This window comes from Phocoena sinus, chromosome 7, assembly GCF_008692025.1.
Source record: "Phocoena sinus isolate mPhoSin1 chromosome 7, mPhoSin1.pri, whole genome shotgun sequence".
Lineage (NCBI taxonomy): Eukaryota > Metazoa > Chordata > Mammalia > Artiodactyla > Phocoenidae > Phocoena > Phocoena sinus.
The window spans coordinates 94,646,364-94,750,233 of record NC_045769.1 but is presented as its reverse complement, the minus strand read 5'-3'; the positions used below and the strand labels follow the sequence as shown (position 1 = coordinate 94,750,233).

Sequence of the window (103,870 nt, the reverse complement as noted above, 5' to 3'; positions counted from 1 at the left end):
GATGTTTCCTGTGAGCCCAGCTAACGTGACGGATGAGTGCATGGTAAGTAACATTAGGTGTCCCTCTTTCAGTCAGCTGAAGTTCAGGCCCTTGTTTTCTCCTGGTTTTAAGGAGGACTTGGTCTATGGGTTGGAAAGGATGTAAGGCTACTTCAATTGGATATAGGCAGACTATACTGTAATAAGCCTGTTGGTCTATTCCTTGCTCCAACTGCTGAACACTGGGGCAACTGGTGTCACTTCAGGGAATTTTGAAGGAAAGATCCTCAGGACAAGTGGTCCTGGCAGCTGCTAGCACCTTACCCCCAAAGTTCCCCAGCCAGGGCTGGCTGGCTATGAGCAGCAAGCCTCCTGGCTGACCTGGGAGCTGAGTCCAAGCTTGCACTGCTCACTGCATGACGGGCCAATAAATCGAGAGACAAGTTGTTCTAGCAAGGAATAGCGATTTTATTTGGAAAGCCAGCAGATGGAGAAGATGATGGACTAGTGTCCCAAAGAACCAAGCTCTGAATATGGGGCTACAGAAAGGTTAAGACCAGGTGCCTGCCCTTAGCATTAACAATACCTGTTTAGTGAATACAATTTATATCTTGGACCTGTAAAAGAACTTTTACCTATGTGTCTCATTTAATCCTCACAATTCTGCAAGGTAGGCATTAACTCCACTGTTCAGATGAGGAGATCTGAGACTTAGAATTATTTTCCAGCCATTTTTTGACTCCACATTGCTACACCAAATTGTTTAAAAAATCCAGTTGAAGAAACAGCAGGAATGAAGAGTAACAGGAATTTTAGAGAAAAATTAAGTGCAAATCCATGTGGTCTTGATAGTAAGAAAATATAGTTTTATTTGGGTTGAATACCCTGCAGTATTGTCAACTGGCTAGATCAATATTTATTTATCTATCTATCTATTTATCTATTTATTTATTTATTTATTGACCAAAACTATCTATCTATCTATCTATCTATTTATTGGCTGAACCACACAGTGTGCTGGATCTTAGTTCCATGACCAGGGATTGAACCTGTGACCCCTGCAGTGGAAGAGTAGAGTCCTAACCACTGGACCACCAGGGAATTCCTGATAGATCAATGTTTATTATTATTATTATTTTTTATTGGGGTATAGTTGCTTTGCCATGTTGTATTAGTTTCTGCTGTACAATGTAGTGAATCAGCTACATGTATACATATATCCTTTCTTTTTTGGAGTTCCTTCCTATTTAGGTCACCACAGAGCATTGAGTAGAGTTCTCTGTGCTATACAGCAGATTCTCATTAGTTATCTATTTTATACATAGTAGTGTATATATGTCAATCCCAATCTCCCAATTCATCCCACCCCCCTTTCCCCCCTTGGTGTCCATATGTTTGTTCTCTATGTCTGTCTCTATTTCTGCTTTGCAAATAGGTTCATCTGTACCATTTTTCTGCATTCCACATATGTGCGTTAATATATGATGTTTGTTTTTCTCTTTCTGACTTACTTCACTCTGTATGACAGTCTCTAGGTCCATCCATGTCTCTACAAATGACCCAATTTCGTTCCTTTTTACGGCTGAGTAATATTCCATTGTGTATATGTACCACACCTTCTTTATCCATTCATCTGTTGATGGACATTTAGGTTGTTGCTATTTCCTGGCTATGGCAAATACTGCTGCAATGAAAATTGGGGTACATGTCTTTTTGAATTATGGTTTTCTCAGGGTATATGCCCAGTAGTGGGATTGCTGTGTCATATGGTAGTTCTATTTTTAGTTTTTTAAGGAACCTCCATACTGTTCTCCATAGTGGCTGTATCAATTTACGTTCCCACCAACAGTGCAAGAGGGTTCCCTTTTCTCCACACCATCTCCAGCATTTATTGTTTGTAGATTTTTTGGTGATGGTCACTCTGACCAGTGTGAGGTGATACCTCATTGTAGTTTTGATTTGCATTTGCTAATAATTAGTGATGTTGAGCATCTTTTCATGTGCCTCTTGGCCATCTGTATGTCTTCTTTGGAAAAATGTCTACTTAGGTCTTCTGCCCATTTTTTGACTGGGTGGTTAGCTTTTTGATACTGAGCTACATGAGATATTTGTATATTTTGGAGATTAATCCTTTGTCAGTTGCTTCATTTGCAAATATTTTCTCCCATTCTGAGGGTTGTCTTTTCCTCTTGTTTATGGTTTCCTTTGCTGTGCAGAAGCCTTTAAGTTTAATTAGGTCCCATTTGTTTATTTTTGTTTTTATTTTCATTACTCTAGGAGGTGGATGAAAAAAGAACTTGCTGTGATTTATGTCAAAGAGTGTTGTGCCTATGTTTTCCTCTAAGAGTTTTATAGTGTCTGGTCTTACATTTAGGTCTTTCATCCATTTTGAGTTTATTTCTGTGTATGAGGTTAGGGAGTGTTCTAATTTCATTCTTTTACATGTTGCTTTCCAGTTTTTCCAGTACCATTTATTGAAGAGACTGTCTTTTCTCCATTGTATATTCTTGCCTCCTTTGTCATAGATTAGGTGACCATAGGTGCATGGGTTTATCTCTGGGCTTTCTGTCCTGTACCATTGATCTATATTTCTGTCTTTGTGCCAGTACCATACTGTCTTGATTACTGTAGCTTTGTAGTATAATCTGAAGTCAGGGAGCCTGATTCCTCCAGCTCCATTTTTCTTTCTCAAGTTTGCTTTGGCTATTCGGGGTCTTTTGTGTTTCCATACAAATTGTGAAATTTTTTGTTCTAATTCTGTGAAAAATGCTATTGGTAATTTGGCAGGGATTGCATTGAATCTGTAGATTGCTTTGGGTAGTATAGTCATTTTCACAATATTGATTCTTCCAATCCAAAAACATGGTATATCTCTCCATCTGTTTGTGTCATCTTTGATTTCTTTCATCAGTATCTTATAGTTTTCTGAGTACAGGTCTTTTGCCTCCTTAGGTAGGTTTATTCCTAGGTATTTTATTCATTTTGTTGGAATGGTAATTGGGATTGTTTCCTTAATTTCTCTTTCTGATCTTTCGTTATTAGTATATAGAAATGCAGGGCTTCCCTGGTGGCGCAGTGGTTGAGAGTCCGCCTGCCAATGCAGGGGACACAGGTTCATGCCCCGGTCCGGGAAGATCCTACATGCCGCGGAGTGGCTGGGCCCGTGAGCCATGGCCGCTGAGCGTTCGCGTCCAGAGCCTGTGCTCCGCAACGGGAGAGGCCAAAACAGTGAGAGGCCCGCGTACCACAAAAAAAAAAAAAAAAGAAATGCAAGAGATTTCTGTGCATTAATTTTGTATCCTGCAAGTTTACCAAATTCATTGATTAGCTCCAGTAATTTTCTGGTGGCATCTTTAGGATTTTCTATGTATAGTATCATGTCATCTGCAAACAGTGACAGTTTTACTTCTTCTTTTCCAATTTGGATTCCTTTTATTTCTTTTTCTTCTCTGATTGCCATGGCTAGGACTTCCAAAACTATGTTGAATAAGAGTGGTGAAAGTGGACATCCTTGTCTTATTCCTGACCTTAGAGGAAATGCTTTCAGTTTTTCACTACTGAGAATGATATTTGCTATGGGTCTGTTGTATATGGCCTTTATTATGTTGAGGTAGTTTCCCTCTATGCCCACTTTCTGGAGTTTTTTAATCATAAATCGGTGTTGAATTTTTTCAAAAGCTTTTTCTGCCTCTATTGAGGTGATCATGTGGCTTATTCTTCATCTTGTTAATATGGTGTATCACATTGATTGATTTGCATATATTGAAGAATCCTTGCATCCCTGGGGTAAATCCCACTTGATCATGGTGTGTGATCCTTTTAATGTGTTGTTGGGTACTGTTTGCTATTATTTTATTGAGGATTTTTGCATCTATGTTCATCAGTGATATTGGGCTGTAATTTTCTTTTTATGTGATATCTTTGCCAGGTTTTGGTATCAGGGTGATGGTGGTCTTGTAGAGCGAGTTTGGGAGAGTTCCTCCGTCTGCAATTTTTTGGAAGAGTTTGAGAAGGATAGGTGTTAGCTCTTCACTAAATGTTTGATAGAATTCACCTGTGAAGCCATCTGGTCCTGGACATTTGTTGGAAGGTTTTTAATTCCAGTTTCAATTTCATTACTTGTGATCGATTTGTTTACATTTTGTATTTCCTTCCTGGTTCAGTCTTGGAAGTTTGTACCTTTCCAAGAATTTGTTCTTCCAGGTTGTCCATTTTATTGGCATATAGTTGCTTGTAGTAGTCTTTCATCATCCTCTGTAATTCTGTGGTGTCAGTTGTAATTTCTCCTTTTTCATTTCTAATTGTATTGATTTGAGTTCTTTCCCTTTTTTTCTTGATGAGTCTGGCTAACGGTTTATCAATTTTGTCTATGTTCTCAAAGAACCAACTTTTAGTTTTATTGATCTTTGCTATTGTTTCTTTCATTTCTTTTTCATTTATTTCTGCTCTGATATTTATGATTTCTTTCCTTCTACTAACTTTGGGTTTTCTTTGTTCTTCTTTATCTAGTTGCTTTAGGTGTATGGTTAGATTGTTTATTTGAGATTTTTCTTGAGGTGAGACTGAATTGCTATAAACTTCCCTCTTAGAACTGCTTTTGCTGTGTTCCATAGGTTTTGGGTCATCATGATTTCATTGTCACTTGTTTCGATGTATTTTTTAATTTCCTCTTTGATTTCTTCAGTGATCTCTTGGTTATTTAGCAGTGCATTGTTTACCCTCCAGGTATTTGTGTTTTTTACAGTTTTTTTTCCTGTAACTGATTTCTAATCTCATAGCATTGTGGTCGGAAAAGATGCTTGATGAGATTTCAATTTTCTTGAATTTACTGAGGCTTGATTTGTGACACAAGATGTGATCTATCTTGGAGAATGTTCCGTGTGCACTTGAGAAGAAAGTGTATTCTTCTGCTTTCGGATGGAATGTCCTGTAAGTATCAATTAAGTCTACCTGGTCTATTGTGTCATTTAAAGCTTGTGTTTCCTTATTAATTTTCTGTCTGGATGATCTGTCCTTTGGTGTAAGTGGGGTGTTAAAAGTCCCCTACTATTAGTGTGTTACTGTTGGTTTCCCCTTTTATGGCTGTTAGCATTTGCCTTATATATTGAAGTGTTCCTATGTTGGGTGCATAAATATTTATAATTGTTATATCTTCTTGGATTGATCCCTTGATCATTATGTAGTGTCCTTCCTTGTCTATAACAGTCTTTATTTTAAAGTCTATTTCATTTGATAATGAGTATTGCTACTCAAGCTTTCTTTTGATTTCCATTTGCATGGAATATCTTTTTCTATCCCCTCACTTTCAGTCTGAATGTGTCCCTAGGTCTGAAGTGGGTCTCTTATAGAAAGCATATATATGGGTCTTGTTTTTGTATCCATTCAGCCAGTCTGTGTCTTTTTGGTTGGAGCATTTAATCCATTCACATTTAAGGTAATTATTGATATGCATGTTCCTATTACCATTTTCTTAATTGTTTTAGGTTTGTTTTTGTAGGTCTGAAGTTGGTCTCTTATAGACAGCATATATACGGGTCTTGTTTTTGTACCCATTCAGCCAGTCTGTGTATTTTTGGTTGGTGTTTTTTTGGTTGGAGCATTTAATCCATTCACATTTAAGGTAATTATTGATATGCATGTTCCTATTACCATTTTCTTAATTGTTTTGGGCTTGTTGTTGTAGGTCTTTTTCTTCTCTTGCGTTTCCCACCTAGAGAAATTCCTTAGCATTTATTGTAAAGCTGGTTTGGTGGTGCTGAATTCTCTTAACTTTTGCTTGTCAGTAAAGCTTTTGATTTCTCCCTCGAATGTGAATGAGATCCTCCTTGCTGGGTAGATTAATCTTGGTTATAGGTTTTTCCCTTTCAACACTTTAAATATATCCTTCCACTCCCTTCTGGCCTGCAGTTTCTGCTGAAAAATCAGCTGATAATCTCATGTGGATTCCCTTGTATGTTGTTTTTTTGCTTTTCCCTTGCTGCTTTTAATATTTTTTCTTTGAATTTAATTTTTGTTACTTTGATTAATATGTCTTGGCGTGTTCCTTCTTAGGTTTATCCTGTATGGGACTCTGTGCTTCCTGGACTTGGGTGGCTATTTCCTTTCCCATGTTAGGGAAGTTTTGACTATAATCTCTTCAAATATTTTCTCAGACCCTTTCTCTTTCTCTTTTTCTTCTGGGATCCTATCATTCGAGTGTTGGTGTGTTTAATGTTGTCCCAGAAGTCTCTGAGACTGTTTCTTTTTTTCTTTATTCTGCTCCTTGGCAGTTATTTCTACCATTCTATCTTCCAGCTCACTTATTCTTTCTTGTCTCAGTTATTCTGCTATTGATTCCTTCTAGTGTATTTTTCATTTCAGATATTGTGTTGGTCATCACTATTTGTTTGTTCTTTAGTTCTTCTAGGTCCTTGCTAAACATTTCTTGTATTTTCTTGATCCATGCCTCCATTCTATTTCTGAGATGTTGGATCATCTTTACTCTCATTACTCTGAATTCTTTTTCAGGTAGGTTGCCTATTTCCTCTTCATTTATTTGGTCTTGTAGGTTTTTACCTTGCTCTGTCATCTGTAACATATTTTTTTGTTGTCTCATTTTTTTTGATGGGTGGGGCTGGGCTCCTGTCTTGCTGGTTGTTTGGCCTGAGATGTCCAGCACTGGAATTAGCAGGCACTTGGGTGGAGCCAGGTCTTGGTGCTGAGAAGAGGACCTCTGGGAGAACTCACTCCTATTAATATTCCCTGGGGCCTGAAGTTCTCTGAGTCCAGTGGCTTGGACTTGGCGCTCCCACTATAGGAGCCCAGGCCCGACTCCTGGCCTGGGAGTGAATATCCTGCAAGCCATGTGGTGTGGAAAGAAAAGTGGGGGGGGGGGGGCGTGCAGAACAATAACTAAGAATAAAAAAATAAAATTAGAGACATTTTAAAGATTTAGTAGAAAAAATAAAAAATATGAATGAAACAACAACACAGTAAAACAGGACTACAACAGCAAAAAAAAAGCTTTTGACAAAATCCAACATCCATTTATGATAAAAACACTTAATGAAGTGGGTAGAGGGAATATACCTCAACATAATGCTATATATGACAGACTTACAGCCAACATTATATTCAATGGTGAAAAAAGCATTTCCTCTAAGATCAGGAACAAGCCAAGGTTGCCCATTTTCACCAATTTTATTCAACATAGTACTGGAAGCCCTAGCCATAGCAATCAGATAAGAAAAAGAAATAAAAGGAATTCAAATTAGAAGGACAGAAGTAAAACTGTCACTGTGTGCAGATGACACAATATTATATATAGAAAATCCTAAAGACACCACCAAAAAAACTATTAGAATTGAATTCAGTAAAGCTGCGGAATACAAAATTAATATACCGATATCTGTTGTATTTTTACACGCTAACAATTAACTATCAGAAAGAGAAATTAAGAAAACAATTCTACCTATAATTGCATAAAAAAAGAATAGAATACCCAGGAATAAATCTAACCAAGGAGGTAAAAGACCTGTACTCAGAACACTATAAGAAACTGATGACAGAAACTGAAGATTACACAAACGGAAAAATATACTGTGCTCATGGATTGGAATAATTAATATTGTTAAAATGACCATACTTCTCAAGGAAATCCACAGAATCAATGCAATCCCTAGCAAAAGACCAATGGCATTTTTCACAGAACTAGAACAAATAATTCTAAAATGTGTATGGAAACACAAAAGACCTGAATAGCCAAAAGAATCTTAAGAGGTGGAGTTATCATGCATCCTGATTTCAAACTATACTACAAAGCAACATTATCAAAACAGTATGGCACTGGCATGAAAACAGATACATAGATCAATGGAATGAACAGAGAATTCAGAAATAAATCCACACTTACATGGTCAATTAATTTATAACAAAGGAGGCCAGAACATACAATGGGGAAAAGACAGCCTCTTCAATAAATGGTGGTTGGAAAACTAGACAGCTACATCCAGAAGAATCAAACTGGATTACTTTCTCACACCATATGCAAAAATAAACTCAAAATGGATTAAAGACTTAAATGCAAGACCTGAATCCATAACTCCTAGAAGAAAACATAGGCAGTCTGCTCTTTTACATTGACCTTAGCAATATTATTTTGATATGTCTCCTCAGGCAAGGGAAAGAAAAATAAACAGATGGGACTACATCAAACTAAAAAGTATTGCACAGAATAGGAAACTATTAACAAAATGGAAATGCCATCTACTGAATGGGAGAAGATATTTGCAAACAATTTATCTGATAAGGGGTTAATATCTAAAATATACCAAGAACTCATACAACTCAATATCAAAAAAAGAAACCCAATTAAAAAATGGGCAGAGGATCTGAATAGACATTTTTCTAAGAAAGATATACAGATGGCCAACAGACACATGGAAAGATGCTCAACATCGCTAATCAGCAGGGAAATACAAATCAAAACCAAAATGAGATATCACCTCATACCTGTCAGATGACTACTATTAAAAAGACAACAAATAACAAGTGTTGGTGAGGATGTGGAGGAAAGGGAACCCTTGTGTACTGTTGATAGGAATGTAAACTAATATAGCCACTATGGAAAGTATGGCGGTTCCTCAAAAAATTAAAAATAGAACTACCACATTATCCAACAATTTTACTGCTATTTTTCCAAAGAAAATAAAAACACCAATTTGAAGAGATAGATGCACCTCCTTGTTCACTGCAGCATTATTTATAATAAGATATGGAAGCAACCTGCATCCATCAATAGATGAATGGATAAAGAGGATATATATATATCCTCTTTATCCATTTTATATATATATATAACCTCTTTATCCTCCAGTATATATATTTGGTATATATACAAAATGGAATACTACTCAGCCAGAAAAAGGAATAAAATCTTGCCCTTCGTGATGAGTACCTAGAAGATATGCTAAGTGAAATAAGTGGAGAGAAAGACAAATACCATATGATTTCACTTATATGTGGAATCTAAAAAGCAAAACAAGTGAACAAACAAAACAGAAACAGACTCATAGATAGAACAAACTGGTGGTTGCCAGAGGGAAGAGGGTGGGGAGATGAGTGAAACAGGTGAGGGAGATTAAGAGGTACAAACTTCCAGTTGTAAAGTAAGTCATGGGGATGAAATGTACAGCATCGGGATATAGTCAATAATATTATAATAACTTTTTATAGTGACAGACGGTAACTAGACTTATCTTGGTGATCATTTTGTAATGTATAAAAATATAAAGCCAGTACATTGTTCACCTGAATCTAGTATTATAAGTCAATTATTAATTAAAAAGTTAAAAATTAAAATTTTAATTAAAAAAGAAGGCTGACCCATGGGCAAGACAACTGTAATGGTCTAAATACTTCCAGATATGTCAATTATATCTCAGTAAAGCTGGTAAAAAATGAAAACAAACAAAAAACCCCAAACCTTCCAGAGCTTACAGGAGCTTCTGTGCTGAAAAATATATTCCTATCTGATCCATCTATACAGTAATGTACTGTATATAACAGTCACTTAAAGGAAAAATATTTTTTAAAAGTCTTAAACATGTTTCAGCTTGAGTTAACAAAGTTTGACTTCAGAAAGTACTGTTACTATAAGTTAAAGAGAAAAAGAAATCTGAAATGCAGGAAGTCATGTAATACAAGAGATGGGTCTATGACAAAAGCCTCATTACAAATTTGACTCTACTCTAGCAGAATGCTTTGTGCTCCATGCAACAGCTAGACAGAACTTCCTGTGGAGCCTGCTACACTCAGCCACCGCAAATGTCAACTGGTAACAACTTAGTACAAAAACTACTGTGCTAGGAGATAGCATCTACTCATTGTTTAAGCATTATTTTCTTCTTTCATATTATAGTCACCTTCCTCAAGATGGTCCAATGAGTTTACATGTGATAACCCCTTCTATGTAAACACGTGTCAAGAAGAGACAAAAACAAAATTAGATACAGGCAAAAATATTTTGTAGTACAATGTAATAAAAAACTGAAAGACACAAATGATGGCATAACTGTCACCAAAGAATGTATGAACAAAAATAGACATAAATGAGATAAAAACTAATTAGAAACTTTAGACGTAAAAAATATAGTCATTGAAATAAAAAAATACAACAAATGAGGTTAATTTTAGACAAGGCATATTTGAAGAATAATTAAATACTTCAGAAGACAGGACCAAGGAATTCATCCATACACAGAATAGAGACAAAGATGAAAAATATGAGACAATAGAATGGTTAGAGGCCCAAATTTAGCTATTTAGAGTTTCAAAAAAAAAAAAAAAAATGGAAAAGGGGTGAAGAAGCAGTATTTGAAGAGAGACTTGTTGAGAATTTTCCGTAATTGAAAACAGATAAGGGTCCTAGACAAAAGGCACACTGAATACTGAATAAGATGAATAACTGTCAAACAGATCATAAGGAATTAATAGAATATCAAAGATAAAGAGGCAGGTTAGATGCTACCAAGGAAAGAGGCCAGATTATCTACAAAGGAAAAACAACTATACGGTACTGACAGCAAACTGTTTGTAGGCAACAAGAGGATTTAATGGTGTAAAAAAAAAAAATTAAAGAAAGCAGAAAAATGATACAAGAGCAGAAATTAATGAACTAAAATACAAAAAAGAGAGGATTAATAGAATCAAAAGTTTAAAATGTCACCTGAAGAGATTTTAACGATAAATGTCTAATAAGACAATAATTTTAAAAAGTTAGAGAGAAAAGGCACAAAAAGATAAGATTAATTTTTTTAAAAACCATGAGAATACTATGAACATTATTCCATTAAATATAAAACTCTGTCTTGGGAATTCCCTGGCAGTCAAGTGGTTAGGGCTCTGTGCTTCCAATGCAGGGGGCCTGGGTTCGATTCCTGGTTGGGAGAACTAAGATCCTGCAAGCCGTGTGGCCTGGCCAAAAAACAAAACAAAACAAAAACAACTCTCTCTTAAACAAACTATTTCAAAAATCAGAGACTGATATGCCATAGATATCCAAATTGAAAGAGAACAACATGAAAAAGAACACAGATATAAACATAGATATAAAATCTTTAAATATAAAATTAGCAACTATTAAGTGGACTGTAAATGTTAAGAATGTATATTATAATTATTAGAGCAGTCACTAAAAAAAAATAGAAATAAGTTTACTTAAAATGCCAACAGGAAAACTAAAGTGAAATTCTAAAAACTATTGAAATAGTCATTTAAAAAAAGACAGGAAAGGAAAAATAGATAAAAAAAAAACAAGAGGAAAGGAGGAAACAAAAAATGGTAGATACAAATCTAACCATATAAATAACTACATTAAACCTTTTGAGATAAACTCTCCAATTAAAATGTAGATTGTTAGAGTGGATAAACAAGATCCAACTATATGCTGTCTATAAGAAACTCATTAAATATAAAGACAGAGGTGGGCTGAAGGTAAATTATGGAAAAAGATGTACCATGTAAACAATAACCACAGGATGATGGGAATGGCTATATTACTATCAGATAACACAGATTTCACGAGAGAGCATTACTGGAGTTATAAAGTGGCATTTCATTAGATAAAACGGCCAATTAATCAGGAAGACATAACAATCATATAAGTGTATATTCCTAATAACAAAGCTTCAAAATACATGAATCAAACATTTACAGAGTTACAGGGAGAAATAAGACAATTCCAAAATCATGTCTGATTTCAGCAATTGAAAGAACTAGACAAAAAAACCCAGTAATACTTTTTATAAACACTCTATCACTACACTCAACAAGGACAGAATACACATTCTTTCCAAAAGCACATGGTTAGATTTACAAAGAGGTATGATGAACTAGTACACAGAACTAGTACACTGAAAACTAAAAAAAAATATTACAAAAGGAAATTAAAGAAGACCTGAAAAAAATTGGAATGTTTTATATTCATGGATTGGAAGACTCAATACTGTTAAGATGGCAATTTTCCCCAAACTGATCTATACAGTCAGTGCCATCCAAATCAAAACCTCAGCAGGCTTCTCTGAAGAAATTGATGATATAGAAATATAAATGGAAAGGCACAGGACTTAGAATAGTTAAAATAATCCTGAAAAAGAAACAAGGCTGGTGGACTTAAACTCTCTGATTTCAAGATTTATTTAAAACTGCAAAAATCAAGACACTGTGGTTTTGGTGCAAGCACGGACCCACAGATCAATGGAATAGAACAGAGTTTAGAAATAGACCCATATTTATATGGTTAACTCTTTTCCACAAAGGTGCCAAGTTAATTCAACAGGGAAAGGATAGTCTTTTCAACAAATGGTCTGGATCAACTAAATATCTACATGAAGGGGTGGGGGGGTAAGAACCTTAACCCTTACAAATACCGTAGACAAAAATTAACTCGAAATGGAAAACAGATGTAAACGTTAGAGCTCAAATTACTAAAATTATAGAAGAAAACATAACAAAAAATACACGTGACATTGGGTTAGAGATTTCTTAAATAGACCACAGGAGCACAACTATAAAATCAAAAACTTCTGCTCTTTGAAAGGAAACTAAGGAAAAAAAGAAAAGGCAAGCTTCAGACTGGGAGAAGCTAGTTGCCAAACATATTTGACAAAGCACTTACATTCAGAATATATAAAGAGCCCTTATCAAGTAGAAGACAATCAACCCAATAAAAGAAATGAGCAAAAGATATGAAGACAGTTCACCAAAGAAGATATACAAATGGCCAATAAGGACATGAAAAGATGCTCAACATCATTAATCACAAGGGAAATGAAAATTAAAGCCACAATGAGATACTACTATACAACCACTAAAATAGCTTAAGTAAAAAGACTGACATTTCTGGGACTTCCCTCATGGCGCAGCGGTTAAGAATCCACCTGCCAATGCAGGGACATGGGTTTGATCCCTGGTCCAGGAAGATCCCACATGCCACGAAGCAACTAAGCCCGTGTGCCACAACTACTGAGCCTGCGAGCCACAACTACTGAGCCTGCACGGCGCTACTGAAGCTCGCGCAATCTAGCACCCACGTGCTGCAACTACTGAAGCCTGCGTGCCTAGAGCCCGTGCTGCACAACAAGAAAAGCCACCACAATGAGAAGCCAGTACACCACAACAAAGAGTAGCCCCTGCTCGCCACAACTAGAGAGAGCCCACTCACAGCAGTGAAGACCCAATGCAGCCAAAAAAAAAAAAAAAAGTCTGACATTTCTAAGTGTTGGTGATGATGTGGAGCAGCTTAAACTCTCATTCACTACTGGCAGAAATGTAAGATGCTACAGCTACTTTGGAAAATGTATGGCAGTATCTTATAAAGCTAAATATACCTTCTTATAGTTCGCAGAAATTTCACTCCTAGGTATCTACTTAATAGAAGTGAAAACAGGCCTGCACAGACTTGCAAGCAAATGTTCATACCACCATTATTCACTACAGATTAGAATCTGGATGCTACTTATATGTATATCAACTGGTAAACAGATAAGCAAATTATGGCATATCCATCCTATGGAATACTACTGATCAATAAAAAGAAGTACACTATTAATATATGCAACAACATGGATGAATCTCAAAAACATCATGCTTAAAGAAAGAAGTCAAACACAAAAGACTATATATTGTTCCATTTATATGAAACTCTAGAAAAGATCTTTGTTGCCAGAGGTGGCAACTATAAAGATGCACTGTGGAGCTTTCTAGGGCAATGGAAATGTTCTGTAGTTTGATTAAGGTGGAGGTTACCTGACTATATAAAATTACCAAAATACATCAAACTACACACTTAAGAGGAATGAATTTTGTTGTACATATTAGCAAGTCTAATTCAGTAGTACATACACAAAATAAGACATCATAATCAAGTAGTATTTATTCCAGAAAAATATCAGGAATTTGTATTACTATCTGTCATATTCAAAACTAAAGGAAAAAAATTGCAGCAAATACAGAAAAAGTATTTGACAAACTCAAGACTCATTCTTTTTTTTTTTGCGGTACGCAGGCCTCTCACTGCTGTGGCCTCTCCTGTTGCGGAGCACGGGCCCCGGACGCGCAGGCCCAGCAGCCACGGCTCACGGGCCCAGCCACTCCACGGCATGTGGGATCCTCCCGGACTGGGGCACGAACCCACATCCCCTGCATCGGCAGGCGGACTCTCAACCACTGCGCCATTATTATACTATTTTGGGGCTTGGGGATTATGCAATACAGAAAAAAATAGGTATAGTTCATTTTATTCTTGGTGTAGCTTAAATGTATTTAACACTTCTGGGGTGCCTACCAAACTCAAGATACTTTGGTAGGTTATGAAAGAAAGATATAAAAATTGAGTCTCTACTCTCAAAGAGCTCATAATCTAGATGGTGAAATAAATTAACTTTAAAAAATAACGGGCAGGGCTGCCCTGGTGGCACAGTGGTTGACAGTCTGCCTGCCAATGCAGGGGACACGGGTTCGAGCCCTGGTCTGGGAAGATCCCACATGCCGCAGAGCAACTAGGCCCGTGAGCCACAATTACTGAGCCTGCGCGTCTGGAGGCTGAGCTCCGCAACAAGAAAGGCCGCGATAGTGAGAGGCCTGCGCACTGCGATGAAGAGTGGCCCCCGCTTGCCGCAACTAGAGAAAGCCCTCGCACAGAAACGAAGACCCAACACAGCCATAAATAAATAAATAAATTTAAAAAATAAAAAAAATAATGGGCAGATATTTATGATCCAAGGGTAATGTTCTACCTTTCTGACCCTCTCTTTTCTGTATTATTTTTCCTTTTCCTATAGGAAATATCTGCATTACATTATTTTGTTCCTCACCATTATGTGTGGTTCACCATAAAATTAACATCAGCATCAACATATTTAAAACTTTGGAGGAAAAGTGTTTCTAACTGTAATTCTTAAACAGAAATTTCATTTTGGGACGGAAGTGGGAGAGTGCATTTTAGTGACATTCACGAAATGCCAGTACCAGTTAAAAACAAAACCAGAAAATTCTGCAATATTTAAAAAAAAAATTTTTTTTTGTGTGGTATGCGGGCCTCTCACTGTTGTAGCCTCTCCCGTTGCAGAGCACAGGCTCCGGACACGCAGGCTTAGCGGCCATGGCTCATGGGCCTAGCCACTCCGCAGCATGTGGGATCTTCCCGGACCGGGACATGAACCTGTGTCCCCTGCATTGGCAGGCGGACTATCAACCACTGCGCCAGCAGGGAAGCCCCTCTGCAGTATTTTTTAATCTATGTGAAATAAACTATTAAAGCAACCGAAGCTTTCAGCTTTAAGAACTGTATCCTTACACCCATCTGAATTTACCTCTTGATTAATACATGTTATGCATATATCAGTTTTCATTTGCTTTTAATCATTTACATAAACGGGATGTCTATTTTTTTTCTTCTCCCAAATTATAAATGCCAAGAACCAGTTATAAAATCACATTGCCATGAAGTTACACAGAAACAACTATAATTAGCTTTAAAATTTTATTGAAATTCAGGTTTAGATTATTTAACAATGTATTATATTGTATATTTTCTAACCAGTATTCTCACCTGCTTTACATTTCTGAGCACAATTTTTAAGAATTGATATTTTCTGCCTAATTTTCCATGATATGCCAATTATACATTCATTAAAATCTCAGATACTCCCCTAAAATTCTTACCTCAACATCAGAATTTAAAAAAATAAGACCAAATATTGAAAATGTAAGACATTAATATTGTAGCCACTGCAATATAGAAAAGAAAATTTACACAATATTAACTGTTTAAAATTGCTGTTAACATTTATTGTAGTAATGCAATATATGAACGTTTAACATAACAATATGAATTTTTCATTAAAATGTTCAACCATTTCCTACTGAAGCATGTCCAAAGTTATAAAAATCTTCTCTTTTAAAGTAACCTATACTGAATTAGTCCAAAAGTAATTGTGGCACTTTGGATAAGACATTTATTTTATTGCATATTTTAAGTACCTAAGGTACAGCCTGATTAATAGCAGGTACTGGAAAGAATAGAAAGCAACAGTTTCCTTAAGGAGTAAGTCGTTTGGGGTCACGGGGAAACATTGAGGTCTGACGAACATTGTGCAAGCCCAAAAACAGCATAGTCACTCGTTCCAACCCTGGAGAAAACAAAATAATCATTAATTCATTTTCTGAAAATCTCCCAAGGTTTTACCTATTGAAAACTACCAAAATAATATCACTGATCAACAAAATGCTTTTCCTTGTTAGGAAGAAAAATGACTTCTATTATTTTGAGTTTAAAATGGAATATTTTGGGTCTGATTCAGAAACAGATGATGCTGTATGTGGGAAGGACTAAATGAGATATTCTTAAGCTGTATGGATTCTGTGAAATGTGAACTACAAAAATCTATGTAAATATCCAAAATTTATGATCTAAACAAACAAAAAATATTTTATAAGCCTAATACTATGTTTTCAAATGAGACCAGATTTTAATTATGTAGTCCAGGCCATCAGTGTAAGATGAAAGTCATAAACTTGTTCACGGAAATTTGATTTAACAGAAGTTACCAGAAATTTATTATAATTCAATACACTTGAAACATAATGGTTCCTAGCATAAAAGACTCTATAATACATTATTGTACTAAATGTATTGAATGTAGAAGAGTCTGATTTTGACATGTGACTTAAATACTATATTACTGACAAGAATTAAGAACAAGTATCACCTAGGAAACACAGCAAAACTAACAAATGAAACTTTGTGTGTGCAATATGATGTATCTAGTTCACTGACTTGTAGCAGGCTAATACACCCCACAAAGAAGGCAAGGTCAAAGAATACTTTTATATATCAACAACTTTTAAGTTTAATACATTTAACATCTAAAAGTAATATAAATAAAAGAATTAATACTTATATTTCTATTCCTTACTCAAAAACATCTGCAGACGTAAATTTGAACCTTGTATTATAGTAACCTAACACTAATCAAAATAAATCACCATATCCCATCTTCCACTCAAATATTAATTAACAAAAATAGGTAGTATTTTGATAACCATTCAAGTGTCTTTCTTCACAAGCACGATGAAAATTTACATAGTCAGTTACAAAAGTCTGTAAAATATCATGCAAAATGCACATCATTCAATATTCTAAGAGAAAATAGCCATAAATTTCCCATTGAAATTTAAACTATGTATATATTCAATGTAGCATTGTTTGTAATAACAAAAGGCTGGTAATACCCTACATTTCTATCAATAGGAAGCTGGTTAACAAGATTACCATGCGCCCTTTCAATGGATTCTATGTAGTGATTAAAAATGAATGAAAAAGCTGAAGTATTGATAAGGAACAACTTACAAAATATAGTAAGTGAAAAATGCAAGGTATTGAATGGTTTATATAGTATAGTATAATTTGTATAAAAAATGTATTTTAAAAAGTGCATGTAGCTTTGCATATTAAAGATTATCTTTGCAAAGGCAAAGAGGAAACTAGAAACAATAGTTTTCTGTAGGGAGGTGAATGTACACTCTTCTATATGCTTTGAATTTGAAATTTTTGTAAGTATATTACCTGTTTACCAAAAACCCCAAAACAAACAATAGAAAACTTAAGAGTTTTTGATACGGACGTCCAAAAGTTGAGTAAGTTAAATATTTACTCATTTTCAATCACAGAGCAGCATCTTACATATACTCTAGAAGTGGTTCTACAAGCCAATGAAATGTTACATTTCAACAAAAACATTTAGCAGCAATCTGAACTAACCTGAGGGAGAGCTTTAATCTGGGCTAACCTGAATGAACTCATGGGTACAGAAAGAAAAGAGGATACTCAAAATCAAATTTTCATTTAGTCGTAACTCAAAAAATTCTTATAATTCAAATTTGTATTACACTTAGCACTTGTGAACTTATTTGTAAGCAATAACAATATACAGAATTTACTTTTTGGAGTCTAATGCTGAAGAAATTTCGTTAGAACTGAATGAACACTTTGACAAATGAAATCTGGGTTGGAAATATTGTCATAATACAAAGGAATATTACCAATGCCTCCACCAGCATGAGGAGGGGCTCCAAAGCGGAAGGAATCAATGTATGCTTTAATTTTCTCCAAATCTACAAAACAAACATAAAAAAAACCCCACATAATTTATCATCTTATTTAGCTTAAAAAAATTGCAAAAGCAATTACTGTACAATGAAGATTAAAACAAATGACTGTTTCTGAAAATTCTTTAAAGGGTTTTAAAATTTATTGTTTTCAGAATATACATGGCCCTCCTCAATATATTTAAGTTGTTTACCAATTCCATGATGTAAGGCTCTCTCTGTTAGCAGCTGAGGATCATGTATTCTTTGAGCTCCTGACAGTATTTCTTCTCCTCTCATGAACATATCATAAGAGTTGGACAGTTTCTGCAGGAAAAACAAACAAAAAAATACCACTCAAGTGGCTATCACCCTATCACACATATGTGGAAAAACACCCTTTGTTGCATGAAGAGCAAGTCCATTTTTTCCTACAATTAATGATGGAATCTGCTCCAATAAACATGATTTGTTTCTCTAAAACAGGATTAAACTAGTGAGGGTTGAATAATAAGTTCTTCCTTGCCTCTATCAGATTTTATGTTCCCCTTCTCCCACACCTTCCAACAACAAATCAGAACATATCTTCTTTTAAGAAGTAGTGCTGATTCTTATTTCACTTTATCATCTGAAATTTTTTAAGTGTGATATGATTTTGAGATCACTTTTGGAACTTCAAATTATCAACAGGTGTTAGTCTTTTTAACTTTTAAAACGCCATTATTTTAAGGAAAGTAAATTGAACATCAATTTACCATAGCTCAAACTATTCCTTATCAGGTTTTAACTTCTTTCCTTGTCTTTCAATAAACCAATGGTTCTCAAAGTGTGATTCCTGGACTGGTAGTTTCAGTATTACCTTATCAGAAATACCAATTATCAAGCCCCACCCCAGACCAACTAATCAGAAAGTCTGGTGATGGGGCCCACCAATCTGTGGTTTAAAAGCCCTCCAAGTGGGCTTTCCTGGTGGCGCAATGGTTGAGAGTCTGCCTGCCGATGCAGGGGACACGAGTTCGTGCCCCGGACCGGGAAGATCCCACATGCCGCGGAGCGGCTAGGCCCGTGAACCATGGCCGCGGAGCCTGCGCCTCCGGAGCCTGTGCTCCGCAACGGGAGAGGCCACAGCAGTGAGAGGCCCGCGTACCAAAAAAAAAAAAAAAAAAAAAAAAAAAAAAGCCCTCCAAGTGATTCTGATGCCCACTAAAGTTGGGGAACCAGTGCAGAGGAAAAACAATGAAAAGCCACAAGACATTATTTAGATTAACTACCAGGATAGAATGTGAATTCTTAGTTCAAGGTCAATAATAAAATGATTTGGTAAAGTCTTCAAATCTATTAATAGTATCTGTTGTTTATATAGTGTTACTTCCTCATACATCTTTAAAAATGACATGAGGAACTTCCCTGGTGGTGCAGTGGTTAAGAATCCGCCTGCCAATGCAGGGGACACAGGTTCGAGCCCTGGTCCGGGAATATCCCACATGCCGCGGAGCAACTAAGCCTGTGTGCCACAACTACTGAGCACCTGCGCCACAACTACTGAAGCCCACGCGCCTAGAGCCCGTGTTCCGCAACAAGAGAAGCCACCACAATGAGAAGCCCACGCGGTGCCACAAAGAGTAACCCCTGCTCGCTGCAACTAGAGAAAAGCCCGCACACAGCAAAGAAGACCCAACACAGCCCCCCACAAAAATAATAATAATAAATTAAAAAAAGAAACACATGAAAATTATTTTTAATACAGGTTCTGGGGACTAATTTTCTAGAATATTCAAATTTCACAGTATCATTTTGACGTGACTGACGGAAACTAGTAGCAATACGTATAAAAACGTGTCCATCAAAACTGCAAGTTACTAATGAAAACCATTATTCCCATTGTACAACTTGACACAGTGACAATAAAGTTTTCCCTCTTCCCCCAAACAGCTTATTTAAAATCAAATTACTTACAGGATTTCTTGGGTCAGGCATGGTATAGAAAGGTCTTACAGCCAATGGATATTTATCAAGAATATAAAAATCTGTATCATACTATAAAAAGAATAAATATGATTAAAACAGATTTTTAAGAAGTTTAATGAAAGTAAAAAGAAGGCTACCATTTCAATTAACTGTCTTTTTTTATACATGTTTTGTTCTTCAAAATTACTGTAATTACACTCTATATACAGTAACTATTCTGCTTCTTTCAAGTAACACCTGTATCCTACAGTATTTTGCCATGTTATAAATTCTTCCAATATACTTAATTTTTAGGAGTTGTTGACTATTCGATCATAGTTCAAATATGCATTTTTCGTTTTCTTTTTTTGGACATGTAATATCTTTACAATTTCTCCTCCATTGAAAATTATGCTGTGATAAACTTCTTTGATTTTCATTTTTTTGCATTGCAATTCTAGCTCATTTAGTTTTTCAGATGCATTTTATAAGTATTTTTGTTAAATTATCCCAAATCTCATTGGGTTTTACAAAAACTACATTAAATCTATAAATTATTTTGGGAAAAACTGACGTCTTTTACTATATTCATCTTAAAAAAAACCTTGATTATTCCCCCCAGTAATTTAAATTTTCACTTAGATATCTAATATTTTAGATACTAATTTGGTAGTTTTCTTAGATGAAAACTACAATTGAAATAAATAACATTAACATGAAATTATGATACTTTTGTTAGAAAGAATATGTGACCTACATTTAGTTAAAAAGAAACCAGTCATGTTTCAACTGTTTTGATGTTAAACATTTTTCCTAAAACTGGAGCATAGAGAGAATGTCAACAGAGCTGACAAATTAGAAATGGCCCTACTGAAACATCATTTTAAAGGTATAAACTCAGTACTATGCAGTTTCACAAACAGGCTAGTTCCCCAGTCAGTTGAACAGTTTTGAGTGCAACCAGCAGGAGGAGCTCAAGGACTGTTTTTATTCAATTACACAATTTTCTTAATTTCTTTAAAGATCACACTAAGTTTAGTTTTTCTCTTCTTTGGAATTTTAGAAAATGAGATAGGAAAGTAGCTTTCATGTAAGAGGCATAAAGGAAATTCATTCACCCTGTAGTCCCATGAATTAGCAAAGGTAGTCAGGGAACACCATTTCTAAATAATTTAAAATCATCTTGAGGTCCTCTCTAACTAATCTGACAATCAGACCTAGACATCACTTTAGAGGTACCTCAGTACAACTTATACAAAAATCAAATACTGAGCTAATCATACCATTTGGGCAAAGCCTGTCTGAGTACTTTTTATTTTCCTAAGAATTAAAAAAAATATATTATCCCCCTTGGTTTTTATTTATTCTGGAATATTACCATTCTAGGAAGATTAGCCCCCCTTGCAACTGTTCTCTAGTTCCAGGGTATGTTTCAAATTTATAAAAAGAAATCCAGCATGTACAAGAGTCCTTACCTTTTCCTTTACCAAACGACCCAACAGTTTTTCATTTGGTGTACTGAAAAAGAAATCAGATATTTGAAGATCAAACAGCAACTTAAAAGAGTTTTAAGTTAATAAGGAACCTCTTCTATTTGAAGTTCTCAAAGGATAAAAAATTTAGCGAAAATACATAGTTGTCTATTCTGCTCCTTTTTAAAAAGGCAACTACTACTGGAAACCAGTTATGAGTGCACCTGGTACAGTTAGTAGGTGCTGCTCAATAATATTTAAATAAATAGAATTTAGCAATTCACTGATTCACAAATAGCATGGATGAAGTAGTTTCCTACAATTACAGATAATGAAAGTTTACCATACCAACATAGGCTTCTCTTGCCATTAAATGGTTCTACTTCAAAATGGTCTCTCCTTTTTTACTCTTTACCAAAGATTTATAAAACAAAAATCAGTATTTCCAAGTAAAATGTAACAGTGTATATATATAAACCAATTACATTTCTATAGCCAGGACTTTGCTACTATAAGTTCTATCCTATTTAAGAAAAATTTCCAAAATACTTACAAAAATATTATCTAACTTAAAGTAATTATAGAATTTATGGTTTTCCTTAAAATGTCATCTAGCAATGTACAGGATGATTAAAACAATATATATACATATGTGTAAACACAAACACATATATATTTGTTAAACAAATAAAGGTAAATGAAGGGTTTTGGGTGAAATATGCTTTTAAAAAAACCCTAAAACAAAATAACCCTCTCTTCCTTCCTATATTGATATGAATTATTGTGTTGGCTTAAATATTTTAACTTAAGAACCCTTGAATAAAACATAAGTAGACAGAAATCTCTAATTTTTATTAAACTATATAATTAATTTCAAAATTATAAATTGTTTGATCTGAATTTAGATAATATAATACAGTTATATCAAAGATCAGTGACTTGTATAACTTTTAGAGATCTTTAAAAGTTTCATACCCTAATCCTGTATGGGGACAGATTTAGGCTGTTGTCTATACCCTCTAACACCACTGATTTAGAGAGAGAGTTCACATATTAGATGATAAAATCACAGGCAAAAGGCCCTATATTTTCTTTAAAGCATTAGAAATATGAAGCAGGGGGAAAAATGCACAAAAATGGTGTTTATAAACAAAAATACTGAAGCTTAGGCAAACCACACAACATTTTTTTTTTTTTTTTTTCCCTGTACGCGGGCCTCTCACTGTTGTGGCCTCTCCCATTGCGGAGCACAGGCTCCGGATGCGCAGGCTCAGTGGCCACGGCTCACGGGCCCAGCTGCTCTGCGGCATGTGGGATCTTCCCGGACCGGGGCACGAACCCGTGTCCCCTGCATCGGCAGGTGGACTCTCAACCACTGTACCACCAGGGAAGCCCTAAACATAACATTTTATTTCAGATCACACATTGAACAAAACAAGCATGATACTATATACCAAAATTAATAAAATTGAAGTTTATCAACTGAGTGAAAAATCCATCATTCATCAACATATTTATTCTTTTGTATCTTAAATCTAATTACTAAAGTTTTAAAAATCACAAAGACAAACAAACCTTAGATCTTCTTCATCTCCCATTTCAATTCCGGCTTCCCTAAGCATAGCTAATGCTTCACAATACTCTAGTCTTAAAGTTGGCTCCAAAAATTTGAATGGCTCACATGGGAACTGTTTATTCACCGTCTGAATTTCAGTTTGAAACCTATTTGTACAATGATTAAGAGTTAATAAAAATGTGTGAAATAAATGTTTTCCCCACATGAGGTCACTGTGGCAATACATAAATGTAAAAAAATTTTTAACCAATACTGGTGAAATAAGGAACATACAGCTTTTTTTCTTCCACACACTCAATACACATTTTTTTCTTAAACAAAGAAGCAACATTTTTAACATTTCATTGGAGTTATTATATGTGCAGTGATAAGGAAAGGACAACTTGAACAGGTTCTGGGGTAGAAACATGCCCTTTCCAGCTGAACCTGCTCATTGCCACAGATCTCCTAGCTGTCCCAGGAGCCTGTACTCAAGCGGGCAGGTTACATGGACCCAAGAGCCTATATACTATTAGTTCCACGGTTCCACTGATAACAATTTTGAATTCAGAGACGACTCAAAAGGAAATGCTTTTAGAGCAAAGCTCTTTCATGTAAAATCAGCCTCAGTATAGAAATTGCCTCAGGGACTTTTAGGCTCTTCAGTAGTAGAAACAGCAGCTAAGAAAAAATATCTGATAGGTATTGAATATCTGTTCATGTCACATAAAATCATGCTTTGAAACAGTGTATGTACCAGAAAAAAATTTATCAAGAAATTAAGTTAAATAAGGAAATTTAAATACTTAAAAAATATTTAGCACCATTTCTCAATCTCATTTGTCATCACAGTGGCATTAAAGGATAAAAAACTTTTATAATTCATATCAGCTCACATTGTTAGATACATAAAATACCCATTTTATGAGGCATTAAAAAATCTGACTTTTTAATACTTTAATAACACTTGTTATCATCAAGGAAGACCAAATTAATGAACACTTATCTTCCCCCATTCTCACTATACCATAAGTTTGTTTAAGAGAGTGCCTGTTTCTTCCTCATTTTAATAATCTCTATAGTATGTTTATTGTCTACCTTCTAAACAGGAGGCACAAGACAAATGTTTACTGCACTAAACTGCTGCTGTGGAAGATGCTAAGATTGAAAAGGTATATTTTTACTAAAGTATTTATGGATGAAATGATAGCTGAGGTTTGCTTCAAAATAAGAGGGCAGGGGGGAAATGGGTAAAACAAAATTGGCCATGGACTGACAATGGTTGAATTGGGTGATGAGTATATGGGGTTTCATTAGGCTAGTCTATCTACTTTTGTAAGAGATCTAGAATTTTCCATAATTAACAGAATTGAAAAAAGTATGTTTACATTCTATGAAAACAGTAGAAATAAAAACACTACTACTTCCTGATTAGTCTTAAAGTTTTAATGGAAGTAATAAACTTTAGCCATTGATTTATTCAAATCTTGATATAAGTAGGGTTAAGATGACCCCAATAATTAATTTTTAAATTGCTTTGCTTTGGATATTAACCCCTATTCATGTTAATCAATGGTAATACAAAAATATGAATATCAATATTTTAATACATTATTGACCGGAGATGTATTAATACGTCTTTTGTTACCCATATGTCATTGACCAGAGACGTATCAATACGTTTTTAGAGAGTGATACAATTAACATCACCGTGCGGAGTTGTTAGAGCTTAAAATTGATCAAGGACAGCTTATGATTGTCATTATCATTCACATTTTGCTCCATTAGGTTTTTGTTCCAACCTTGTATATATTATAAATACAAGTTTATTACCATAAAATTTTCAAAAATGATACATCACAAAATTTTGAGTGAAGAATAATTTTTCAGTGAATTTTATGCAGATACTTTTTCTGACTGTCCGAGTGACGTATATACTAGTGTCTCAGAAGACAACAGTTCTTCAGAATGTAGTTCTGATTTAGACGACGTGAATATCAGACAAACAAAAAGACAAAAAACCTTAGTGATTGATCCTAATAAGGAAAGTGAAAATGAAACTCAAGGTGCTAGAGAATGCTCCTTTGCTTCTACAGAAGAGTGGACTGAAGACAACATTTCACGAAAATTATTACATTTTACAGATGTGTTAGATGTAACTATTAATGTAACAACACACAAAGTGTTAGTGAAATAACAGAATTAATTTTTGGTAACAACTTTTTCAAGCTGGTTGCTTCTCAAACAAACTTGTATCGTACACAGAATGAAAAATCATATAAAAAGTATGATAAGGCTTTAAAATGGACAGATGTAACCAATAGTGACATGATGAAGTTTCTTGGATTAATAATTTTGATGGGACAAATAAGAAAGTCACACTGGAAAGAATATTGGTCGACTGATCCCTTACTTGAAACACCTATCTTTCCAAAGATTATGACAAGAAGAAGGTTCGAACAAATAATGACATTTCTTCACTTTAACAATAACTCAGAAACTCTACTTCCTGCAGACAGAATTTCAAAAGTTAAAACTTTTTTGGATTATTTTCTACCAAAATTTCAATTGATCTATATACCCAAACAAGAGCTATCACTTGAGGAGGCAATGATAAAGTGGACAGGACGACTCAGATTCAAAACCTATAATCATGGAAAACTTACAAAATATGGAACTTTGGTCAGGATGGTTAGCAAAAGTGAAACCGGATATATATGCAACCTTGCGATTTACATGGGTGAAGGAAAGAAGCTGCAAGAAACTATTATCGGTCCTACAATCACCTTGGTTCATGGCACCATGTTTACCAAGACAATTATTAAAACAGTGTGTCCACATCTGAAATATTGTTGAAAAATAAAACCAGAGTCTGTGGGATTATAAGAGAGAATCGTGGTCTACCACACCAATTAAAGGAGAAATCTAAAAATCTACAGGGGGAGAAATGACATTCTTACGGACGGGAGAAGTGATTCTTCTTACGGAAAGACAAGAGGCTAGTCCACACAGTGACAACTATTCATGATGCCTACACAGCATCTACAGGAAAGGAAGACAGGAGGACTGGCCATTAGATAACTAAGCCCACCTGAATATTAGAGTATAATAAATATATTAAAGGAGTTGATCAATCCGGTCAGTATCTGGCAAACTTCAATATCCTCTGGAAAACTCAAAAATGGTATAAGAAAGTGGGTTTCTATTTGAGTAACTGTGGTTTATTCAATGCATTTAAAATTAACTGTAGCATTAATGCACAGAATAAAATGACTTACAAGCAATTTTTGTTAGCAGTAGCTGGAGAATGGGTAAGTGACCATTCTGGTGAATGTAGTGGTAGTCCTGTACCTGGTCTTTCTGTGTCATTTCTAAAAGAGCCCCCCACAAAGATCCACCTTGTTGACTATCAGGTAAAAGCACATATTCTAGAGGAAATAATACCCACAGGACTAAAAAAAAAAAATGCCGCCAGAAAGTGTAGAGACTGCTCTTCCAGGGGAAAGTGCAGTGAAACACAGTATATTTGTAATAGATGTTCTGTTCCCCTGCACAGAGTTGACTGCTATACTGCCTATCACACTCTAATGAAATATTAGAATGCTTTAGTAAGACATGTACAAACTTTCAAATAAATACATTAAGTGCAGGGCTTCCCTGGTGGTAGAGTGGTTAAGAATCTGCCTGCCAATGCAGGGGACACGGGTTTGAGCCCTGGTCCGGGAAGATCCCACACACTGTGGAACAACTAAGCCCGTGTGCCACAACTACTGAGCCCGCAAGCCACAGCTACTGAAGCCCGCACGCCTAGAGCCTATGTTCTGCAACAAGAGAAGCCACTGCAGTGAGAAGCCTGTGCACCACGAGGAGTAGCCCCTGCTTGCTGCAACTAGAGGAAGCCCACGTGCAGCAACAAAGACCCAACTCAGCCAAAATTAAACAATAAATAAATTTATTAAAAAAAATACATTAAGTGCAAAAAAAGTTGATATTTACTCAAACATGGGTGTTTCAATATTCACTTACATAACAAATCGCTGGCCACAGGCGTTCGTTTCTGCAAAAATCCCTGAGTCAATGATGTGTTAAAATATATTTGTATATTCTTCTGTGAGAGATTAAGTACTAATGATAAACAGGAGAGGGATAGGACAAAAGCCAGATAACCCAGTTTACAACTGACATAGAAACTTAAAATTCCTAAATGCTATATAGAAGACAGAAAGAAGACTTTTATTTCCAAGTTGCCATGTTAAGTCTACTGAGAAAGCCCAGTGATAATGGTGTCTGAATCTCTAATTTGTAAGTAGAGATTTGATTTTAATCCCAAGGGCCCAATTCATGCTTGGTCTGTTGTTACAAAAACCAAAGTGGAAATTTCATATTCCAATATTAAGTAGCGAAGATGTCAATACCTAAAATAAATGAGTTTCACAAACCTCCTTGAATTATAAATGTAAAAAGAAAATGAGAAAAGCTCTATTCCTTCATTATAGTTTCAAAAGATATTTTGTTTTATAGGGAAACATCTGTCGTTCTGTTGACTATCTGAATGAAAAGTTGCTTAAAATAAACTCTATTGAAATGTTTCAGAGAACAAAGGTTAAAACAAAAGGCTGGGAGGACTGGCCAAGATCATAGAGTAGGAAGACCTTGAATTCACCTCCTCCCATGGGCACACCAAAATAACTATTTACAGAGTGACTGTTGATGAGAACAACCAGAAGACTAGCAGAAGGGATCTTCTACGACCAAAGATATAAAGAAGGAACCACAAAGAGACGGGTAGGAAGGGCAGAGATGTGGCATAGTCCACAACCATACCCCCAACGTAGGCAACCAACAAATAGGAGGATAATCACAACTGCAGAAATTCCCCCCAAGGAGTGAGAGGTCTGAGTCCTATATCAGGTTCCCCAGGCTGGGGATCCTGCACCAGGAAGACAAGCCCGCTAGAATGTCTGGCTTTGAAGGCCAGTGGGGCTTGCATTTGGGAGAACTGAAGCCCCCACAGGAAACAGAAAATCCACTTAAAGGGTGCATGTAAAATCTCACATGCTCTGAGACCTGGGGCAGAAGTGGTAATCTGAAAGGAGACAGGGTCAGACCCACTTGCTGATCTTGGAGAGCCTCCTAAACAAGCAGAAGGCAACTGGGACTCACCCTGGGGACACAGATGTTAGCAGCAGCCTTTTTTGGGAGCTCATTCTATCGTGAGGACACTGGTGCTGGGAAGCACCATTTTGGAATCCTCCCTCTAGCCTGTTAGCGCATGGACCAGGCCCGGCCACCAGCCAGTCAGCACTAGTCCTGGGAAGCCCCAGGCCAAGCAGCCAACCACGCAAGGATAAAGCCCCATCTACCAGCAGGCCAGTAGTAGCTGTAGACTCCTTTCCTCCCAAGCCCCCAGCCACCCTAGGATCTGGCCCTGCCCACAAGAGAGCCCAGGATTGGGCCCTGCCAAATAGTGGGCCAGCACCAGTCCTGGGACCTGTGCTGCCCACCAGTAACCAGCAGGCTCTGCACTAGGTAGCACTTGGCAACTAACTGGGCTGGGGGCCAGCCAAGCCTACCAGCATGCCCACAGAAGTCAGCCCTGCCATAACAGAAGGGCCTACACAGCTCATCGCAGGCACCCCCTAGAGCATATCGCTCTGGTGAACAGAGGTGAGTGTGTTGCTGGGCCCTATACGATGTCTCCTACATAGGGCCACTTCTCCAAGATCAGGAAACATAATCGACCTACCTAATACATAGAAATAAAAACAGAGAATCAGGCAAAATAAGGTGACACTGGAATATTTTCAAAACAAAGGAACAAGATAAAACCCCAGAAGAAGAGCTAAGTGTAGTGGAGATAAGCAATTTACGCAATAAAGAGTTCAAGGTAGGGAATTCCCTGGTGGTGGTCCAATGGTTAGGACTTGGTGCTTTGAATGCGGGGGCCTGGGTTCAATCCCTGGTTGGGGAGCTAAGATCTCATAAGCCATGCAGCATGACCAAAAAAAAAAAAAAAAAAATCAAGGTAATGGTCATAAAGATGGTCAATTCACTTGAGAGAAGAATGTATAAACACAAAGAGAAGTTTAACAGAGTTATTAAATATAAAGAAGAACCAAACAGAGATGAAGAATATAGTAACAAATAAATACACTAGAAGGAATCAACAGTAGATTAGTTGATACAGAGGAACAATTTAATGAATTGGAAGACAAAGTAGTCTAAACCACTCAAGTTGAACAGAAAAAAAGAAAGAATTAAAAAAAATGAGGACAGTTTAAGTGACCTCTGGGACAACATCAAGCAGACTAACATTCACATTATAGGGGTCCCAAAAGGAGAAAAAAGTGGCAGAGAATGCATTTGAAGACACAATAGCAGAAAACTTCCGTAACCTTGGAAAGGAAACAGATATCCAGGTCCACGAAGTACAGAGAGTCCCATATAAGATCAACCCAAAGAGGTCCACACCAAGTCACAGTGTAATTAGGCAAAAATTAAAGATAGAGAATATTAAAAGCATCAAGGGAAAAGTAACTAGATACATACAAAGGAACTCCTATAAAACTGTCAGCTGACTTTTCAGCAGAAACTTTGTAGGCCAGAAGGGAATGGAACCATATATTTAAAGTAATTGAAGTTAATAAACCTACAATCAAGAATACTCTATCTGGCAAGGGAGGCTATCATTCAAATTTAAAGGAAAGATAAAGTGTTTTACAGACAAGCAAAAGCTAAGAGTTCAGCACCACGAAACTGGCTTTGTAAGAAATGTTAAAGGGACTTCTCAAATGGGGAAAGAAAGGCCACAACTAGGGAATTCTCTGGCGGTCCAGTGGTTAAGACTCCACACTTCCACTGTGGGGGCTCGGGTTCAATCCCTGGTCAGGGAAGTAAGGTACTGCAAGCTGCGCAGAGCAGCCAAAAACAAACAATCAAAAGGCCACAACTAGAAATAGGAAAATTACAAAGAAAAATTCTCATTGGTAAAGGCAAATATATGGTAAAGGTAGTAGATCAACCACATATAAGGCTAGCAGGAAGGTTAAAAGACAAAAGTAGTAAAATCCTCTATATCTACAATAAGTAGTTAAGAAATACACAAAATAAAAAGACATAAAATATGTCAAAAACATTAAATGTGGGGGAGGAGAGTAAAAACACAGGGTTGTTGAAATGCATTTGAACTTGAGAGATCATCAACTTAAAATAATAATGTATGTACATAGGTTGCTATATATAAACCTCATGGTAACCATAAGCCAAAAATCTATAACAGATACACACATACAAAAGAGAAAGGAATTCATATTAATACTAAACATAGTCATCAAATCACAGGGAAGAAGAAAGCAAAAAGAAGAAAGAACAAAATAGAAATACAAAAACAACCCAAAAGCAAGTCACAAAAAGGCAGTAAGAACATACCTATCAATAATTATTCTGAATGTAAATGGACTAAATGCTCCAATCAAAAGACACAGAGTGGCTGAATGGATAAAAAAACAAGACCCACAAATATGCTGCTTCAAAGACTCACATCTAAAGATACACTCAGACTGAAAGTGAGGGGATGGAAAAAATTATTCCATGCAAATGGAAATAAGAAGGACATTACATAATGATAAAGGGATCAATCCAACAAGAAGATCTAACAATTATAAATATATATGCATCCAACATAGGAGCACCTAAATACATAAAGCAAGTATTAACAAACATAAGGGAGAAATTGCCAATAACACAAAACAGTAGGGGACTTTAACACCCCACTTACATCACTAGACAGATCACCCAGACAGAAAATCAGTAAGGAAACACTGGCTTTAAAATGACACATTAGAAAATGGACTTGATAACAGATGTATATATAGATATAGAACATTCCATCCAAAAGTAGCAGAATGCACATTATTTTCAAGTACACATGGAACATTCTCCAGGATAGATCACATGGTAGGCCACAAAACAAGTCTCAGTAAATTTAAGATTAAATTCCTATCAAGCATTTTTTCCGACCACATGCAATGAGACTAGAAATCAACTACAAGAAAAAACCCTGCAAAACCCACTAATACATAGACGCTAAACAATATGGTTCCCAACAACCAATGGGTTACAGAAGATATGAAAGAGGAAATAAAAAAAATACCTGGAGACAAATGAAAATAAAAACACATCAATCCAAAATCTACAGAATGCAACCAAAGTAGTTCTAAGAGGGAAGTTTATAGCGATACAAGCCTACCTCAGGAAATAAGAAAAATCTCAAACAAGCTAAACTTACACATGAAGAAATGAGAAACAAGCAAAACCCAAGGTTACTATATGGAAAAAAGTAATAATGATCAGAGTGAAAAATAAATGAATTAGAGACTTAAAAAAAAAAGGAAAGATCAATGAAATTAAGAGATGGTTCTTTGAAAAGATAAAATTGATAAAACTTTAGCCAGACTCATCAAGAAAAAAAGAGAACCCAAATCAATATCATCAGAAATGAAATAGAAGTTACAATCGACACCACAGAAATACAAAGGATCGTAAGAGATTACTATGAATAGCTATATGCCAATAAAATGAACAACCTAGAAGAAAGGACAAACTCCTAGAGATCCTATAAAATCTCCTATAAAATCTCCCAAGACTGAATCAGGAAGAAACAGAAAACATGAATGGACCAACTGACTATGATGATATTGAATCAGTAATAAAAAAACTCCCAACAAACAAAAGTCCAACACCAGATGGCTTCACATGTGAATTCTATCAAACATTTAAAGAAGAATTAACACATATATTTCTCAACCTATTCAAAAAAAATTCCAGAGGAAGAAACACTTCTGAACTCATTATATAAGACAAGCATCACACTGACACCAAAACCAGACAAAAAAAGAAAATCATACGCCCATATCCCTGATAAACATAGATGCAAAAATCCTTAAAAACTAGCAAACTGAAGCCAACAATACATGAAAAGGATCATACATCACGATCAAGTGGGATTTATCCCAGGAATGCAAAGATGGTTCAACATCCACAAATCAATCAATGTGATACACCACACCAACAAATTGAGGAATAAAAATCATATTATCATCTCAACAGATACAGAAAAACTTCTGACAAAATTCAATATCCATTTATGATAAAAACTCTCAACAAAGTGTGTACAGAGGGAACATACCTCAACATAAGGCCATAATGACAAGCCCAAAGCTAATATCATATTCAATGGTGAAAAGCTAAAAGTATTTTCTCCAAGATCAGGAACAAGATAAAGGTGCCCACTCTCGCCACTTTAATTCAACACAGAATTGGAAGTCCTAGCCACAACAATCAGACAAGAAAAAGGTATAAAAGGAATCCAAATTGGAAAGACAGAAGTAAAACTGTCACTGGTTCAGATGACATGATACTATACATAGAAAATCCTAAAGATGCCTCCAGAAAACTATTAGAACTCACCAATGAATTCAGTAAAGTTGCAGGGTACAAAATTAATATACAGAAATCTGTTGTGTTTCTATACAATAATATTTAACTATCAGAAAGAGGAATTAAGAAAACAATCCCATTTACAATTGCATTACAAAGATTAAAATATCTAGGAATAAATCTAACCAAGGAGGTAAAAGAACTGTACTCAGAACACTATAAGACGCTGATGAGAGAAAGTGAAGATGATACAAACAAATGGAAATATATACCATGTTCATGGATTGGAGGAATTAATATTGTTAAAATGACCATACTACTCTAGTCAATCTACAGATTCAATGCAATCCCTAGCAAAATAAAAGTGGCATTTTTTCCACAGAACTAGAACAAATAACTCTAAAAGTTGCATGGAAACAGAAAAGACCTGAACAGCCAAAACAACCTTGAATGAAGAACAAAGCTGGAGGTATCATGCTTCCTGACTCAAACTATACTACAAAGCTACCATCATCAAAACAGTATGGTACTGGTACAAAAACAGACACACAGATCAATGGAAGAAAACAGAGAGCTCAGAAATTAACCCACACTTATATGGTCAATTAATCTACAACAAAGGAGGCAAGCATATACAATGGGGAAAAGACAGCCTCTTCAATAAATTGTGGTGGGAAAACTGGATAGCTACTTGTCAAAGAATTAAACTGGACTTTCTCACACCATATACAAAAATAAACTCAAAATGCATTGAAGACCTAGATGTTAAGACCTGAAGCCATAAAAGTCCTAGAAGAAAACATAGGCAGTACATTCAATGACATTGGCCTTAGCAATATTTTTTTGGATCTGTCTCCTCAGGCAAGGGAAACAAAAGCAAAAATAAACAAATGGGACTACATTAAACTAAAAAGCTTTTGCGCAGTGAAGGAAACTATTAACAACATGGAAATGCTGCCCACTGAATGGGAGAAGATATTTGCAAATGATATATCTGACAAGGGGTTGATATCCAAAATATACAAATTACTCATACAACTCAACATCAAAAAACCAAAAAACCCAGTTTAAACATGGGCAGAGCATCTGAGTAGACATTTTTCCAAAGAAGACACACAGATGGGCAACAGACACATGGAAAGATGCTCAATGTTGCTAATCATCAGGGAAATACAAATCAAAACCGCAACGAGATATCACCTCACACCTGTCAGAATGACTATTATCAAAAAGACAACAAATAATAAGTTTTGGTGAGAATGTCGAGGAAAGGGAACCCTTGTGTACTGTTGGTAGGAATGTAAATTGATACAGCCATTATAGAGAACAGTATAGAGGTTACTCAAAAAATCAGAAATAGGTATGATCCAGCAGTTCCAATTCTGGATATTTTTCTGAAGAAATAAAAACACCAATTCAAAAATATATATACACCCCTATGTTTACTCCAGCATTATGATTACAATAGCCAAGATATGGAAGCAACCTAAGTGTCCACTGACAGATGAATAAAGAAGATGTAGTGTATATATACACAGTGGGATATTACTTAGCCATAAAAGGAATGAAATCTTGTCATCTGTGACAACATGGATGAATCTAGAGGGTATTATGCTAAACGAAGTAAGTCAGACAAAGACAAATACCATATGATTTCATTTATATGGGGAATCTAAAAAACAAAAGAAATTAAGAAACATAACAAAACAGAAACAGACACCACAGAGAACTAGCAGACCACAGTGGAAGAAGGGGGTTTGGGGGATGACTGGAATAGGTAAGGGGGATTAAGAAGAATAAATTTCCAGTTCCAAAAGAAAAGTCATGGGGATAAAATCTACAGCATGAGGAATATAGTCAATTATATTGTAAAAGCTTTGTATGGTGACAGATAGTAACTAGACATATCATGGTGATCATTTTGTAATGTACAGAAATATGGAATCACTGTTGTGCACTGGAACTAACACAGTGATGTAGGTCAATTACACCTCAATTTTTAAAAATGCATCAAAATGTTAATGATGGTTATCTCTGGGGGGTGGGATTATGGGTGACTGTTAATCTTTACTTTATGCCTTTATTTCTAGCTGTCTGCAATAAATATGTATTGCTAGTATTAATAAAATCAGAACGAAAACAATAAGTGTCATTCGGGGAAAAAAAAGGCTGTCTACAATTAACTATTCATCAAAGGTACAATGCAATGAATAGAATGCCTGGAAAATACTGGTGCTATGCTACAGTATTTTTATAAGATCAATGATTAATTTCTGTGTTCTTGAAATTACTCATTAGACTTGCAATGGCGTAAAAAAGTTTCAAAATATTTTTGAACTCTTTAAGTATTAATGAAGCATATCCAAATACATCAACTAATAGTTAAATCAATGGTCTTCAAACAGAAATTTCAAATACAGTCCTTTGTCGGCTATCAAAGTGCTAGATAAATCTGTTATATCCAACTTAATACTGGCAGTACTGTCACAAGTATGGCAAAAAGAAAAAAAAAAGAAAAGACTCTCTTGATCCCAGTTAACTTGCTTTCCATCTTCTTGTTTTCTCTATTGTAAACATTATCACAAGTAAACAACTTTCAATGTCCTTTTGAGCGAGAAACTATCTGCCAGTTTAGAGGGTGTACCTGAAGTGAACATTTTACACAATTCAATTTTCTGAACACCCAGAACATGCCTAATAATTTTCTATAAATGTGTCAATTCACCAGGCCCAAATAAGCTGAAAGTCCCTTCAGTATACAGTTTCTAATCTCTACTGAGCACTCATTGTAAATATTAATTGATCTAAGAATTAACATTCCTGACACAGGCTTTATTTACACAGATTCAGTAAAGATCAGAAACTGAAAGACTAAAGGGACTCTTGACCTCTGAGTTAAGTAGTAATATTATCGTCACTTAAAACAGCAGAGGAAACTGAGGCACAGAGTTAACTTGCACAACACCCACACAGATAATAGCAGAGTTGGGATTTGATCCTACAACCTGGATCTAGCTGAATCCAAGCTCTGAACCCCACACTACCTCCCAAATAATAAACTGCTATAAAAGTAACATATGCTCTATTTCTGAGAAATTCAGGATGTCAATATAGAGGAAAAAACAAATATAGTTAGGCAATTCACGATCTGGTAAACTTTTCCACGAAGATTAGGTTAACTAGCTGTAGTCCCAATTGGCTAGGATTCAGAAGTTACTATTTCGAGTGTGGATTTTTCCACTAACTAACTGATCAACCAATAAAAACTTAGTTTACATATTTCAGAATTGCTTTATTTTGAAGAACTTAAACTAATTTGAAAATTATACCCATCTAAGGTTATAAAATATATATTTTTTACCTTTCTTGAAGTCCTTTGAATATTTGTACTAAAGTGTCAGCAATTTCTTCCACAACTTCATGGTAATGGTAATTAAAAGCCATTTCAATATCCAAACCAACAAATTCAGTTAGATGTCTGTGGGTATTAGAGTCTTCAGCTCTGAATACTGTAACATTAATAAAAGAAATGCATAGTACGTGTTGTTTAAAATTTTGGAGAAATTGGGATTCAAATATCAAATCCTATTTACTAGTACTCCAATGGCACTATTTTCATTATCATTATAGGGTTGGAAAAATCTTTGATAAGACATCTGTTTCAGCATTCTCATGGACGGCAAGATCATTACAAATTCCTACAGTCACGTAAAAGCTGCAACAAATGTAAATTAATAAATGAGGCTAGTGAAAATCCCAAGGGAATGCAAGATCCTGAAGTGCCTTCTCAATAATTAAAATAGATTCAATATAGTGAGTTCTCAATGTTATTAAAACTGGACTCAAGCTAAATGAAATCTGTGCAAATGAAGTAACATTATACACACTCTAGCCATTACCTCAGTCCAGTTCTTATTATCCTCACTGCACTTTCCTCCTTTCCAGTCTTCCTGACTCTAGCTCTGCTCCATTTTTCATACCACTGCAAGACTGATATTCCTATAACACATCCTTCCTCAGTAACTTAACAAATGGTTCCCAAATGACTACTGTAATAAGACATAAAATGACAAAATGTCTAAAACCTTTATGCTTTCATAATTTAGTCCTACCCTGTATTTCCCATTTCTTAATATTAACTAGTCTTATTTTTATTTTCTCCCATGCACTTTACTCATCCTGCTTCCTCTGACTAGAATGTCATCTCCATTGTCTGTATCTCCCACTCTGTCCTTAGAACCTACCTCAGTATGAATTCTCTTTTATGGTGACTCTAGCAAATTCCATCTTCTCCCTTTTTTTACACTATCTACACTATATAATTAACGCCAATCTGCTGATTGTACAGCACAATCTGATTTTTTGCTGTGAAAATCACTTGATTACTCCCTGTGAGTGCTCTACGTATGCATGTCTCATTCTGTCTTGGAAGCAGGGACAATGTTTATTCCCTTGTCACTCAAAGCATGGTCTGTCTGCAAATCAGCAGCATCAGCAGTACCTGGAAGCTTGTAAGAAATGCAGAATCTCAAGCCTCACCACAGACCTAATGGTCAGAATCTGCATTTTAACAAGGTCCCCAGGTGATTCATGTGCACATTAACATTTGAGAAGGGCTGGTTGATTCTTCTCTTATGTACATGGAACCTAGAGCAAGGCTGTATATGCAGCAGGTGTTCAACATATAATTGTTTAATGAATTCAGAAAATTAAGAAACTTAATGATCTCAGTTTCTCTATTAGCAGGTATATAATTTTTATTAAGCTATCAAAAAACTTACATATATAAAGTAATTTGGTAAGTTTTAAAGAATGAAGTAAAGCTAGTTTTTGCTTATAACTAGCTTCATAAAAGAGTTTGCCAGACGTCCCTGGTGGCGCAGTGGTTAAGAATCTGCCTGCCAATACAGGGGACACGGGTTCAAGCTCTAGTCTGGGAAAGTCCCACATGCCGCGGAGCAACTAAGCCCATGTGCCACAACTACTGAGCCTGCGCTCTAGAGCCCGCGAGCCACAACTACTGAAGCCCACGCACCTACAGCCTGTGCTCTACAACAAAAGAAGCCACCGCAATGAGAAGCCCACGCACTTCAATGAAGAGTAGCCCCCCTTTGCCGCAACTAGAGAAAGCCCGCACGTAGCAACAAAGACCGAACGCAGCCAATAAATTAATAAATAAAATTAATTAAAAAAAAGAATCTGCCACATGATTATGTGTCCATGTTTGACTTGTAACAACTATATCTTAAAAAACATGTTAATATAATCTATTAAATATCAGACATTTGTAGTAATTTCTAATGGACTTTAGCATATTATCAATACTAAGAACAGTATAAACAGTAATAGTAAAACAGAACAGCTTTGCAATAAAACTGGTAGTGAAATAAACAGTGGCACATTTGTAAACTTACAACAGCAGTAAAGGAGCTATCAAGGACAACAAAATATATTATTTAGAATGTCTACCTAAGTACCTTGTCATTTTTACCTCAAAGTCTAGTGTTTATGTAGTCAGCATATAAAAGGATTTAAGCTTTCAAAATGTTTTTATGTAAACTGTGTTTCTAAAACCATTACTATGGTACAATTAATGAATTTTGAGAAAACCGTAACTGCCAAAAACCTTACCTGGTCCAATACAGAAAACCTTCTCAAAATCAGCACAAATACACATTTGCTTGTACAGCTGTGGAGACTGAGCCAGGTATGCATTATTTTTAAAATATGACACAGTAAATACATTGGCTCCTCCTTCACTGGCAGCTGAAATGCAAACACATTATAATTAACTGTAAGCTTATCAATGCAAACTTCCAGTAAAAAGTTTATACTTCTGATTCAAGTACTTCACTAAAACAAAACAAAACAAAAAAAACTGGAAAATCAAGAATTGCAGAGAAATCATAATCTATATATGTCTTATACCTGATTCTAAACAGTTTATATTTAGGACAGACTTACTTCTTTGGCTATATCTCCATTTTACTTCTTTGGATATATATGCTCTCTTTCTGCATCAATTTTAAATCTATTAAAGCTACTCTGGAGTTGTAAAAAAAATTTTTTAAAGGAAAAAAGATATGATATTCTTAATAATTTTCTAATTATCAATAATGCAATGTTCAATTTTTAATTTATAATTAAATTATAACATACTTTTTCTTGTTATTTAAGTAACTCTAAAAAGGTTAAATAGTTAAGAATGATTAATATAAGTTTCTCATGTAAGAATGAGAATTAATGAGATTTTCCCATCTGTAGTATTTAGTAATTTTACAATGTAGTTTATACAAAAAACAACTGCAATACCAATTAGAAAGAAACCTACATAAGGAAAAGTAGTTTCTGGTGTACCTTACATTAATAAAAATACTGCTTCATGTGTTATTGCCTCATTTTATAATCATTATCACATAATGACTCCTGAAATAAGGGGATTTAGTATTACTGGTGTTAGTGACGTGTGATTGCTGCTATATGGCATAGTCTTCAAAATAGTCTCATGGCAATAAACCTCAAGGGACACTTGGGAGTCTCAAATTAAAAAAACAAAACCAAAACCAAAACTTAATATGAATCAACTTGGGGGAAAGCAATTTATTTTAAAAAACTAAGAGAAATATCTTAAAGCATACCTGAGATGATTTTAGGAGTTTGGATCTCCACAAAACCCTTGTTAATTAAAGTTTCTCGGAAAAGATGGCAGATGCCAGACTGGAAACGGAAGACTGCCTGACTAGTTGATGTCTATAAGACAATTTAAAAAACTAATTAAATCAATTTGACACATTAACTGAGATGGAGTATTTTCTAATCAGGTCACCTGCCTGGAAAGTTCAGAGAGAAAACAATTCACTATATGAGAGAAAAGTTAGGTTACATGACAATCAATATAAGGATATATCTTGGAATTTTTCATATTATAGAAGGAGAATGCAAATTTTGCCCTTTATTTCCAAACTCTCCAACTCTTGACTTTGCTAAACTGAGAGTCTATTAAAAAAACTGGTTTGGAGTTAAATTAGATAGTAGTTTAGACATAATCTAAGGTGTGTAAAAGATTTCAAGCTACTTATGTATAGAATGCTTCCCAAAATGTAAAGTCAAAGTAGGGGTTAAAAAGGTGAATGCTTACAAGGGCCAGACAAATAAAAAATGGAATGAATGAATGGTACTTCCTGGGTGGTGCAGGGCACGGTAGAGAACAGAATGCTCAATATAGAGTACTAGCTAATTTTGCTACATGGGCCCAGTATTGATGGGTTCACCTCCAACTTTTTGAGAAAAACCATCTAGATTTAATGCGAAAACCCTCCGTTTTTCAATGATGGCAATGAATTTAAATTAAAAAAAAAATGTGGGTCAAAGAAAAATACTCTTCAGGCCAAATTCTAGAGGCACAATCAATAACTTGTGTGAGCAAATAGCAAATACAGTAGGATGTCTAAGTACTGTGGCCAAAATTACGAAAAACCTGAGGTTTCTAGGCAGTACCAAAAGGACTTGATTATTGCTAGCCTTTTCTATATACTATAAATTAAAATGTAAAAGGTAAAAGCAGACAAAAAGCAAATAATCAGGTGAAACATGAGCGTACAATAAGGGCAGAAAGGTTGGAAAGAACTCTTAATGTGACAAAGCATCTAAGTTTTAGGTAGATTATTTTAAGTAAAGGAAATGATATGGTCAAACATTAAGAAAGAGAGATGACATTGGTTTTACTACAATGATGAAACCACTGAACTCTTTCACTTGTTACCAAACCAGAAAGGGAAACAGAAGACCTATGAGATTACTATATAAACCACCAGGGCCAAATACTTCTTTGTTATTATTATTAACTCTGTGCTCCGATCAAATTCAAAGAGTTGAGGCATTAACTACTAATCTCCACCTGGTTGTTCTAAAATGTACACATAACTTCTTTCACAATTTTGTAGTGATATTAATGGTTATGTTTTCACTTGCTGACTACCTTGTTTGAAACAGGTACTACCTGGAAGCAAGACCATTTATTAGCTTCATGTTCCTTTGTCATTTTAACATGAAGCAAGTCAGTATCTTGTGAACTATTACTCAACTGTCCTTGTTGCCTACAATTCTTTTTAGGGGAAGGGTCAGTCAGAAAGGTAAATTACTTCTTGTATTATCATATTACATACAGGCAAATGCCGATTTTTTCTATAAACCTGAGTCAGGTATGGTATCCTTGCCCACCTTGATGTGAGCACAATCATGTCACTAAATAAACAAATGAGGCATACCCTAAGATCAATGACTCTGTTGTCTAATCTTGTATCTTGGTTAACAGTAGCTCTTCCATCCTAAAAAAAAGATGAAAAAACAGATTTTACTAATTTTTTTAAGGACACAAACAACACTTGCAGAAGCCATGTTAATTTTTAAGTAAGAATAGGTGTGTTCACGTGTGTTCATGTTATACCCCCAAATCAAAGATCCAAGATACAAGAAGTGGAGCCAGAGAGAAGTTATTATTAAAAGGAAGAGCTGGAAAGAAGAGAAATGAGAATGAATTGAGGTTAATGCTTTTTTTCCACCTCCTGCCCCCAAACCCCTTGACTCATTATTGGGATATCAGAATAATTAACAACCAGCACCTTCATTGATCCCTGGATTTTACCTGCTAGTTGAAGAGTGAAGGAGCAGATAAAAGCTGACATAGAACAGTGGTTCTCAAAGTATGTTCAGGGCACCAGTGAAGGTACCCGATACACTTTCAGAAGGGAGTCTGTTAAGTCAAACTTATTTTTCATAATAATACCTTTTCACTCTCATTTTTTCCTGACTATACTGAGAAATTTTCCAAAGGCTTCATGATGTGTGCTATCACAACAGAATGAATGTAGAGGCAGATATGAAAATCTAATTGTTGTGTATTGAGCCAGATATTACCAACAATGTAGACATGTGACACAATGTCAGCCTTGACACTAAATTATTTTTTGTTTTTGAAAATACTTTTCATAAAATGTTACTGCTGTTTTTATTATTTATATAGGAATACACAGACACATAATCTAATTATATTATTTTTAATAATGTCATAAATATTAAAAATTTTGTTTTAATTTCTAATACTGTAAATATTGATAGGTATACCTACAAAAACAAAAGACTGTGGGGTCAATTATTTTTAAGAATGTAAAGGAATCCTGAGACCAAAAAGTTTGAGAATTGTTAATGTAAGAGTACGTTTAAATAAAAATGAAGCTCAAATCAATTCATAGGTACCCTTCCTACAAAAGCAGCACATCAAGTTTTCAATGTTTTGCAAACTAAACATACAGAGGAAACATATTATTTCAAAAGTGTAATTTTCACCTCTTCTCCTTCCACCTCAGGACGAACAGCATCGTCCAGCTGCAGGGGCAGGCGGGGTTCAGCTGAACTGATCACATAAATCTGAAAGTGAGAGATTACCAAAAATATCAAGAAACACACAAAACCCGTTATCTTTTGTTTCAAAAAAATCTACAGTTGACTTAACATGAGAAACAATGTTTGCATACATCTTTAACTGAAACTACTTGCTAAAATCAAAGATGGTACATGTTTTTTTCACCTATAAAATGGGGATAATAATATTTCTTGTGTACATCCCTGGGTTGCTGGAATAGTCAGATGAGATAACATAGGTACAAATACTTTGTAAACTCTAAGGTTCACACCAATGTCTTAAATAAGTAATAACTGGAGTCGAGGGGTCTAGCTTAAGGCCTCTCTTTGTCACATAAAAGCTGTTGTTAGGCAAATCACTTTACCTAGCGCTTCAACAGTCTTCTGTAAAATAAGGTCTGCGGTAAGAATCAAATGGAATAATGAATAAGAAAACACTTTGCTCGTTTGAAAGAGCCATTAACAAATAAGTTATTATAATTGTTAACAGCATCTGGCCATTTCTACCACTAGGACCAAAGTCGGCTCAATTCTGCTGTACCTCTCTTTCCTTTCCTCATTCGTTTTCTAAATATCCCTCAATGCTTTCTTTCATCAAGTATGTTATAGCTCATTTCCTGCTGCTCTCCTGGCTGGGAGCTGCTGTAGAAAGTGTTCCTTTATGGTGTTAAAATCCCTAACTCACACTAACTGCACATTTTAGTGCTAAAAAGCAGTTAGGGGGCTTCCCTGGTGGCGCAGTGGTTGAGAGTCCGCCTGCCGATGCAGGGGACACGGGTTCGTGCCCCGGTCCGGGAAGATCCCACATGCCACGAAGCGGCTGGGCCCGTGAGCCATGGCTGCTGAGCCTGCGCGTCTGGAGCCTGTGCTCCGCAACGGGAGAGGCCACAACAGTGAGAGGCCCGTGTACCGCAAAAAAAAAAAAAAAAAAAAAAGGCAGTTAGGTCATAAAGAATGAGCTTGGGTTTTTTAAGCCACTCTTAAAAAAACATGTTACCCTATTAGTTATTCCCAACTATGCCTGGAAAACCTGCTAAAGCACAAGAGGGAAAGAGACCTTATTTAGTAAATTCCAGAAAGGAAATTATATTCTTCCAGTTGGTAAATCACATTTAGCATTCAGCTCAGACACTTGAAGAAAAGGTATCAGAAGGATACTCCAGTCCTCTTCATAGCATTAAAATAGAATTATTTGTCACCACCCCCTATACCTAAGTTGTCATGCTTCCCTTTGATGAGTTAACAGGAACTTGATCTCCAATGCAAAGTTGGAGAACTGGACAGCTACCTCTTTCATTTTTCTAACTACTAGAAATTCATCATCTCCTTCATTAGGTCGTGAGCGCTTTCATCCCCAGAACTTCACATAGTGCTTGGCACAAAGTATACACTCAGTAACTGCTGGCTGAATAAATAAATGATAAAAGAGAGTCACTGCTTATTATAAAATTCTATTTAGCATACAACATTTTATGCTTTGTAAGATACTTTATAATTATTTTTATTCAGGCAAAATTTGTGGGTAAGCTCTTTAGGCTTTATATTTAACATTTATTAAGGTTGAACCAAACACTAGATAATTAGAATATTTTAAAAATACATTTACTTGGGCTTCCCTGGTGGCGCAGTGGTTGAGAATCGGCCTGCTAATGCAGGGGACACGGGTTCGAGCCCTGGTCTGGGAAGATCCCACATGCCGCGGAGCAACTAGGCCCATGAGCCACAACTACTGAGCCTTTGCGTCTGGAGCCTGTGCTCCACAACAAGAGAGGCCGCGATAGTGAGAGGCCCACGCACCGCGATGAAGAGTGGCCCCCACTTGCCACAACTAGAGAAAGCCCTCACACAGAAATGAAGACCCAACACAGCAAAAATAAATAAATTAATTAATAAACTCCTACCCACAACATCTAAAAAAAAAAAAATACATTTACTTGCTCTACTCACTAAAATCTTATTTATTCAAGTGTTGAAAAACATGTTATTCGAAGACAGGGTTTTTTTTTTTTTTTTTTTTGGTCAGCACACCTTTAGGTCAGTTTGCCTTTACTACGTTGCAGACTTCATGGCAGGGTTAGTTTGAAATAAGACTTACACAAAGAGAACAAAGTAATTTGGCAACTTAGGTCGGTAAAAAATACAAGATTTTCTAAGTCTTGAAGAGTTCCAAGACAGTCAATTTCAATTAAATACAACCTTACTCCCAAATTACTGTGTATGGATGAATCTGTCTTTCTGCATCTCTCTGTCTGTTCTATCCCATATATGTGTGCTCGCTCACGCGCGTGCCTATACACACACACACACAGGGGTAAGGGTGGGAAAGGACTACTCTGTAAGAGAAATTCAATGATGAATATTATAAACTAGACCTGGATCTGAGACTGCAGGTTCAAAATTGCAGGATTATTTCAATAGTATTAAATACATGTGAGTTCACTTATAAGATTTTAAAGGTCAATGATGGTGAGCATTTTTAGTTTTTATGTCTAAGAAAATGATGTGGGATAAATCTTGTATGAAAAAGTTATTGCTGGGATGTAAGTCCAATATAGTATTGTCTCTTGACTTCTTTATACTGTAAAATATTAGAAATACAATGATTATAAGGAAATATAATGATTAAGAGTATAACTAATCAACCTTCAGAAGTACATCATTAAAAGAAAGTTCACAGCAAAATAGGTTCATAATAGTGAATAAAGCTTTTTAGATGTGTTTTATACTTTTCCGTATGTGACTATGGTAGATGTACCATGTCAACAAGCCTGGGCAAGCCTGCTGGATGAGGAGAGGCCATGGGGAGATGTCCCAGAAATATCAGTGACCCCAGGCAATGTCATGTGGTGCAGATGAGCCATCCCAGATAGGCTGACCCTCATTCCCAAACTGCACAGAATCATGAGCAAATAAATGTTTTTGTTGTTTTAAGTCGCTAAGTATTGAGGTGGTCTGTTATATAACAAAAGCTAACCGAGTTAGTAATCAATTTATAAATCTCAATATTTTACATCAACTCTAATTATTAAGAATATATAGGGATTTCCCTGGTGGTACAGTGATTAAGAATCCTCCTGCCAATGTAGGGGACACGGGTTCGAGCCCTCGTCCCGGAAGATCCCACATGCCGCGGAGCAACTAAGCCCGTGTGCCACAACTACTGAGCCTGCGCTCTAGAGCCCGCAAACCACAACTACTGAGCCCACGTGCCACAACTACTGAAGCCTGCACGCCTAGACTAGAGCCCGTGCTCCACAGCAAGAGAAGCCCCCGCAATGAGAAGCCCGTGTACCACAACGAAGAATAGCCCCCGCTCACCACAACTAGAGAAAGCCTGCACACAGCAACGAAGACCCAACGCAGCCAAAAATTAATTAAAAAAAAAAAGAACATATAGACTTGATGTGACTAGTGATAAGAACTAGTTCATCTATTTCTGTATACAATTTTATATTTTGAAAAATATTACCTTTTGAACATGTAACTCTACATCCTGCTGCGTACAGCTTCCAATTTTCTGATTCACTTTTCTCACAACACCTTCCACATCTATGATGCTCTCTTTGTTAATGCTGTCGAAAGAAAAAAATGTCCAACTTTAATCATCTCATCAGAGGTGTCAGAATTCACTTGGTGTTGCAACTGCGAAGCTGAATACATTAAACTCTTCTTTAACATAGTAAGCCACTTGAGATAAAGCCAGTCTCTTTAACCTATTTACATTAAGCTACTATGTAGCACACCTTGTGAGATTTCTTGAGGAGATGATTTTCCAGATTCCATAATTTAGTTACCATGTATAAAATACTCTAGACATCAGAGGTAACAGGACCAGCACTGAACTGTGAAAAAGTCTTTCAATTATTTTTTTATTTTATTTTTATTTTAATATTTATTTTATTTGGCTGCACCGGGTCTTAGTTGCAGCAGCAGGACCTTCGTTGCCATGTGTGGGATCTTAGTTGTGGCATGTAGACTCTTAGTTGCATCATGCATGCGGGATCTAGTTCCCTGACCGGGGAATGAGCCCAGGCCCCCTGCATTGGGAGCTTGGAGTCTTAACTGCTGGACCACCAGGGAAGTCCTCAATTATTTATTAAAGAACATTTCCCTGCCTATAGTTGAAATTTACTAAGATCAGCATTTCCTATAAGGAGAAACATTGGCTTCAGTAAATGCAATTACTGGTATGTAATGGAATTAAATAATAGAATGTCAACTGAAAAGATTTCAAGGTAATAAGAGGACATTAGGGTGCTGCGATTAAATCCTCATTGCCTATAGTTTCTGAGTACACACTGTCATTGGATTTGTGACAGACAGCCTATTGGACTGTGTAATTCTAGTTAAGAATATCTATATGAAGCTTAATATATACTAAGAATAAAATAAATGCATCTCCTGACCAGTTTAATTCTATAACAAACTTGAATTTTGAACACCAGACACTCAAATTCTGAGATAATTCATTATTTGTGTCATAGTACATTTGTGGAAAAGGATAAGATTTAACTTTCAGATCTTGGAGAGTGATGTCGGTATGATGGCAGCTCAATTGGCCAAAGGCAATTCCCCATGTAAAACTATTAATTAAAACTCACAGGGGCTTCCCTGGTGGCACAGTGGTTAAGAATCCGCCTGCCAATGCAGGGGACACAGGTTGGAGCCCTGGTCCGGGAAGTCCCACATGCCACGGAGCAACAAAGCCCGTGTGCCACAAATACTGAGCCTGCGTGCCACGACTAATGAAGCTCATGCGCCTAGAGCCTGGGCTCTGCAACAAGAGAAGCCACCGCAATGAGAAGCCCGCACACCGCAACGAGGACCCAACACAGCCATAAATAAACAAACAAACAAATAAACAAATTTATTTTAAAAAAAACCTCTCAGGTGGTAACTGGAGCTGTAGAAGTGAGGTGAAAAGAGAAGGAAGGAAGAAAAATGCCAAAGTGACAACTGGGAGAGAGTTGATTTCCTGCGGCAGCTGGCATAACAGAAAGGGCAAAAATGGATTAGGAAAATCTGTCCTGGACTCCCTGTTTACCTGCTGTCATAAGCCCCAGTTAACTTTTGTGTTATGGTCTCACGGCTCAGGTCCCTACTTAAAATCCTGCAAGATGGATGACCAGAATCTAAACAAAGCAAAGCAACAACAAGATATAACTTTCCTAAGAAAAAGTCTATTCATTCTGATAAGGAACTGGGTCCTCAGTAGTTGTGGTGCGATTTGACAAGATTCCAGAAATCTAACTATACTTATTTTACACAGGAGAACACTAAAATCCATTTCAAGAAACATTTGGGTTGGAAAAGAATCATAATGAAGATAATAGGTGAAAAATGGTGAACTAAGACAGAAAAATTTTCACTTTGCTACACTGCCTGGAGTTCAATAATGTCTGTTACCAACCACCTTAAAAAAAAATCAACAGTACACATACCTCTTGCACTCTCATAAATCTTTTGCACTAGACCTATCACCTAATATCTAGCGAAAAATCTTGTGTACTGAAGAAACTCAAAATTTATTATGGTAAAAGAGGTGGTTGGTGAACTAAAATAAGACTCCTCTGAGACATGAGGGATCAAGAGGCTTCAGTTTATTGATAAAACTGGGAATCTTTATTCAGTATGACTGCCACCTACCATTGCTTCATCTGTTTGCATGGGTAAGCTTGATACCTGAGTATATAATTCAGATCTTGTGAGAATTCTGCTGCTTATCTCACATGTTTCTATGAGGAAGGTTTTCTCTTCCTTACTGATCAGTGTATTGCTTCATGGAGTAATCTGACCTGCCCCTACTAGAGCCCCACCCTGAGACAGTCCAGCTATGTCCCTGACTCACTTGGTTCTCTTATCTCACCCCCTTGGACTCCCTAGTAAGAGGCCTTCCATTATAAGCAAGTTTTCTTCAAGCCAACTTCACGTTAAACACATCTACTCTTTAAGGATTGAGCACTAAGCAAGTGTCCTTCCAAAAAGAAGCTGGAATGTGGTCAAATACACTGCCCAAGGCTAGCTAACAGTCCAATCAAAGAAAACAAAATTTTCTTTTCTTCCTCCCTAAAAAGTAACCAGATGATGCCTTTTATCCAGAACCTGAAACTTGAAACGGACTACCTTTAGTTCATTAATTCAATATTATGTGCTAAAATACTTCAACAGCTAGACTAGAAAACTACCACTAGTTTAAACATTGTTTCCAGTACTAAACAACTGACAAAAGAACTTCTGAAAACCTGACATATTTCTAAGCTAGGGCCAAAGCTAAACTTCTGCTATCACAAATTGCTCTACTGCATAAATCAGAAAGAAGGTAGGCTTTAACTAGGTACAGAAGATTCCTATAATTAATTTTTTTGCCCTTCCAATCTCAGTATTTTTCCATATTATTTCTAGCAGCTATATACTATTAATAGAATAGCAGACTTAGATCTTGGTAAAATAATTTAGTTCTAATATCTCTATCTCTATATCCTCATCTATATCTATCTATCCCTATTGTTGATGTGAATGAATTCAGAAGAAAAAACATTAAAACAAAATTAAAAAGAGTCAAATTTCTGAAAAAGGGTCAGACTAGAACTTGTTAGTTAAAACTAGTAAAAGATTATGCGGTCTTTATGTGTATACGTGTGTGTATAATTAGACTCAATACAAGAGGTACTGGAATACTTGAATAAGCTAACAGCCAATAGAAGGATAAAATTCCAGTTTGTAGAAAAAGTCTAACATGATTTTAACTGACACTGTGTGTTAAGATGGCTTAATACTATATTGTGTATAGACTACAGCTTGACTGCTGCCATAAAAAGATCCTATTAAAGTCTGTGTTACATTCTGAAACAAATATGTCACTATGTCTTGTTATGTATAACAGGCAACTAAAAGCCTTCGGTTTTTATAGACCATATGGCAGGAAAAAAAAAAAAAATCCATGGTGGAAGCTCCTGGGAGCTTCCTGGGAACTACTTTATAGTAGGAGAAATGGATGAAGTAAATTAAACATAACTTTTCAAGAGCTGAGTCAGCTATTTTTATTATTACCAACACCTCCCAAAACACACTGTCACAGCGTTTTTTCATACCTCTTTCATTTTCCAAACACCCTTTTACCCCCTGCATATAAGGAACCACTCCACAAATAAAATTAGTAGAGCCTTGATATTAAAAATGCCTTAATAAGCACAAAAGATTTTATGTCATCTATTAGGAACTGTCAACCGTTCAATTTCATTTGTTTACTTTGAATGTAAACTGCCTTTAGGAAAAAAAATGTAAAAACCACCATTCTTTATATAAAGTATATTATAAAAATATTTTGAGTGGGCTTTTTCAATTTTTAAACAAATGATATAATGTATGAATTACTGAAGCAATTATAAAACATGCAACTTGGGGCTTCCCTGGTGGCACAATGGTTGAGAATATGCCTGCCAATGCAGGGGACACGGGTTTGAGCCCTGGTCTGGGAAGATCCCACATGCCGCGGAGCAACTAGGCCCGTGAGCCACAACTACTGAGCCTGCGCGTCTGGAGCCTGTGCTCCGCAACAAGAGAGGCCGCGACAGTGAGAGGCCCGCGCATGGCAATGAAGAGTGGCCCCCGCTCGCCGCAACTAGAGAAAGCCCTCGCACAGAAATGAAGACCCAACACAGCCCAAAATAAATAAAATAAATTTTAAAAAAACAACAAAAACCCCACACCACTTGGGGAAAAAAACAAAACAGTACTCAGTTATCTGAAGGAATAAAATACCATCTTTCCAACATGAGTGCCATACAGTTTACTATTTAGGGCCTCCCTAATAACCACAGGGATACTTCTGTTATCTGCAGTTCTATCAATCTTGGTTGTAAGTTTTCATGTCTATATTACATAAGAAGCGACAAACTAAACAAAAGTTTGTTGGAACTATTAGAAGTAGGCACAACTGTTATATTAAGTAACAGCTGACTGCTGAAGAATATATATTAAAAAACAAAGCAAAACAAACAAAAACATGAAAGTGGCAAACAACACATTATAATCTAGCACAGTAATAGACGTTCACAATAGTGGCCTTGTGCCATTAAGAAAAAGGAAGAATGTAAAAAAACAGGCTTCAAAGATTCTGTTAAAGTTGTCAAAATAGTTTCAGTACTTGAAGGAAGTAAGCTTCACAGTCTAAAATAATGCACTACTGCGTACTGCCTTATCCTTTAATGTGGTATATCATCACATACACACTGCAAACCTACAGTGGGTATTATGCATTGTAAAGAGATTAAAAAAAACAGATACACAAAATTTGACTATGAAGCATTAGGGCTGATTTCTTATCAAATACAGCAGAATTTATCCATTTCTTATCAAATACAGCAGAATTTATCCAATACTGGCCTCTTCAAATTGACTACTCAAGGTAAGGACGTAGGGGTTATAAACACATTTCAAAATCAGCACTGCCTAAAACAATCTTAAAACAACTTATCTGGAATTACTTCTTGGTTTTGTCACACAAATCAGTTTTTGGGGGGCAAATCTCACTTATACCTATTGTTTACTATCCTTCAGAAATGCTGAAGATCATGACAGAACTCTAGGTGGGAGAGAAGAAGAGACTTAAAAAAAAAAACCAAAAAACTAAATGAATGGCATTAGAGGTCCAAGGAAGTAACATGTTTCAAAAAGGAGAGAATACTTAAATATATAAACTATAGGGTTAATAGACAGACATTAACCTCATATATACGCTTAATAATGACAGCTATAGATAGTTAATATATCAACTATAGGGTTGAGCAGCTATCTACAAACATTTTTTTTTTTTTTTTTTTTGCGGTACGCGGCCCTCTCACTGTTGTGGCCTCTCCCGTTGCGGAGCACAGGCTCCGGACGCGCAGGCTCAGCGGCCATGGATCTCGGGCCCAGCCGCTCCGCGGCATGTGGGATCTTCCCAGACCGGGGCACGAACCCGTGTCCCCTGCATTGGCAGGCGGACTCTCAACCACTGTGCCACCAGGGAAGCCATACAAACATTTTTGATAATTTGATTTACTTTACCAGTAAAAAAAAATGGGGAGTATGCACCTCAATATGTATATATTTTATTTATTTTAAAATTATATACATGTAAATATTAGCTTTAGGCAAATATAAACTTGGGGAGAGATTCATAATTAGCAATAATGATCCATAATTAGCAATAGCAAATCCATACTTCACACAGTTTTCCTGATAATTTCTATCTAGCTAGGGGAGTACTGAAATCTTGTCAGATCTGATTGGATTATCATTAAAACACCACCACCACCACCACCACCACCACCACTTCATAATATGGCTGATACAAAGATCCCACACTGTAAGTGTCAGTGTTAACATTTTCTTGTTGTGCGTATGTTTTAAGTTTTATCTTCATTCTATAGTCTCTTGATAGAAATCCTTTGTCCATTTTCTGAGGGTCAGTCTGTTATTTTAATAAATATAATCCCCCCAAACCAGTTAGCCAGGCCCAGTAAACTTCAATTGGCTACAATATGCTGAAAGTGAACCAGAGAGTTGGGGTACCAGTGTTAGCTCCTTTGTGTTACTGGAATCCTGCAGTCTTCTTTCAGAGGCTTCACATGCTATAGGTGACATGTGACCTTCTGAGATGCAATCCAAGTGATAGGCCCAGTGTTTATCTATAAATTAACTATTAGAAAAACCCAAATTTTTGCTTACACTTTTAGATCAAAAAGAAAGGAAGGAAAGGAAAGAAACAAGTTTAATTCTTTTCTTTCCTTCAGTGGGTAATCTTGAGCAAATCACACTTTGGAGAACACTGGGATAGAGCATAAGAATCACAATGACTGAGAAAAGGCCGTTGGTGCGGGTAGCTGATTTATAGGTGAAAAGGAATTTAACAGTATGGGACTCTAGTCAAAGAGGTCACCATCTTGCATACAAATGGTGGAGAAACAGATCTGGGAAAGAAATACTTCATCTATTTTTTTGTCACTGGGTCCCAGTGGGAGGTTCTGACTCTGACAAGTCCTTTTGGAGAACAAAGAATAATCACCCCCAATTCACACTACCCCTCACCAGTGAGGGATGGAAAATGGCAAGGCTTGTTCTTATATTTTTAAGTTATTTTTTAAACAGTGTTTTCTAAACATTATTTCAAAAACTTATTTTTTTATTGTAAAAGAATATACTTTTTTATTGTTAACAATTCCAATGTTAAATAACGTGTAAATTTAAAATTTTAAGTTCCCCATCATATACCCAACCCCCTCTTCCTATAATCACTGTTTACCATACTCCTCCACATTTTTTCTCATTTGCAAAAAATATGGAATGCATCATAAATTTTGTGTCATTCTTCTACATTAGTTTTGTTCATGTTCTCCGTATTTAAGGTTGAAGAAGCAGTTTTATTTTTACAGCTCTAACGAAATTGACCTTAATAGATACAAATACCTAAAGTATTATTATTCCCATGTCACTTTGGCAATTTCCTTTTATGTTCCAGTTCCTGTGTGAAGGTAGGTGCTACTAACAATTTATAGTTGAAAAAACTGAGACTCTGAAAGGTCAAGTAATTAGCCCAAGACCACACAGCTAGTAAGATCATGTACTGATTACTGCACTCGACAGTTCAGTTACAGACTCACAAATTAGCACCAAATTTTAAATACTCCAGAATGCAACATCAGCTCACTTTGAAATAATGCACTCTCATTTTTAGAAGCTCATGAGCTGCCAGATTCCTTTATAGCTTATGTGAAAGAAACTGAAAATAACAGCCCCTTCACAAATAGTTTTCAAAATGCCCAAGAATCATACTGCCTTCTCCGGTAACGCTGATGTATCTTGATTTTCTGTTGTTGCCAGCCTCAACATATATACATCAGAATCTTTGCATAAAAGAGAATAAAGTTATTACTTAAAGTTATATTTAGCTTAGAAGAATTAATTCCATAAACTAGGAACTTTTTTTTTTTAACTAGGAACTTTTGACACCAGATTTTAGACCTACTTTTTTTTTTTTTTTTTGCGGTACATGGGCCTCTCAGTCTTGTGGCCTCTCCCGTTGCGGAGCACAGGCTCCAGACGCGCAGGCTCAGCGGCCAGGGCTCACGGGCCTAGCCGCTCCGCGGCATGTGGGATCTTCCCCGACCGGGGCACGAACCCGTGTCCCCTGCATCGGCAGGCGGACTCTCAACCACTGTGCCACCAGGGAAGCCCCCTAGACCTACTTTTAAAGCACATATTCATCAAAGTTTTCAATATAAATGTTGAACTGGACAGAGCCAATATAGTTCTGTTTCTGATCCAATAGATTAAGTACCTCATTCCAACAAAGAGGTATAAACTATCTAGGTACAGTTGTTCAAAAAGGTGCAATCCAGAACACTACAATAACCTCGCCTATGTTCACCAACTTATCCACATGATGCTCAAGGGGTACCCAAATGCACACCACCCTCTGGGCCTCAACTGTGGATGATATATACATATACTTCCATCATAGGACCTGTAACATGCCTCTGCATGCAGTTGTTTATTTTTGTCCTGTCCCCAAATTAAGTTCCTTATGTGATATACAGAGTCACTGAATACCCGAGCCTAGCATAGTGTCTAGACTGGAGCAGGTGCTAATAAAAGTTTTCTAAATCAATGAACCTTCTTCTATTATTTTGATATTTACAGTTCTAAAAATTAATGTATAAACTGAAAATTTAACCTACCAAGTAAGTAAAATAGTTATTTTCAGGTGAAAGATCTAGAAAGGAAAGAAAATAAACTTGTATGTAGCTAGGTGACTCATTAAAGAATGAGAAACATATTTGTGACTCACAAGCTACCAATAAATAACCTAACCACAATGACTAATATGAAGAAAAAGAAAATAAAGTACATACATATACAAATATTACAGCCTGAGTAAGCCTTTTATTCAGAATCCGAACATCGCTATGCTAGGGGTGGGAGGTGATACATAAGCACAAATAGCAAAATTCAGTTTTTAACACCTGCACTTCAAACGAACTGTAGCCTTTTACAACACTTTAATTTTAAACTTAAAAACCTGCATTTACATTCACTACAGTGAATACAGTTTACATTCACTATAGTCCTTAATAGCAGTCAATACAAAAAGGCCTACAGGGCCACCTTTAAAAAAACTTGTCTTGGGCTTCCCTGGTGGCGCAGTGGTTGAGATCTGCCTGCCAATGCAGGGGACATGGGTTCGTGCCCGGGTCCGGGAAGATCCCACGTGCCGCGGAGCGAATAGGCCCGTGAGCCATGGACGCTGAGCCTGTGCGTCCAGAGCCTGTGCTCCATAATGGGAGAGACCACAACAGTTAGAGGCCTGTGTACTGCAAAAAAAAAAAAAAAACACTTGTCTTTTCAAGGCTCAACCATAACTAACACAAACTACTCTGCTCATTATTTTTAAATGGCACTAAATAAACAATAATTTTAAAAGGAAAAAAGGGATGACTTCTTGCCTCAGCTCAAACACCAGCTACTAAACATTAGAACATTAATGTCAACATAAGATGGGGATCCAGAAACACTGGCCTGGATAGGTATCCCATCTTCCTGCTTCCAGACAAATTTCATTTAAAGACCTCAAACCATTTCAGATACACAATTAAGAATCCGTTCTTAAAGATCTCTAGGGAATGAGATGTGCCAACTTTCCCATGTAACTCATTTAGTTGTTTCATTTCTGTATGCATTTAACCATAAGAAAATTGATCTTTCCAACAAACTGATTAAAATAATGTGTTGAAGAGTCCTGTGGCACTTAAATCCAATTAGTGAGTCAACTTTTCGGATCAGTATTTTGATGAATTGGATATTCCTAGGAAAGATAATTTTGGGAAAACTGACCCCATATTAAGCTTTAATGTAGCTCTTAAGGAAAATACTAAAAAGCTAGAAACTGCTAGTGGTACAATCTAGTCAGTAAGGGAGAGATAAACACCTCAGATTTAATATCTAAAGTAAATGCTAAGATAGTTATCTATTTAAGATATTAAAAGTGACCTCATAGTTTGCCTCTTAAATGATTAGGAAACCCCAGCTGGAACTATCTGATTTGATATTTTTAATAGTGGAGTCCTTGCTTTTTTCCACCTGGTATATGGCCAGAGGGAATAGAGTTAAATGTAGGGCCTCATGGAATTAACATATAAATACCATTATTTCTCCCACTTTTTTGTGTAGGAGTTCACATGTTTTAAATGTCCAGCCTCTTTGGCTTGCCCTTCAAGACGGAAATACCTTGAGAATAAATAAACAGTCCTTAGGCACTCCCCTAGCACTAAAGATAATTACAAGCATTTAATATAAAAAAAGATCTAACACAGTATGAAAATTAAATGAGGATTAGAAATGGCCTTTTCCTCATGAATGTATTTCTAGCTATGCTGTTTCCTAGACCAAAGATTCTAGCAGAATGGTTAGTTGGCTTACTAACTAAACTGCTAGCCTCCCAGAGTGAATGTGTTACTAAATATTCATTTGAATTATCTCATGTTTCACTGATCCTCAAATTTCTAAAGTAAGCTAAAAACATCTATAAGTAAGAATTTTTGCTTTATTTAATAAGTAATAGAAGCCACTAGCATTTATATGTTGCTGTTCATATGCTGGTTTTTTTGTTGTTGTTGTTGCTGTACGCAGGCCTCTCACTGTTGTGGCCTCTCCCATTGCGGAGCACAGGCTCCAGACGTGCAGGCTCAGCGGCCATGGCTCACGGGCCCAGCCGCTCCGCGGCATGTGGAATCCTCCCGGACCGGGGCACGAATCCGTGTCCCCTGCATCGGCAGGCGGACTCTCAACCACTGCGCCACCAGGGAAGCCCCCATATGCTGTTTTTAATCATAATAGAAGGCTGATAATATATTAAGCAATGAAACTCACAGAATTTTCCAAATTTTTATTTTCTTATTATAATTATACTCAGAAACTAAGGGATAAAGAGGAATGAGATCTTGAAGAGTTCAGTGAAACAATGAAAAGAGGTGGCCTATAAACCTCTATTTTCATTACAGAAGTGGAATATATTCTACTGGTCCCAGCTGAGGAATAAAAATCAACTGCTCTGCCACAAATACACAATACACTCTTTAAGCTTAGTGTTAGATTATGGAATCAAGAGTATATGGGGCAGGGAGTTAGTAGGGCATCTGCAGGGCAAAAGAAACAAAGAGACAGAGAACAGTGGATAAGGATGCAGTGAGAGTAATTGTAGGAATGGAAGTGGCGTTGTGTGAGGTCAAAAGGGGACAGAAAAAACTAGGAGAAAATGGGGAGATTGATAAAAAAAATACAAGCCTTGATGAGGTCCAACAGAAGATTAGGAGGCATTAGAGGTAGAAAGGTGGAAATTATGGTTAGAGAGAATGGCTACTGGAGTTTAAAACGAAATTCTAAGGGGCAAAATCCAAGCTGTGGCCACAGAAGTGAGCTGTCAAAGTGAAGCAATGGTGAAGACAGGGGAGGAAAAGTAAGGAATTTTAAGGCCAACTTGTTCCATATAGTCACTTGTGAACATTTAGAATGAGAGGATGACTTGGAAGAGGAGGAGCAGAATCCTATCAGCCAGAAAAATAAAATGGTTTCAGTAAAACAACCTATTTCAATCTTTGGGCTTTTCATGAACTCAAAAGGTTGGAACTTCTCTCCAATTTACTCAACATAGTAAGCAAGTTTAGGAGATACTACAGCTGTCTATCCAAATCCCTCTCCCCTTCTTCATTGCTAACAGAACCCCACCCCTGTTCAGTATCCACACTTTCCCTGGCCAAGTGCTCTAAGGGAAGCTGAGCCCATCCAGCTCCAGAGAGTGAATTGTGTTTAGTCCCAGCCCATCCTGGGAATTTACTCCAGATTGATGGTGCCTTTTCCACAGAGTTTCTCGAACTAGAAACTCTGAAGGCATTTTCCACTTCTTTCTTTTCCTCACCTCCACACATAAGCAGTCAGCAAACAGATAAGACTCTTATATTTGGACCCACTCACTGCACAAGAACCATTATCTCTTTTAAGAGTATAGTTTTGCTTTAACACTTGTTTTGAAAATGTGAATTAATTCCAACACAATTGATTTATTAGGTATCAATCTGAGCATAATGAGAATTTTGTGTTTGCCTATACCAGATTTCACCTGTGAGAAACACTAGGTCAATGCAGACAACTGTACTCAGGTGAACTTAGCCACACAGGAATACATAAAACACACACACCTCAAACATCTACCTGCGTTACAAGCCACACCCATCCCCACCTGGTGGTCCAACTTTCCTTCCAATTTCAGACAGCCTTCCTTGTACCACTTGATAATAATTTCCAAGCTGCAACTCTTCTGATACCCACTTCCACTCAGAAACAGTATGTCTTTGTAAAGATAAAGTGAGAGATTTATTGTATTCATGTGTTTCTCCACCATTCAATATGTATGAAACTATTCTATGTTTTTAATAAAATTAGGTTCTTTTTATAAAACTATGTCACCGGTGAAGGTTGTTTTTGTTTTTGGCTGCACCGTGTGGCACGCGGGATCTTAGTTCCCCGACCAGGGATCAAACCATGTCACTGGAATTGGGAGTGCAGAGTCTTAACCACTGGACCGCCAGGTAAGTCCCTGAACTTTTTGACTGTTGTGCTATTTACCTATTTTCTGCACAAAACTTAAGGTTTTTATTTCATACTTTTGCATAGCACAGTTTTTTTTTAGGAATGCATTTATTACAATAACAGAACTGACTGAATATTAGCACCACTCTACAAAAAGTTAACCCAAAAGGACACCCATACCTCAACGTCTAAGATCTCCTCCTTTGCTGACAACAGAGCAATTCTAGCAGACAGAAGTTTAGTTTGTACAAGTGTGTTACAAAGAGCGTGATATGTTAAGGAACAGTATCAGTTATCCATACAGCCAAGCTCTTTCATTTCCTTCCTGAGTCCAGAATCTTGGTAAAGGATAAATTCCTATTTTAAATTCTGAGTGTGGTCTTATTTCCACATCACTTGCATACACCACACAGCTGCTTTGTTGAGTGACTTTGTGTTTTACTTCTCACAGCAAGAGCGATAAGAATATGTATAAGATGCACTGTGTGGCAGTGCTGATGATGATAAGGAAAAGGCAACAGATTAAGCAAAAGAAGATGTAAACTTGCCTAGTGAGTTTTAGGTTTCATATTTATAATTATAGCTATCAAATATTTTTATATTAAAATTATTCAAGAAAAATAACTGTCTTTGCAAACATGAAACTCTCTACTTTCTAACTACCTTCCCCCCACCCCACTGTTTTTATTGCATGCTTTTTAACAATGGGGTGATTCCTTAGGAAGGCAACTACTGCTTTATGCTAGAGGAGACAAGCTCATTAGCATTACTGATGGTTAGAAAAACATTTCATTCCTTCTTTGGAACTGTTTTTAGCATCAATTTATGACAACACAAAAATCTTTTTTTATTACTTTATTATCAGCTATACTTTTTAAAACCAAAATTATTATTTTTCACCAGTTTTCGTTCTCAAAAACTTGGGGACAGTATTTAAAAGTCATTATCACCCTCAAGAAAAAAAATAGCTATCTACTCCTTGAGGATATATACCAGAATACACTGCACACTCTAGAAAAGATACTTTTGAGGCAAAAAGCAACAGGGTTTCCCTTTCCCAGTCACCAACGTATTTCAATGACATTAAGCTTGTATTCTAAGTGAGCTACATAATGTGGAGGGCTTTGAACTAATATCCTTATGTAATCTTAGAGAGGCAGGATGACACAGAAGCATGAGCCTAGAGTCAACGAGACCTTAGTATTTTAAGTATCAACGTTCTTATCTGTAAAAAATGAATAGACAAGAAAAAAAAAAAAAGACAAAATGGTATACACACCTCACAGTACTGCTATGAGGACCAAGGGGGAAAATTCAAGTATGGCACTCTGCAGCTCCATACTTAGTATACAGTAACAGTTAGCTATTATTGCTGCTACTGTTACAATCAAATCTGTTATTTCCCCTGTACATGAGATAGGGAAGCTACTGGTGACCACTGCACTGAACCTTTACTGGGGTGCACCCCATAAATATAAAAATTCATGGTAGATACTGGAAAGCTTGGCAAGATAAAGTAAGGGCAACCATCATACTAAATTTTAATTGTAGATTAAGTTTCTTAAATATTAAAAATAATTATTTCACATGCAATAAAAGTCCAAGTGTAGGTGTGTATGGGGGAGCTTTTTCCCATGGCCTTACATTTAAAAAATATAAGGTCACTGAAGGGTACCCCATCATAATTTATATAATCTACTCAATATACACAAGATAATGATGGGAGGTTAGCAGCATATGCTTTGTATGAATAGTGTTTTTACCTTTTATTTTACATTGTTTTAGGCACCACAGTTTTAAGCCCCTCAAAGTGCGTTTTTATACTAGATTGTCACAATAAAGGCCTAAAATATGTAAGAAATCCTATTCTATATTGATATATGCTGACTGTTATTATTAATAGTACAGATAAACTAGAGAGTTGGTGAAAGCTAGCTGATGACCAAAATTATAATTTTAGGCAGTCAATAGCTCATATATTTCAAAATGATTTCCATTTGATTCTTATCTACCCCCTTCTTCTCGCTCCCTCAAAAATGAATAATGGTGAAAAAGACATATTCTAAGTTTTTCTTTCTCATATTTACATATTCTAATAGCAACAAAAACTATTAAAATTTAAACACTTACAGAAACTTGAGTATTAAAAGTTTTCAGCAAAACTGGCAACAAATTTATTAGGTTTCTGGTTGTCAGAAATAATCTGTTGAATATTACTGTACTCAATGAGGAATGAGCTCCACAGATCTACACAGCTACCCATATTCAAATTAATAATTTTAAAATCCTGGGCAAGGTATAGTAAAAGATTAGTTGAAAAGAGGACAGGCTATAAAGTTGCTACATACTAGTTTTTCAAGTAACGTACCAACATAAAATGCTTTGATGATATAAACTAACAATTCATTGAGGCAAAGAACTCAAAATGCCCAAACATGAGAAACCATGTATTTGCCAGTTAAATCAAAACAGCACCCATAAAACATCAATTGTGTAAATATTTTTTGAAATAATAAACCACCTTTTCACAATAAAAATCTGTATTCCAATTCCGAGACAGGCACAAACTTGGTTTATATGTCAAGTAACTTCTTTCAATTACAGTGAATTAGTGCCACACCTAATCTCAGACTTTAATATTTCCCAGGCAAGTAGAAATAAAAATGTTCAGGGCTTCCCTGGTGGCGCAGTGGTTGAGAGTCCGCCTGCCAATGCAGGGGACACGGGTTCGTGCCCTGGTCCGGGAAGATCCCACATGCCGCGGAGCGGCTAGGCCTGTGAGCCATGGCCGCTGAGCCTGCGTGTTTGGAGCCTGTGCTCCACAATGGGAGAGGCCACAACAGTGAGAGGCCCGCATACCGCAAAAAAAAAAAAAAAATGTTCAAAGAAGGGTCTTAGCTGTAAAGAATGAAGAAAGACTAACATACAGTAAACAATTTATGAAGTCATGTGCCTAGTCAGTGAGGAGCTGAGTCTCTGGGCCACTCTTACATTCCATTGCCCATTGGCAAGTTGTAGAAGTTAAAGGTTTAAATCATCCTGGTAGTTCTATGATGACTTATTTTGTGAACCCAGTTTTCTTCACCAAAACCCCAAGAATTTTAAGTTCAAAATAAGCTTGGTAAGAATTAAGCACAACTAAATATGGCATAGATCAGTGGCCTCTCTTGGCAATATCAGGGACCCTCAGTAAACACTTAAATTAGTTTTATCATGTTACTTAAATACCTACAAGTATAAAACTAGTAGAAATAAATGCCTTATGGTTATAGCCCTTAACTTGAAATCAAAGCGAATTTTTACAGTCTTTTTTTTTTTCTGGGCCATGCTGCTCAGCTTGTGGGATCTCAGTTCCCAGGCCAGGGATAGAACCCGGGCTCATGGCAGTGAAAGTGTGGAGTCCTAACCAATGGACAGCCAGGGAACTCTCCTCAAAGCAAATTTTTAAAGAAAATTGAAACAAATATTAAAAACAACAAAATTCAAATTAACAATATTAATTTAAGGTTTGTTAAAACTAAATTGCTGACAGTTGGTTTACTGTATAAAGCTGTAGCCTCATATCCAGTTCTAGATTTAATTTTCTGTATTTTTATTTTAATACTAGTAATATGAAGAATGCTTGTTCATAATTCCACAAAACATTAACTTTGAAGTTGACTCAGGATAACTTGGCCTCATAATTAACCAAAGTCCTGCAAAGAGCAACCAAGAATGACAATTTAAATATCAGTTGATAATTTTATAAAACTATCTTATTCCAGTGAAAGTTAATAATATAGTATTGTTAATTGAAATTTGAATCAAATGGGTATCTAATCTGATAAATACTAGAACTGGAAATAGAAACATTTTTCCTTATATGGAAACGATTGTACTATTAGTCATATGCTGCCCCTATACAGATGAAAATAGGATTCAATAAATATGCTTGAGCGGCACAGGCTTTAAAGTTCATAATACTTAACTACCAAGTACCACCTAGTAACCCAACTTGTCAGCATGTCGCTATTCAAACTACAGTGAAATCTTCATTTGTACAGAACATGGATATCATCGGCTTCAGCTGGCATGAACACAATTTACACAGCAGTTCTCTGCTGTAAGTTAGCCTATAAAATGATATGGCATAGTATCCTTATGTAACTTTAAGATAATCACCAAAATGTACACTAAAATTTAAAAAAATATAGAAAACTTCCAGTCTCCCAAGAACACATTTGTGGACCCCAGAGAAATGAAAAGAGAAACCAATCAGTGAGGATCATGAAGAACATGGGCTTAATAAGCTAAGTGACAAAGAATGAGGATTTAATGAATAAAACTAAAGTCTTTAAAATAAGAAGTAAAATTAGAAAAGAGGTCATTGTAGACATGGAGAGACTGTCCAATCTGAAGCATGTATATTGAGAAATAGTGGGAAATAACAGGGGGAACCACCACGTAGAATTAATATTGAACATGGTTGGAAATAGGAAGCCATTAAAGATTTTAGATAAAAATAGCACTTACAAAGAAACTTCTGGCAAGTATGGACTTTTTTTTTTCAGTACGTGTGCCTCTCACTGTTGTGGCCTCTCCCGTTGTGGAGCACAGGCTCCGGATGCCCAGGCTCAGCGTTCATGGCTCACGGGCCTAGCCGCTCTGCGGCATGTGGGATCTTCCTGGACTGGGGTACGAACCCATGTCCCCTGCATCGGCAGGTGGACTCTCAACCACTGCGCCACCAGGGAAGCCCAAATATGGACTTTTTAAGAAAAGGATTTTGAAGGATGAAGAAAAAAACCAACACATCTTTTTCCTAAAAGTTCTGAAAGTTCTTTATATTTATATTACAGTTTCACTTGATTTATTATTATTTATAAATAGAGCAGGTAATTTTCTAAGTAAAATTTTTCTGTTCTTGATTTTCTTCTTTAAAAATTGGTACTTTGAATATAAGATCATACTACTGCCTTTCTATCAGAAAGGACATGTGCTTTACACTTGTTACCAAGGAAGATCAGGATTTCTGAACTACCTTAGAAGTATAGCAAAATCACATAAAGACAAGCTGACTGACATACCAGAAGCAACAAATCATGTTCCTAAGAAAACTATCTTATCAACCAGCCACAAAAATTAAAAACTCATCATTTTTCACCATAGGGAGTCATGAGAATTTTCCTTTTTCACAAGGTAGCAAAAACTATTAACACATTTATTGTTAATAACTCAGGATAGATACCTTAACATATGAGTAGTGCCGAAAGTTAAATAATTGTAACTTAAGTTCCACATGTTAAACCTATTGTATAAAATTGGGTCCATTCGCCTGTATATAACCAGTCAAAGGCTTTATAATATGCAACAGCTCTATTATGAAACCATCTTTTCCCACACATTACTAATTATATAAAGTCCAGTTTTTTAAATGGACTAAAAATAGCTACATGTTCTTTGCTTTAAAAAAGAAATCAAAGTCACAACTTAATTGTTAAACCTGAATTAAGATTAAAATCAGATCTCAGGAATCCCCTGGCAGTCCAGTGGTTAGGACTCAGCTCTTTCACTGCCGGGGCCTGGGTTCAATCCCTCGTTGGGGAGCTAAGATCCTGCACGCCCAGTGACGCAGCCAAAAACAAAAACAAAACAAAGAGATTACAATCAGATCTAGATCTTGATTGAGTTCCATCCACTTCAAGATTATGAAATCCAGGTTAAATTATCTAAATTCTTCCCTTATTCTAAAAAAAGGATCACGCATACACTATCCCTTTTAGATAAAAGCCTTTTTTAACATATATTATAAGGGCATTAGTGAACTAAGTTCTGTGTGCAAGTATCTTTTCCAGCTGGTAAGCGTTGGTTGACATCTGATATGGTCAATTGCTGTCAGTCAAGTCCCAGGAGTTTCTGAGAAGATCCAAAATAAGAAATAACTATTTGTGGACTACTTTAACGTGTCTGCCTCTAGAGATATCAAATGAATTGACTGTTCTCTTGATAGTAGAATGCCTCTTAGTGATTAAGGGTAAATGGGATTTCCAAAAGACTTTCAGACAATAATCCTTCAAGAATGTAATATGGAGGTTATAATGCAGTTTACCAAAAAATGTATTCTATATGAAACTATCAGTTTCATATATTAGTTTTCAGAACCAATTTAATATATAAAAGACAGAGGCCATAAAGTTTGTTGACTCAAAGTTGACTTTTCCCCAGTATTTTCCAGTATATTAAATATAATTTAACATATATGTCTGTGGTTTTCAGGGGTTCTCTGTGTAGACAAAGTTTATTTCTAGGGACCACATTTACTATGTCCCACTTCATAGGATACAGATTGACCTGAAAAGGCTAGGTGACAAATGCACCCCACAAGCATATACCCTTAAGGACTAGGTATTAAAACAGCAAATCTAATCACCAAATGATACAGGTAGAAGAGATGAAAGTGACAGTCTCTGGGCAGCAGGACTGGGAGATAGGGAGAGGTAGGGCTAGTGGTACTGAGACCTCTGAGCACATCAGTAAATTGATGTAATTAATGGCACTGGAGTCTTTAAACCAGAGGGCAGGTATTGCTATGATACAATAAAACTAAATTGGATAAATAAATCTGTTAACCAAAACCAGTTGGTAAGCATCCATTATATGTAAACCACTGTGCTGAGGGAGTCAGGGAAGGCCCAACCATAAATTAAGATATTAAATTAGATGAGTTTTTAGTCTCCTTCTAAGTTCTAAAATTGATAATTCTATCTATATTAACTCGTCTTTGAAAGCGAATATATATATATATATATATATAAATAACAGAGATAAAAATCAATAGAAAATAGGGAGGGTGGGAGGGAGATGCAAGAGGGAGGAGATACAGGGATATACGTATACATATAGCTGATTCACTTTGTGATACAGCAGAAACTAACACACCATTGTAAAGCAATTATACTCCACTAAAGATGTTAAAAAAAATCAATAGAAAAAATGTAACATTTACTCAACTGAATTTCTTTTAAAAAATATTTATGCCTATGAAGTACTCTACTACTTAAAATTTTCCATTTTTCTGAGTCTTCTTTGATCATTATCATGGAAATAAAATTTCAATTGAGAAAAACATGCAAACAAAACTAGCCACATCACCAACTCTTATTACCTTAGAGCTCCAGCAGGCACAACCACTACACTATCTCTGTATCCTGCCCCTTGTAAATTGAACAAAACAATGAGCTTCTATAGGAACCCTGAGCCAGACAATAATACTTTTATGATAGAAAAAAAGCAAACTTTACTTTTTTTTTTTAAACTTTTTTGGTGTCAAAGTTAAAAGCTGTAACATGTTAGCGCATTTGTTTTACTTCTTCAGGATGGAATCATTTGCAAAATCACATTCTTTTATTTTAAACACTTCTATTATTTACTTAGAAAACTTGTTGCTTAATATGCAAATCTCAAACTAGGCGAGGGAGGGAGGAAATGAAGCTCAACAAACACAACAAAATAAAGTTGCTTTGCAGTGTTGACGCTGCCAGGCTTTTTGTAACTCTACTTGAAAGTAAATGTGACTTGTCTGTAGAGAGTGCTGCTTCAGCAGTTCCAAATGAATTTCAAGTCTGTGCTCCATATTTTCTCTTTTATAACTTTAATGTATTCAGCAACACTGAACTGACAATTTAAATAACTACATTTTTAAACAAAGGAAGCGTTGATGTTAATGCATGAAAATGGTCCAAAGCCCTGGGAGCCCCGGTTCCCACCACTGTTTATTCTGACAACAGGATATAATTGCTTACTTACTTGGCAGCAAATTTAACCATCTGCTTGCTTGCGTGGTCTCCCACGGCTGCAAGAGCCTGGACATTAAACTGCTGCTGACGTAGGACTAAGAAGCACTGCTTCCCTGAAGAAGACAGAAAGTACGTAAGGACATGCTACTCCAGGTTTTACAAAGAAGAAAAATGCTTCTCTACTTTATAATTGGGCCCAAATTTACTATCCCCAACAGGGACATACACATAGGTATCTGGCTTTGACAGCCAAAATTCCCATACTCAGTTAACAAGCTTTAAAGAAACCCAAGTTTCTCCTACGCTTTTAAAATGCTTGTTATGAGGATGTAGGCAAAGCACCAATTTCAAAAATTATCAACCAAGAAAATTATTTTGTCATTGTATGGACTTATTAAACAAATTTCAAGTAACTTCAGATCACTTTCAACATTCATTCAATAGCTAGTATATTCTACAGGCAAAGGTACTATGCTAACCATCATAAGAGCCTCAATGATGCAACCATAAAAGTAGTAATAAAGTGCTTAGTCACAAGAACATAAACATTCTACGGGGGTGGTTCATTTTATTTCCTACCAAAGTACATTTCAAAGAGCATTTAGAATAACAGGCTAGCTTACTTCCTGTTCTATTTTTCTCATTTTTCCTTTATCGTCTTCCTAATTCTTCATCCTTTATAATAGTTCCACTTTTTTTTTTACTCCAAGTAGTTTTTTTTTTCTAATTTTTAAAAAATTTTTATGTTTTTGGCTGTGTTGGGTCTTCGTTGCTGCGCAGGGGCTTTCTCTAGTTGCAGCAAGCGGGGACTACTCTTCGTTGCGGTGCGCGGGCTTCTCATTGTGGTGGCTTCTCTTGTTGCGCAGCACGGGCTCTAGGCACGCGGACTTCAGTAGTTGTGGTACGCGGGCTCAGTAGTTGTGGCTCGTGGGCTCTAGAGCGCAGGCTCAGTAGTTGTGGCACACAGGCTTAGCTGCTCCGCAGCACGTGGGATCTTCCCAGACCAGGGCTCGAACCTGTGTCCCCTGCACTGGCAGGCGGATTCTTAACCACTGCACCACCAGGGAAGCCCTACTCCAAGTAGTTTACTTTGTCTATAAAAGATCATTCTCTTTATGCCCTATAACTAGTTTAATTTCTACATAATACTGGGCCTCTTGACCCCCCCTCCTTTCATAAGCAACTGTCATTCCTTATTCTTAACCTTTTGAAAAATAATATTCATAACAGATCCAGTCACTCACCATCTTTGTGACAGGGCTTTTCTCCAAAGTATATCCTTTTTAAAAGTCTCTGATCAAGTTTTAGGAAACTACTTCCTCATAAAACACGTTAAATCTTTTCCAGACCACTTTTTTCATCAGATTGTCTTTCAAAACGTCAAAAGGTTTTGTTGTTTAAACTGAGAATTATTTTTACACTGAGAATTAGCTTTGCCTCCCCTGGTCCCACCAAAAAAAAGCAAAAACGTAAGCAAACTTATAGCTAATACTTTCAACATACAGTTTTGAAATGCAAATCTGAGAGCAACTGTGAGGTTAAATAAAGGTTGCAAACAGAGTGCCAAGATAGACACAATCTATGGACTTCCAAGTCATATATGATTGACATATTCTTACCACTAAATAGATTTTATTTTCCCTTTCCTTTGGAGTATGATCCAGTCGCTAAGTAAAATCTTAAAAAAGAAAGTTACACGAACTGAACAAGTTCAAAGGGATTTTAAGATGCTGAATGGATAGAGAAATCTGCAAATGAATCAAATGACATTATCCCAAGAACTACTGAAACCACAGCCAGATATTAGCCCACTTAGAACAGAATGTTAGCATGAAATGGAAGGTAACGTGCATGATTTAGTAAGTACTTTAGCTGCTCTAATAGTGCAGACAGAGGAAGCACTGACCTGGCTGCACTACAAAGCAATCTTGTGATGAACTCCAGTGCTACACAAAGAACTTGAGAGAGAATGGAGGGCTCTATAGTACTTATAAAGGGTGAGCACAGGAAAATATCTTTAGGTCAGCACTAAGGGGTGACATTTAGTGTAAGGGTTTGGTAAAGAGTAAAATCTTTTAAATCAAAAGACATAGGATCATATCCTATCATTTCCTATGAAGGGGCCTATTGGAAAATATTAAACTAATTATGTCTCAGTTCTTCATCTGCAAAATGGGAGAAAATAACAGTATATTACTCATGGGGTTTTCTTGAGTTTTCATTTATAATCTTGAAGATTATATAAGTAATAAGTTTAGAGTTGTGACAGGTACCCAATTAATGTTAACTGTGAATTAATGTTATTAATTAATATTAATCATTATTACTATTACTAATAGCACCACTGCCACTGCCACCTACTTATCTGAAGACTGATGACCATTTCTGTTTCACAGCTGAATTACTATGTCCAAAAACTATGGTGGGTGCTGGGAACACAAAGTAAATATTTGTGACACTCATGATAGACTATTACGTGAAAATAGTGATAAAGCCATACAAAGAGTACAATCATAAATTTTTATAAGAAAGATATTAAAATTGACTGTGTAAGAAAAAACCATCAAAATGTGAAGTTGATGGCATAGGAAGAAAAACACCAAAATGTGGCTACTAATGGAAGGGGAAATCACAGGGAATTATTCTGTTCTTCATATTTTCTGAACATTCTACAATAACCATGTACTACTTTCCAAATCAGAAAAACTATTTTTTAAGAGAACAATACAATCAAAGAGGTAGGTACAAAAGAAACATAAGGGTTGAAAGAAAATCGTGGCCATGTTCCAGATTCAACACAAGCAGTGAGTAGAACCTGGGAAGTTCAAGAGGCTAAACATAGAAGCAAATGCACTCCCAAGACCTGACATGCCTGCTAGGGAAAAGAAATCAATGGTTATGGGTAAAGTAAAGTAAAGAATGTTCACTCTTCTCTTTTAGTGTTTAATGTGTTTATTGTATGTAATTCTAAGAATTAAACCTTATTTTTTTAAAAAGCCAATAGATGGGAGGAAAAGGGTGGAGAGGTGAGACCTCAGCATATCATATTATAAACCTACAGTAAGTAAAAATGTACAGAAACAGCCAGATTAATGCAGCATAAGAAAGAAGTGAGAACAGACCCTATTAGAGCAAAGAGATTCTAATTCTAGATGGCATTCAGGAGATAAACTAAAAAACTGAGTAAAAACTGGAATTGAATATCAAAGTGTACAATAGAAAAGGGGAGGACTTTCTAAGTAGAGCAAAAAAACCACTCTGGGAAAAATATATATAATTGCTGAATGACACATAACCTATATGAGTCAACATCTTTAATACATAAAGATCTTAAAGATGTATGAGTAAAGAACACTGAGATCCCAATAGATAAATGGGTAATGGACTAGAACAAATACTCTAAAAGAAAAAGAAAAAAACCTAGTAAGTAAACATAAGGAGAAAAATATTACTGGAAACGAAAGTAATGCAAGTTGAAGCAAATAATGATGATGACCCATTATACTGCTCATACTAGTAAAGATTTAAAAATATACAATATCATACAATGCTTGGGAGAATTAAGTGAAAACCATTCCTCCATAACTTGTTGATAACAAGGTAAACTTGTACAATGCTTTCAGAGATCAATTTGGCAGTGGGCATTAAAAATGGGCTTAAAATGTTCTCTGATTCAAGAAATACATTTCTTAGAATATATGTTAAGGAAATTAAGTATGGAAAGTCTTAGTGACAAAGATGTTCATAAAAGAACTACTTAAATAAAAGAACTGAGGTTCTATTATTACTCTCTATTTATGTAATCTTCACTACTGCAACAGATGTGAACCCTAGTGCTATGGTCCCAAGTTTTTCGTGTTCAAAGCACTTCTAAATACTAGAACCTTGAGATTTCTCTGGTGGCACAGTGATTAAGAATCCGCCTGCCAATGCAGGGGACATGGGTTCGAGCCCTGGTCCGGGAAGATGCAGTGGAGCAACTAAGCCCGTATGCCACAACTACTGAACCTGTGCTCTAGAGCCCGTGCACCTAGAGCCGGTGCTCCATAACAAGAGAAGCCACCGCAGTGAGTAGCCCCTGCTCACCACAACTAGAGAAAGCCTGTGCGCAGCAATTAAGATCCAATGCAGCCAAAAATAAATAAATTTATTAAGAATAAATAAATAAATAAATACTAGAACCTCGATGGTACACTCAGAAAGACTTTTAAAAGACTTTAAAAATTAGTACTGGTTTCCTGGTAAACAGAGCTGTCCACTCAGACTACCTCTTATCAAGTATTTTTGACACCAAGTTCTTGAAAGGTGTTAGTAAACAAAATTGTTCTTTGTCTCTGGTCGGTGATACACTGCAATTCAATGTCTTGCAAGGCATTTTCTTACAGACATTGGTGAGTGATTAACAAGGGGCAGTGTGTGTGTGTGTGTGTGTGTGTGTGTGAGAGAGAGAGAGAGAGAGAGAGAGAGAGAGAGAGAGAGAGAGAGATCCCTTTTATGTAAATTTAAAAAACAAAGGATATGCTCATATTTGAAAATGCACTTTTTTCCTGAAAGAATACACAAGAAACAACAGTGGCTATTTTGTGGGGAAACAGATTGTAATCTGACAGACGAGCTAGATTTGTGAGACTTCTATTTGTCCTCTTTTTTTAAAATTGAAGCATAGTTGATTTACAACAAATTTCAGGTGTACAGCAAACTGATTCAGTTATATGTATATATTTTCAGATTATTTTCTATTACAGGTTATATACAAGATATTGACTATTGTTTCCTGTGCTATACAGTAAATTCTTGTTTATCTATTTTATATATAGTAGTGTGTATCTGTTAATCCCATGCTCCTAATTTATCCCTCCTCTCATTTCCCCTTTCGTAACTGTTAAGTTTGTTTTCTATATCTGTGAGTCTGTTTCTGTTTTGTAAATAAATTCATTTGTATTATTTTTTAGATTCCACATATAAGTGATATAATATTTGTCTTTCTCTGACTTCACTTAGTATGATAACCTCTAGGCCCATCTATGTTGCTGCAAATGGCAATACTTTATTCTTTTTTTATGGCTGAGTACTATTTCATTGTGTGTGTGTGTGTGTGTGTGTGTGTGTGTGTGTGTGTGTGTGTGTATGTATGTATTGATATATATATATACGTATGGCACATCTTCTTTACCCATTCATCTGCTGATGGACACTTACGTTGCTTCTATGTCTTGGCTACTGTAAACAGTGCTGCTATGAACATCGGGGTGCATGTATCTTTACGAATTAGTTTTCATCTTTTCTGGATATATGTCCAGGAGTGGGATTGCTGGATCATAATGTAGCTCTATTTTTCATTTTATATCTTTCTATATATAGGAAGTTAATTTTTACTATAGCCATATATTGTTTTTTATTCTAAGAAGCAATTATGTAATTTCTCAGTTTAGCAAAGAGTTCTCACTGCTTAAGTTAGTAAAGGAACTTTATAAGACACATTAATCAACTGCTACATATTATTCATCTTTCTTCATGGAACTCCCCAATCAGGAGAGAGTTTATAGAAAAGATATGAAACTTAATGTTTAAAACAGCTGAATGAATTCACTGCTTTTAGGTTATCTTAAATTTAAATCCTTAGCAGTTAAAAATTTGTGTTGCATTTTGAGTCAAGTTTTTAAAGAGGCAGTTTATTTCTTAAATTTACGCAAGAGGTCTGTTTTAGAAAAATGTAAAGTTGGAAACCTTCCTTTACAGCACCAGGTGCAATCTTTATTTCTAAGCTGAAGAACAAACATGGTAGATTGCCAGAACAAAAAAGTTTACTCTCATCTCCATTTTGGTGATGGCTCAGTAAGGAAGTAAGCCTTGGTGGGAGAACTAGTTATCAAAGATATGAGGCAATCTTATGTTTTTATCTCTTCCTACTGTCTTTTAGCTTGCCAAGCTCCTGAATTTATTATTTAGATAATGTACCTTCACTTCCTAATAACCAAGATTAACATTTTCCTTCATCGCTTATGTTAATCAGTTATGGAATAAATAGCAAAGACCTAAATGTTTTAAAGTAGTTTCCATTTGTTATTTTCCCTGAAATATTCTTGTATGGCTATAAGTCGATGTTCTGACCTTTGGTATTAAAAATCCTAAACTATCTAAATAAAGTAGCTATTTTGGAAGTATATGTTAAGTTTTTAGGAAGAATATTATTGAAATAGAATTATCTTGTGCCAATGACTTCCATGCAGTATGTATAAAATTTGAAAGGAACCGTAGATATTTCAATTACTTTTTCAATATGCTCATAAGCTTTCACAATCGAAAGAAACTAATGTTAAGGTATCATTAAGAGTTAAAATTTTCTCCTTGCTCCTATATAAAACTCTTGATTTTATGGGTATGAAGCATAAACCTATTGTAAGAAATCTGATTTTTAATCTTTAAAAATGTGTAAAACACTGCCCTTAATTTGAGGAGAAACATACAGATATTTGTTATATAAACAGACTAGGTTTTGTTTTTTTTTGCTTAACAGGATTCTAGTTGTCATACTTTTGACACTTTCATTTCCTTATTCATGGTTTTTTCAGAACTTTGCTTTACTTGAAATTGCCAGCATAGGTTGTCTGTCCAAGTCCAATTTTAATGTGATACTACTTCTGGAGTTAGAACACATGAATGATTCCAAATAAGTCATATTTATTGGTATAATTTTTTCCATGTAAGGAAGAAGGGAGTAGCAGCAATCAGGGTTCTGCAAATTCAAAGATTTTATTCATTTTTTCAGATAATCTTCTTTGGCAGAAATAAAAAACATTGACAATCATTGCTGGCAAGAATGTGGAGAAAGTGGTACTGTCACATACTTGTGGGAGTATCACTGAGTATAGCTTTTTTGGAGGGTAATCTGGTATTGGAAATTTTTAATATGCATATGCCCACCCTTCAACCCAGCAATTTCACTTCTAGATATCTATCCTACAGAAATACTGCCTTATGTAGATCTATAACTAATATCATGGAAGTATCTCCAAGAAACACTGTTAATTGAAAATAAAAAAAGTTGCAGAGTAACATGTAAAAATACGGTATCATCTACATAAAATAAGACAAAACACACACAAAACAAAGAACCTTTATGTGTGTGTGTGTGTGTGTGTGTGTGTGCACATATGTGCATTAAAAAAAAGATTTTTGGAAAGACAACGAACAAATTATTAAGAATTAATAGAAAAGGCTGGGACAAAAGATAGGCAGTAGAGAAGAAAAAGGAATATAATTTCTGTACTCTGAAAAATTCATGTGAAAATACTTTGTATTACTTGGGTAACTTACAACTTAAACACACATACACATACATACAAACTTAAAAACAAAGTAGAATTTTCCAAGTAAAAATTATGAAAACCAGATTAACGCAAAATTCAAAAAAAACATATTATTGAAACTTAGCTAAAAGAATACTACCCACACCTTTACCAAATTCAGTTTATTCCAAGAATCCAAAAATGGTTCAATGTTAAGAAATCCATTATTGTAAATCACTAGAATTACATACAGTTGATTCTTGCTATTTGTGGTAGTTATGTTTTATAAAGTCACCAGAACAATAAATTAGCAAATATTGAGCCATTGCTCCTAGGGGAAATATAGGGTGAGGTTTCTGTGAATGTCTGGTTACAATATTTTCATCAGTCCATCAATACGCAAATTTGTTCTGTATGTATTTCTGTTTAAAGACACCTTATTTAAAATATATATAGTTGATTCATTAACATAGAACTCACAGCCAACAGCACTATAACTCATGCTTGGACAAAACTTAGCTAACAACCAGTATTTTCTCCATAATGCATATTATGACTCCCTTGCATTTAGGAACACTAGAAAACACTTCAGCACTATGCTTGGGGGCCATTTTAAACAGTCAAATCACCAACAAAAAGCACAAGGCTGTGAAGAACGTGGCATTAAATAGACTGTGAAAAGGACACTTGTTTACAAGAGATGATACAAGGCAGAGCTTCACTGTTTTTAACCTCAGCTGAAAATGTGTGCACTGGGAGACTCAAATTTCTTACCACTCTGCTCATGCGAATGTCTGGCATGTCTGTGAATGACAGTGAAATCACTGCAAGTATTGATTTTGGGGTTACAAATACATGTAAGCAAGTAGGTGAATTTGCAAGTATACAATCTGTGAATAATGAAGATCAACTGTATTTTAAATTTTTTATTATGTGGAAAATTTCAAACAAACACAAAAGCAAAGAGAATAGTATAATGAATCGCTGTATAAATATATTCAGCATGATATTTTGAGGGAAATAATTTCTGGAAAAGGTCTGATAAAATTTAATACCTACTTCTGATAACAGAAAACTTGGACTAGAAGAAAATTTCTTTTGACCTACTTTTTAAACTTTGGCATTGTTTTGTAAAGACATTTTATGCAGAACACCTGAAGTCATGAAATAACTCAGCAGGAATTTATATCTCCACTGTTTAAAAAATTCTTCATTGTGAGAATCCCTGCAATACTGGAGAATCCACTGATTATTGCAGAGAAACAAGAAATAAGATAAACATTTGAAAGAAAAGGACAAAATGATGGTTATTTGTAAATGATATCAACACCTACCTACAATCCTCACGTACCTCAACGGTTATCAATTCATGGCCATTCTTGTTTCAGCTTTGCTACAATCAACTCATTCCTCAACTTCTGCCCCAATCCACTTATTCCTCAATTCCTGTACTATTTTGAAGCAAACCCCTGCAAACCCTCTATTATTTCATCCATACGTAATTCAGTAAGGATCCCTAAGAGAGCAGATCTTTTTAAAAATAATGTTACAACAGTACTATTATTTCAACTGAAAAAAAATTTTCTTAACACCAAACATCCAGTCAATGTTTAAATATCCAAGTCTTAGTGTCTTTTTTTTTTTTTTTTTTTTTTTACTGTAGATTTAAATTAGGATCCAAATAAGTGATTGGATGAGAAACATCTTAAATCTGTTTTAATCCATAGGTACCCCCTTCCCTTTCAATTTATTTCTTGAAGAGACCAGGTCGTTTTTGCCCAGTAGTTTACTACTAGACTGTGCTGATTGCATCTCCATTGTCATTTAACATGTTCCTTTGTCTTGTAAGTTGCTGGTTATTGCTAAAGACTTAATGAGATTCAGGAACAATTTTTTGGGCAAGACTACTTCATTGGGTGGTGTTGTGTTCTTTCATAAATAGACATAAAATATTTCTGGTTGTCTCTCTATTATGTCGTTAGCAATCACTGATGATCAATGTCTAGATAATTCACTGGGGGTAAAATGGTGATGTTCCAATATTCTTCATTTTATTAGCTGGACACTTCTCTAAAGAGACACTTCCCCGTATCTACCATCTGGTTAGCCAGTGATATACAATTCATACAGAAATGATACTTCCACTTTAGTATTTACCAGATTTGAAAATAATGAGCTTGTTCTACTGATGACCAACTAGGTTTTCTGTTTGTTTGCCTTAGCATTATTATAAACTTATGGATTTAAACGTATCTGGTGTGTTTCAACTCACTGCAGTTGTCCTTATTCATATTCAAACTGTTCCATTTTTTGGATGAGTGTGAAGGGAAGTATTTTTGGTTCAGGCTTACATGTAGCGTGTGTTCTATCTTTTAATTTGCTAAATAACTATGTTTAGGAAACAAGGTGCCAGTTTGGAGAGAACAAAGGTTCCTAATCCAATGGGAGAAAGACAAGTAAATGAAGGATTACAGTACAATGCGATTATCTATTGGTCAAATAAATGGCCCAACCTTTCAGGAAGGCAAATCAACAGTTTTTAAAAAGTTAAAATTCTACTAGCATTCTTCTCAAAGTCCAACAGTATTCATCTATTTGGGGGAGGATACTGGAAGAATAGATAAACTTTTTTCTTTTTTTTCGCCACGCCATGTGCCTTGTGGGATTTTAGTTCCTTGACCAGGGATTGAACCTGGGCCCTTGGCAGTGAAAGTGCAGAGTCCTGGGACTTCCCCAGTGGTACAGTGGTTAAGACTCTGCGCTCCCAATGCAGAGGGCCCAGGTTCAATCCCTGGTCAGGGAACTAGATCCCACATGCTGCAACTAAAAGATCCTGCACGGCAACAAAGATCCCACGTGCTGCAACTAAGAACTGGCATAGCTTGTGTGCATGCGTGAAAAAAGAAAGGAAAGGAAAGAAAGAAAGAAAGAAAGAAAGAAAGAAAGAAAGAAAGAAAGAAAGAAAGAAAGAAAGAAGGAAAGAAAGAAAAGGAAGAAAAGGAAGGAAGGAAGGAAGGAAGGAAGGAAGGAAAGAAAGAGAAAGAAAGAAAGAGAAGAAAAAGAAAGTAGAAAAAGGAAAGTGCAGAGTCCTAACCACTGGACTGCCAGGGAATTCCCGATAAACTCTTAATAGTAGTGATCCTGAGAGAGTAAGATATATATGTATAAAATGTTGGAATTTAAAAAATAATGGGCCTGTATTAATTCTATAATAAATATTTTAAAACACAGAGTAAGAAATGCTGTACCACAGAATGTATTCAATAGTACAGAAGTAATTAACTCTGCTAGGGAGACAGAAGGTGTCCTAAAAAGCTTCTGAATTCTTTTCATATTCCACCAATTACTATGAGAATTTGGGCAAGGAGCTTTATCATTCTGAGCCTTAGTCTCCTCATTTATAAAGTGGAATAACAGTGCCTATTCTGCCTACTTCACAAATTTGTGGGGATGATCAAGTGTGAAAAACTGTGTGAAAAGTATAAAGTTATAAACCAATATAAGTGTCACTAATACTTTCAGACAATTTGGAACACTAGGCTAGGACAATTTTCCATAAGGAACTGAGGTTTGTCTAAACTCCCCTAATATTTCTTCTGTGTTATTAATGCTAAATTCTTAGTACTGTCCAAGAGAACTTTCTACAATGATAAAAATATTTTGTGGGCTTTCCTGGTGGCGCAGTGGTTGAGGGTCCGCCTGCTGATGCTGGGGACATGGGTTCGTGCCCTGGTCCGGGAGGATCCCACATGCCGCGGAGCGGCTGGGCCTATGAGCCATGGCCGCTGGGCCTGCGCGTCTGGAGCCTGTGCTCCGCAATGGGAGAGGCCACAGCAGTGAGAGGCCTGCATACTGCCAAAAAAAAAAAAAAAAAAAAATTTGTATTTGTCCTGTCTGTCCAATACAGGAGACACCAGCACTCAAAATACAGCTGGTGACCGAGATATAGAATTTTAATTTTAATTTAAATAGCTAAATGTAGCCAGTGAGTACTAGACAACCCAGTCTTAGCCTTATCTTTCTTGTAACTCTCTCCGTATCTAAATATTACAAATGTAAGAATATTAACAAATGAAAAACTTCTGAAAAAACACTCTTTACTTCAAAAAATTAAACTTTTGAGAGGTGCTAGAAAAGTACCTTAGAGTCTTAGTTTTCATCTGAGTTTTAAGGCTAAATTGTTTTTAAGGATGTCTTATAAGAACCTAAAATTAACTAACCATGGACTAATAGTTTATAGTGCTTTAAGAAGGAAAACAGGTGTTTATGTTTTGTTTTTAAAGATTTACTTTGATCTGTGAGAAATCTGCAAAACAAAAAATTCAATGATTACCAAAAAAGCTGTAATCATCTAATCAATCTTACCTTTGGCTCTGCTTGTATGAACCCTTGCACGCACCCAAACAACTTCATCAGCTTTTTGTACTGTCAAGTCACTAATTCGAACCAAAACTCGATCTGCAGCAAATAAATGAAACAATCTTGTAATTCAGAATTTACAAAGAGATCAAGATGAAAATTATTTTGATTTGATAGCTAGCATAGTACTTGGTACTATCTTAAATGATTCTCAATATCTAGCAACACTTTTTCCTTTTGCTTTTCTTTTTAATTGGTTTATAACATTGGTTTATAACATCACGTAAGTTTCATGTTTATAACATTGTATTTCAACATCTATACACATGCTCACCACCAAAAGTTTACTTTCCATCCATTACAATACAGTTGACCCTGTTACCCATTTCACTCTCTCACCATGCTCCTTCCCCTCTGGTAACCACTACTCTGCTCTTTATCTATGTGTTTGTTGTTTGCTTTAGTTTGTTCATTTATTTATTTACTTACTTTTACATTCCAAATATGAGTGAAATCATACAGTATTTGTCTTTCTCTGTCTGACTTATTTCACTTAGCATTATACCCTTAAGGTCCATCCATGTTGTTGCAAATGGCAAGATTTCATCTTTTTTTTATGGCTGAGTAGTGCTCCATTAAATATATAGACCACATCTTCTATATCTATTAATCTGTTGATAGGCACCTAGGTTGTTTTCATATTTTGGCTATTGTAAATAATGCTGCAGTGAACATAAGGGTGCACATATATTTTCAAATTAATGTTCTTCAGATAAATACCCAGAAGTGGAACTGCTGGATTATATGGTAGTTCAATTCTTAATTTTCTGAGGAACCTCCATACTATTTTCCATAGTGGCTGCACCAATTTACATTCCTACTCACATTGTATGAGGGTTAACACCTTCTCTCATCTTCCATATGTAGTCTGCCTCAAGTTTTATGAATTGTACATCTTAAATATATCTCTAAAATCTATCCAATTCTCTTTCGTCTTCACTGCCACCATTCCAAAGCAAAGTATTATTATTATATCTTGCCTAAACTATAGCAAAAGCCTTCTAACTGGCAATCCCCTGACCCCCTAATTCAGTCTACATTGGAGTCAAAGAGATAATTTCGAAATGCAAATCTCCTGAACACCTCAATGACTTATAAAGCCAAATACAGCCTGTGTTGAACTGCCTGTGCCTAAGTGGACGTGGTATTTTTGCTTGCCTGCCATAGTATGTAAGTCAGCTAGCCACATGGGGGAATTCTCTGCCAGGCCTGGACAGTCATGGCACCTCGTTCCCCAGGACACACTGACTCATCCAGAGAAGGACATGTTACTCAAACTGAGCTAATCAAAGTCCTTCTCTGGTACTTAATATACAGATAACGGGAATGAATCTGTCTTCCCTGGGGTCGCTGAGCTGAGATAGTGTAAGCCCAGGGCTGCAGCCACCATCTTTCCTACTACCTGAATTTGCAGGATGAGAGAATGAGGTCAACAGCCTAATGGATGCAAAGCCAAGAAGTAGACAGAAAGCCCCATAGATAATGCTCAAACCTCTAAATCCTATCACGCCTTATGCCATCTCACACTTTGTTTCCTACAGGTATGTGAACCAATAAATTCCCCTTTTGGCTATCGGTGAACCCCAACAATTATGCCCCCCAATGCTAATAACAAAGTACTACATCTATCTAGCATCCCCCAAACAGGAAAACTGTGAAAAAACTACGATGTGAAGATAGTGATACAAGGCAATCATGATCCCGAAATGATCCAGAAATTATTCTATTATTGTTCTTAATATGCAATAATTTGAATATTAAAGAAAAAGATATAAGTATTAATTTAAAATATTGTAATAGAAATGATACTACAACATCATGAATGATAAAAGACCACTATTCTCAAGGATTATGGTGCCTAATTGTAACCAAATTTGTCAGTATGACATGTAGTAAATCCTAGTTACTATAATACTAAAAATACCTTTGTGGGGGATATTATAATGAAATCAAATTATAAATTTTACCTACTTTGTCTAAATGTATTTATAATTTGTCTCTTGAAGTAAAGATGTAGCTTAGAGAGACCCTGATTTACAGGAGAATACCATAGATCTCATCGCCAAAAGCAAAGAGAATGAATGAGAAATTTTGAAGCATTAGGCATCACAAGAGGATTTCTGCAAAACTCTGTCCATGGACCTTATGAGTTAAGCCAACTTCCACGTCTGCTGTGTAAACTCAGACAAAACCAAGTGTGAAAGAGAAAAGACAGACAAAGCAATTTTAAAAGACAGATCTGAAAATAGCAAGATTGAGAAGGCAAACAACTTACTAGGCAATCAAAACTCAAAACCAAACAAAACAGAATAACATAAGTCTAAAAGAATAGACTTATAAATAAGTGGCATGATTATGGTAATTTTAATAGTACTTTGGAAAAGAAAGAGTAATGGCCCTTCTTTCATGTGTCATTCCAATTAATTAGCATAGGGGTTCTCAACCTTTAACATATCCACACATACCTGAGGCGCATGTCACACTCCCACCAGTATGACTGGCCAAGGCAAAGATCAGTGGCAGTAGGGTTTCAGTTTGAAAAACTACTACCTCCTCCACGGTTAAGTCACTGGTATTAGAATGAAAGAATGTGGAGAAATGGAAGCAGACAGGAAAGAAAACTTTATGTTGAACAATGTATTATGATTTTAACAGAGGTAAAACCAAGCATAGAATTTTACTGTTAGTTAATGTAATCAGATTACGTAGGTAGTTTATCCTCCTTTTGGTGGGGAGAGCTTGTAACTGGAAGACATTAAGTAGTCTGGATTTGCTAGCTAAATAGGAATAGTAATCATGGCAAAGGGTGACTGGGGCTTATGTAAGAGACAAATTCCAATAAGATTTTTTTGCATTAGAGATCAAGGAAGTCCAGTTCAGGAAGACAGTTAAGCCGAGAAAGAGTCTCATATGACTCCTCCTGCTTGTTCTGGCAGGGGTAGTCCTCTTCTATACTATATTGCTTGTATCCCATTTTATACTCAATTACTTTACTTCACTATCTTTATCTTTCGAAATGGTTTATTCTTAGCAACCTATTTTGCCCTTTCACTGCACACTTTTCCAACAAAGTTGGGAAGGAAAAGTGGTTTTGTGATCACGCAATAAATTAAATCCAAAAATAACAATTAAATTTGACTTGGGGTGTATTATTTTCAAAGCATAAGATTCACAAGCAGGCATCTAAATTAGAAGTACTTAGTGCTTCCAATGGGCCAGAGCTTAAAGGTCTGCAGTTGTACCAAAGTCTGAAAGACATAATTTGGGGTGTCTAACAAAAGAAAAACGATTGTTAAATAGTTGAGTAGGATAACTTTGTTGAAATCGCATATATAAAATAGAAACAAAAGGAAGACAAATGTTTATAAATAGAAAACCTACAGGTCTGAGAGAAACAATTAACAAGTCAATTTCAAAGAAATATAATAAAGTCAAGGAGGAAAGTAAAGGAGGTAGCTTCACAAAGCATGCAAAAAAGGTTGCATATGATAGAGGCAGCTACTATTTAACCATCTTTTATCTCCTAGGCCAGAGTCAAATCTTTTACATGACTACCTAGGAATACCTTTGTGATATAATTTACCATTTAAAATATACTAAAAATAAATAAATAAAATAAAATAAAATATACTGATTTAACGTATTTTCTTCCTTATCGAGATTAGGGACCCTAAATTGACAATGTCTGTGCAGGGTTATGGCATATGCTTGGCATTTAAGCTTTTCAGAACTATGCCTTCAGTTATGTCAACCTTACTTAAAACTTCATAAAGAACTTTCCTGGAATTAAAAAGAAAAAAAAACTTTTTTTATCACATAACTACTAACCTGGTTTTTCTTGTGATTGTATCATTGAAGATACTCCATATCTTTCTTTTGCATAATCCTACAAAAAACATTTTTACATTATGACTTTTTATTTAAACACTAATAGCATAGTAAACACAGAAATATAAATAACAGAAATAGATGAATTCATTTAAACTTTCAGGACTATTTTATCAATTCAGAGTAGTAGTTTTAAAGTGTGGAAATCTGTCATATCATTTACATATGCACTCCACAGACCCAGCTTCTGGTTAATTTGTTTTGGAGATCACCACTCCTGGATCGATATACCATACAAAATAGCACTCTCAAACAAAATTGACACACATGTACAACACATCTTAACTACTTTCTTCAAAAAGGAGATTATAAACTACTTCAAAGTAGAGTTATAAATTTCCTCTGTGAAGGGAGAAGGATGAGGTACCACAGTTTTATTAACTTCCTATTACAGGAAGAGATGTTCAAAGAGAACAAACATTTAGGGGTAGGCTTTCTGAGTACCAGATGTCCAGTTTTTAGAAATCAGAGATGCTGGATATAAGCTAACTACAACTTTCCTTTTGTAAAACATCATCAAAAAAATTTACCAGTTTCCTGTTTCTAAAAACCATCTTCATGATATCAGGTTGTAAGTGGTTCAACACTGACAGTATGACACCAAAATTCTTGTTACAGATTTTAAGTCAGGAACAGGAAAAAGGAGACCTAGAGTCCAGACTGTTATTAACAAACTATACTTATTAAATTGGTAAGTGGCCTTTTATTTTAATCTCACTTTATCTAGAAAATGATCTCTTAAGATCCTTCTAGGTATAAAGTTATATAACTCTGCCACAATGTCTACCTTATATATAGACCTACACTATCTGCAAAGGTGGTTTATATAACTAATCAGATCAAGAATACACAAAAATGGTTTCCTTAAAATTTACAAGGTAACTTAGGATGTGGATGAAACAATTAGTTTCTGTCACTACAGCTATTTGTTGGAATCCTCTCCTTTAGATTTGGAGGATATTAGATTTTGTGTTTATACCAAAACAAACCAGACAACATGTTAAGGTGTTTAATGAAGTTTTTTCATTTTTTTCCGAAATAAAAAAAATACACCTTAAAGACGAAGATAACTCCAGCCCCAACAGAAAGATACAGTCACACAATGTAGCAGGAGGGCAGCATAAATAGGTTACAGCACGTGAACAGAAAAAAGGGGGTCGCTTATTAGTACTGTTCATATTTCAGCACCCCTTATTCCATCTAATGTTCTTAAAATGACCTTACGCAGTTTATCACAAATTCATATTTCCTCAAAAGAAAAATAAGGAGCCAGGTAGGGATCCCAATTTCACTAAGAGCACACATAACTTGTAGAATGGTTTCAAACTTTCACTTCTGAAAAGCACTGAAGGACCACAGGGTATTATGAATTACATAGATGATTTTGGGTCACATCATCTCAAAGACTTCAAACGCATTCTCTGCAAACTTCCCTACCTACCTTACTTGGGTTACTTAGGGGAAGAAAGAAAATAAAAATGACAAGTGTTCTTTAAAGCTGTCACATGGAAAATGGTCATTAAAACATGCTGGCAGATCGTTTTACGAAGTACTGTCATTACTTGAAAAACATTAGGAACACGAGGGCAGAGCAAAAATCGATTACTAGTGGACATTAAAAACTTCTGGGGAAGAGACGGATTACTCGAAGGACTTGCCTAACTCAGGGAGGTTAAATGTCACCCCGCCGCTCCTACTTCCGGGGCAGTTGGTACTTCACGGCGCCCTCCTCCCCGATCCCCCAGTCCCGGGACACGCTTCCTGCAGGCCAGGTCTCTCAGGGGCCCCAGTGAGAAATGCGATCCGGAGTGGGTCTGGCCACGCTGCTCGGACAAGGGCCCTGGAGGCCCGGTGAGGGCTCTGGGCGCCGGATCCCAGGCTCGCGGCCTGCACGCAAAGTGCCGACAGGGATCCAGAGGCTAGGGCCCCGCTCACCATACTCCCTCCCTCAGCGCGGTCCGGCCCAGGGGTCTGTCCTCCCAGGCCCAAGGAAAGAGGAAACCCACTTCCGCCGCGTCCATGATCTCCCGCGGCTTCTCCTGACTCTTGCGGCAGGCGCTGGCGCTGGGCATCTGGGCAACTGGACTACGCAGCGAACGCCGCCCTCCCTCGCAGGCTTCCGTAGGGCAGGCCAAAGGAGATTCCCCCTCCCGCAGAATCAGAACCCTCCCTGCCCTCCCGTTACAGCACACGCACTCGGAATCCTCGTGGAAGGTCGGCTCCGGAAAGATCGCGAGAACCGCAGTTCTCTCGAGATTTCCGAGTGCTGCAAAGCGGACGGCTGCGCGCCGACGTCTCTCTTCTTTCCCCGCCCCTACGGGTGTTTGTCTGGAGTTAGAGGGAATCCCCGGGAATTATAGTGTCGCGGGATTGACTCTGAGGCAACGGGTCCCACGGTACCAGCAGGCGCGCCCTTGCAAGCTTCACTCTTCAGCCCTGTCATACCTGCGAAGTCTACTGTGTTGTCTTTCAGCCCTATTATTTACTCCTCTGCGCTTTAAGAGCGGCTTGTTCACTAAAACATCCACCCATGCTCAGAACTCGACTTTTCCTCCCTTGAACTTCTCCGCCTTCAAGACTCCTCAGTGACAGTGTAGCTCCCTGGACTCATGGCAGACCTCGTCGCAAAAAGCTGCTATGTACTGGGACACAGGAGTGCTGAGTTATAGGCAGTTGGCTTGCTAAGGTAGGTTTGGGTACTGGTACCCAAGTGATAGGTGTAAACACAATGGCGGAAACCCACACATAATTGCTCTGATTGCCTGGACCTGTTGCACAGTTAGAGGCGATGCAGAATGTTGGTTGTCCAACGGATGAATCTCCCCAAGTTAGGCTTAAAAAAAATTTGCCATCCATGAGCCTTATTGCAACTGAAAGTAATTTGGGGGCTTGGTTAAATACTATTTCCTCTGCTATGCTTCTTTGCACTTTGTCAAGTTTTAACTATACTAGTAGTCTTAGCCTGGCACAAAGTGGCACACTTTATACTTGTTCAGGAGTGCAGATAGAGCCTAGTGCAAATGAAAGGGCTCTGGAGGCTACTGCATTCAGGTTCTGGGATACAATAGTGAGAAGACAGGCATGGTCCCTGCACTTGTGTAGCTTATCATCTAATTGCAGGTATGAAGTAGAGGTGCCAAGTGCTATGAAAGTTTCTTTTAGGGCATTCACCTCAGGCTTTTCTGAGGAAGTGATGCTTCATCTAAACTCTAAAGGAGGAGTAGGGGTCAGCCAAATGAAGAGGGGCCTAAAGAATATTTAAGCCAGAGGGAGTTAGGGAGAGAAAGGCCATGGCTCAGTTTTGGATGTGGTGCATATGAGATGCCCTTGAGACCTTCAAGGGGAGAATATCCAGGTGACCTCTGGCTTTGTGGGATCTGGAGCATAGAAGAGAGGTCTGGGTTCCAGATAAAGATGGGCAAGACATTGGCAGGTAGGTGGTAGTTGAAGCCCTGGACTAGGAAAGAGAATGTTCTAAGAAGAGAGTGTTAACATTGTCAACTGCTGCCTAGACCTCAAGTAAGATGATGACTGAAAAGTAGTTGTTGGATTTAGCAACGTAGACGTCATTGGTGTTCTTACTAAACACTTCATGGTGAAGTGATGGGATCAGAATGGGCTGAAAAGTGAGTGAAAGTGAAGAAATAAAAGTAAAAGGAATATAGCAAATCTTTATATAGTGCTTACTGTGTGCCAAGCACTGTTGTCGGTGTTTCACATATATCAATACTAACTCGTTTAATGCTTACACCAGAGAGATGATATTATAATCTTTTTGCATATGGGGAAATTGAGGCAGAGGGAGGTGAAGTAACTTGCCCATGGTTGCAGAGCCATTAAACAATGTGTTTCAGATCAAGTAGTGTGGTGGCAGGATCCATGTTCTTAACCACTATATCTCACTGCTTTTCCTCTCTTCAGGAGATAATGAGAAGATTGGATGAGAGGGGAAGGAAAAATATAGGTTGTAGCTAATGGGGAATAAATCAAGTGAAGCTTTTTGTAAGAGAAGACTTGAGTGCATTTAAAATTAATGGGGGGGGGCGGGGCTTCCCAGGTGGCGCAGTGGTTGAGAGTCCACCTGCTGATGCAGGGGACACAGGTTCGTGTCCCGGTCTGGGAAGATCCCACATGCCGTAGAGCGGCTGGGCCCGTGAGCCATGGCCACTGAGCCTGCGCGTCCGGAGCCTGTGCTCTGCAACGGGAGAGGCCACAACAGTGAGAGGCCTGCGTACCGCAAAAAACAAAACAAAACAAAACAAAACAACTAATGGAGGGACTTCCCTGGAGGTGCAGTGGTTAAGACCTCTCCGTCCAATGCAGGGGGTGTGGGTTCAATCCCTGGTCAGGGAGCTAGGATCCCACATGCCTCGGGGCCAAAAAAAAAAAAACCAAAAACAAAACGTAAAACAGAAGCAATATCATAACAAATTCAACAAAGACTTTAAAAATGGTCCACATCAAAAAAATCTTAAAAAAAAAACTAATGGGAAGGATTCATGAAAAAGTAGATGAATATGCGAGAGAGAGGGATTGAGAGATGATGTAAGTTTTTTTCTATAAGGGAGAGTTAGGATTCAAAACAGGAGGTGGGACAAGGGGAGGAGGGACGCTTCCTCTATCACAACTGGATGTGAGGATAGGATATTGTAGATACTTGTTTTTAGGAATATGAGAGAACTCCCATGTGATGACTTCTGTTTTCCCTGGAGGAGGCTAAGTTATGAATGTTGGGGTTAGGGGTTCGAGGGGAGGGAGAAAAGGAAGATCGGTGATTTGAGGAGAACGGGAAAGGTTAGAATTGTCCTGGAGGTTGTTTGGTATTTGGTATTATTTCTGGGCATTTTAAGGACCCATTTAGGAAGAACCCATGAACTGGTAATGGAACTGAGACTTCTGCAGTAGCACGTGGCCAGTATGGTACAGTCACAAAGAGGCAGACAGTTACTTCAGTCAGTGTGGGGATTTTGGTGCTGACACTGCTCAGCAGAAGGGAGCCCAGAAGAGATCTGCCAGACAAATGCCATACATATCCCAGGCAAATGAGAAGGAAATTTTTACCTGTAGGTTTTTGAAAGGCCAACATTGGGCATATCATTTATTCTTAAATCAGGATGGAGGAAAGGACAGAGATGCAAATAGTTGAATGTGGCTATGCAGGTAGATAGGTGGCCCTGAAATTTGAGGAGTGAAGTTTAAAGAAAAGGAGTCAATTTTATTCCCCTTTTAATTGATCAATGATTATTTATAAGCATCTACTTTGTGCCAACCATTATGCCAGGTTCTGGCAATAAAAAGATAAATTAGGATCCTGGTTCTCAATAATACATATTCCACTTAGACAGTGTGTAACTAATGATAAAGAAATGTGAAAATCGTTGTAATATTGGTAAGTATGTGCATTCCCAGAAAGAGCCCTAAGGCTCACTTTGAATGGGCCAGTTAAGGGCACATGTCCACTACTGACCTAATCCTTATGGTCAGGGAAATGGAATGTTCTGATTGGTTTAGCCTAGGTAGAATTTCCCCTGGAGCTTGGAACAGAGTTGGCTTTACTGGAATCATGTGGAAACCACTGTCAGAAGCTATGGGACAGGGAAATGGATCCTGGAAAGGCAACTACAAATGTCCACTGCAAAGGCCAAGAAGATTTGGGCTTTGGGCAGATAAGCAGACTCTAAGGGAGAGCCTCCTCTTATCTGGTCAGGATTGCTTAGACATGCTGTGTTAGTTACTAACAGACTGACGCCCAAATCTCAGCAACTTAAAACAAAACCTATTTATTGCTCATGTTATGCCTGTAGTGGGTTAGCAAAGGGGCTGTGCTCTGTAGTCACTTAGGGATTTAGGTTGATAGATGCTCCGTCTTGACACATGCTTCCGTGATCACACAGACAGGTGAAAGAGAACCTAGCTCTTAAGGTGGCTGCCTGAAGGTGACATATTTCACATTCTACTCCTATTTCATTGGCCACACAAGTCACATGGCCATTCTTGAGTTCAACAGGGCAGGATAATTTACTCATTCCTCAGGGAGCAGCGCTGAATCTTTGTGATCAAGGAAACATTCTATCATACTCATGAGATTCCAACATAGAAGGAGGTCTATGAAGCTGTTCCATCTTAGGACTTTTTTTAAAGCTTTTATTCCCTCCATTAGGTATAGTCCTAATATATGAACTGATGGTCAGAAATTTGAGTAAAACTCCCATATAGTGTCCTTTAGCTAGGGTAGGAATCTTAACTTTCCATCTTTGCATTGCCTGTGAAGCCTCTATGTGAACTTCTTCCTTACCTTGATCCCCTTACCTTGATAGATTATTCTTATTTAGGACATAGCCCTGGGGCAATACTCTTGCTTCTGGCTCTCCTTCCTGATGGTGATGGGAGCAAAAAATTTGCCAGATCAGTGGCCACGTACCATGAGGTCTTGTGAATCTGCTCTAGTGAAGATACAACTGCAACTAAAGCTACGACTTGGTTGAATTTGCAGTAGTCAACTGTCAACCTCCTGGATTGGTCTGCTTTTTGCCAGAGCCAGACTGGTGAAAACAGGAATATGATGGGGACTGTCAGCTATCAGGTCTTCAAGGGTTGCACTCAGAGACTGCCATTCCCCCTGGGGATGTGATACTCTTTATGATTTACTGTCCTAGCTGGGGACAGGGGAAGCAGACTGAAGAGTTTTCCTATTAGCTTTCTGCAATATGATACCCTTAACCCACAGGCCAAGGAGGTGTAAGGGAACAGTTCTGCCTTGTCACCTGACCTCCTTGCAGGTATCCAAATAAGCCACATAGGCAAGGGCTGACTTGAAGTGCAGCTAATCTGTCTTGGAAAAACACCTTGTGATCCTCCTATAACAGAAGGGGATGAGAAGCCATCTCCCACTGGCTTCCCTGTCTCCTCTGGGAGGCTGTCTGATCAAGTATGGGACTTTCAGCCACCCGCCTCTCACCAGTGGAGCTACACAGTGTAAAACTCCATAGCTGAAGTCCAGCCTCCTCAGCAACAGGGTGTCCCATGAGTCACATTGCAATCATCTGGTCCCTTTTGTTTCAGTGTTATCCTTTTTTGGTGTGTAGGATAAGCACCAAGCTGGGGTGGCACTTTTGGCTATTCTTTTTACTGTAAGTAAGTAGCAAACTGTTTAAATATAAAAGTGGTTGTCGTACCTTTATTGAGCAAATCAGTCAGGGTTTGAACTTGGCCTTGCTTGTCTTGTGTGTTCCTGTGTTGTCAGGAACCAGTGCAGGCTTCTGCCAGCTACCAAATGTGTCCATTCTGAACTATGCACTTAGGGACCAGGAAAATGACTATGGGACCCATGGACCCATTCTAGGTGTTGCTGTTAAAACGTTTCAAGCACCATTGTGATTCCTAATCCTTTGTATGTGATGCTTTTTCCCCTGGGAAAAAGAAGTTTGCAGGATATCTGCTATGTAAATTACCACTGGTCCTTTGCTTTGTTCCTAATTCTCTGGAATTTCACAATGTGTACCATCCTGTGGGTCTAATTCAACATTGTGCTGGACACTCAGGGGGCTTTTCAATCTGAACAGTCACTTAGTTCTGGGGCATTTTCTTGAAAATTTTCTTTGATGATTCTCTCCCTTTCATTTCCTCTCTGCTCTCTTTCTTGACTTCTTACTATTCAAATATTGACCTTTTTGAGCTGGTCATCTTAGTTTCTTATCATTTTTCTCCATTTTCCATCTCCTTGCCTTTTTGAACTGCTTTTGGGGAGCTTTCTTCAGCTTTATCTTCTAATCTTTCAGTTGAGATTTTCTCATTTCTGCCATCATGTATATAATTTCCCCAAGTACCATTTTGTTCCCTGAAATTGTTTTAAAAGAATAGAATCCTGATCTTTTTACCTGAATGCAATATCTCATCTTTCTGAGCATATTAATAAGGTGATTTTGGGGGGTAAGTTTAAAGTATTCTCTCTGCATAGCCCATTTCTTACAAATTGCTTTTTGTTTGTTTTTGGTCTCTATCTTCCATGTTAGAGACCCACGTTAGCTGTCTGGTGAATCCTTATTTATTTTAATTTGTATGTCCTGTATATTGTGATGTTTTAACATCCGTCCATTCATTCACTCATTTGTTTATGGGTGAATCTTTGTCAGCTCATGTTAAAAGTGGGGACTAAAAAGCTAATTAGAAGCTCTGAGCATTTGACTGGGGTTTGCCAATTTCAGGTTTTACTATGTAATGATCTGGTTGGGCCATTTGATCGGTGACCCTAGGTGTCAGTATCTTTAGATCTTTCCCCCTCGCTGGTCAGATTGTTCAGGATAAAACTCTTCTAATCTCCTGCCTGAAGAGTAAAGGTCTGCCAATGTTCTGGGAATATTCAGCATTCGACACGCATGTGGTCACTGAATCCCCCTAGTTTTGGTGCAGCACCCAGTTCCTAAAGTCCAAGGACCTACTCTTTCACCCTCTCTAGAGAATACATCATGTCAGAGTGGAAGAGAACTGTTGCCAAAAGAGTGGAGTTAGGAGGGATATAGGAATCATACTTCTCATGTAGTTTTCCTTATTGTAACTTCTCCTCCCCACCTCCATTTGCAGAGGTAGTTGGTGCTGCTTGTCCTGAGTCTTCTGAGGATCTTTGATATAAATTAGGTTGATTCTCAGCTATCCTGACTACTACCTTAGGATTCAGCTTTTCACATCTGCAAAGTTGGTTACCACTGCTCTGTCTGCTCTCCAGCTTCCTGAATTTTGGGGGCATGGTTTCCCCTTCTGTTTTCCCATCCTTTTGATTCTAGTTTCTGTAGGACTAGGGGCAGGAACAGAACTGGATCTGCCATCTTAGCACAGAAGTCATTTTTCACATTTTATTTTATAAACTCAATGCATATAACACTTTTAGCCGATGACTAATGTTCATTCGTTCTCTCAACAAATAGTTATTGAGTGCCAACTATGTGCTAGGCATTAGTCTAGGCATTTGGGATACACCAGGGAACAAAGTAATATAAAGATCCCAGGTTTTGTAGATCTTACCTTTTAGAGGGGAGAGGCAGACAATAAAAAATAATTATAAAAAGTAAGTTCTATAACATGTTAGAAAGTGATAATAAGAAAGAAGGAGGAGCTTCCCTGGTGGCACAGTGGTTAAGAATCTCCCTGCCAATGCAGTGAACATGGGTTTGAGCCCTGACCCGGGAAGATACCACATGCTGCAGAGCAACTAAGCCTATGTGCCACAACTACTGAGCCTAGAGCCCACGAGCCACAACTACTGAGCCTGCGTGCCACAACAACTGAAACCCGTGCGCCTAGAACCCATGCTCCACAATGAGAAGCCACTGCAATGAGAAGCCCACGCACCACAACGAAGAGTAGCCCCTGCTCGCCGCAACTAGAGAAAGCCTGTGTGCAGCAAAGAAGACCTAACACAGCCAAAAATAAATAAATAAATAAATAATTTTTTAAAAAAAAAGAAAGAAAAAGTAGAGAAGGTAAGGGAAATGGGAGTGCTGAGGGGTGGGAGGATGGGGTGGGTTGCAATATTAAATATGGTGGTCGTGGTAGGCTTCATTGAGAAAGTGACATTTGAAGATTTGAAGGCAATGAGAGATGTGGCCATGAACATATCTGGGGAAAGAGCATTCTAAGCATGGAAACAGCCAGTGGGATTTAAGGAAAGAGGAACAATGCCAGTGTTCTATACAACAGAGTAATGTCTTCAGGGCCTCTGAAGTGTGGCCTAAATGACTCCAGTTTGCTAAGCTGTTTTTAAAAATTGTGATTAAAAAACCACATAATGTAAAATTTACTCTCTAAACCTTTTGAAAGTGTACTGTTCAGTAGTGTTAACTATATTCACATTGTTGCATAATGGATCTGTAGAACTTTTTCATCTTGTAAAACTGAAACTCTATGCTCATCAAAAAACAACTCACCATTTCCCCCTCCCCAATTCCCTGGAAACCATCATGCTAGTCTCTGTTTTCATGATTTTAACTATTAATATTTTAGGTGTTTCATATAAGTGGAATCACGCAATATTTGTCCTTTTGTGAATTGCCAAGCTTTTTGAGTTCTTGTATTGCAAATTTATTCTGGCTCCAGCCTTGCTGTCCTTCTTTCTGCTATTACTTCTCTCTTGACTACATGTAATTCAAATCTTAGCACCCCTCTTTCCCACCTGAATCAGATAGGATGCCTTTAGCTGCAAGGAAGAGAAACCTGACTCAGGCTGTTTCCAACGGTAAGGAACATATTGCTCATATAGTACAGAGTTTAGAGGAAGGGAGAGCTCAGGTTTGGTTGATCCAGCCACTCAGCAATGTCATCAAGGACTGAGCAGTTCTTTCTTTTCCTCAGTTCTGCAGGTCTCATCCTTAGCCTGGTGGCAGGATGGCTGCAGCTAATTCAGGCATCACATCCAGTCATGACAGCATCGGATTTTCGTACTCTCTTAAACACGGAAACCTATCCTCAAAATCCCTGCATGAAACTTTCCTTCACATCTAATTGGCCAAAATTAGATTACATGCCTGAACCAGTTACTGGGATGGATTGGGAGTGTTGCCTCCGTGGAAGCACATGGATAGATGGGAGAGAGATGGATACTAAACAAAATCAGATTCTGTTAGAAAGGAGGAAATGGAGAATGCATGCTGAGTAGACAGCTGTCATACTGTGACAGAGTAAGAAATATATATTTGATTTTCATCTTTGGTTCCTGGCACAGAACTACTAATATCCTTGGAATTTCCTGAGTGATAGAGGTGATAGGAGTGTCTTTTGTTATTCATAGCAAGCCCCTTTCAACCACACCTGAGTGTATGTTAATGAGGTGATTGGTGGCTGAAAGCCCCTAGGTAGTTCCAGGATGGGGGCTGGTTGCCAGGCGAACCAACAAGATGATTAGAGGGTTGGAACTTCCAGCCTCACTTTCACCCCCCATCCCGGACCTCTGGGGAGGGGAGAGGGTCTGGGGATTGAGTTAATCACAAACTGCCAGTGATTTAATCAATCATGCCTACTAATGGAACCTCCATAAAAATCCTAAATGAAGGGGTCTGGATAGCTTCAGGGTTGGTGAACACATCCATGTGCCAGGAGGGTGGTGCAACCCAACTCCATGGGGACAGAAGCGCCTGTGCTCAGGATCCTTCTGGACCTTGCCCTATGTACTACTTCATCCGGTTCTGTTCAGTTGGATCCTTTATAATATCCTCTGTAATAAAACAGTAATAGTAAGTAAAATGCTTCCCTGAGTTCTGTGAGCCATTACAGCAAATTATCAGAACTGGGGAGGGGGTGGGCTTCCCTGGTGGCGCAGTGGTTAGGAATTCGCCTGCCAGTGCAGGGGACATGGGTTCAAGCCCTGGTCTGGGAAGATCCCACATGCTGCAGAGCAGCTAAGCCAGTGCACCACAGGTACTGAGCCTGTGCTCTAGAGCCCGAGAGGCACAACTACTGAGCCCACGTGCCACAACTACTGAAGCCCACATGCCTAGAGCCTGTGCTCCACAACAAGAGAAGCCACCGCAGTGAGAAGCCCACGCACCACAACGAAGAGTAGCCCCTGCTCACCGCAACTAGAAGTAAAAAAAAAAGCCTGCATGCAGCAACGAAGACCAATGCAGCCAAAATAATAATAAATTAAAAAATATATAAAATATATAAAATGTGAAGGGTAATTTCAAAAACAAAAACTGAAGAGGGGGTCATAAGAACCACTGATTTGTAGCCATGAGACAGAAGTGTGGGTAACCTGGGAACCCACTACTTACAACTGGTATCTGAAGTAGGGGGCAGCCTTGTGGAACTGAGCCCTTAACTTGTGCTAACTCCAGATAGTGTCAGAATTGAATTGAATTGCAGGACACCCAACTGGTATCTTCAGGAAGTTGCTTGGTATGGCAAACCCATACATTTGGTGTCAGAAGTGTTGTGAGTAGGAACAGATCATAGTAGTAATAGTACAGGCAATAGTGTCCACTACACCAGCTGTGTGATTTGAGGAAAGTCATTTAACATCTCTAATTCTCAGTTTTCTCCAGAAAATGAGGATAATGGTATTTCTCTCACATGAGGTTTTACTTCTTCTTTTCCAATTTGTATTCCTTTTATTTCTTTTTCTTCTCTGATTGCTGCGGCTAGGACTTCCAAAGCTATGTTGAATAATAGTGGTGAGAGTGGACATCCTTGTCTTGTTCCTGATCTGAGAGGAAATGGTTTCAGTTTTTCACCACTGAGAACGATGTTGGCTGTGGGTTTGTCATATATGGCTTTTATTATGTTGAGGTAGGTTCCCTCTATGCCTACTTTCTGGAGAGCTTTTATCATAAATGGGTGTTGAATTTTGTCAAAAGCTTTTTCTGCATCTATTGAGATTATCATATGGTTTTTACCTTTCAATTTGTTAACATGGTGTATCACATTGATTGATTTGCATTTATTGAAGAATCCTTGCATTCCTGGGGTAAACCCCACTTGATCATGATGTATGATCCTTTTAATGTGCTGTTGGATTCTGTTTGCTAGTATTTTGTTGAGGATTTTTGCATCTATGTTCATCAGTGATATTGGCCTGTAGTTCTCTTTCTTTGTGACATTTTTGTCTGGTTTCGGTATCAGGGTGATGGTGGCCTTATAGAATGAGTTTGGGAGTGTTCCTCCCTCTGCTATATTTTGGAAGAGTTTGAGAAGGATAGGTGTTAGCTCTTCTGTAAATGTTTGATAGAATTCGCCTGTGAAGCCATCTGGTCCTGGGCTTTGGTTTGTTGGAAGATTTTTAATCACAGTTTCAATTTCAGTGCTTGTGATTGGTCTGTTTATATTTTCTATTTCTTCCTGGTTCAGTCCTGGAAGGTTGTGCTTTTCTAAGAACTTGTCCATTTCCTCCAGGTTGTCCATTTTATTGGCATAGAGTTGCTTGTAGTAATCTCTCATGATCCTTTGTATTTCTGAAGTGTCAGTCAGTTGTTACTTCTTTTTCATTTCTAATTCTGTTGATTTGAGTCTTCTCCCTTTTTTTCTTTCTCTTTTTTTTTTTTTTTTTTGCGGTACGTGGGCTTCTCACTGTTGTGGCCTCTCCCGTTGTGGAGCACAGGCTCCGGACGCGCAGGCCCAGTGGCCATGGCTCACAGACCCAGCTGCTCCGCAGCATGTGGGATCTTCCCAGACTAGGGCTCGAACCCACGTCCCCTGCATCTGCAGGCGGACTCTCAACCACTGTGCCACCAGGGAAGCCCCCCTTTTTTTCTTGATGAGTCTGGCTAATGGTTTATCAATTTTGTTTATCTTCTCAAAGAACCAGCTTTTAGTTTTATTGATCTTTGCTATTGTTTCCTTCATTTCTTTTTCATTTAATCCTGATCTGCTTTTTATGATTTCTTTCCTTTTACTGACTTTGGGTATTTTTGTTCTTCTTTCTTATTTGCTTTAGGTTTAAGATTAAGTCGTTTATTTGAGATGTTTCTTGTTTCTTGAGGTAGGACTGTATTGCTATAAACTTCCCTCTTAGAACTGCTTTTGCTTCATCCCATTGGTTTTGACAATGTTTTCATTGTCATTTGTTTTTAGGTATTTTTTGATTTCCTCTTTGATTTCTTCAGTGATCTCTTGGTTATTTAGTAATGTATTATTTAGCCTTCATGTGTTTGTATTTTTTACAGTTTTTTTTCCTGTAACTGATATCTAGTCTCATAGCATTGTAGTTAGAAAAGATACTTAATATGATCTCAATTTTCTTAAATTTACCAAGGCTTGATTTGTGACCCAAGATATGATCTATCCTGGAGACTGTTCCATGAGCACTTGAGAAGAAAGTGTATTCTGTTGTTTTTGGACGGAATGTCCTATAAATGTCAATTAAGTACATCTTGTTTAATGTGTCATTTAAAGCTTGTGTTTCCTTATTTATTTTCATTTTGGATGATCTGTCCATTAGTGAAAGTGGGGTGTTAAAGTTCCCTACTATTATTGTGTTGCTGTCGATTTCCCCTTCTATGGCTGTTAGCATTTGCCTTATGTATTGAGGTGCTCCTATGCTGGGTGCATAAATATTTACAGTTGTTATATCTTCTTCTTGGATTGATCCCTTGATCATTATGTAGTGTTCTTCTTTGTCTCTTGTAATAGTCTTTATTTTGAAGTCTATTTTGTCTGATATGAGAATTGCTACTCCAGCTTTCTTTTGATTTCCATTTGCATGGAATATCTTTTTCCATCCCTTCACTTTCAGTCTGTATGTGTCCCTAGGTCTGAAGTGGGTCTCTTGTAGACAGCATATATACGGGTCTTCTTTTTGTGTCTATTCAGCCAGTCTGTGTCTTTTGGTTGGAGCATTTAATCCATTTACATTAAGGTAATTACTGATATGTATGTTCCTGTTACCATTTTCTTAATTGTTTTGGGTGTGTTTTTGTAGGTCTTTTCCTTCTCTTGTGTTTCCTGCCTAGAGAAGTTCCTTTAGCGTTTGTTGTAAAGCTGGTTTGGTGGTGCTGAATTCTCTTAACTTTTGCTTGTCTGTAAAAGTTTTAATTTCTCTGTCAAATCTGAATGAGATCCTTGCTGGGTAGAGTAATCTTGGTTGTAGGTTTTTCCCTTTTATCACTTTAAATATGTCCTGCCACTCCCTTCTGGCTTGCATAGTTTCTGCTGAAAGATCAGCTGTTAACCTTATGGGGATTCCCTTTATGTTATTTGTTGCTTTTCCCTTGCTGCTTTTAGTATTTTTTCTTTGTATTTAATTTTTGATAGTTTGATTAATATGTGTCTCGGTGTGTTTCTCTTTGGGTTTATCCTGTCTGGGACTCTCTGTGCTTCCTGGACTTGATTGACTATTTCCATTCCCATGTTAGGGAAGTTTTTGACTATAATCTCTTCACATATTTTCTCAGGCCCTTTCTTGTTCTCTTTTTCTTCTGGGACCCCTATAATTTGAATGTTGGTGTGTTTAATGTTGTCCCAGAGGTCTCTGAGACTGTCCTCAATTCTTTTCATTCTTGTTTCTTCATTCTGCTCCCTGGCAGTTATTTCGACCATTTTATCTTCCAGCTCACTTATCCTTTCTTCTCTCTCAGTTATTCTGCTATTGATTCCTTCTAGAGTATTTTAATTTCAGGTATTGTGTTGTTCATCACTGTTTGTTTGCTCTTTAGTTCTGTTAGATCCTTGTTAAATGTTTCGTGTATTTTCTCCATTCTGTTTCTGAGATTTTGGATCATCTTTACTATGATTACTCTGAATTCTTTTTCAGGTAGTTTGCCTATTTCATCTTCATTTATTTTGGTCTTGAAGGTTTTTACCTTGCTCCTTCCTCTGTAACATATTTTTTTGTCGTTTCATTGTTCTTTATTTTTTTTTATGGGTGGGGCTGTATTCCTGTCTTACTGGTTGTTTGGCCTGAGGCGTCCAGCACTGGAGTTTGCAGGCAGTTGTTTAGAGCCAGGTCTTAGTGCTGAAATTAGGACCTCTGGGAGGCCTCAGTCTGATTAATATTCCCCAGGGTCTGAGGTTCTCTGCTAGTCCAGTGGTTGGGACTCAGAGCTCCCACCACAGGAGCTCAGGCCCAACCTCTGGCCTGGGAACCAAGATCCTGCAAGCTGGTCGCTGGGGGTTCCTCCCGTCCTCTTAGGTGTCTGTGGTCCCCCACCGGTGCCTGGTGCCTGGTAGGTGCCCTAGTTGTGTGGAGAAACGAGTTCCATGTCCTCCTAGTCCGTTGTCTTCTAAAGTTTTGTTTTTTAAGCCACCCAGTTTGTGGTACTTTGTTTTGTCAGCCCAAGCTAACTAATATACCTGGGAACTTGTTAGATATGTAAAGTCTTTGGCCCTATCTCAGACATTCTAACATCAGAAACTCTGAGGGTGGAGGTCAGCACTCTGTGTTTTTTTTTTTTTAGATGTTGGGGGTAGGAGTTTATTAATTAATTAATTTATTTTTGCTGTATTGGGTCTTTGTTTCTGTGCAAGGGCTTTCTCTAGTTGTGGCAAGCAGGGGCCACTCTGCATCGCGGTGTGTGGGCCTCTCACTATCGCGGCCTCTCTTGTTGCGGAGCACAGGCTCCAGACGCTCAGGCTCAGTAGTTGTGGCTCACGGGCCTAGTTGCTCTGTGGCATGTGGGATCTTCCCAGGCCAGGGCTCGAACCCGTGTCCCCTGCATTAGCAGGCAGATTCTCAACCACTGCGCCACCAGGGAAGCCCTGAATCTCATTTTAAATGGTTGGGTTTGGAAAAAGATGCTAGCCAAGCTTATTGGAATTATTTGTATAGTGAGGACCTGAGGACTCCCTTGAGTAAAGTTGAATACTCCCACCCCCAGTTTGGCTTCTTGAAACCCTTTTTTTTTCTTACTTACTGGTTTATGATTATGATGTGAAAAACATAGATGGTGCCAAGTTCTTTGGAGTTTATGCAAATAATACATAGCACACATTGTTATGTTGCTCTTCATCCTCTATGAAGGCCCATTGTCATCAATTTTATATCCTGTTCCGATGAAAACTTTACCTTTTTCTCTTCTTTGCATTCTGTTCTTGATGGATTGTCTAGTTTCTCACTTAGACAACTTATCCCTTTTCCCTGACGGCCCATTTAAAACTACCTTCTATTAAAAAAAATTTTTTTTTCCATTGAGGCATCTAGATACACATTTCCCTTGTTTTTCATTTGTCTTCTGAGATGATTCCAATTGTTTTACGGTGTGCAGCTGTCACTAGATACTAATGATATTTTCACTGGGTGAATTGCATTTCCCCACCTTGTTTCTGTATGTTTCATTGTCTTCTGTATTTTATGTGAGTTGTAAATACATTGGGTAGAAACAACTCAATAAATGACAAACAGTAAAATGAATAATAAAAAGTTATAGTCCCATATAAAGAGAATGAGTGGGAGCCCTTTCCCAAATAGAAGTAAGCCAGGGATATCAGTATGTTCTGAAAATGCTGGCTAGCTGCTACTTTGCCTTAAAATATTCTTTCAGTCGCAAACATTTTTTTTTTTTTTCTGTACGCGGCCTCTCACTGTTGTGGCCTCTCCCGTCGTGGAGCACAGGCTCCGGACGTGCAGGCTCAGCGGCCATGGCTCACGGGCCCAGCCGCTCCGCGGCATGTGAGATCTTCCCAGACTGGGGCATGAACCCATGTCCCCTGCATCAGCAGGTGTTCTCTCAACCACTGCGCAACCAGGGAAGCCCCGCAAACTTATTTTTGTAATCTTCCCCTGCAATACACAATTCACTTTCCCTTCTATTTTTCTTTTTAATCACTCTAGGAAACATAGCCATTCATTTATTGTCGGCCCCAAATCTTGGTGCCATTCTTTATTGCTTTCTCTTCTCCCCAACACTGAAAAATCTACCAAAACCTTTCTGCTGTTGCCTTTTCCACATTATCCATTATCAAATTATCTCAAAGACCAGACTTTGTACAATTGTGGGGGACTGGAGAGTTCAGGGTAAATAATAATTCATTTGGCTAGATTATCTCCAATCTATTTTGTAATTCCATGTTTGACTGTAGCAATATCCAGAAATTCTATAAAAGCCTTAAACTCCCTCCCTGCAATAAAGTGAAATGTAAAATACAAAGCAAATATAAAGTATATTACACTTTTAAAAGAACTGTACATGAGGTAGGAGGTGGGGAAACAATCAAATTCTCAGTAATAGCAATTATAGAATTCTCGTGGGCCTCTTGCTCTTTGTTCCTGTTCATTATTCAGGTGCCCTTGCTTTCTGCTGTGTTCACTTTAACATAATACAGTTTTTCACTATAAGTTCACTATTGTCACTATTCAGGGAGCATGTGGTTTTATCATCTACCTCTTCTTTAAGTAAAATATTTTTTCTTTTAAAAATGTTCTTCACTGATAATTATGTTTTCTAGCCTAATGTCCTTTATCTATTCTCATTAATGTTTCTGAATATGACTTTAGACCCAAAGGAACTTTAAGTAGCTTATAAACAAGTTATGCTAAATTAAAACACTTAATTCCATTTACTTCTCCTTTCAATGGGTAACTCTGATCCAAACTCAGCCTGGTCTTCCTCATTGAGTCACTTAATCTAAACGTTGTTAAGAAAATCTAGTTGCTATTCCGTGAGCTGTGGTAGGTCCTGTTTCTGAAGATGGCAGCGACAATATCTCTCATCCCATATGTTCTTTTGCAGTGTGACTGTGCTACTTACTCCCTTATGAAGAAGTAGAGGTTATTTTCACTCCCTGTGAATCTAGACTGGCCAGTGATTTATTCTGACCAATAGGATACAGCAGAAATGATGCTGTGCAACCTCCAAGGCTGGGCCTTAAGAAATCTGCAGGTTCTACCTTCATGTCTTGGAATGTTCTTTCTTGGAACCAGCTGCCATGCTTTGAGGAAGCCCAAGAAGCCATGAGAAGAGGCTTCCTGGAGGAAAACCAAAGACATTGACCAAAAACCCTTGCTGAGTTCCCAGTTGGGATGTGAATGAGGCTATTTTGGACATTCCAGACATCTCAGGACCCTAGCCAACACTCTGAACTAGAACTGCCTGATCAACCCATAGAAACATGGGAAATAATAAATTGTTCCTTTTTTAAACCACTGTATTTTTGGGTGGTTTGTAATGCAGCAGTACCTAACTGGACCACTGGGGCTCTAACCACCTTGTTTTGAGGCCTTGCACCAAGTTCATTTGCTTACCTCACCACCTTCAGACCTTTGCAAGAAGTATAAGTTACTTTCTGGGTCTTTACAATCTCCTTTTGGCTCTATGGACAAAATAGTTCACCCTTCATTGATTATGAAAATGGCCAAATGATAATCATAATAGTCATAGCACTTTTTGAATACTTATCATGTGCCAGGAACTGTCTTAAGTATAATATATTTATTAATATATTTAACCTCCAGAAAACTTTTTGATCCGGGTGCTATTATTATCTCCATTTTACAGATAGGAAAAGCAAGACACAGAGAGGTGAAGTAAGTTGTACAAAGTCCAACAGCAAGTGATGGCATCACCAGCAGAACCCAAGCATCAGATTCCAGAGCCACATACTTAGCCACTGTGATATACTGCCTCCCACAAATGATGCCTCAAGCTCATCAGGTTATCCCCAAAGTGACTTAGGTGAGTGGAGTTTCTTTCACTTATGTTACTTGATCCTTGTACTTTAATTAAGAAAGTCCATTCAGGCTTTGATTGCCTCACTCACTTATGATAGACTCTGGGCTGTGCCCCATGCTGCCATTTACACTTGGAAAAGTGTAATGTTAGAAAAGTCTAAATGCTTGACTATTTCTACATTCGCAATTCAGGGTAGGATAGCCTATTTGCTCAGTTTTCACAGGTTCCTCATCCCCATGTGGCCACCAGAGAGGGCAGCAGAGTGACAGGCAGGCAGCGACCCTGAGGAGATGGCAGAGAAGCAGAGCTGGCAGGGAGGACCTAGGCGGTGCCGGCGTGGGGCAGAGCTCTTTACAGTCGGATGGGGAGAGGCCGCATGGGAGTGCAGCAGAGTCCTTCAGCACCCTTCAGAGTGAAGGAGGGAACAGCTACTTCTTCTTATAACAGAGGCCAGGGGCAGCCAAATCCGTGCCAGCCAGACTTAAAGTGGGAAGAAGCTTCTGAGTTTCTTATGTGACTGCAGCCTTAGGATGAGCTCCCAGTGCCACTTTCCAACTGGATGACCGCCTTCAGGTTCTTCCTAGGCAGCCATTCTAGAGATGGCACTGCAAGGAAGGGGTGTGGTTTTGCTTCAAGTAGCCTTAAAGTCCTTCTCCTGCCTGTCTGCCCGATAACTGCCTCAAGAACTCTGAGGGAAATAAAAAAGCTAATTATAAAATTGGGTAGGCCTGTGATCTCATGCCATATTCAGAGGAAGGCCTTTGGAGACACAGTTTCTGGAGCCAGAGCCTCATCTCTGCTGCTTAATTGCTGTGTGGCTGTGGGAAAGTTTGCTTTCTTCTCTGAGCATCAATGTCCTTAGCTGTAGAATGGATTAGTGATATTTACCTTGTGTGGTTGTTGTGAGGAATAAATAAGTCCCATAGGCAAAGTTCTTGGCTTCATGTATACCAAGCAACCATCAGGGTACCTATTATTTCCATACACCATATATACAGACATCTAGATAACCATGAACTACCATGCGACCTTAGAATGGAGTATAAGCTTCAAAGATTGGAGCTGGTGTTTCATGCTCTGCTATACAGTGTTCACTCAGGAAAAAGACAACTGCCACAATGTATTTTAGAAAAGTGGTTACGAAATGTATGATTATGAAACTAACTTCTATAAGTTTAAAAAGTATCTCAGTCTCGATCACATGTTCTTAATCTAAGGTTTCCTGGTCTCCAAGAGTCCATGACCCCCTTGAAATGGTATGCAACATTTTGTGTGTCTACACGTATGTGCACTTCTGGGGGGGAAATGATTCATAATTATCAACAGACTCTCAGAAGGGTCCATGCTTAGACAAAAGACTAAAAAACTCTAATATAGAAACAGCCTTTTAAATCTTTTCTTCTACTGAAAGTAACTTGGAGGCTTTCCCTGACTTAAGGCAAAGCAGGCACAGCTCTGGAAAGCACTGGAAATGGATGCATCTTTCAGCCAGTCTCTTTTCCCCAGTGTGTCCCTAACAGAGTGGGAGGCTGGCTGCTCCCGCTGCCACAGGTAATGCCGTAAAGACAGGACCATGTGGATGAAGAGGTGTTGCCTTCTCTAATTAGAGCTGACAAAGACCAAAGGCTAACCTCAGCTGCACCTTCTGTCTCTGGGAAGTCACTTATGGAGAAGACCTATAATGAGGATTTGCTACCTGCAATGTAATTCTCAAGATGACGAATATCTAAATTACATCCCCAGACACATACCTGACGCAAAGCCCTAAGGGCTGATGCCCACAAGGGGTGTGTGTGGCATTCTTCATTCAGTGGGGATTAATAAATCCCCGATATCACTCAGAATCTCAGAAGGGGCAGGTGTCCAAGAGGCCCTTTTGGCTTCTGCAATGAGGCCTGACAGCTCGTGCGCTGGGCTCTGTAATTTATGCCTCCGGCACAGAATCCACACAATGCAGAGATGGCCACATCAGCATTTGGGGATTTAAGGCCAGCTTCTCTTATCTGCAGACCCTCCCCTCTAAACTGTAAGGAGGATTCTGCTCATTGATAACACTATTTTTTTCAATACAGAAAGCGTCAACATTTTACTATTAAGTTTAATGTTTGCTCGTTTCTTGTAATATGTCCTAATTTTCAAAAAAATTTTTATTGGAGTTGACTTACAATGTTGTGTTAGTTTCAGGTGTACAGCAAAGTGATTCAGTTATATATATATGTATATGTATATATATATGGCTGAATATATATATTCTTTTTCAGATTCTTTTCTATTAGAGGTTATTACAAGATATTGAGTAGAGTTCCCTGATTCTACTTTAGTTTTTAAAGAAAATGAGTGTTGGTGTATAAAGTAAATGAAAATACAGTCCTGGGGGGAGGGGATTTAAAGTAATTTAAGAGTTCAATGGATGATGACTAATTTTGCAATTGTTATTATTACATCTCTTTAATTAACAGATGATCCATGAATTATGGAGTATGCAACAGACTATGTTAGGGAAACATCTTTTGATCTGTGTAAATAAGTTGAGATAAATAGTGGGTGCACCTGTTCCTAGTGTGTCCGGGGAATATATGAAACTCTGGCACAGGATGAATGTCTGTTGGTGTCAGTGTGACAATAACAAAACAAAGCTGGCACTGGGGTCAGGAAGTCTTTGGTGGGCAGGGAGCTACCGTCTGCAACCAGAGCCCAGTACGGCTGTGTGTTCTGATGCCCATCAACCAGGAAAGGGAATCTAAGGTTTCCAAATGATTTTCCCCTTTCACAAAGCTGTTGTAGAATAAAATACAAATCCTTCCTGAATGTTCCTAGCTTTCCTTCCTTTAGGAAGTTTTCAGTCAATGGGAAACAAAGCCTTATTCAAAGGATTAAAGCCATAGTCATTCTATTGTTTACAGCTTCAATAATGTGGCTTTCCTTCCATGGACAACATTTTCAATTCACAAATCATCTAAAAAACAGGAAATTTGGGGGAAACACGTGCTTATGATAACAAGAGATCTATCGTATGGTATAGTAGTTTACGCAAAGAGGCATCCGATTTTATTTAAGTTTTGTTTTGTTTTGTTTTTTTTACTGTGCTGTACTTCTGTATGCATTCGAGGAAGATTATTCCTTAAAAGAAAAAGCCATATGGCTTATAACATAAAACTACTCAGTTCCCGCCCCTGCGGGAGAGCGGGAGCGGTGGGGAAGAGGGGAAGCAGATTCTGACTGTTATTTCCAAGGCTACACAGGAGGCAGTCCTGTAGAGGCAACAGGCATCTTCAGTACCCTCTTCTCCCTGCTGTCCTTAGTCCTCTGCTTCCCCTCTCACCCCAGCCAAGTCCTGGGTCCTTTCCAAGCGGATGGAGGGAGAAGGGCTGGCAACACTGGTTAGCAGGGTTGGAGAGAATGTGGCAGGCAGCTGTGAGCTCTGGCTGTGGGCGATAGTCACGGGGAGCCACAGAACATTGCAGAGGCAGTGGAAACCGTCACTACTTTTGCAAGCAGGGGGATAGCAGGGCTGTTGGGGGCCTAGGATGGAGCAGCAGCACGCAGCTTGGGCAAACTCATTCTGGAAATCTATTCTAGCTGCTTCTAAATAAACTACCAAGAGAATTCGTATTTTATCTAGATTCTTTATTTTGGTGACAGTCTTTTACACTTTTTATCTGTACACAGTAGATCCTTCTGAATAATTTTTAGTGTCTGGAATTCCCCAACATCATGATTTTTCCTCAGTTCCCCATCTCCTACCATTCCCTTTAACTTTCATCCATACTCCCAGGGAAAATACCCCTTCTCCCTCAATGAAGGATGACAGAACCTATTTACTTCATAACATTTTCTTCTGTGCTCTTGC

At 37.3% G+C, this 103,870-nt stretch overlaps 1 protein-coding gene across 3 annotated transcripts; it reads right to left on the bottom strand.

Moving 5' to 3' along the window:
• Positions 1-15,485: 15,485 nt before the first annotated feature.
• On the bottom strand, positions 15,486-83,188 carry DARS1 (aspartyl-tRNA synthetase 1). 3 transcript variants are annotated; one of them, XM_032637822.1, is made up of 16 exons: positions 83,129-83,188; positions 80,873-80,930; positions 76,991-77,083; positions 65,347-65,449; positions 45,407-45,509; positions 41,863-41,943; positions 40,785-40,844; positions 39,156-39,267; positions 38,149-38,283; positions 35,879-36,026; positions 23,100-23,246; positions 21,528-21,570; positions 20,062-20,142; positions 18,321-18,432; positions 18,061-18,132; positions 15,486-16,148 (listed from the first exon to the last, which is right to left on the bottom strand). In XM_032637822.1, the coding sequence occupies exons 2-16, from the start codon at positions 80,895-80,897 to the stop codon at positions 16,057-16,059; spliced, it is 1,407 nt and encodes a 468-aa protein (XP_032493713.1). In that variant the 5' UTR covers positions 80,898-80,930; positions 83,129-83,188; the 3' UTR covers positions 15,486-16,056. The 3 variants fall into 3 exon arrangements, with proteins under 3 accessions (XP_032493713.1, XP_032493712.1, XP_032493714.1); XM_032637821.1 differs by lacking the exon at positions 83,129-83,188 and adding an exon at positions 82,939-83,123; XM_032637823.1 differs by lacking the exon at positions 83,129-83,188 and adding an exon at positions 82,591-82,987.
• Positions 83,189-103,870: the final 20,682 nt, after the last annotated feature.

Excerpts from the sequence above, each read along its gene's own strand:
- DARS1 (XM_032637821.1), bottom strand. The coding sequence starts at position 83,004 with ATGCCCAGCGCCAGCGCCTGCCGCAAGAGTCAGGAGAAGCCGCGGGAG. Across the intron at positions 65,450-76,990 it reads TCATACAAGCAGAGCCAAAG|GGAAGCAGTGCTTCTTAGTC; the intron begins GTAAGATTGATT and ends TGTCTTCTTCAG. Across the intron at positions 40,845-41,862 it reads CTGAGGTGGAAGGAGAAGAG|GATGGAAGAGCTACTGTTAA; the intron begins GTGAAAATTACA and ends TCTTTTTTTTAG.